At 42.8% G+C, this 144179-nt stretch overlaps 9 protein-coding genes across 10 annotated transcripts in view; 5 read left to right on the plus strand and 4 right to left on the minus strand.

Annotated features, from left to right (window-relative positions):
- Positions 1-13983: 13983 nt before the first annotated feature.
- LOC138982183 (putative pre-mRNA-splicing factor ATP-dependent RNA helicase PRP1) lies at positions 13984-25016 on the minus strand. The gene is made up of 13 exons (XM_070355410.1): positions 24884-25016; positions 23302-23423; positions 22100-22248; positions 21549-21739; positions 21104-21305; positions 20547-20723; positions 18936-19190; positions 17872-18130; positions 17186-17377; positions 16500-16622; positions 15832-16022; positions 15296-15465; positions 13984-14913 (listed from the first exon to the last, which is right to left on the minus strand). The coding sequence occupies exons 1-13, from the start codon at positions 24949-24951 to the stop codon at positions 14796-14798; spliced, it is 2217 nt and encodes a 738-aa protein (XP_070211511.1). The 5' UTR covers positions 24952-25016; the 3' UTR covers positions 13984-14795.
- Positions 25017-29335: 4319 nt separating this feature from the next.
- Positions 29336-36752, minus strand: LOC138982186 (protein BCCIP homolog). Its single transcript, XM_070355413.1, has 7 exons — positions 36568-36752; positions 31902-31976; positions 31438-31518; positions 30885-30992; positions 30337-30521; positions 29794-29932; positions 29336-29498 (listed from the first exon to the last, which is right to left on the minus strand). The coding sequence occupies exons 1-7, from the start codon at positions 36718-36720 to the stop codon at positions 29367-29369; spliced, it is 873 nt and encodes a 290-aa protein (XP_070211514.1). The 5' UTR covers positions 36721-36752; the 3' UTR covers positions 29336-29366.
- Positions 36753-36906: 154 nt separating this feature from the next.
- Positions 36907-56727, plus strand: LOC138982185 (mini-chromosome maintenance complex-binding protein-like). Its single transcript, XM_070355412.1, has 14 exons — positions 36907-37023; positions 40444-40529; positions 40764-40946; positions 41313-41414; positions 44230-44517; positions 45527-45630; positions 46014-46156; positions 46741-46864; positions 47561-47675; positions 48028-48193; positions 50618-50751; positions 54552-54716; positions 55348-55436; positions 55772-56727. The coding sequence occupies exons 1-14, from the start codon at positions 36966-36968 to the stop codon at positions 55890-55892; spliced, it is 1878 nt and encodes a 625-aa protein (XP_070211513.1). The 5' UTR covers positions 36907-36965; the 3' UTR covers positions 55893-56727.
- Positions 56728-56849: 122 nt separating this feature from the next.
- On the minus strand, positions 56850-67853 carry LOC138982184 (RING finger protein 145-like). The gene is made up of 5 exons (XM_070355411.1): positions 67787-67853; positions 66265-66449; positions 60701-61809; positions 59749-60033; positions 56850-58733 (listed from the first exon to the last, which is right to left on the minus strand). Exons 2-5 carry the CDS (start codon positions 66437-66439, stop codon positions 58305-58307), a joined length of 1998 nt encoding a protein of 665 aa, XP_070211512.1. The 5' UTR covers positions 66440-66449; positions 67787-67853; the 3' UTR covers positions 56850-58304.
- A 45-nt stretch (positions 67854-67898) lies between these two features.
- On the plus strand, positions 67899-77348 carry LOC138982187 (protein TRC8 homolog). Of its 2 annotated transcripts, XR_011460803.1 has the most exons (3): positions 67899-68179; positions 69443-73896; positions 74765-77348. XR_011460803.1 is itself a non-coding variant. In XM_070355414.1 (2 exons), the coding sequence occupies exons 1-2, from the start codon at positions 68026-68028 to the stop codon at positions 71299-71301; spliced, it is 2013 nt and encodes a 670-aa protein (XP_070211515.1). In that variant the 5' UTR covers positions 67899-68025; the 3' UTR covers positions 71302-74578. The 2 variants fall into 2 exon arrangements, 1 of the variants encoding a protein (XP_070211515.1); XM_070355414.1 differs by lacking the exon at positions 74765-77348 and having other exon boundaries at positions 69443-74578.
- A 3970-nt stretch (positions 77349-81318) lies between these two features.
- Positions 81319-85526, plus strand: LOC138982189 (uncharacterized). The gene is made up of 4 exons (XM_070355415.1): positions 81319-81493; positions 82316-82439; positions 83223-83312; positions 85086-85526. Exons 1-4 carry the CDS (start codon positions 81458-81460, stop codon positions 85283-85285), a joined length of 450 nt encoding a protein of 149 aa, XP_070211516.1. The 5' UTR covers positions 81319-81457; the 3' UTR covers positions 85286-85526.
- A 1588-nt stretch (positions 85527-87114) lies between these two features.
- LOC138982191 (uncharacterized) lies at positions 87115-89044 on the plus strand. The gene is made up of 4 exons (XM_070355417.1): positions 87115-87408; positions 88042-88132; positions 88508-88639; positions 88926-89044. Exons 1-4 carry the CDS (start codon positions 87356-87358, stop codon positions 89001-89003), a joined length of 354 nt encoding a protein of 117 aa, XP_070211518.1. The 5' UTR covers positions 87115-87355; the 3' UTR covers positions 89004-89044.
- Positions 88368-91535, minus strand: LOC138982190 (uncharacterized). Its single transcript, XM_070355416.1, has 3 exons — positions 91407-91535; positions 90828-91123; positions 88368-88684 (listed from the first exon to the last, which is right to left on the minus strand). Exons 1-3 carry the CDS (start codon positions 91471-91473, stop codon positions 88676-88678), a joined length of 372 nt encoding a protein of 123 aa, XP_070211517.1. The 5' UTR covers positions 91474-91535; the 3' UTR covers positions 88368-88675.
- A 14045-nt stretch (positions 91536-105580) lies between these two features.
- The window catches only part of LOC138982192 (unconventional myosin-Id-like), a 51564-nt gene continuing 12965 nt past the window's right edge, over positions 105581-144179 (plus strand). The window contains exons 1-16 of the mRNA XM_070355419.1: positions 105581-105705; positions 113115-113323; positions 119517-119610; positions 122185-122350; positions 123221-123274; positions 125547-125642; positions 126777-126896; positions 127717-127926; positions 128963-129108; positions 129722-129836; positions 137096-137206; positions 137419-137475; positions 137878-138023; positions 139272-139326; positions 141597-141674; positions 143497-143663. Of these exons, the coding sequence (XP_070211520.1) occupies positions 105608-105705; positions 113115-113323; positions 119517-119610; positions 122185-122350; positions 123221-123274; positions 125547-125642; positions 126777-126896; positions 127717-127926; positions 128963-129108; positions 129722-129836; positions 137096-137206; positions 137419-137475; positions 137878-138023; positions 139272-139326; positions 141597-141674; positions 143497-143663 (1922 nt within the window). The 5' untranslated portion in view covers positions 105581-105607. The remainder of the gene's footprint in view (positions 105706-113114; positions 113324-119516; positions 119611-122184; positions 122351-123220; positions 123275-125546; positions 125643-126776; positions 126897-127716; positions 127927-128962; positions 129109-129721; positions 129837-137095; positions 137207-137418; positions 137476-137877; positions 138024-139271; positions 139327-141596; positions 141675-143496; positions 143664-144179) is intronic.

The following is a 144179-nucleotide window of genomic DNA, read 5'->3' on the forward strand; positions in this document are numbered from 1 at the left end:
GAATCGCGAGACAGAGACAGACAGCGTGGCGGTTCATCACAATCACCTCTGCAGGCGAAGTCCTGTCAAACAGGATTGAGAATTTTAGAGCTTATTTCTTAGCCCTATATTATCTGTTGTGGCTTCTCAAATGCCAGAATATACAGACAGACAAAAGCCGCTAGACCCCATCACAAACAGAACTCTACAATCAACAGGTTTTTTCCCCCACACACACACACAAACACACACACAGAGAAGCCGTATATATATATGCATATCTGTATCTATAAATATATAGAGATAGGTGAGAGTGTATTTTTCGCGTGGCTATAAATTGATTCGACCTTTTCACTTTGACAGTAAGAACAACTTACGGGTGCAAGGGAAGCGTTCTGGACAGCGCAGTGACATTCTAAAAATAGTCACTCTCAGAAACGGGAATTTGGGGTGAGACAGACAGCGTGGCGGTTCACCTCAATCACCTTTGAAAGGCGAAGTCCTGTCAAACGGGATTGAGAATTTTAGAGCTTATTTCTTAGCCCTATATTATCTACTGTGGCTTCTCACATGCCAGAACATACAGACAGACAAAAGCCGCTAGACCCCATCACAAACAGAACTCTATAATACATAGGTTTTTGCCTACACACACACACAAACACACACACACACAGAGAAGCCGTATATATATATGCATATCTGTATCTATAAATATATAGAGATAGGTGAGAGTGTATTTTTCGCGTGGCTATAAATTGATTCGACCTTTTCACTTTGACAGTAAGAACAACTTACGGGTGCAAGGGAAGCGTTCTGGACAGCGCAGTGACATTCTAAAAATAAATAGTAACTTACAACTGAACGGGAAAGCCACACGAAGGAAGGGAGATAAACGCCAAACACTGGAGAAGATAAGGAAGAGTTACTTATAATGGTGAAATGAACACAAAAACGAACATGAGTTTAGCGCTGCGCGCTGAGAGCACGTGTTGAAATATCTCATCGATGATATTGTGTCCGGGGTGTAGCTGAATACGGTGTCCAAATTTGAAAAAGAACCACCGAGAACTTTGGCGTTGTGATGTGGTGTAGCGGCTATGGTGTGTCGGTATGGGGGCCCGGGTAAGCTGAGGTGGAAGCAAAATAGCTGAGGTGGAACCAAAATCGGTTCCGCGCTGCGCGCTGAGAGCACGTGTTGAAATATCTCATCGACCAGGTTGTGTCCAGGGTGTACCTGAATATGATCACCAAATTTGAAACAGATCCATCGAGAACCTTGGCCGCGCATCGCGCACAGACAGACAGACAGACACACAGACAGACAGACACTAGTCGTATATTTATACATAAATACAGGTTTCAAATGCACTGTTCATAATATCATCTCGGCAACATCTATTCTATATAAGCAACTATTTCCTTACATATTACGTATTCTCTTAGCGAACAAACTTTCAGACTTGGGAAATAGTAATTTTAGTCCTTTTTCAATTACTAGCCTTTCCAAGGTCTGTCGTTTATTTTTGTACTATTTTTTATATGGTGAAGTTCCTCTAAACATCCTAAAAAACCCTGCCCTTGTCCCTGACCTGATGATTGATGGTGTGACTGTTGAGCGTGTGACTGAATATAAGTATCTTGGCACAGTTATCGATGATAAGCTGTCCTTCAATGCAAACACCACCCTCATACACAAAAAATGTCAGTCACGCATCTACTGCCTTCAGAAACTTAGGAAGTTGAATGTGAACCCTTCTATCCTCCAAACTTTCTACCGCTCTTTCATTGAGTCTGTCATCACTTTCGGTTTTGTGGCCTGGTATGGAGGTCTGAGTGTGAAGAACAGGAATGTCTTAGTGCGAATGGTGAATGTCAGTAGCAAGGTGATTGGCAGGCAGCAAGCAAGTGTGGAGTCCCTGTTTGAAAAGCGTGTGGTGAGAACACGGGGGATAACCGGTCAAATGCCGAACAGAAGCCGAATGCCGCTCATGACACGTGTGAAGGCAAGTTTTGTCTGTTTTCTAGGTATTGTTTGATTTATGTCGGGATTTAAGGTAAGCTACTGATTCAGCGATGACTAAATTTGTTTCTCGATGCATAAAAAGTCAGGGAGCGATTGATATTTGCCCGTAAATATCCTTCAAAGCTGAAAATGTCCGCGATCGAGCACCGGAAATGGCTGTTCGATGGGTTTTGCAAGTAGAAATGTGCTTTATTTCACCAAATCAGCTCGTATTTGGTGTGGGTACGGGATTCTAGAGGACGAAGGAGTCATAAGAGGTGCAAAGAAGTGCTATTTGGGAGTAGAATAAATCTTCCGAGACAGTAGACAAGAGAAGGTCATATTTGAGAGAGGAGCGCGTAGGCCGATTGTCTTTCCGACAAGCGAATGATACAGCAGATTAATCATTCGTTTTGACCAGAAACCTAGTCTCTAGTTTTTATGAATGAGTTTTTTAATTAAAACAATCACGAGAACTCTCTCGCTTAGCCTAATGGCTGTTCGATGGGTTTCGCAAGTAGAAATGTGCTTTATTTCACCAAATCAGCTCGTATTTGACATCGGTTTGGTATATATATATATATTTTCTAATCCTACCGCGAACTGGATAGCAGACGCGGCACGACTGTTGCACCACACTTTGAAGGGGATATAGCTCAGTTGGTAGCGCGCTGGATTTGTATTCAGTTGGCCGCTGTCAGCGTGAGTTCGATCCCAGGTTCGGCGGAAATTTATTTCAGAGTCAAATTTGTGTGCAGACTCTCTTCGGTGTCCGAACTCCCCCCCCCCCCCCCCCCCGTGTACACTACATTGGGTGTGCACGTTAAAGATCCCACGATTGACAAAAGGGTCTTTCCTGGCAAAAATTGCTTAGGCACAGTTAATAATTGTCTACCTATACCCGTGTGACTTGGAATAATAGGCCGTGAAAGGTAAATATGCGCCGAAATGGCTGCAATTACTGGCCGTATAAAATTTCATCTCACACGGCATCACTGCAGAGCGCCTAGAACTGTACCCACGGAATATGCGCGATATAAGCCTCATTGATTGATTGATTGAAGTAATCCCACACTTTGAAGTAAATTACTTCAAAGTGTGGGGATGTGCCCCACACTTTGAAGTAAACCCATTTTTTACTTCAAAGTGTGGGGGGATCTTCCCACACTTTGAAGTAAACTCAGTTTTTACTTCAAAGTGTGGGGGGATCTTCCCACACTTTGAAGTAACTTACTTCAAAGCGTGGGACTTTTGCATCGCCTGTTTGAGCCTGATGATTTTGTCAAAAAAAATGGCAAAGTCTTTTGGATGAGTGAACAGAAAAAGTGAGCGAGCCAAGAAACATAGGGATGTTTGTTATCAGGCTTTAAAGGCATATGTACTCGATGACTATACACGCTAATTGCTTTACCAACAGCTGGAGACATACTAAATTAAGTTCCCTGCAAAATATTGTGGTCTAGGACCCCTTCAATGTTGAGATATGTTAATTTTCATTTTGATCTGGATCGTCCTATTTATAGATTTGGCAACACATGTAACGTTGATGCAAGGGAGCTAACACCGCGGCTTTGTTGACATCCTCACTTTTTCAGAGGCTAGAACAAGCTGTAATGCATGTATTATGGTCCGCGCATGGTGACATATCGTCATTATATGGTCTTATGGTGCGTTTGACATCGATTATGGGCAAACTACACTTTGTAAACACGGGAGCGCGTACATATGCCTTTAAGCAATGTCCCATTGTTGAGTATGACGAAAACTCGTGGTGACGATTTTAAAACATGTTGGGTCACGCATGGTCCAACCTTACATGGTCCAACCTTACATGGTCCAACCTTACATGGTCCAACCTTACATGGTCCAACCTTAAATGGTCCAATCTTACATGGTCCAACCTTACATGGTCCAATCGTGCATGGTCCAATCTTACATGGTCCAATCTTACATGGTCCAACCTTACATGGTCCAATCTTACATGGTCCAACCTTGCATGGTCCAACCTTGCATGGTCCAATCTTACATGGTCCAATCTTACATGGTCCAACCTTACATGGTCCAATCTTACATGGTCCAACCTTGCATGGTCCAACCTTGCATGGTCCAACCTTACATGGACAACCTTACATGGTCCAACCTTACATGGTCTAACCTTACCATGTCCAACCTTACATGGTCCAATCTTACATGGTCCAACCTTACATGGTCCAATCTTACATGGTCCAATATTACATGATCCAACCTTACATGGTCCAACCTTACATGGTGCAACCTTACATGGTCCAACCTTACATGGTCCAATCTTACATGGTCCAATCTTACATGGTCCAATCTTACATGGTCCAATAATATATATGGACCATGTAAGATTGGACCATGTAAGGTTGGACCATGTAATGTTGGACCATGTAAGGTTGGACCATGTAAGATTGGACCATGCGTGACCCAACATGTTTTAAAATCGTCACCACGAGTTTTCGTCACACTCAACAATGGGACATTGCTTAAAGCCATATGTACTCGATGACTATACACGCTAATTGCTTTACCCACAGCTGGAGACATGCTAAATTAAGTTCCCTGCAAGATATTGTGGTCTAGGACCCCTTAAATGTTGAGATATTTGAATTTTTATTTTGATCTAGATCGTCCTATTTATAGATTTGCCAACAGAGGTAGCGTTGACGCAAGGGAAATAACTCCGCGTCTTTGTTGACATCCTCACTTTTTCAGAGGCTAGAACAAGCTGTAATGCATGTATATGGTCCGCGCATGGCGACATATCGTCATTACATGGTCTTATGGTGCGTTTGACATCGATTATGGGCAAACTACACTTTGTAAACACGGGAGCGCGTACATATGCCTTTAAAGCCTGATAACAAACATCACTATGTTTCTTGGCTCGCTCACTTTTTCTGTTCACTCATCCAAAAGACTGCCATTTTTTTGACAAAATCATCAGGCTCAAACAGGCAATGCAAAAGTCCCACGCTTTGAAGTAAGTTACTTCAAAGTGTGGGAAGATCCCCCCACACTTTGAAGTAAAAACTGAGTTTACTTCAACGTGTGGGAAGATCCCCCCACACTTTGAAGTAAAAAATGGGTTTACTTCAAAGTGTGGGGCACATCCCCACACTTTGAAGTAATTTACTTCAAAGTGTGGGATTACTTCAAAGTGTGGTGCAACAGTCGTGCCGCGTCTGCTATCCAGTTCGCGGTAGGATTAGAAAATATATATATATATACCAAACCGATGTCAAATTTATACGAGCTGATTTGGTGAAATAAAGCACATTTCTACTTGCGAAACCCATCGAACAGCCATTAGGCTAAGCGAGAGAGTTCTCGTGATTGTTTTAATTAAAAAACTCATTCATAAAAACTAGAGACTAGGTTTCTGGTCAAAACGAATGATTAATCTGCTGTATCATTCGCTTGTCGGAAAGACAATCGGCCTACGCGCTCCTCTCTCAAATATGACCTTCTCTTGTCTACTGTCTCGGAAGATTTATTCTACTCCCAAATAGCACTTCTTTGCACCTCTTATGACTCCTTCGTCCTCTAGAATCCCGTACCCATACCAAATACGAGCTGATTTGGTGAAATAAAGCACATTTCTACTTGCAAAACCCATCGAACAGCCATTTCCGGTGCTCGATCGCGGACATTTTCAGCTTTGAAGGATATTTACGGGCAAATATCAATCGCTCCCTGACTTTTTATGCATCGAGAAACAAATTTAGTCATCGCTGAATCAGTAGCTTACCTTAAATCCCGACATAAATCAAACAATACCTAGAAAACAGACAAAACTTGCCTTCACACGTGTCATGAGCGGCATTCGGCTTCTGTTCGGCATTTGACCGGTTATCCCCCGTGGATAAAGAGTAGGCGGATAGCTTCAGATAGGTCCCATGTCCTTGCCCACCTCTATGAACTCCTTCCCTCTGGCCGTAGACTTCGCACGCACAAAGCTAGGACACTCCGGCTGCAAAACAGCTTCATCCCCAAATCCATCACCCTTAGCAACATGTAAACACATCCACATACCCGACCCAGCCCCTCTTCTGCCAGTGCAATCAGTAGTAATGTACATGTATGTATTGGTTTTATGTACAACCGTATATTTTCTGATATATTGTATGCTATGATATTTTGCAATGATGTTTAGCCAGAGTTCGTTATACGCGCAGGTGTGCGAGCATGTAAGCGCAGTGCTTTAAAGATGTCCATGTGTGAACGTGTAAGTGGGCGTAGTCGAATGTCCATGTGGGAGTGGAGCATATAAGAATGCCCATGTGTGAATGTGTAAGTGGAGCGTATAAGAATGTGTAAGTGGAGCGTGGTGGAATGTCCATGTGTGAATGGGTAAGTTGAGCGTATAAGAATGTCCATGTGTGCGATGTGTAAATGAGACATGGATGTGTTCATGTCTGAATGCGTAAGAACAATGCAAGGAATGTCCAGAGAGGTATGTGGAAGGTGTTTCAATAACCTGCCCTGTTATATAGTGCTATATGTTTTATGTAAAATCAATGTCTTGTTTGTACTATTGTTATGTACCACGCCTGAATTTCTCTATGAGATAATAAAGTATTCTTATTCTTACTATTAAATTCTTTTCTTAGTGAGCATCCCGAAACTGGCTTGTTATGTACAGCTTAATTACCAATACACAAACACTAAGACAAACTATAGAGAAGGGCAACGCCCTCATGATTCCCGTTTTTTGTGTTAAAAAAAACAAAACAAAAAACATCACAAAGTTTAGATAGTCCTTGCATCTCCACAACAGTGGAAAAGTCGAGTCGAAATAACTGGAACATTTAGGGGCATCTAAGGTTAATTATTACTTTTTACCGTCCGACTGCTGACGCAAAACAATAATCAAATCATTCACAGTGTGCTCATCAATTTTGTTTTGTAACACTGATTAGATTTACGGTTGTTTTTGTTTGCTTGCATGTCTGCGCGCACGTACGTGTGTGCGTGCGTGCGAGAGAGAGAGAGAGAAAACCACCAGAGTTAATTACTTCTGTTGAACTTTCTTTCTTTATTTGGTGTTTAACGTCGTTTTCAACCACGAAGGTTATATCGCGACGGGGAAAGAGGGGGAGATGGGATAGAGCCACTTGTTAATTGTTTCTCACTTTTGTTGAAATCAGAACCTGTTGTCAGAGATTTCGATAACCGTGTGAATCGAAAATTTTATAAGTAAATTTTCATTTGATTAATATACTAACCCGAATCACATAAAGCATTGACACAGTCAGAGATGCTAAGGTCTGAAAAGGCTACCCGTCTTAACAAGCAAAGGGAAGCAACCCAACCACAAAAAAGTGTAAACGTAGCCATGGTAATGACCACATGCCCGGGGAGTTACCTCCCCTTGGTGTGTGCTACGTCACTACTGCTACTCAACACGTGGTCAACATCATAGGGCTTTAAAGAACTCTAAAAAACCATAAGCGGGGTTGGCGGGAGGGAATTCACTATATGATTCGGTTAAGTATATTAATCAAATGAAAATTTACTTATAAAATGTTCGATTAAATTACATATTCTTACTCCGAATCACATAAAGCAGATAGCTTCAACAAGGCGGTGGGAAAGAAACATCCAACTCACTCTTAAAACCTTGCCAGAAACTGGCCCGCTGCCAAAAGACAGGAAGGGCCCAGTGAGAAAGAAAAATCTAACCCACTCAAAAACCCTTGACAGGAACTGGCCCACTGCCAAAAGACAGGAAAGGACCGAGAACCATCCTGATTGACAGCCGAGAAGTCTCTCAGGAAAAAGTTGCGAAAGACAACATCAGAGAGCCAGTAAGCTGTGCCCAGCACTTCTTCCAATCTCCTGGACCGTAAAACGGCCCGGAAAGAGACCCAAGACTTGGATAAACCCGAGCCGAGTAGAGGGAAAGACAAGCTGCCCCCCCCCCCCCCTTTCTAATGGAAGGAAATGCCAATGCCCTGGAACGATCCGTGCGTAAGATTGTCCACTCAGTACTGAGAAGGACAAACCGTCGCGGTGACCGTAAGACAATCATGCCAAAGTATGCAAACCTTGGGATGGAGTGAGGCCCGAAAGGCCTGTGAGATAAAAGTCAGCTCCAGAGAAGCGTGACCAATCTCCAACAAAGAGAGAGAGATACACCTGAGTACAAGGTACCAGAGTACAACTCGATGAGAAAATCTCAAAAAAGACGGTCGCCAGTCATGCATCCTCTACCAGTCCATGCGAAAGCACAGAGAGAGGTAATATGAGAAAGCAGCGACTTACGATAGTGCGTAAGCCACCGGAAGTGCGGAAAACACAGTGGACGAAGACTGATGCGACCGGTGACCATAAACAAAATGACTAAAAGCCAGAGTGTTCGCAGATCAGTCTGCTTGTAGGTAATTGAATGTGAATCAAAAACAGAAAACAAGACGGGTAAGCATAAACGGAAAACCGTGAAGCCGACAAGCCATAAAACTCCCGAGACAAGAGTTCTCAGGGAAAAACCCGAAGTTAACTTCGCGGCCGGTCAAAACAAGAAAATTCCTGAGTTTGGCCGAAAAACCAGAACGCGTCTACCTCTGAAAAACTGAGTCAGACGCGGAGATCAACGGGCAAACGCCATAGTCATAGTTGCCTGTGGTAGATGGGTGACTGAACAGGAAACCCGAACCAACGGAAGTCGTCCCGACTCACCTCATGCTAGGAGGAGGGAGAAGAGGAAGAGACAAAATCCGAAGTCACAGGAACAGAAAGAGCCATAGTCGCACCGCGACAGGCAGGAGACTATTACACAGGCTAAGGCTGAGAGCCGATATGCCCGTAGGACAGCCATTGTACCGAAGTACCCACAGTACACAGGTAAACGTAAGAAACGTAAGTTTCAGCTGCCAAAAAAGATGCTGGGTTAAAAACCCACAGCAGAAAAACCGGAACATTAGCTAAACCTCTGCCAGAAGGAGAGGAGTAGCCAGAAACCTGAGAGAGGTGATAAGCCACAAAGAATGACTCCCCAAACATCCATTGCCAAATACAATGCCCCCTCAGGAAAATCTGAATGTAACTTCCGAGGAAAACCCAAGATAACCTTAAGTTTGGACGAAACACCAGAACGCGTCTGATCGCTAGAGAAAGACAGAGTCAGACTCGGCGAAAGACAAACAAGGACCATGGTCCAGATGCTTGTGGCAAAAAGTGAGAAATGGGGCAACCTGAAGATAGAAACCCCACTCAAACGGAAAACGTCCTATCTCATGAACAGGGAAAGCAACAACCACCACCGCCGACAGGTGGAGTGGCTGTTGCACCAGCCGAGGCTAAAAAACCTGGATGCCCTAAGGTCAGCCGTTGTTCCAAAAACCCAGACGTACCCATGAAACGTCTGTGAGAGAAACAACCTCTCCGGATACCGGAAGTGCGACAGAAGCAGCAGCCCGTGGCTGAAACTGCTGTTACACTGACTGAGGACTGAAGACAGTATACCCGAAGGCCAGCGCTAGATTCGACCAGAAGAGACCTCAGCGGGTGCTCGAGCTGATGGACCTAGATTGCTGTGTAAATCGGACTGATGCATAAGCAACAAGAAGGGCAAAGCCCATACGACTCACATGCTTTACACATTTTTCCTACCAAAATACATGTGACCTTGACCCAAGGTCATCCAAGGTCATGCAACACAAAGCTGTTAATTCAAGACATAGGAAGTACAATGGTGCTTATTGGCTCTTTCTACCATGAGATATGGTCACTTTTAGTGGTTCACTACCTTATTTTGGTCACATTTCATAAGGGTCAAAGTGACCTTGACCTTGATCATATGTGACCAAATGTGTCTCATGATGAAAGCATAACATGTGCCCCACATCATTTTTAAGTTTGAAACAGTTATCTTCCATAGTTCAGGGTCAAGGTCACTTCAAAATATGTATACAATCCAACTTTGAAGAGCTCCTGTGACCTTGACCTTGAAGCAAGGTAAACCAAACTGGTATCAAAAGATGGGGCTTACTTTGCCCTATATATCATATATAGGTGAGGTATTGAATCTCAAAAACTTCAGAGAAAATGTGAAAAATAGCTGTTTTTTAGACATTTATGGCCCCTGCGACCTTGACCTTGAAGCAAGGTCAAGATGCTATGTATGTTTTTTGGGGCCTTGTCATCATACACCATCTTGCCAAATTTGGTACTGATAGACTGAATAGTGTCCAAGAAATATCCAACGTTAAAGTTTTCCGGACGTCCGGACGACTCGGGTGAGTACATAGACTCACTTTTGCTTCGCATGCGAGTCAAAAATGCACTCATAAGATCGATGGGAGTCGCCCGACCTCACCACTCCCACAATTCATTGGCTGTGTACAGAGACCATCCAATGAAAAATTGCAAGGAGGAGACCCCCCCGCCATCACCAAAGTGGAGAGCGGAGGGGTGATATCGGGGGCACTTCCCTGGGGGGAAAGGCTTGCTGCTAGAGCTGCCCTTCCCCCTGCCCGACAGTGATCTATTTCTCAAAACTCGAGAATCAGGCAGACTGCCCAGAGAACTGAGAATGCGAGAGAAACAAGTCCTCCAACACATGACTGTAAGATCGTAGTGAAGGGAGGACAGCCTCATTTGCTCTCAAAAAATCTAGCAAGGGCTGATCAAAAGAGAGGAGATGTCATCAGCGTCCTGATCACACTAAGTGTGAAAGGATTCAATGCTCCGTGAAAGAGCGAGAGAGCGCTCTGACAATCATCTCCGAAAACGAGGCAAGTTCCAAAAACTGACGTCCAAAATCCCTCAAAGTTCCTGCGTTACCAGAAAGGTGTACGCAGAAGGGAAAAGGACGCCAGCAAGTTCGACCCGGCTTCGGCAAAGTGAACGTCTAATGACAAGAAGGAACAAAAGTCGAAGCCTGTGTAGCCAAAGCCAGTCAAGGCTGAGAGTGCTCCGGAACTGAACCGTGAGGAACGAGCAGCAGAACCGGAACACTGGGGATACCACTTCCGGGAGGTAATTGACTAGCCAAAACTTGCAAAAGGTGGTACACACATCGAAGGTGACTCTCGAACAGGAAGTAGGAAACATCCTCCTTCGCGGAACGGAAGTCCGACATCGCCAACTGAGCAGAAGCCGATGTACCCTCCGGAAAGTACTTGGGAGAAACCTCCGTCGCAGCGTCGAGAGAAGCCAAAAGCTTCGACGGAAATCCAGAACATGTCTGATCGCTGGCTAAAGACTGTACGACAGAATAGCCATGCGAACGGACACGGACCTAAGTCACCGTTGCCAGTAGAAGACTAATGAACGGGGTGACCGAAAAAACGGAAACCCGTCCACCCGGAAACCGTCCTGTCTCAACCCCTCCCATAAGAGGGTAAGAGTAAGAGGAGGTAACATCCGAAACCACCAGAACTGAATAGGCAGTACCAGCAACGCCCAACAGGTGAAGTGAAGACTGTCCCGGCCGAGGCTGAAAGCCTGAATGCCCATAGGCCAGCCGCTGTTCCTCACTCACTGACATCCAAAAAGAAGTGTCAGGAAGAAGAACATTGTATTTGGACAGAGCCGGAAACGCAACAGACAAAACCGCACAATGCAGAAGCAAAGGTTGCGTGGACTGAGGCCGGAAGCCTGAACGCCCGTAGGCCAATCCGCGGTCAACTCCAGACAAGACCTCTGTGTGAACATGAGATGGAGGACCTTCGCTTCCGGGAAAACCCGGAAGCGCGACTACCGTAAACGGAAGCCGCCCTTGCTCTAAAACGGCCGTGCACACGATGTGAATTGGGCGAGTCAGAACAGAAGTGGACTGAGGCCGGAAGCCCGAGCGCCCGTAGGCCAGTCCGCGGTCAACTCCAGTCAAGACCTCTGCGGGTTAAGATAAGGAGGACCTTCTCCAGAAAATACCGGGAAGTTACCTCAGCCTCAGCTTCAAGGGCGACCCGAAGCTGTGCCGGAAATCCCGAACGTGATTGCTCACTGACTATTGACTGAGTGTCAGAATAGCCGAGAAAATCACCTTGACCGAAGTCACCGGAACTGGTGACAGGCTGGTGGACGGGATAACCGGAAACCGGAGACCTGTCCGACCGGAACCCGTCCTGCCTCGTATCCTGACTGGTAGGCAGGAAAGAGAGCGCGGAGGGCATGCCTGGTGCCACCGGAACTGAAAGGGGTGTCGACCCAACACCATGGTGAAAGGAATACTGCCCTAACTGCCCATAGGGCGGAACGCTGATCATCACTCACCGACATCCGAGAAGGAGTGTCAGGAAGAGGAAAAGCAAATCCGGACTGAGCCGGAAACGCAACCGATGAAACTGCACCATGATGCGGAAACGAAGATTGCGATGACTGGGGCTGGAAGCCCTGATGCCCGAAGGCCAGTCCATGGTCAACTCCAGCCACGACCTCTGTGTGTACGTGTGAAGGAGGACCTTCGCTTCCGGGAAAACCCGAAAGCGCGACTTCCGAAACCGCCCTTGCTCAGAAACGGACGCACACTCTATGTGTACTGGGCGAGACTGAACAGTAAACAGGTTGTGATCCTGGCCCAATGAGCTCCGTCCCAAAAGGGACCGTCCGGTGGCTTCACGAGAGCCAGTGGACAAGCTCAACATACCTTGCATGCCCCCAGAGGAGGCAGAAGAAGAAGCGGAAGGCCCGACGTCACAGGAAGCCGTCACGGAAACGACAAAGACGCCAACAAACGGGCGTCACCCACTGCCGGCGGAAGTACAACGCTAGCAGGCGGCGTAGAGCGCTATAAACTTCACGCACCAAGTTGCAAAGCTCTGGAACAAGAGAGCTTAACAACGTAGACACAAGAGATACTTGCCCAGACGCCGAAACGGCGGGAGAGCAAGCAGGAGTAGAAATGCAAGTATTAGACTGCCCCCCAACCACGGCGTGGTCATCAGGGGCAGAAATGAGAACTGACATGACAGTGTATCTAGTTTCGTCTGAAACAACAACTAAAACAGGCGGTAAAGATACCTAAGAAGATGACTTGGGTATAATTATTCCCTTGGCATCGCCCTTGCCCCGTTTTCTATCACTATCAGCCATGCTGACCGCAAATGCAAATGGCGGCCAACAACAACAAACGTTACTGAAGCAAAAATTTTACAAGTCCAAAAGGACGAAAATTGATCAATAACAAGCCAAAATTCTGACGAAAAGTATGTCAAAATAGAACGAGCTCACCCACTACGCAGCAGTAGGTAAGTAGACGGGTAGGTGGTCGGTAGGTGTCACAAAAACACCAACAAACAACCACCAAAGCCAAAAAGACGACCTCTCCTCAGTGTCTGAAAAAGTCGTATGATGTTGACCACGTGTTGAGTAGCAGTAGTGACGTAGCACACACCAAGGGGAGGTAACTCCCCGGGCATGTGGTCATTACCATGGCTACATTTACTTTTTTGTGGTTGGGTTGCTTCCCTTTGCTTGTTAAGACGGGTAGCCTTTTCAGACCTTAGTATCTCAGACTGTGTCAATGCTTTATGTGATTCGGAGTAAGAATATGTAATTTAATCGCTCGTTTAGGGTACTTGTCAATCAAACAGTAAGAGATCAAAATGCCGATTCATGTCTTTTCTATCACGTTTTTACAAAAAACGTACATCAATAAAACAGTTCATCCAGTAGCATACACACAAACACACACCAGTAAATGTTGATGTTATTAACTTATGATGATGAAGTTTGGTAAAGGACAGTCTACACATTGCCTGAATCCATACGTCACGAATCGCACCATAGAGTAAACACAATGATGCAGTGTGTTTTGCAAGACTCTGTTAAAGAAGAGTAAGAGTCATTAATCAACTTGAGTTTGAAAGAACAAGGGCACACTATACAGACCCAGTCAATCTTTTTGTGTGCACTTCGACAATCCTCTATTTGACTGTTGTTTGCATGCATGCAAAGTACTGCTTGGAGCTGGCCCATCTTTGAAAACACACACACACTTCTGCAAAGCACATACACATGCAGAGTCAAAGTTAAAATTGAAGCATATTTAATGTAACCAAAACAAACAATAGAAAGTACATCTATGGTGACAACATTTGATGACATTATACATATCAGTTTCCCATGACATGAAAAACTAAATTGGCAACTTTAATTAGACCTCCCCTTACCGAACACATACTGTGACACTCTAACATCCCCCCCCCCCCCCCCCCCTCTCTTTCTCTGTCGGACACACACTCGCCTTTCACAATCTTACACTAGACGCAAAGTCTGTTTTGAAATGATTGCTGTTCACACTAACATCCATGATAAACTAAAACACAGCAAGTGCATGAGAACGAAGTAGCACTGTCCTGTATTTTGCAAGTGTCACTGGTTGCAGTATCCACATGAAGGCCAGCACTGTACAAACACTTTGACTGAAAGCAACAAAGCACAGTGCTATTCTCCACTGATGTCTAACCAGGGATGATGTCCACAATGTTCAAAGCAGGCATCCCTTGATAGACACACAATGATTCATGCAGGTGATAGCGAAATTTTAAACGGTCGAACAAACCCGTCTTCATTTTGTGAATTATAACTCATTCACTCTAATCTTTCACTGAGTTTTTGCCCTCTTTTTCTCACAAGCTTGAAACTGTTCTCTACAAATCAGCTTTGGTCCATGTTGCTGTGAAGAGAATGCCACTTAATTTTGCAAGAAAACTTCCAGTGAAACTTTTTGAGAAGCCTTCATTTGGCAAGAAAACTCTTCCAGTGAAACTCTTTGCAGAGACGATGCTAACTGTTCACGGCACTGTTGAGAGCACTGGATGTCATGTCTGTGATTGCACTTCTACTGGTAGTCGTCCATGCGGTTCTGCACCTTTGCGATGATCCTCTCCAGCATGCGGCGTGCCTCACACATGGGGAAGTTGCTCATGTCATAGTACTGTGGGGCCATCTTGATCAGCCTGCACACAAATAAGATTAAATAAGCATGCAGGTAAACCAATGATAGATTTTCTCTCTCCGTCTCCCTGGAAGCGTCTTGTACATTCTTTTAATCACAAAGGTTTGTGACAAGATAAGTATTCTCTGAAATTACACTTCATCATACAGATTTTATATCACTAAAGTTTTCTGTGAAATTACACTTTGCAGAAAATGTCAGTAGTTTAGAAAATCTAAGCTGTGGGAGTCTACAGCTGCAGTGACCACACATGATGTTCTTGCTTTGAGCACTTTTCAATTTACATTTCAAGGTGTGGTGAAAGTTTAATGTTGAATCAATGGGCAAAACTCAGAACTTCAAAGAACCTGGATGATCAATCAATTGTTGTCACTGCTACTCACCACTCTGGCTTGATGTCTGTGACGGTACGGATGTAGTTCTTGGTGGTCAGCACGAACTCGTTGTACAGCACCCACTCAGGCTTGTGGTCCAGTACTGTGGACGGGTGAAGCTGCACCACCTGGTTGTCCTTCACTGTCAGGTAGTGGCCAGTCCTCTCTAGGTGAGCAATCTGTTAGGAAACAGGTATGAATGAAGTACATTGTCACAGATAGGTAGATACACAAGGCACACGTGCAATTCTACCAAGACTAGACACTACTCTTTCTGCTTGCTCGGGGATAAGGCCAAAAGATGTTGCCCGACGAAGCAATATCCAAAAAGAAGAGTGTGCTTAACATAACCAGGACAAAACTGTGAACACAATATTGTTCTTTGTTCAGAACAAAGGTGCACACTTATACTTTTCTCTCCTAAACTCCTGCAGAGTCCTGTGTTTTTAACGCTAAAAACTGACAGATGACTTTAACATCTAACCCTCTAAAGTTAGGTAGGTTTCAACATAACCAGGAAAACACAGACACACACAATTTCTCACCTGCATGAAGAAGCCATTGACAAGTGCCCTTCGAATGTTGAGATAGTAGTCCCGTGATGTGAACTCTGTGGAGGAGCGTTTGAGGTTGAAGCGATCCATGATGCGAGCCAGCTGTTGACGTACGTTATCAGCCGACTTGAGAGAACGGTAGTTGATGAAGTTGTCGTAGCACCACTGGGGGTCCTCATGGTCTGAAGCAGACAATGTCACTGACCATAAGTAATGAGCAGAAAAGGCTACTTGGCTCTTTAATCCCATGCTATATGTAGCACTAACCAACTTCAAAATGGCACTTAAAGCTTCAAGTTTTAAATTTTTAAATTTCAATCAGCAAATAGCGGGTGTACATACGGTTGTCTGATATCCTTCAATGTGTGGATGCTACCTCTACAAATAATACCTTCTCCTGCTTGTTTCTTCGAAGACATAGCCCATTAGCCCTCTTTCCGAAATCTTTTTGTCAAAGGTACAACTTTGAGAACAAATATTCCACTCTCTCTGTGTTTGGTCCAGAAACCTATTCCCAGAAGCAACAAGAAATATATATATAAAAAAAGGAAATTTTAGAATTTGAAAAAAAGAGAGGAGAAAAAGAGAAAACAGAGAGAAAAGAATTCAGAAAGAACAAAAAAGAAACACAAAAAGAAAAAGAAAGGATTCGCACTCACTCTGCTTGAAGGCATGGTAAACGTTGAGGAGCGTTAGGTGGTCACCGTCGATGTGGGCAAACCTCATCTTGGCCTCGTCGGCTGCCTTCTTAGCCTCCGTGGGACGCACGAAGCACTGTGGCACTAAACACGTGTGGGTAGGGGGCCCCGCGTCCCCGGCCCGTTAGCATCACCTCATCTGATACACATCGCCTGACAATGACACTAACTGGGGGCAATGCACTCAGCACTTGCACCCCGCACAAGGGAGTCGACCAGCTTCCATCAGCACTGCACTATCAGCTGCAATCCTGCGGTGTTGCTATTCATCTCTATAACGTTTCTATACTTTTTATTCAAAGACAGTTCAACAGGCTCTCCATAACAATCCTATGCTTTTATCAAAAGAAGGTTAAACAAGCTCTAACTGTTGGCAACATGAGTGAAAACTGTTAAGTTTAGACCTTTTAGAAACCAAGTAAAAATAATGCCTGCCACAGAAAAAATATCAATACATTTCTCAATAGTCCTTTCCTGAAACAACTAACGTTAACACCAAAGTACTAAAATCACCACTAATTTCTAAATGTTCAGCCTTGTCTTCTGCTCACTCCAAGTGCCCCTTCAGCAATACTGAAAATCCTTATTCCTAACGACATTCACGCCTCCCCTTCCCACCAGCAGCATCAAGGATGTTGCGGTTATACCTGACAACATGGCGGTGATGGAGAGGATCTCGTTGCTGCAGTTGGAGTCGCAGGAGGCGATGACCATCTTGGCTAACTGAGGGTCCAGTGGGAACTCGGCCATCATGGATCCCAGCTCGGTCAGTTCACCATCGTCGTCCAGTGCCGCAAGGTAGTTCAACAACTCCAGCGCTCGCATCAGTGTCTCTGGGGCTGCCAACACCCATATATGTTTATTCCATTTGGAGACGAATACGCACAAAGGATGCAGCAAAATAGTCATGCATTTGCATATAAACACAAAAGAGTCTGGCTGACAGAAGCTTATAAATGTATCAGAGTATTTCACATAACGGTTTGAGTGAAGTCCATAACAGGGTAGCTACATCATGTCTTGAAATAGAAAAGCACTTAACCTGGATGCCACTGGGCAAGTAGACTGCAAATTCTTGCTTCAGAAATGTCAATCCTAACTGCAGCTATGTATCATTGCAGTACAGCATGATCCGCTTACTGTTAACTCTGATGCAGTGGCACTGTGGTTATAATGAACAGATTTGTAATTTAAAAGCATTTCCACACTTGTTCTGGATTCAGCTGGCTGAAAACTCCTTACCTAGAAGTTTACGATTCTACCATGCCTGTTATCAGAGAGAAATTAAAGCGTGTCGGTTTATGTCTATGACTGTAGACTCCCTGCAGTTTACCTGGTGGGTCCATGAAGTCAAAGTGCACCAAGTCATCAATACCCAGCTTCTTCAGCTGCAGCACCACTGAGCCCAGGTTGGAACGCAGGATCTCTGGATACGTGTTCTCCTGCATCTCCGATGTGTACGCCTTTTCTGTGTACAGGCGGAAACATTTGCCTGGCCTGGTACGCCCGGCTCGACCTGCACGCTGCTGAGCGCTGGCTTTGGAGATGGCCGTCACCAGCAAAGACTCCACGCGGATCCGAGGGTTGTACACCTGGGGAACACCATCTCTATGCAATACTTTTTGTTATGTTTGATCCGAGGGTCGTACACCTGGGAAACACCATCTCTATGCAATACTTTTTGTTATGTTTGATCCGAGGGTTGTACACCTGGGGAACACCATCTCTATGCAATACTTTTTGTTATGTTTGATCCGAGGGTTGTACACCTGGGGAACACCATCTCTATGCAATACTTTTTGTTATGTTTGATCAGTGATCGACAAGAAGAAGAAGTTATGTTTGATCCGAGGGTTGTACACCTGGGGAACACCATCGCTATGCAATACTTTTTGTTATGTTTGATCCGAGGGTTGTACACCTGGGGAACACCATCGCTATGCAATACTTCTTGTTATGTTTGATCCGAGGGTTGTACACCTGGGGAACACCATCTCTATGCAATACTTTTTGTTGTTTGATCCGAGGGTTGTACACATGGGGAATACCATCTCTGTGCAATACTTCTTGTAACATGTCTTCCTTGGAAAATTGCCTCTCTGCAATACATTTTTGCATGTCACGATGTGTCTATGTGATAAGAAATATGCTAAAACAAGCAGTAACTTGAAATAAAGACACTTGAAAATTTTGCATCTGCTAGCAGAGCAAATGTGTCTACCTTCTGTTGTTGGGAGCTTGTGGTCAGGACACCGCCCGCCCGCCCACCCACCCACCACCACCACCACCACCCCCGTTTTCTTTTGGTCAGTGTTGTGGTATCTGACAGCACAGCCATCTAATACCTCACCATTATGTGCATCTTGCCAATGCATGGCAACACCACCCAAAACTTACCTTCTGTTTTGCAAAGCCAGGATCTATCACAAAGACGACACCATCAATAGTCAGTGAAGTCTCTGCGATATTGGTAGATACAACTATCTTGCGTCCGACTGCCCCGTTAGGTTTGCGTGGAGGAGCAGCTTCAAAGATTCGTTGCTGCATATTTGGAGGCAGTGTGGAGTACAGTGGTATGCACTTCAGGTCCCCTATTTCTGGTCCCAGGTTTTCAACCTCACGTGCTATCCTCTTGCACGCTTCGTCAATTTCCTGGATGACACAATGACATTAAGATGAAAATTTACTAACAAATGAAAAAGCAGGAAGAAAAAAAACAAGTCGCGTAAGGCGAAAATACAATATTTAGTCAAGTAGCTGTCGAACTCACAGAATGAAACTGAACGCAATGCCATTTTACTCGTAGCATCGTCAGGCCACCGCTCATGGCAAAGGCAGTGAAATTGACAAGAAGAGCGGGGTAGTAGTTGCGCTAAGAAGGATAGCACGCTTTTCTGTACCTCTCTTTGTTTTAACTTTCTGAGCGTGTTTTTAATCCAAACATATCATATCTATATGTTTTTGGAATCAGGAACCGACAAGGAATAAGATGAAAGTGTTTTTAAATTGATTTGGACAATTTAATTTTGATAATAATTTTTATATATTTAATTTTCAGAGCTTGTTTTTAATCCGAATATAACATATTTATATGTTTTTGGAATCAGCAAATGATGGAGAATAAGATAAACGTAAATTTGGATCGTTTTATAAATTTTTATTTTTTTTTACAATTTTCAGATTTTTAATGACCAAAGTCATTAATTAATTTTTAAGCCACCACGCTGAAATGCAATACCGAAGTCCGGGCTTCGTCGAAGATTACTTGACCAAAATTTGAACCAATTTGGTTGAAAAATGAGGGCGTGACAGTGCCGCCTCAACTTTCACGAAAAGCCGGATATGACGTCATCAAAGACATTTATCAAAAAAATGAAAAAAACGTTCGGGGATTTCATACCCAGGAACTCTCATGTCAAATTTCATAAAGATCGGTCCAGTAGTTTAGTCTGAATCGCTCTACACACACACACGCACACACGCACATACACCACGACCCTCGTTTCGATTCCCCCTCGATGTTAAAATATTTAGTCAAAACTTGACTAAATATAAAAAGACAGGGACCAGAGAGGTTTAGCAAATATGGCTTAGGATTAAAGTAAATTACTTTTAAGTGTACAAGGTGGATAGAACACTGTTCGTGTAAATGCAGCTTTGCCCGAAGAGGTGCAACGTATACTTGAAATCAAAGGAAGGGAAATAACTCAATCCTGCTCTGGCGCAGGTACCAAACTAAAACAGCTTTTGTTGCACCATAGAACTAGGAAACTAACTTCTCTTCGTTACATTAAGGCGACCTATTCCAAAGACATACATCCCCCCCCCAGCACTTTTCTCACCTCAAATTCCAAACTTTCTTTAACGTGGAAAGAATGCATACAAGATACAGATCCAACAATAACTATCTCCAGGCAGAGTACCAAAATAGTATGAAGCACACACCCTATGTATGATACATGTAACATCCATGGCAAGTCTTAATCCCAAAGAAGCTCATTTCCTCACCTCTTGACCAGTGAGAAAGAGTAGAATGTCACCCTCCTCCGTTTCACACATGTGAATCTGTAAAACTGTGCGGATGGCAGCCTCCAAGTAGTCACGTTCAGGCTCTGGGGTGTAGAAAATCTCCACAGGGTGGGTACGTCCAGGAACACTCATCAGTGGTGCGTTATCGAAGTATGTCTGTTGAAAACAATAGCAATGTTTTCAGTTCATCCCGGGCCCAAACAATGGCTTTCCCACAGTACTGTTTACAGACTTGGATACAATCGGACACAAAATTGAAAGAACTTTAGAACTGGCAAAGTTTCTGTCCCCCCAAAATATCAGGAAAACATAATGCAATTTCACTAATTTTCATTTTAAGAATTTGTGCGCCTTTATTAAAACAATCAATAATAAAGCAAGGACATTAATAACCTCTAAAGTCATCACAACACCATTGACAGATCTGACTGGTTGTTGTAACTGTGCGATTTGTTTCTACGATACCTTTGCTTCTTGCACTTTTTACATAATCAAAATCTGCAAAATAGCACGGAAAATCACTACATTGTACTCACCTGAAACTTTCCTGCATCAAGTGTGGCACTCATGATGACAATCTTGAGCTCAGAATGCTGCTTGGCGATCTCCTTCAGCAGACCCATGAGAATGTCTGTAGCCAGCGTACGCTCGTGAGCTTCGTCAAGCAGTACCATTCCGTAGTTCTCCAGCAAGGGGTCAGACATGCCTTCACGCAGCAACATACCGTCTGTCATGTACCTGGATTGAACACAGACAGCGCACAGTGCAGTCATTTTGCAGAGAAATTACACAGTATGTTAAGAGAAATTTAAGTCTTAACACAGATAGTCTTAATTGAGATGGAGGTAAATTTACTGACACCACGAAAAGAGCATCAGAGAAAAAGAGGTCTTATAGTGGAACGAGTCTGATAGTAAAGGGTCTTAAAACAGCTTTAACTATCCTAAAATGAAGAAGCAACTTTCATCCTGGAAGACCTACTTCAGGAGAGTCTTTGCGGAGGTGCAGTCTTCAAAACGAATGCTGTAGCCAACCTCCTGGCCAAGACACACGTCCATCTCCTCTGCCACACGCTGGGCTACCGACATGGCCGCCACTCGACGGGGCTGGGTGCACGCCACTGCCTTCTTTGGGTAGCGAGCACGCACCCACTCCAGACACCACTGAGGGATCTGCACAGAACAGAAAGACAATGCAGTCAGTGTACCAGTTATCATATTGCTATATTTAACAGTCATCCCCAAGTAGAATTCATTATCAGTGCTTGTTTCACTGGCGACACATGAGCCACAGGCTTTTAAGGTTTTTATTTTTATTGTTTTAGCTTTAGGAGAGTGGAAAATACATTTTGACACATACACTGCACAGCTTTCACAAAGATAACCTGATAACTTACCCTTTATCTGCACTGTTCTTGAGTAGCAAATTTACTTTCCCTCTCCGCTATACATGTTCTTATTCTCCACTTTTTGTTACCAGTTAACTGTGCTTTCAAAAGTGATAAGATTAAGAGCTGTGAATTGTGTACTCACCTGTGTTGTTTTGCCAGAGCCTGTCTCTCCCACCAACACAATAATCTGATGCTTGGACACCATGTCCATGAACTGGGGCTTGTACTCCCACACCGGAAGCTGGGAACGCTTGTTGAACAGCTCATAGTACCGCGGTGTGAAGGGGAGTCCTTTGAACACACATTGGAATGACATGTTTGTACTTGTAGGCGTGAAAATATCAAATTGGGTACATAATATATAACAAACACATAAATATACTTATCTTTAAAGTACAGTCTTCAATGATACATCTTATTATATGACCATGTCCATTGTAAAAGTGTAATTTTGTAACCATTTCCCTTTGCCCAAGTAGTAAACTGCTAGGCAATGTTGAAAATGACATGGCGCATAAAGTGTCTCATCACTGTTCATCAACGTTTCTCATGGGTCTGCATTTTCACTAATTTAAATTTCATTTTTGAAATGTTAGTTTCGTCCAGCCGGACAAGAACTGTTTAACAGCTATAAACAAAGTACATTAATTTTTATTGTACATTTATTGATTGTGTTAAAATGCCTAGACAATATTGTTACAAAGTTCATGTTGTGTTGTAAGTGCAGTGTTCTATAGGTTCTTATGTTATTGCCTGTTCACGGCGTGAAAAAGTATCCATTTTGTTCCAACTTTGAAATTATGTCACCAGCGACAAATACGGCACTACAAGATAGGTATACCTTTGACGTAATAACTTTTGAATTCGCACGTGTACATTTGTTTTGATTACAATCAAAACAAAAGTAGATCTAAGCTTGAATATAAATTTTATCTTTGAAATATTTGCTTTGTGACTCGTAACTGAATTAACCATGGTATTGTGTTGCTTAGTAATTGATGCATGAATTGGCGTCTCGCAGAATTACACGCCCCTGAGGAACGCCTGGCAACAGGTCGAAAATTTGGACTGCCACTTGAAATTCTTTGTTTGGCTTTTCTTTTATATATATGCATTCAATGTTAAACTAGCATTTCATTCATTGTTAATTTGTAACGCGCGGAGAGCACAATTCTTCGTGGTTCGCGCTATATAAGCTCTCATTATTATTATTATAATTACTAAAAGATACATTCCTTTTCATGTATTGTCGCGAACCTTTGGAAGGAAGCAAAGTCAGTATTCTGAATCCTAACTTTCTGGGTGTGGTATGGTTTCACACATGTGATTGTCACTGAAACCTACCTGTGAAAGGATTCAGTTGAAGAGTTGGACGTGGGATGTTGAACTCTTCAAACACAGACTTCGGCTTTCGATCTTTCTCATCCTTAAACCGATCACGCCTGTCATCATCTCTTTCTTGATCTCTGTAAATATATAAGTATTTAATATAACAAGAAGAGCAAACGCTCGATCGAGTCACTTTCGCAGTTCTGAATATTATATGAGGCATCAGATGGACAGGAAGAAATTGCTATTCACAACACAATGCATACCTGAAGCATACCTGTGACCTTGAAAAAGGTCAAAGGTCACCAAAGCAGACGTCAAAGTGTAGAGGTCACTGGGAGTCACGTTCACATAAAATTTGAGCCCGGTCACTTTTATAGTTTCCGAGAAAAGCCCAACGTTAAGTTGTGTGTTGCCGAACAGAAAAGGCTAGTTATCTCCCTTGTTTTTCTGATAACGTTCGTAAAAGGCTACAGATGTAAATACTTTGATGTAAAGAATAATCCTACAAAGTTTCAATCACATCCGATGAACTTTGTCAAAGATATAAAATGTCTAATTTTTCCTTTGACGCTGACCTGTGACCTTGAAAAAGGTCAAAGGTCAACGAAACCATCGTTAAAGTGTAGAGGTCATTGGAGGTCACGACTAAACAAAATATGAGCCCGATCGCTTTGATAGTTTCCGAGAAAAGTCCAACGTTAAGGTGGTGTCTACGGACGGCCGGCCGGCCGGACAGACTAACACTGACCGATTACATAGAGTCACTTTTTCTCAAGTGACTCAAAAACACTTGCAATAAACGGATTGAAAATTGCACCAAAGTAAATCAAATGCAAGATCCCACTCTCACTCATGCGCTAGAGCCCCCTGCAAATATAATCAATGAAACTAATCAATTACAACTGCTTTAAAATGATCAGCTGCAGCATGCCAAACATGATGTTCCCTGCAAAACAATGTAGCATCAGAAGGAACGATGGCATGGCTGATAATGTTCTTCTTCTAAAATCAACTAAGCTCCCTTAATTACTCTTTACTGACAGTGACAATAATGAATTAACATAGAGCTAACTGCATCATGCATGAGGACACTTATTTTATATGAAGTCTTATATCGCGCGCGTATCTCCAATTGTCACGACATATGTGATAATACAGGCTGATGGAGACACAGTACTGGACTTCATGGTGTATCCTAAAGTGCTCGGCTGACCTCGCATGCATGCATGGCCCCGACAGTCCCATACTCGTGCTTGGGCAGCATGTCAAATTTCATTCATTAATTTCGTCTACTTAAACTGACTACCAATACGATTACTGCACCAGATATAGAGGGAAACCAAACTTGACATTTTAATACCGGACCAAGGGCAAAACATGATGTTCTTATCCATTCCTGAGGGATCTCTTACTCTTAGATGAAGTTAAATATCTGTTTTCCGCGGAAAAGTCATGGAATGGTGGACTGAGCAAATGTACATGTGCGCTTGTTGACACAGGCAGACCGCTTGCATCGACTTATTACGAGCGTAATGAAAATTTCGTGACTTTGACGTCATTACTAGGTTCTAAACAACGAATTCATATCTTTCACCTATAGTTTCTTTTGCTGGAACCTGAGTCCCCGACATCCAGTCGCCTCTTCGACATGTCTGCCTGCATTGAAATGACGAGTTTACCTCATTCAGTACTATCCGTAGCCAATGAGGTATTTTGATGTGTTGAGAATGCTGGGATAGTTTTCTATTGTGACCTTAGGTAAGCCAAGGGAGGTTACTAACTACGCAGTTGTACATGCGCTCTCGCGGATCCAGAAATCATTGGGGTTTTGTGATGGATCGTCCTGCGACTGATGTCATGTTGATGATGTTCGTGTGGATGTACCTCACACATGTTTATTTGTGTCTTCATAAACATGAGAAATTTGTTTTTCCAGGAAAAGTTGAAATAAATATTTTCATAGAATTAAAGTGTTTCAAAGAAATCCAATGCATGTAATTGTAAGTGTATGTTTTGTTAAAAATGCTTGGAGCTCAGTCCACAGGCGGAAGGTATCGTTCACTGGACCACTACTTACATAGAAAGTAGTCTTTCTATGTAAGTAGTGCTCAGTCATGCCCTCACATGACATGTCATTAGGCAAAAGAAGAAACCCAAAAAGTTTCCGATGACAAGTCGAAAAAAAATAGTTACTTTTATTTTATTTTATTACATTTACGATTTAGTCATTTTTGGCTCACGTAAGTGTAGCCTATGCGATCGTAACTTTGTCTGTCTGTGCGTGCGTGCGTGCGTGCGTCTGTGCGTGTGTATGTCTGTGGTAGAAACTCTAACATTTGAAGACGTCACATTACATTGACGTCACATTATGACGTAAGAGGGTCACGCGAAGGAAGTACTGAAAGTCTCGGTCATTATTATTTTGAGCGCGCCGAGACTAGTTGGCAGTCGTGTCCTTGTAAGTAGGCTACATGCAGACAGACAGATCTAGATCTAGTGTCTCGCTTTCTTGCAGTTTCACCTATGCTCTTTCTGTGTATGTGTGTGTGTGTGTGTGTGTGTGTGTTTGTGTGTGTGTGTGTGTGTGTGTGTTTGTGTGTGTGTGTGTGTGTGTGTGTGTGTGTGTGTGTGTGTGTGTGTGTGTGTGACGGAGTGATTGAGTTTGTGTTACTGTTTGTCGATTTCTTACGTGAGCCTTGATGGCTTCGCCTCTTGTTGTCTAAATGTTTCAACATAGACCCGGAATCGAGACAAGGGAACCGGTAGTATGGTGTGTGTGTGTGTTTGTGTACACTGTGTTTGAGGAAAATGACTGACCGATCTTTATGAAACTTTACATCAAAGTTCTCCCAGATGATATCCCGCTCTTGTTTTTCATTTTTTTCGATAAATGTTTTTGATGACATCAATGATCATATCCGGCTTTTTACAAAAGTTGAGGCTACACTGTGGTGACATCACTTTTTACTCAAATTTATTGAAATTTTGTCAAACTATCTTCAACGAAGCCCGGCCTACAGGATTGCTAGGAAACTTAAGATTCAATTAAAAGGCATTAAAAATCTCAAAATTCTAATTGAAATAAAAATTTTAGTAATAGACCTTTTCGGTATCTGAGCAGCTCTCGCGAGACACGCTCTTTGTTATGCTTTGAACATCGCGAGAACTTCGAACCTTGGCTTGTGCAGCTCGCACGAGATCGCTGTACCGCATGCTTTGCTATGCTCTGAAGTTTGCGAGAGATTACGAGAGCTTGGAATACCGATACCTGGTCTATTGATCCAAAAATTATGACTTCTTAATCTTTATTATTTCCTGAATACAAAAATATATAGATATGTTATGTTAGGATTAACAAGTCGCGTGAAGCGATATAAAAACATTTAGTCAAGCTGTCGGCATCAAAGTAACAGATAAACACCAAAAAACAGTAATCGCCGAGACTATGTTAAGAAATTCAATCCCATAGTCCGGACTTCGTCGAAGATTGCTTTACCAAAATGTCAATCAATTTGATTGAAAAATGAGGACGTGACAGTGCGGCCTCAACTTTCACAAAAAGCCGGATATGACGTCATCAAAGACATTTATCGAAAAAATGAAACACATCTGGGGATATCATACCCAGGAACTCTCATGTGAAATTTCATGAAGATCGGTCCAGTAGTTTTCTCTGAATCGCTCTACACACACACACATGTATACATACACACGCACATACACCACCACCCTCGTCTCGATTCCCCGTCTATGTTAAAACATTTAGTCAACACTTGACTAAATGTAAGAACAAGCTCAGAAAGTTCAAAAGAATAAAGAAAAGTGCACTTTCCTGTTAAACAGTAGCGCTTCTGTGCCATTCACTTCAAGCTATCGCGGAATCTGCAAAGCTATTGTCTTTGTGAAAAAAAAAGCAGTGCGTTCAGTTTTATTCTGTGAGTCCAACAGATTGACTTAATGTACAATGTATTAATTTGCTTTACACGACTTTTTTTATTTTTTATATTGAAATATTCTTATTTTTTATTTACATAGGTGCAAGTGGATTTAAATTGGTCGGCTATTGTGCCAGTTGTGTCCCCTAGATATCGGAGAAGAGTAACTTTCCTGGTTAAGTCCACAAAAATTGAGTTTTGTCATTTTTACTTGGGTCGGGAGATAAGGGAATCTGAAATATTACATTGCTTTTCTTGGCCTTTTCAAGAAAGCCATATGTCATAATTTATTCTGTAATCATGATTACTTACAAACAGAAAAATAAAACAGTTACAAGTATAACAACAATAACAACATTTTATTATCATGTCTCATGCATTCTTTATTTGGCTTTTCATATAATTATATTTTGTCTTCCATTAAAGAGCGGGTTATCATAAATATTACTAGCCATCTCCTTGGTTATCTAATTCAAAAGTAGCTAGAATGCGGCATACATTGTCTTTTTATTAAAGGCAGAATTTTTCTGAGTACATGTATTTGAACAGGCAGCTCATGTCAGTTACATGAAAACTGTCAGAGTTAGCAATGGACGTTTTCCGGAAATAACTTGCCAGAATTTTCAAGCTTCGTGGAAAAGTTGTGCCTGAATTTTGTCAGTTAAACAATTCAGGTGGTCGAATAGTTAAAGGCACAGTAAGCCTCCCGTAAACCATCACAGATACTGTCAGGCTTTTACACACAGTACAACACACTTTCATTAAAACACTCACTGCTTTTGAACATCCTAGGTGCCCTCCGTAAAGAGTGAGCAATTTTCAAAGAATTTATTTTTGCGTGGTTTATCTTACCCCTGAGCCATCGCGAACCCGTGTGATCCAGTTTCCTTTTTTCACAATGTAGTCGTCAGTTTGTGATTTCAATGCGACTCGCTGTAAGCTTATCTGCAATAGCACATTATTGTGTACCTCTGAATCTAAACGCAACAAACGGCTGCGATTCACACGAACTAGAGCGGTGGCAGTTGACTGTTCAGAGGAACGGGCGCTAGGCACAACCGTCATCTGCTACGAGAAAGACGGTTTGCGTGACACGTTTCCACGCTTTTCTTTTTTCAAACTTTCGAATTGTACTGATCTTGTCTTGATGAAAAAAGAATTCTTTTATGATTTAAGAATGTTTGTGTAACAAGCTGTCAATTTATTATCTAGATTTTATAAGTTAATTCTTGCGCTAAAACGAGGCGCCTGATTTGCCGATCAGACGGTCCACGAAAATAAATTCTTTGAAAATTGCTCGCTCTTTATGTAGGGCACCTAGGATGTTCTCAAGCGGTGAGTGTTTAAACGAAAGGGTGTTTGTACTGTGTGTAAAAGCCTGACCGTATCTGTGATGGTTTACGGGAGGCTTACTAACCAGCAATCCCAGGGAATAATCGACTCAGATGTGTAATAAACATAACCAAGTTTATGATTTGTTGCGGCAAGGATCACTTGCACCGAGTGATCGCCAACAACATGATTTGCATTAGGTTGTTCGAGTTTTATACTTGGTGTCACACGAGTTTGGGAAGCACGCGTGCTCAGCGATCACTGGAGGCCAACGCCAGTGAATCGTGGCTCCGATCATCGAACGGTCACTGCATAGCATATACATCAGTCAGTTATTTACTGTGGTTGCTGGTTTTAACTGGTCGACCACGTGTTATTGCTTGACTCACTAAAGTGGGGCGCAACTCTTCCACAATTTAACAAATCCTGTCCTGACAGAGTTATTTCCGTACATCGCCTATTCAACCAGAAGTCTGCCTACAACTGGAGATGATGACTTAACTGCAATGCAACAGCCATGCTTTAGCTAATGGGACAGTTAGTTAGTTAGTTAGCTGTTGCTTTTCGGGTCCAGCGGACCATAATAGGCCAAATCAGGACCCCTAATGGGACAGTTAAGTCACCCCTAGGTTGTTTGTGTAAAACCAAAATACAAGTGAATTCTATCGTAACTTTCTATGAGATCTGAAAGCAACTGAGCATCTAAATATGCTGGCTGGGTCTGTAACTAAACAAACTCACACAGACACTGACATTCTTGCAAATAAAAACATTTACAGTTTGTACAGCCATACATTTTATTAAAAGCCTTCAGGTTGCCACCGCTTCTTCAATTTTGCCAATAATTGAGTCCAGTTTGTCAGCAGAGAACAGCACCATGGTCCGTGTGGCAAGATCATCATCGTCATCAGTCAACTTCCATGTAGCTTGGTGGTCACTCATCTGCAAGAAAAAAGCAAAAACATCAATATCAGCCAATCTTCAAGGAGTCTTCATGCATGTGTCAGCATGATTATCCATAAAACAACACATCTGTGCAGAATCAATGAGATTTTACATAAACCTCTGCATCCCTGCTCCCCTACCTCCACCCCTTTTCCTCAATCCAATGTCAAGTTACAAGCACCGACCAGAACTTCTCTTAATTGCATCTCATATTTGGTAATTGTCTGATTAGAAATTGCCTGTCACAGACTTTCTTGACCAAACCTAACGACCCCAATAAAATGTAGAATACCTCAGCTACGAGTTCTTCCTCTGGGTTGGTGTAAAAAGTGACTCCTGGTTCCTCCTTGCACTGGTAGGTCTGGCACAGCATGAGGAAGTGCGTGAAGTCATACTTCATCTTTTTCCGACAGGCTTTCTCCATGTCTTTCCTGAAAAATAGCATCTTTTAGTTACAAAACATCTTTTTGTTATGGAAGGCCTTCAGAAAATAAATATTTCAAACAGAACTTAATCTGCAAAATATAAACATTTTAGTACATGTATACATGTTACATGTTGTAGCCATGATTTTTATATTTAGTCACGTTTTGATTTTGTGATGTCCTGATTGTTAAGGTTTCATTATGTGAATGGCAAATCAAGTGATCTCTTCTTGTTGCTTGTTTGTTGAGTTGTTATGAGCTGACTGAGCAAGACCTGCACTGGAAACAAAACATCACACTTGAAATATCACACTCAGAACAGTACATAGTACCCAGGCAATCCATTCAAGGAAGAATGAGTTTCACTTAACTACCCATTCCCACAATATACACATATACCACACACTCACTTGAGTGACTTTAGCGAAGGTACTGCGACCTGTGCAGGTAGCCCATACAGCCTCTCGCTGATGAGGAAGCCGACCTGGTTGTCTGCACTGTGCAAAATCTCCAACACCTTCCCAGCCTCTGCTGGTGCTGCAGCCTTGCACCGAGATGTCACCAGTGATTTGAGCTGATTCACGCACTCTTTTCCCTGCAAAAAGCGAACAAGCATTTCTTGTTACTCCCAAAATGTCTTTTAAGAGCATTGGAGTAAGAAACACAGACAAAGACGGACAGCCTCAGATGCATGCTAACATACACACACAAAGATACAGAGGTATGCATGCAAACACAAACACACACATGCTGCTGCTAATCATGTTTACCCTTGGGTGTAGAGAGGATTGTGTTTGTATCATGTTCCCGTGGTATGTGTGTGTGTGTATGTTGTGTTTTGTGTTGTGTGTGTGTGCATATTTGTGTGTGAGACACACCTGTTTGTAGGTATGTAAGCACATGCATTTAATCAAATCCTCTCAATTTCCCACAGACAAAGCACATCAGTGTGAATAACCTGTTTGTCAGTAATGTTGATCACAGTCATGATTCCAAACACAGTGTTCTCACTGTCTACATCCATGGCATCATCTTCGTCATCATCATCATCGTCCTCTGTGATTTGCTGTACAAAATAAGAGAAAACATTAGGAAAAAGGATAATCTTTTTCATGAATTTTCAGTGTAGTCCACTGTAAGCATGTATACAAAAGTGTGAAACTCAAAGGGAGTCTTTCAAGGCCAATTCCTGTCATCTCACATTGTCTGTGTCAGAAGCAGTCCTTGTAATCCTTGAGATTCACTTGCAGTAGGTAATAGCATAAAAGCATAATAAAATAAAATAAGATGCTTTGCAGACCAAATGTAAATGTCAACACATTGCTTTGATTGTAACCATTTCAAGCTGTTCATCAACAACTTCCTCCTACAGAGTTAAACTACTACAGCAAGGACTATTGACCATTCCTTGGAAATACATGTAAAACCACAACGAAGATAACAGCATGGAGACCAAAGCAACAAAAAACCAAAGAGACCCTCCCCCAAACACATCACAATACAAAAAATACCTTGAGCACACAGCCAACGTAATTTTGAGAAAGGATGATGTCTGTCATGTCACCAACGTTGACAGTGGTTTTGTTGAATAACTGAAAGCAAAATTGTAGCACACCGGGATGAACCATATTCCAATAGTTACAAATCAGCAATCACTCATTTCTTACAATGTACAAACTTAAAAAGATAACATTATTTCACTCCAATTAAATTCCCTCTTTCAATGAATGACTCAAGATATTAGAAATTTCCATTCTAAAATTCTCCTCTCTGTACCTTTCTCATCAACCTCATTAGCAGATTTCAGCATGCTGAAGTATCTTTGACACAAAAGTGTTTGTTGTTCACCAAATTTGTGCGAGTATACACTAAAAGTCAAATGTCAATAAAGGGTATTACTGTCAAGTAAATGTTTGGCCTGCATTTCAGATAAAGACCCTCTCTGCGATTCAATTAGAAAGTAAAGACAGTTTACCATCTGCAGCAGAGTGCGGATTCCATGGTAGTCACTGTCCTCAGGCGTTCTTGCCTCAAGTTCTACATTCAGCACCTGAAAAACCATTACAGAAACAACAATAAATGATGATGTTCATTGCATTGCAAAGAACAATACAAGTGCTAGCTGTTTACCACAATGACTATCTTCTGAGTTGATAGCCATTAGTATAATTACTTCATGTGTGTGTGTGTGTGTGTATGTGCGCACCTGCATGCCTGTCTGTGTGTGAGTACCATGGAAGGGCACAAGAAAGTATGTACAGACCTCCCCTTTCTCATCCTTTCTCGTTTGTTTGTTCTATTTGTGATAATTAATAATGATCACAAGTAGGCAACTTCTGTGACTCATGAGCTTTGCGCCAGTTCAAAAGACATTAGCTAGAAAGTCATGTGTGTGTACCCTCTCTCGCTCTGTCAATGTCTGTCAATGAATGCATGCATGCATGTGTCTGCCTATGTAGTACATGTAGTGGTTATGGGACTGACGTTATCGCCTAGGTTCTCGTGGCCCATAACTTGTCCCATTCTGTAGTTGCATAAAATTGGAGGTTTTTTCCCCCCCCTTCATGCATCAAAATCAACAAATCTTTCTAGTATTAGTAGTAATTCTGTGTTATTGTCCAGGAGATTGTTAAAATTGTTAGTATTTGGAGCAAATTTGAAAGATCTTGAAGTAGATTCCATAACTGTACTACTCTGAGTCTGACACTGAACATGGTTTTTTTGGTGTTCTGTACTATAGTATGTCACTGTGTGTGTGTCTGTGACACTGTGCAGGGGCGGATCCAGGGGGGGTTTCTGGGGTTTCCGGAAACCCCCCCCAGCCTAAAAAAAGAAAAAAAAGAGAGAGAAACAAATTAAAAGAAGAAATAAATAAATTTGAAATTAAAGAAAAAACAAGAAGGGCAAAGCCCATACGACTCACATGCTTGACCTTGACATAGCAATGACATCATACACTAAGAACTGCTTTACACATTTTTCCTACCAAAATACATGTGACCTTGACCCAAGGTCAAGGTCATCCAAGGTCATGCAACACAAAGCTGTTAATTCAAGACATAGGAAGTACAATGGTGCTTATTGGCTCTTTCTACCATGAGATATGGTCACTTTTAGTGGTTCACTACCTTATTTTGGTCACATTTCATAAGGGTCAAAGTGACCTTGACCTTGATCATATGTGACCAAATGTGTCTCATGATGAAAGCATAACATGTGCCCCACATAATTTTTAAGTTTGAAACAGTTATCTTCCATAGTTTAGGGTCAAGGTCACTTCAAAATATGTATACAATCCAACTTTGAAGAGCTCCTGTGACCTTGACCTTGAAGCAAGGTAAACCAAACTGGTATCAAAAGATGGGGCTTACTTTGCCCTATATATCATATATAGGTGAGGTATTGAATCTCAAAAACTTCAGAGAAAATGGGAAAAATAGCTGTTTTTTAGGCAACATTTATGGCCCCTGCGACCTTGACCTTGAAGCAAGGTCAAGATGCTATGTATGTTTTTTGGGGCCTTGTCATCATACACCATCTTGCCAAATTTGGTACTGATAGACTGAATAGTGTCCAAGAAATATCCAACGTTAAAGTTTTCCGGACGTCCGGACGGACGGACGACTCGGGTGAGTACATAGACTCACTTTTGCTTCGCATGTGAGTCAATGATGGCTCAGATTGCACCAGATTGCTCCATTTTCCTTGATTTTTTATCAAATTTGCCCCCCGGACCCCCCTAGGAGCCGGCCTCCGTCTTCTAAGTGACGGTTTTTGAAAGTAGTTGGCTAATTTGTTAGCTCAGGTTGCACCGAATCGGTCAATTGTCCTAGTTTTGATCCAAATTTGTCTTCTTAACTTTATTTTTTGGAAGGTGTATAAGAGGAAGTTTCTTTGCTCAGTTTGAACCAGATTGCTCCTTTTCCCATCATTTTCCGAGGGGGTGCATGCCCCCCTAGGAGGTTCGACCGCTTCGCGCCCTCAACTAAACGCTTTGCGTTGTCGAATTGTCCCTAAAAGAAATTTGGAAACCCCCCCTTAAAAATGATGTGATCCGCCCCTGCTGTGTATATATATATGTGCGTGTGTCCAGATCTGGATCCAGAAATAAGTTGCATCACATCAGTCATGTCGTGACAGGCAACATATTAGTATGTATACCAAGTTTGTTTATTATTGTTTGTGTCTTTTTACATTTAGTCAAGTTTTGACACAGAGGGGGAATCAAGATGAGGGTTGTGGTGCTGAGAGAGCAAATTGGAAGTTTTTACAGCAACATTCAGGCGTTGAATGAAGCTTTCAAGGTCATAAACGCAGTATAGGTGGGGTTTCAGGTGGCGTTTGCTGTACAGAATTATGTACATGAGCCCTAACTTTTCAAACTCGTGGCCCTAGATAGTCATAAATAGGGTTAAATAAACAACAGCAGAAGATCTCACTCTCAGCCTATTAATCAAATCTTCTTCTTTTTCTTCCAGGTACTGAGGAAATCCCTATACAGGGCAACTATCCTCATTGGTTGTTTCGCCTACGGTCCCTAGAGTGAAAGATAAAGTGGATAGTGTACCTATGAACATAAAAACAGGGGTGGGTTGGTAGCGGGGATGGCCAGGGGCGAGTTAAATACCTGCTGGGCTAGTAGAAACTGCCTGCTGGCCAGTTAAAATTCTGGTCAAATGCAAAACTTTCGGTTACACTATTGAGATTTAAAACCACATAAACACTGCAGATACAGGAACTTCTCGTCATGCTCATAAGAAAAATACCTATCTCAGTGTTAGGCATTTCTGTAGTAAAACTACAGAGGAAGCTACTGGAAGCTAGGGTATCTATCATGTGTTAGAGTACAAACTCTCAGACCATCGAAAACCATTGCCACCGTAATGTAAGCAAAACTGCCGATCTCGTTTCTTGAGTTAGGCACTTTTTCTTTGGGATACAGGAAGACTTGTTTTGAGAATGTGAAACTATGCAAAAGCTCTTTGTGGGTTGTTATGCAGTTTTGCTGATTGAAAATGTTGCTGTCAGCTCTTTATCTCACGTTTATCCAGCTGTCACCGCTCGAGATAGGCAGTTTGCAATATTTAAAAAATGAGATAGGCAGATTGTTCAGAAACCAAAGACAAGTCGCGTAAGGCGAAAATACAACATTTAGTCAAGTAGCTGTCGAACTCACAGAATGAAACTGAACGCAATGCAACGCAGCAAGACCGTATACTCGTAGCATCGTCAGTCCACCGCTCATGGCAAAGGCAGTGAAATTGACAAGAAGAGCGGGGTAGTAGTTGCGCTGAGAAGGATAGCACGCTTTTCTGTACCTCTCTTCGTTTTAACTTTCTGAGCGTGTTTTCAATCCAAACATATCATATCTATATGTTTTTGGAATTAGGAACCGACAAGGAATAAGATGAAAGTGTTTTTAAATTGATTTCGAACATTTAATTTTGATAATAATTTTTATATATTTAATTTTCAGAGCTTGTTTTTAATCCAAATATAACATATTTATATGTTTTTGGAATCAGCAAATGATGGAGAATAAGATGAACGTAAATTTGGATAGTTTTATAAAAATATATTTTTTTTTTACAATTTTCAGATTTTTAATGACCAAAGTCATTAATTAATTTTTAAGCCACCAAGCTGAAATGCAATACCGAAGTCCGGGCTTCGTCGAACATTACTTGACCAAAATTTCAACCAATTTGGTTAAAAAATGAGGGCGTGACAGTGCCGCCTCAACTTTCACGAAAAGCCGGATATGACGTCATCAAAGACATTTATCAAAAAAATGAAAAAAACGTATGGGGATATCATACCCAGGAACTCTCATGTCAAATTTCATAAAGATCAGTCCAGTAGTTTGGTCTGAATCGCTCTACACGCACGCACGCACGCACACACACACACACACACACACACATACACCACGACCCTCGTCTCGATTCCCCCCTCTATGTTAAAACATTTAGTCATAACTTGACTAAATGTAAAAAATGACATCTAGGCAATAGACCTTTTCGGTATCTGAGCAGCTCTCGCGAGACACGCTCTTTGTTATGCTTTGAACATCGCGAGAACTTCGAACCTTGGCTTGTGCAGCTCGCACGAGATCACTGTACCGCATGCTTTGCTATGCTCTGAAGTTTGCGAGAGATTACGAGAGCTTGGAATACCGATAGGGTCTATTATCTTATGAGCGTGACGTTCTGTCCTCTGCAACATCATCGCTGTGTTCTAGTGAAACAAAAACCAGGCTCCTGTGCGTGGCACCGCTGTTAATTGTGTTAAGAAATCTAACAGTCATAAATAGTTGTGTGGTATGTACTTGGCCAGCGAAATTTATGGCGGCCTAGTGACTTCCTGAAATTACTCCACTGGCTGGCGAGTTAAAATTTTGAGATTTGGCCATCGATCCCTGGGTAGGCAAGCAGGACAGGAAGGGAGTGCATTTTTTTTTTATCAGCTTTCAAGACAATAAGTGTTGGTTTTGTGTTGTTTTGCAGAAGAAGAGCTGGTTCAATTGGGTCATAATTAACAATACTTCTATGGCACTAGTACTCAGTATTGCTCAACAAAGTGAAACATAGGCCTAATAATTAGAAAATAAAAATAATCAACATGACCGTTTTCCTTCTTACATGATTGGCAAATTCATTTTCACTTTCGTCTGACATATTATCGTCACTGTCTGCATCCTCATCATCAGAAAGATCATTGACTGCTTCTTCTGATTCTTTGGAATTTTCTGTTTGTTCAGATTCGAGCACACGTTTTTTCTTGGACGACGCCATGCTGCTTTCGATGCAACAAGAGTTGTTTCCCCTACTAACATGTAAATTGTAAGTCTTCGTTGTGCGTATCTGCCGAAAGATTATCAAAGTAATCTCAATGTTTACCTTAAAAAAATAAAATTATATTTTTTTGTATTGTAATAAGTGTAAGAGATCTGGTAAAACATTGCTAATTTTAAAATTGTTTTTGTCGGCTTGGAGAGTAAATACTTTCCCGCCATTATCGTCTCACGACCACCACAACAATGCCGGGTGTGGAAAACTGGGCTGAAAAACCACTGAACATTATTCAAAACATAATCGGTAAGTTACTGGGAAAGACGACAAACTGTTACGTTTATCGTGAAATGTAGTCTTTAGCGCCAATTGCGTATTTTCCTCTCTTTTGATTGGAGAAGCTGTGTCAAGAGTGTGTGCACGTGATCTTAGCAGACGACGCGATCCGCAGGAGAGAATCAAAGTGTTGCTGTCGTAAGTAGTAGTATAACCATTGGCTTCAGGAAGGACATAGCGTAAGGGCATACGTTCAAGCTTAGTGTCCCAAGTTCAATGAATGGCCTACGTTCAAGGTTAGCATCCCAATTTTATATAGGCCTGGCTGTCATAGATTACCTAACTTTTCAGACGGGGAGATGGCTCTCCCGACAGACTAGCTCGGTATAGCTGTAAAAATCAAAGCACTTAAAGGCACAGTAAGCCTCCCGTAAACCATCACAGATACTGTCAGGCTTTTACACACAGTACAAACACCCTTCCATTTGAACGCTCACCAAACGGGAACATCCTAGGTGCCCTACGTAAAGAGCGAGCAATTTTCAAAGAATTTATTTTTGCGTGGTTTATCTTACCCCTGAGCCATCGTGAACCCGTGTGATCCAGTTTCCCTTTTTCACAATGTAGTCGTCAGTTAGTTATTTGAATGCGACTATTTACAATAGCACGTTTTTATGCACGAAACAAACGGCTGTGGTTCACAAGAACTCTAGCGATGGCTTTTGACTGTTGAGAGGAACGGCGATATGCACTGATAAACTGGCGTCGTCTGCTACGACCCTTGCGTGACCCTGCTTCCGGGCTTTTCTTTTTTCAAACTTTCACAACTTCGAATTGTACTGATCTTGTCTTGATGAAAAAAGAATTCTTTTATGATTAAAGAATGTTTGTGTAACAAGCTGTCAATTTATTATTTAGATTTTAAAAGTTAGGTCTAGCGCAAAAACGCACCACGGTCCAAAAACATTTTGATAATCATCGATTCACGGCTATCGCCAGTTTACATCGATAGAATGAGACCCGAAGGGAAGTAATTCATGTTTGACCTGAGTTCAGGATGGGTCCAAAAAGTGTTCGAGACAATCTGCAAAATTAATTCTTTAAAAATTGCTCGCTCTTTACGTAGGGCACCTAGGATGTTCCCGTTTGGTGAGCGTTCAAATGGAAGGGTGTTTGTACTGTGTGTAAAAGCCTGACAGTATCTGTGATGGTTTAGGGGAGGCTTACTGTCCGGGCGTGAATTCCGGTATTCATAACAACCGTCCAGCACCAAAACAAGGCGCCATTGCTGTTGAGGCCAAGTCCACGAAAATAAATCCTTTGAAAATTTCTCACGCTCGACGGAAAGCAGCCAGACTGTTCCCGTTCGGTGAGCGTTCAAATGGAAGTATGCTTGTACTATATGTAGACGCTTGGGGAGCTCTGTGATGGTTTACGGGAGGCTTACTGTGCCTTTAAAATCGTCATGAAAATGAATACTTGATTTTGACTTAGACACTCTGTTTATTGTGTAACACATACTACATATATATATATGTAAGAAAATTCTAGACAACAAAGTGACTGGTGAGAAAAGTAAATACGCCGACAACTTATCACAGAGAAAGCAAAATGCAGTAAATAAATCCTTAACATGGGAAAAATAAAACCCACATGTTTTATGTGTTGCAAAAGATAAATCTACTTTGCATCGAGATACTTCGACAGAATCTCGCTGACACCTGCGAACGAACCGCATCTCTCGCTACGTTCAGTTGCTCATCAGTGACCGCGCTGTTGCCAAAATACACGTCTTTCTGAATCCAACACTGATCATTATCAATCTTTCTCCACAGTTCTTTGAATTGAACAGCAATTAGAAACTCCAAACACAAAATAATGATTTACAGGGTGAGTGCCAGTTCCTGAGCCTAGGGGCTCGAGCACCGACTCGCTGTTGCTTGAGCCCGAAGAAGAGCTGTGTTATTGTAGTATTCAAAGGGGACACACCCACTTGTTGTGTGCAGGAATGTGCGTTTGTATGTGAAGGTATGAGTGTGGTCTCCACAGTCAGCAAACACGCATACGCACACACACTGACACATGCAGACACGCATTCAAACAATCACCCTCACATACTTGAACACACAAGGCACCAACAGCACAGCCATCACACACATTCATAAGGAAACTAGACAATTGTGGCAGATTGGGCTGCGGTAGGTTGGAATGCAGCAGATTGGGATTGGCTTTGCTGCCGCAGACCGAGACAAGGCAGACTGGGATGACACCCTTCACTGTATAGCTGGCCCAGATAGCCATCTAGCAACAGCCCACATGGTCGGTTTGGGACAATCTCCAGATTTTGCTGTGTGAGATTAAATTACATATTCTTACTCCAATTCTTATGAATGCATTGACTTCAGTCCCACATGCTAGATGTCGAAAAAACCACTCAAATTACCTGCCCTTAGTAGGGTGGTAACCAAGCTAAAAGCGACGCCATAGCCGTTGCTATGGCCTGACCTTGCTCAGTTACCCACAACACCCTGCGCACCACGTGAGCGCCAGCATCCGTAATAATCATTCTCGACTTTCGACAACACACGGTGGACGTGTCGATTTTTGTCACTCACTTTTGGCCTTCGCTTGCCGGCTCGTCCGTGAGACTAGCTGGTGTTTGTGGGTCTACCTGTCCATCTACCTTTTGGTGAGATCCTTCCTTTTTTGCCGTGTTGCGTTCTGTTCGCCTAGGCGAAGTTTTGCAAACAGCTTACTGGAGATCAGACGATGTGTTCATCAGTTTCTATCTTCGGGATATCTCCTGCACGCGGCTAGTTGGCTCCAGTGCATTGCCAGCTTTAGTTGCTGCAGGGCAGGTCCTTACAAGGACATAAGTAGGTTCCCTCCACCTTTAGGAGGAATCTGCATTCATAAGAATTGGAGTAAGAATATGTAATTTAATGGAAAATTTTTAAGTAAATTTTCATTTGATTAATATACTTACCCAATTCTTATAGTTAATACCCTCCCATCCATCCCCGCTGTCTTATATCCTTGGGGTGTTTTAATAGTCTCGAATGATTATTACGGATGCTGGCGCTCACGTGGTGCGCAGGGTGTTGTGGGTAACTGAGCAAGGTCAGGCCATAGCAACGGCTATGGCGTCGCTTTTAGCTTGGTTACCACCCTACTAAGGGCAGGTAATTTGAGTGGTTTTTTCGACATCTAGCATGTGGGACTGAAGTCAATGCATTCATAAGAATTGGGTAAGTATATTAATCAAATGAAAATTTACTTAAACATTTTCCATTCATAGTCATGCTGAATCAATCACTCTTCTTTTTGTTTGTGACATCATTTATTAGGGGGGCTTTACTGAGAGATAGCTGGCTTTTGCCTTGTTTTGTTTGATCTTCTGTATGTTGATTTTACTGATTTACCCTCTTAGTTCTTACATCTTATTTTCAGATCATTTGCCATCTGGTTCCAATGAAATCAGTGGTGTGAAAGACTACTTTTCAAAGAAGCTGCAAGGAGAAGAGGCCCTTGAATGGGTATGTTGTTTTCTTTTTGTTGTCTTCTGAATGTGAACATTTTACTGCATGTTGTTTTGCTTATTTTTGTAGATGGCAGTTTTTAAAGTATCTTGAAGTCTTGTGTTCTGGGTGACAGTTTTGAAATATTGGTGTCATTTGACAAATGATTAAATCAAGACATTTCTTATTATGTTAAGATGCTGCATTTGTTTAGGGTACAGCTAGTAAAAATGCTACCTATTCTGTGGGCAGATTCCAAGCATCAACAGCCGTGCATTGCATCAAGTTGCTGCCGATTCTGTGGTGCGGTATCGATGCATGGTTCAGGATATGTTTGACCCTGAACTGTATCTTGCACGCTTCAAGGTTACCAGCCGCAAAAATGGGGAGAGTGCGTTTCGTTCAGGACGCTACAGAGATGTTGCATCTTGTGCCGTGAGTGCAATACTGCAGCTGTGATGTAGTTGTTTTGTTTCAGGCATTTGGTATCAACTGTACTGTTCTTATTGACAGAGAATGGCTCAGTTAACATGCTCCAGTTACCGGTTTATCCCTCTGCTACTTTGTAGGTGTTAAGCAGATATGTATGTGACTTTTCTTCAACTTCTCTGGTTGTTTTTTTAAGGATGACAGCAATTTTTCTGGCACAGAAAAAAATACTCTTTTTGAGTATGCTTGATGTATGCACCTTTTTAAGATTTGCAGAACTGAATTACATTTTCGGGTGAGCTTTATGAAGTGATTTCATGATATTTTGTTAAACATTTCTTGACTATATTTATCAAGTGATTTCTGTTCAAGCCTGATGAAGAGATCCATATGGATGACCCAGGCAACGTGACCTGCGAGCGACAAACACTGTACTGTGTTCCTGTGCCAGGGGAGGCGACCTGGGTGAAGGATGTATCCTTAACTGGCATTATGCGGGCTCAAGGATTCTCCTCAGATCCGATATTTTCCAAGGAAATGGACATATGAGGGAATTTTTTTCCCTCTACTGTTCTCCAGCCTGATTATAGGATTTCTCTTATTCTGTCTGCTTGTCTGAGCATATTTTGTGTATCAGTTGAAAGCATGGTTCTACTGTGACCGTCCCTTCTGTCTGGCCCCACTGACCTCCCCACCAGGCAACTCGACAACTGCCTCAGCATCCTGTCTCAACACAACAAGGTGGTGCTCCAGTGGATACCGGCTCATGTCGGCATTGCCGGCAATGAAGAAGCGGACAGGCTGGCAAAAGGAGGTGCGAGACTTCCCCAACCACACAACTCCACCTCGTACAAAGAAGCCAAGACTCTTCTACAACGGAAGAAGAAAGAAAACTGGAAAAAGAGAAACGGAGACTACAACCCACAGGAAGACCCCATCAACAAACTAGACCGGAGAAGCCAAACCACCATTTTCCGTCTAAGGACAGGGCACTGTGGACTGAAGAAACACCTCAAGAGACTGGGCCTTGCGGATGACGCACACTGTGAATGTGGCTCGGAAGAGCAAACTCCGGAGCACATTCTCCAGAACTGCCCCCATCTAGAGACAATACGCCAGAAGTTCTGGCAAGAAGAGACCAGTGTTGGAGCCAAACTCTGGGGTCCTGCCGACGAACTGCGCAAGACTGCGGACTTCCTGGCAGCCACTGGTCTGAGGATCTAGCACGGCCACCAACATCGAACGCAGAAGAAGAAGAAGAAGAACTGTGACCGTCAGTTTGAAGACTAATTTTGAAACTTAACACACACAATATCTGGTTGTAAAAGAGCATAAAACTTCTCTTTTTATGAGGCAAAATGATGTACATAAAGGAAAAGAATAACACCGGAGATATTTTAAAGGCTGACATAGTCCTATTTAATAATTTTAATTACTTCCAGGGCTTTTCCCATCATTGCGGGGATGTATAAATTAAGCTTCCTGCAAAGTTTTAGGTTTGAAGTCCTTACCAATTACGAGAAATACCGTATTTGACGGACTACAAGCCGCGACTTTTTTTCAAAAAAAATCGCATTGCGGCTTATAAAAAGATGCGGCTAAAACGTTACCTAAACTTGAATAGCATTCACCTAATGGAAGTGGCCTCGGATTTTCATTTCGCTCGATTAGCGATTACCGGTACTTTATTAGCTCTCTACTCAAGACTCGGCGCTTTTCTCTTTCTTTCGCGACAAGATAGCGTACAGAGAAACACCGGATGTATCAGGATCTCGCGCGCGCGAGATTTCGGTTTTTTTTGTGTCTCGCGATAGTTGGAGGAGCGAGAGCCGCCATGTTGTGTTTTCGTCTGCTCGAAATGTGCCCAAAAGTCGTAAATCATCCCAAAAAAGCTTATTCCAGGCGGGACTACATGTGTGTGTTGGTTACAAATTGTGTGTGTGATATTTTTCTTCAAACTTTTTCACTTTTCTTCTTTGTTTCAGTTGTTTATTCTCTGAGCCGATTTCGCCAAATACCGTACTTTCGTTTGCCTGGTTGTTTTGATTGATTGACACGATCTGATTATATTTTTTTTGACGGCGGCTAATATAGTGACGCGGCCTATACGTGGCTCGTCCCAATTTTTTTGTTAAAAGTCGGGGGTGCGGCTTATAAAACGGTGCGTCTTGTAATCCGTCAAATACGGTAATTAATTCTTTATAAAGTTTATTGCTATGTTTAGCAACAGTTCTCCAGGACTTGGGCTATTTTTAGACCGTCAACATAGACAGTACAGCTTCGTCAATCCCCGCGTGAAGGAAATCGCTCACCTTCCACGTGCAAAACGTAGTGATATTGACCCGCCAGATTAGCGCGGTAGCGTATTGTGCTAAGCAGGAAAGCGCGCTTTTCTGTATTCTTGTTAACTTTGCAATTTCCGGAAAACATCCACTTTCACTTTGAGACTGTTCTGTTTACATTCAACACTATCAACACCACTTTGCAATACTGAAATAATTTTTTCTGTGTTCGAAAGCTACAGCCAATCGTTATTATATCCCCTTAGGTACAGTTTTATAACATTATTGGCTCATGTAAACAATAGGAATTAATTAATGAACGCTACGTAAAGGTCAGCCTTTAATGCATAAACAACAATGATTGCAGTGAAAGCAGATGACACGAGAAGCTCATCTTCAGGGACCTACAGGGACTGCAGTGGACTGACTATTTGGGTTTAATGCCCTCTTAGACCAGTTGGCCTATATTGGGATAGGTATTGGCAATATGCTGAGGCCTGCAGTGGACTAGGATTATATATTTTTATTGGTCTGTGCATGACTTGTGCAACAGTTCAAAATCATGTTTTGGAAGATCCCTCTGTATTGATTAAATCTTCAACTGTGAGCAGGGAGCTTAACTCAACAACGGTCATCATTTTAGAATATAATTATGTTTAGCCTGTGTTAGAAATAAAATTGTTTAAAACAAAACAAAAAAACTATGCAAAGCAGCAACAGCTACATTCAGGAAATATATTAGATATATGTAAAGGTGGCATGCCTGAAGCATATACAGAATACTGAAACGGTGTACGAAAGTAGATTTTTGGGATAAGATAAGAAAACTTTAATGTCCATTTTCATTGTACATAAACATGGAAACGTTTCTTTTGGCACCACATTGCATTACTTTTAACACAAAGACAATGATCAAAAAGCAATATCTTTAAGCCTGTCTTCTTCAGCATTCAAAGTTGGGTTTAAGTCTTGTCAGATTATTTGAAAATTGTCCTTAACCACCATAGCTGTACACAAAGCAGTCCAGGATCCCCTCCACTCCATCCACGTCCAGCTCTCCAGCCTGTCGCAAGCGGGCACGGGATGACGAGACTGGTGATGGAGACGTCCACAGGGGCAGCAACGGCAGTGAATGCGCTGCCAGCAACGGTCATGCTGGTCCAAGAGGCGGTGCTGCAGGAACTGGTGGAAATCCTGCACCGTCTGGGATTGCAGGCGGTGGTGGCGGTGCCAGTCAGCTACCAGACCTCAACTTCCCTCTGCCTGGTGAGCAAGGCACAGCTTGTCTTGTGAAGGTACAGTGCAACCCCCCTTTTGAGGCCCCGTTTTCTCACATTTTCTGTCCATTACCTATGTAAATTTGCACCCATTTTAAGACTCCCTCCTTTTTAAGACTTGATTTTCTAAGATTTTTGAAGGTATTAAAAAAGGGGTTCCACTGTATACGTTTTCTTCTTCTTGTCGTAATAGGTTATAGTATAACTCTAACTCCCGCATACATTTTATGTGGGAACATTTTCTTGTACGACACTTTTTCTCTCCCTGCTATTTTGGCAGGTTTATTCCCATTTTCATGGTTTGAAGGTTTATGTTATGCTCAAGAAAATTGGAGTTTTGACATCCTCTGTGTGTCATAGCAAGAAGTGTTCTGGGTAGAGCTTTGGTGTATTGTGTCTCTTGACTCCAACCCCTTGCTTGCCATGCATGTCATCAGTGGCTAATTTACGCCTTTCAGTCAACCTCATACATGTTCTAACCCTTACACTGGTGCAATTCCATAACACATGTTACATGTTACATAGCCACTGGTGAATTGACAAAGAGAAAAATAAAGAAAAACGGTCATTTAGGTTTTCGCATCCATGGGAGGTAATTGGTAATCGGAACCGACCAAACAAACTGAGCCAGTAGCACGACATATGTCGTGACAACCAGGTGACAGTATACGTAAAGTAGCGCGACATATGTCACGACAACCAGCCTAAGGGTTAATGCTTGAGTTGGTAAAATGCTTTGATGATTCTTCTTCTGCGTTTATGGGCTAAAACTCCCACATACACTCATGGTGTTTGGCATTGGAAGGTTTTTACACGTAATGGTCGTTTTTACCTTGCATTCAAGCAGGCAGCCATACGCTGATTTTGGGGGATCTTTGATGATTGAGATGTAGATTAGTTATTTAGCTGCTGGGTCACTGTTACCTGTCATTCTAAGAAAAGGTAGTATAATATTTCAAGTAGATCAGGTATGCTATGGCCAAGTTTTTTTTTCCTGTTTAAAATGCTGTTGTGGTTTCATTTTCAGGTGTATGAAGAAGATAATGGGCTGAAAGTCAACGATGTCATTGAGGTGGTTGGGATTTTGTCTGTAGACCCTTCCATGGCTGATTTCACAAATGATCAGAATGAGTAAGTTTATTTTATCATCATTTATAAGTGATCATCATTAGTTATTTTTCTTTCCTGAAAACAGTAGAAGAAAATAGTCCTTGGAGTTTTGAAAAAACAAACAACAAAACAAAAAACACATTATTGTCAGAACAGATGTAGTTGAAGTGTCAAGTAGAAAGACGTGACTTGAAAGCTTGTCAAAAGAGAAGTAGATTGTGTGGTTTGAATGTCATGTAGAAAGATTGGAACTGGACTTGAGAGCTTGTCAGAAGAGTAGTAGATGGAGTGTCAAGAATAAAGACTGTCATTTGACTTGAGAACGATAGAGTGGGTCAATGTTACCGCTGAGATGCTACTGTGAAAGTACGGTAGTGTCACAATGGAATATATTTTGTGTGCAGGCAGGATGTGACGATGACAGCAGCAGAGCGTGCAGCACATACCCCACCCCCCTCACTGGTCCCTCGTCTGCACGCAGTTCTCATCAGAAAATTGGCGCACAACAATCCTTTGCTTCCTCACAATCTGTCGGCGAAACACCAAGGTTTGTGTCTGAGTGAGGAAATAATTTTCGTGTGAAGTAATAATAATGATAATACAAAATCGCTTTTCTGTAGCGCAAGTAAGCGATAACAGCTTCTCCAATACAGGAAACATAAGATCAAAACACACACAGATATACAGCATGTGTGCGCCCCTCCTCCCTTCCCCAAATAAAATCCACTTTAGTGGCGAGGTTAAGGCGGTTGAATAACATTCAGCTGTTCTTTGACCTTTCGTGTTGGAAGGTCCGAAAGAGAATGTTAAAACTGTTCTTCTTCTTCTTTGTTCATGGGCTGAAACTCCCACATTTACTCATGTATTTGCATGAGTGGATTTTTACGTGTATGACCGTTTTTACCCCGCCATTCAGGCAGCCATACGCCGCTTTTGGGGGACTTAAAACTGTTCAACATACAAGGAAGTGTTCTGAGGCATTTTTATACCACAAAGTTTCTGAACTTGTTAGATGTTCCAGGAGCATTTTGCTTTTTACATGCATTTCCTTTTCTTTTTTTAAGAGTTGGTTCTTGTGATTGCAAGCATTAAATGTGTGTATGATCATGTTGATGTTAACATGTGTTGCAGCCATTGAAACAATACGCAGTGAAGCAGCAACACTGAGAACACAGCTGCTGTCGGTGTTGGAGCATGCCTTGTGTGGGGACGGCCTGGCAGCTGAGTTTCTGCTCTGTCATCTTGTATCCAATGTGTAAGTGCAAGCGATTATCCTGTTTATGTGGTCATTTTGATCTTTGTTGGGTGTCTTAAATGAAAATCTACATGTGCTTGTAATGTCTAACCTCTTTTAATTGATTGGTAAAGGGAGACTTAATATTTCAAAGTTTCTTGCATGGTGCAGTGTTGTTCCCAGACTTAAATGATAATAGATTAGTTGGACCTGCATTCAAAATGCATATTGGTCAAAATGTCCTGTCCGCCAAAAATTGTGTCAAAACGTGTCCCACTTGTCAAAGCTATCGGACATTTGACAGGCCTGGGGTCAGAAAAATGCGTCAGATAAAAAGATTATGCGTAAATGACAGAAGACCGAGGCCTGTGAATAAGACTAATGGTGTGGAAGATCAAGGCCTGGGAACAAGACTAATGGTGTGGAAGATCAAGGCTGTGCATAGTTGACCTTTCTCTCTGAAGCTTGACTTTTTATTTCTAACAATCGGATGAAATTGTGTACAGTACTACCTCCAAAGGAAGGACACCTTGCAATATAGGACAGCTGTTATTCCTTTCTCTGTGCACAAGACCAAAATGTTCCTGTCATGACAGGCCACTTGCAATGTAGGGATACTTTCGGCTGGTCCCTATGGTGGCCTTTCATCGTATCTCATTATATCTTGTGTTAGAGCACGCACGATTTACCCTGTCGTTTACTTTTTATCAATTGCAGGTACTCCTGGGCAGATGTAATGCCACTGGGAAAGCTAGCGGTCAACTTGAGTGGACCTGTGACGCAAGGGATGGCACCGCTGTTACAACAACTGATTGCTGGCCTGTCCACTCAGGTCAGAGGAAAAACAGTTTGTTATACCAAATGCAGTATGCAGACAGCAAAAACAACAGTGAATCCTTTAAACTATTAGGTGGGAAATACTTTGCAGTCATGCCTTGGTGAAAGGGAGTGCTAGCTATGGTGTAATTTGTGTGTGCAGTAAATCAAGTCATCTTGCAGTTATTTTAGAATTGTTAAGTTTTTTGTTCCACACCAATATTTCTTCCACCAGGTGTTTAAAAAACAGCAGTCAGGACAGATTTTTGAATTCTTTTTGATGTTTACGCAAAAAGTTCTTGTTTTAGGTTAAAAACAAAAAACTACACTGGACGTTTTGTAAACAGGTTTATTCATTCTGACTGCAGAGTCACCTGTTGCCCATATCTCTGAACAAGATGAACAGCCTATGCTTGTCACCGCACAAAGACTACGAAGCCAACAGACTGCGAAGCGGACAACTGCAGCTTTCACCGGGCACTCACCTGGTTTTGGATGAAACAGCTTTGGAGAACGGTCAGCTCCAACCCCAAGGTAAGGGCTTCAAGATTTGCTGTGTGCAACTGAAAGCAGTAGATTGATATAATAGTTCACATTTACACCCCTGGAAATCCCAACGCTGCGTCCTAAAACCTATATATCACATAAAATGAGTGAAGAATAGCGCTGCTGTTATTCGGTGAAGAGCTGGCTAATTTTGTGTGAATGGTTTGCATCAGTGTGAGGAGATCAAACCGAGCACGTTCAGTGTGGTTTCCTCATGATGATTAAGAAATGACACAAAAGAATTAACAGGCAGGATGCACGTGTATAACTTACTAGAATGAATACCCGCTTCGCCGGGTAGCCGGCTTCGCCGGGAAGAAGTACTTAGAGCCGTACGCCGGCTTCGCCGGGTCCGAACAATGGACCCGCCAAGCTTAGGTCCCTCCCAGATTCGTGGAATGGTAACAGCACGAAAATGATTCAGTGGCCATAATGCCATTCCTGACCATATCGAGTCCCATCCTTGTCGACGAATGTAACCGTGTTAATCACCTTTGGAGGCGAACTCCACTCAAACAGGACTGAGCAAGTTAGAGCTTATCTCTAAGCCCTTTTGAACTGTTATGGCTTCTCAAAGGAAGGCCAGTACATAAAATTACACAAAAGCTGCCAGACCACATCACAAACAGAACTGAACAATGCACAGGTGTTCCTCACACACACACACACACACACACACACACACACACACACACACACACACACACACACACACACACACACACACACACACACACACACACACACACACACACACACACACACACACACACACACACACACACACACACACACACACACACACACACACACACACACACACACACACACACACACACACACACACACACACACACACACACACACACACACACACACACACACACACACACACACACACACACACACACACACACACACACACACACACACACACACACACACACACACACACACACACACACACACACACACACACACACACACACACACACACACACACACACACACACACACACACACACACACACACACACACACACACACACACACACACACACACACACACACACACACACACACACACACACACACACACACACACACACACACACACACACACACACACACACACACACACACACACACACACACACACACACACACACACACACACACACACACACACACACACACACACACACACACACACACACACACACACACACACACACACACACACACACACACACACACACACACACACACACACACACACACACACACACACACACACACACACACACACACACACACACACACACACACACACACACACACACACACACACACACACACACACACACACACACACACACACACACACACACACACACACACACACACACACACACACACACACACACACACACACACACACACACACACACACACACACACACACACACACACACACACACACACACACACACACACACACACACACACACACACACACACACACACACACACACACACACACACACACACACACACACACACACACACACACACACACACACACACACACACACACACACACACAAAGAAGCCGTATCTATAGAGAGATAGATGACAGTGTATTTTTCGCGTGGCTATAAATTGATTCGACCTTTGCACTTTTACAGTGAGGATAATTTACGGGTCCAATTTACGTTCTGGACACTGCGGTGACCTTCTAAAAATAGTAACAGAACGGGGAATATCCGAAGATGCCCCCTTCATACAAAAGTGCACCATACGAAGGAAGGGAGGTAAACGCTGAAAACATGGAGAAGATGAGAAGATAAGGAAGAGTTACTTATAATGGTGAAATGAACACAAAAACCAAATTCGGTTCAGCGCTGCGCGCTGAGAGCACGTGTTGAAATATCTCATCGATGATATTGTGTCCGGGGTGTAGCTGAATACGGTGTCCAAATTTGAAAAAGATCCACCGAGAACTTTGGCTTTGGTGTGTCGGTATGGGGGCCCGGGTAGCTGAGGTGGAACCAAAATCGGTTCAGCGCTGCGCGCTGAGAGCACGTATTGAAATATCTCATCGACCAGATTTTGTGCAGGGTGTATCTGAATATGGACACCAAATTTGAAGCAGATCCATCGAGAACTTTGGCCGTGCATGGCGATCAATCACACACACACACACACACACACACAGACACAAGTCGTATATATATATAGAAGCTTTGCTTGTTGTGCTCCATTGTTAATTTGATTGTATGCAGCATTGTTATCTGTCATTTTTGGAATAAATTGCTTAAACAAACAGTTCATGGATATATTGCAGTAGAAGTTCAGTGAAAACGCCTACTTTTCTCGTGAAATGTCACACCTCTGCTACTGTGATTTCAGGTGTGAAGAATGTGACTGCCCTTGGCAACGTGATACAGTGGCAGAAAGTGACCTATGACTTCAACTTTCACACACAGGACTTCATCACTGACTTGCCTGTGCTGGTTCTGTCCGAGGGGGAGTCCTTTCTTCCTGTAAGTTTGTGTACTTGGATAGAATGTTTAAGAACCTCTGCCACTGAAAAAAACTCTCCCCATCATCCTATTCAAATGGGAAGAGTTGACTTTGCTAAATTAATCTTTTAGAGTTTGTGTTATGTTGAGCCACTAAATATTATCTGATTTTTTTAATACTCGTTAGGCCATAATCAGCACGATAAAATTAATGGGTCATTCCATTCAATGTTTGTGTCACGTTTTATGGGTCAAATGAATGACCTAAAACGGTCAATTACTGCTAACTGACTAACCACACCACGATCCACTCGCGCAGTCACACAAAAAAGTTAGAAACAACAAAAGTATAAGTTCTAGACGTCTGTTTATATACACTAACTCTCCACCTCCCTCTTCTCGTGAAGCCAAAAGTGTTTTTACGACCAAGTCGTAAAACAAAAATAACTGACAAAAGCCAGTTAAAGTTTATGAAATAATAAGAACACGCTGAACCGTGTAAAGTTAGAAAACACTTAGCTGCCCTGTAAAAAGTCTTAGCCGGTACAGGCGTTAACACTCCACGTTGTCACAACTCAAAGTTCTTCATAAAGGGTTAGAAAGATGACAAGGTGGGGGGCGTCTACGCATGGGTGCACTCAACTCTCAGTGTAGCCAGGGTCCATTCGATGAAACAGTGGTGCATACAGGTGAAAGTTGCAGCAACACAAGTAACAGCCGTAGAACAGCAACCTTACAGCAACGAACAGCAACAGCGTAGCCCGTCTCCAGCAAACGTGTAGCAAAGTGTAGCACGTCTCCAGCAACCAGGTAGAAACTGGGTAGCAAACCTCCAGCAACAACCAGCAACAAGCTGAAACAAGAGCAATTGGTGCAGTGACCATGCCAGCAATCCCCCTTTTACCACCTTTAAACATATCTAACTTCCCCCTTCAGCGAGCACGTGGTACCTGCAAGGATAGACTTTTAATAACAACTCAAGACATTTTCTCCGCCTCTCCATATCTGCAAAAACCATATACAGATTACAATTTAGCGTTAAAATGAGCAAGTTATACGCTATCATGGAGAAACACAACAGAGTTTACATTTCACAGACATTGACCGGTCACCAGCGTAAAGTAACGGCTAATTACCTCAACAGCTCGTAAAACGTAGCTCTCCCAAGCAAACCGCTTAAATATTTGGCTCCCGCTCGTCAGCGAAAGTATGTAGCCAAATCCCTCACGTCCTAAGCCTTCTGTGTTCTGCACTGACGCCAGAAGCCCATTGGTCGACCTAAACCAGTCTTGCAACGCGTTGGAATCCTTCAAATCTTAGTTAACAGAGCAAAACCCCAGACCTGTCGTCTGCCCAGCTTGTAGAAAAGAAAGAAAGACCATGTGATCTCCCTGACCAATCGGCAGTCGCTTCTCCAAACCAAGCGATCTTCCTGACCAATCACTGGTCGCCTACCATACAACCGTATAGCATGCTTGAAACACGTGCTTTTAACCGTGAGCGAAAAATCACCTCATATGAGCCCGCACGGATTTCACGCCGGCAAAATTCCACGTGAATTTCGTGAAGGTCTGCCACAACTTTTTTCCCAATGCTGTGGCCAGCACAGGCGCATTACGTTGCACGTTTGAGAAAGGCGCCCAACAAAGAGTTTCTTTCTCAAACGTGTCACTAAAATCGTGACAGTTTGACTAGTTAAGTAGTATGACAGAAAATGTGTACATCCCTTGACCAATTCACCTCTAGATTGGTCAGTCATTTTGAATATTCTTGTATCCGTTACCGGTGACTTGAATGTCGATGTTTGTATATGAAAAACAGTGAATGAAATTTAATTATTAAGAGTAAATTTTATCATAGAAGAAGTGAAGTTGCATCAGTGATCTTCCCAATCTTTCTTTCTTTATTTGGTGTTTAACGTCGTTTTCAACCACGAAGGGTTATATCGTGACGGGGGGGGGGATGGGATAGAGCCACTTGTTAATTGTTTCTTGTTCACAAAAGCACTAATCAAAAAATTTGCTCCAGGGGCTTGCAACGTAGTACAATATATGACCTTTCTGGGAGAATGCAAGTTTCCAGTACAAAGGACTTAACATTTCTTACATACTGCGTGACCTTTACAAACATTGACTATATTCTATACAAGAAACACTTAACAAGGGTAAAAGGAGAAACAGAATCCGTTAGTCGCCTCTTACGACATGCTGGGGAGCATCGGGTAAATTCTTCCCCCTAACCCGCGGGGGGTATCTTCCCAATCCCACCCCATGAAAGCCTCTGAACTAACCCTATTATTTAAGAATCAAAGATAATTCTGGTAATGGGGCAGTGTCCTTAATATAGTTACATTATTAGTATGTCTGGGAAGAAGGAAACGCCTGTTTGCCACAGATGTCGTTGGGCTGTTTTACAGCAGTCCCTGCAATGTACGGCCCCCGGCGTGAGCGGACACCTGACATGTACGGACACATTTGCTCGGCACGGAGTGTTTTCCTTCTATATTTGCCCCCCCTTAAACGGACACCTGCAAAACGTGGACACGGACACTCATTTTCGGTCCCAACAGCAGGTCATACCTCCAATGTACGGACAGACCATCGTCAAATTTTCACCACAACAAAATCGATAACAGAGCAGTCCGGCTCTTGGTGCAAAGATCACAGCCGCAATGGCGTGACGACAGTCACTGGTAACTTGAGTGCACCTGTACCCATCAGGAGGGGGGGGGGGGGGGGGGGGGGGTAGTTTTGGTCAGGAGTGGAGTACATGCGAAGATGCCAACATGAAACTGCACTGTGCTCTTTATTCTTGTCTGTTGGACGTAAACAACAGAAACCACAGTCGATGAAGGTCCTGAGCGAAAGAGAGTGAAAAACCGGCCACAGTTCTCAGCATCGTGTGTCTGTGTGTAACCTCTTTCATTGACAAGACACTCTTGTTTCCCCTCAGCCTTGACCAGTGAGTCGGTTGCCTAATCTGTGAACCCTTCAGTTGTCTTGCTGTGTCAAAAGTTACGACACAGTCAACTGGTTTTGCTCTGAGTGAACAGTTGGATCTGACCTCTCTGGCCACAGCCCAACAGTACATGGCTGGAGGGAGTGAGAGAGAGAGGGAGGCGGGGGGGGGGGGGGTGGGTGGAGGGGTAGCTGGCTAAACTCTGTGGGGTGTCCGGTGTCACTGCATGTCAGCAGGAAGAGCATTGGAGAGAAATAGAGAGGTGTACTCTTCCACACAATTTCCAAGCATCAGTTGTCACGGCTTGGGGTAGGCATTAGTGAGGGAGAGTGGGAGCTGTGTTATGTACAGTGTATTTCCGACTGAAGAGTGAAAAGTCACTGCCATGCCACATGATCGGCATGCAGTCAATAAAGCCAGACAAGATGAAAATAAATTACATGATTATGACATGCAGCCCTATCTGCTGTTATTTATTCAAACTGGGTTTCAAGCTTATTCTTGCAAAGCATCTGCACACGCCCCTCTGTGCTGTGTTTGTGTGGCTGCTGTCGTATGTCAGTGCATGGTGAGTGTGTTCACTGCCTTGGGGATTTATTTTATTTCTTCTTTTCAACACTTTTCATACAAATCATTTTTACAGAACGTTTAAAGAAGTATTAGTTTATTGTTTAGTAGCCACAAGAAGTGATTAGCATAGACTCAATCCTGTTGTTTGTGTGTCTCTGTGTGAGTGTATGGGGGAGGGGGTGGTGTGGTCACCCCTCCCGTGACCGGACACCTGCAATGTACGGACAGTTTTGCTATGGCCCAAGGGTGTCCGTTCATGAGAGGGACTGCTGTACTTGGTTTTTTTCTTCCAGAAAGACTTGCATCTCCCTCTACGACCCACCTCCGTGCCTGAAGATCTGCAGACTCACTATGCCGGCATGTCTGCTCAAATGACAGAAGAAGTGCTGAACAAACTGCGTGCCTTCATCACGGTGTGTCGGAGTACGCAGTATGCTGTCAATGAAGATATTCAAAAGGTACGACTCGATGTGTTCTTATTGATTTTGAGGAGTTGTAAGCCTGTTGGTTTAGGGTGGGTCTGAAAGCTACTATCTCAAAGCTTTTATAGAAAAAAATGTGTATACCGAGCACATTTTTGCTTTTGTTCATTGTTTTTGTGTGTGTATATGTTTTTAAAAAAAAATAGATTTGTCATAGTTATGTGGTTTATCCAGTCACATTTTTTTTAGCCTTTTGACTACAGTGGAAACCCCCCCCCCCCCCTCCCGTCCCCTTTCCAAACACCCTGATTTAAGGCACCCTCCCTTTAAGACCCTGTTTTCTCAGATTTTTTTTCATAGCCTCTGTAAATTTACCCCCATTTTCAGACTCCCTCCATATTAAGGCCCAATTTTCGCAGATTCTTGGAGGTCTTAAAAGGGGGGTTCCACTGTACCAGGCATGCTTTTTGTGCTGTATGTGAACAAAAATTACCTCTCGGGTACACTGCATGACTGGCACAAGCAAAGCAGTATAATAAGTGTTGGTGAAGGCACCATGAACAGGCAAGACTCTGCTAAGGACGCATGCAGAGTGTCATTTACAATTCTTTTGCGATTGCCATTTGTTTTAGATGCATCTGCTGATTCCTGTGTTCATTTTTCTCAGGCTCTTCAGGAAGAGTTTGTTACTGCCAGGAAAGACGACCCATCAGCAATGAGTGTAAATGACTTCCACAGGCTGCTGTCCCTTGTTAGGTAATGTTCTTTTTACCTTCTCATTGGACTCTTAAATTCCTGCATATTTTGTCGCCGAGTTGGCAGACGGTAGCAGCTGCTGTGTTGAGTGTCCTTGCATTTTGTTTCTGATTTTGAATAAGACAGAAATTGATGAATGTAACTCCTGGTAATCATCAAGATGTTTTGTTTGTTTACACAAATATAAAATATTTTCAGACACATTTGTGCAGATCAGTTGCATGCTACATGTATACTCATTCAGCTTACTACCATAACCCTTCAGCTTTACAGTAATGAACATTTGTCTTTACTTCAGCGACTGATAACATGATTTGCATGTCTTTCCGTTACAGACTGTTGACACTGAGTCACTGCCAAGCTGAATGCACACCCCAGATACTCAACAGAGTGCTGGAGATGGAGAGAGAGCGAAGGTCAAGAACCCACGCACCACCAGCCGCTCCTGCAAATTAATACCGCTGATTTCAACGGAAAATTATCCCCTCTGTTCGCCTGGACATAAAGAAAGTGTAGTACAAAAACTTCTGACACTGCAAGCGTTTCTGGTAAACTGGTTGTGCAGTTTTGGTGTGACATTGTTTCACTTTTCACTGCACTGTAGCCCACAAACTGTTGTAACTACCAGTCATTCTTGCAAACATGCTGCAGACTTAGATTGGAAATTTCCAGAGACAAGTGGCATATGCATACCAACGACTTTCATCAATGATTCAGCAATATCCCAAGTTTTCAGCTGGATGTACAGTTCATTTAGTCTCAAAAATTCCACTACCACCACAAACTCCAGCATAGTGTTGACGCACAGATTTTGATGTAAAACATTAACTTTCCACCTGGGCAGGTAAAGCATGTTCAAAAATGTTTCCACTGCCAGCTATTGTAGCATACTGATCCTGCAGACTTAGCTGGTTAATCATTCCCTCTTCTCAGTGTGACATGCCGTTTGTGTAGTAAAAAACCCGACCATGATGGCGTGATTGTGTTCAGTATGGAAACAAACTTGTGTACATGTGCACGTTGTCATGCACTGTTATATTAAGTCAAATGTAGTTGTACTGGAGTGTGACAGTGTTGATGTTAGTGGTGGGCGTTACTTTGGCAATTGATTTGACATACTGGTGTCAGGGATTTTTTTCTGGGTGTGAAACGGAGGGAGGGAGGAGTAATAGATTTTGTGGTTGTACAAATTGCTTTTGAACATATACATACTATATATTAGTCCATTAAAAATGTACATGTATGATTTGAGAGAACAGGCTCACAATACAAGGATCGATAATTTTCTCAATAGTTGTGTTGGGTGAATGTGCTGTTGTTTACCTGTAACAGGCCATATGAAAGAATCATTCATTGTTTGTTAGTGTAATTAGCATTCACCTGACACCCTGAACAGTCAACACAGTATGTGACTTCTTTGTTTGAAAGTGTCTTTAATGTTTAAATATGCAACATGCACTGAACAATCAAACATACCTTAATTAATAACATGAATGATGAAGTTGGTATCACAGCTCTTACAAGCGTACCTAAAATCTGCATTAGGCATCTACTTTTCATGGAAAAGTAAAAACTAAACTGGTTTAAAAATAAAAAAAATTCTGATTAAGACTAGCTTCTCTGAAATGCTGTTGTTAAACAGACACTTTACTATTCCCAAGACTGACATATTGCACATTTTGTAGAATAAACAGTACAACTAACAGTTTGAATGAAACAACTTTTTGTTAGCAAACAAAATGAATGTATCCTTTACAAACCACGTGATAGAATGTACATGCATGCGGATACGTAGGAAATCAGTTAATCAGTGTGTGTGTGTGTGAAAAGTAGCACCAATTGCAATAATGTAACAAAGAATGAATAGAATAATGAAATTGTGAAAAAGGCTCGCTGACCTAGAAATGTTGAAACAGACAGGCATGGTTTTAATGCGAGTCCCACTGTCTTTCAAGTGATCATTCCCATCATATGAGAGCACATGTATGTATTCAACTATCAACAGACAGCTCACAAATCAAATGAACGCTAGCTGAGTACTTCATTTGATTATGCAATCCCTATCTGGAAATGTAAACAATACTTGTGCTTCTGCCAACCATACCTGAACGTGTGGAAAATCTTAGATGCAGATAATGAGCTTGCTCCAAGTAACAAACATTTGAAGCACAATGATAAAACAGAATGGCACTGTCAAAACCTTTTGTTCTCAACTTGCAGAGTAAAATGGGGTTGAAATCCTGTGAAAGACGTTTTCTACAAAATCATTTGTTGCTTCAAATCATGTGTTAACCCTTAGGCTGGTTGTCACGACATATACTGTCACCTGGTTGTCACGACATATGTCGCGCTACTGGCTCAGTCTGTTTGGTCGGTTCCGATTACCTCCCATGGATGCGAAAACGTATATGACCGGTTTTTTTTTTCTCTCTCTGTTAATTCACCAATGACAGTAACGTGTTACAGAATTGCACCAGTGTAAGGGTTAAATGGACAGTTTTCTGGGGGGAGCATAAAGGTGCTACAGATGAATCGTGGGAGAGAATTATTGCTATAACCAGCAGCACAGAGAATAGTTTCTTTAGGGGGATAAGAGCATTGTAAGTCTCTGCCTTTAAGAAGCTAAGCTGGTAAAACATAACGGACCAGAAACATTTAAAAAAGAAAAAAACAACTAACTTCTTCCCTTCTGCCAAATGTAATGATTGCAAATAATCATCTTTTTTCCACAGAGAGTAAATCAACCTCGGATTTCCACTCTCTGAACTGCTGTGTGGACACCAAATCACTCAAACCAGAAAACTATTGCAGTCAAAAAAGCATGACATCCAAAACATAACAAAAGTCAGCAAGTCATTGTGCTGGTGTCTACATGCGGTCAGCCTCTACAGTGTCGGCTTCCTCGTGGTCCACTACATCAGACTCTGTGGTCGCGCCACTGTCCATACTGGAGACACTGGAGCTACACTCCGAGCCCTCCACTTTTTCAACATTTGCGTGATGAGCGTCACCATCCCCAGGAACAACAATCCCCTGGGCCGCAGCAGGAACGAGAACCGCAGCGTTAATATTGCGGTCAGCGTTATCATCACGCTGCAGATTTACATCTTGCTGTGAGATATCGCGATGACACATGGGGCAGGACTCTTTGACGTAGAGCCATTTGCGCAAACACAAGCTGTGGAAGATGTGGTTGCAGGGCGTGATGCGAGCGGTGCGCATCTCGTTGTAACAGATGGCGCACACGTCGTCATGCTGGGCTAGCTGCTCTGCCGACACCTCTGGCATCTTCTCCACCTGTGGATCAATGGCAGGGTAAAAACGGTCATACACGTAAAAAACAAATGTGGGAGAAATGGGATCAATTTTAAGCAATTTCATGAGTTGTGAAACTTCAATTTTAAATCCATGTATTTTAAGACGTCCTTTAATTGTGTTTTTCGACAGTCTCTGCATAAAATATTCTCAACTTTAAGACCCCCTCGCTTTTGAGACCTAGTTTTCTTGGATTGGGATAAAGGGGGGGGGGGGGGGGGGGGAGACTAACAGCTGTACTCATATGCTGTAGAAAAATACAGTGTTATCAAACTGCACTGAGTTAACAAAGTACAAAAGTATTCCATATTGAACAGCTGTTTTGTATTTCCTACATGTTAAAAGTCCAAACATCAGACGCATAAATCCACATTTGCATCAATTCTTGAATTTTACTTGAGTTATACACGTTACCACACATCATGAGTAGACAAGTACAGTTACAGGCATGGGAATTGTCCGCGAAATCGCAGATTTCTGCGAAAAGGAAATTAGGTTTCAGCAAAAATAAAAATTTGTCCGCGGCAAAAAAAGGTAAATTAAATTATATGTATACTATTGTCTCTCTATCCATTATTTGCTTACACGAGAACTACCAAAATATTGGTCTAAAATGCTAAAATTCGTTTTCCTTCCGGGGGGAAGCCCTGTTGGACCTTGTATGTATGTTGGCGGCCTCTGGACCTCGGCCTATTTTTCTATTTTGGAATTCCCATGCCTGAGTTACTGTAGACACTAAGCCTGTGTAATTCTTTAAAGTCGAAAGCAAAAAAATGAAGGGGACAATTCAACTTATTGGCTTAATTGAGATTTCCCAAATGCTTGCCTACAGCCTACACATGGGACGCCACTGAATACTTTACTGATCAAACTAACAGTTAGAAAGCGTCACTTCGAATACTTTATAGCAGCCTCCAGATTAACAAATAGTTCAATCTTTTGTGGTAGCTCAAATAACAACCGGGTGGATCAAACCCTTCTGTTAAGTTTCAAATACCTTTTTCACAGCCTCCCAGCGAAGCAAGAAGCTCTTCCATCCACTCTGCAGCCGCTGCCAGACATTGAAGTAACAGTGAACAATCAAGATGGCAGAGTTGATCCAGCTCCACTCCCCAAACAGTGACTCCTTCAGTCCGTACAAGACCACAAACACCGCCACAATGAACTCGAGGACACGGGTGACTGCACGAGCCAGGTAGATGATATCATCTAGGTTCTCCCATGGCTCGCTGCGTATGGAGTCGTACACGAAGAGGCTGTAGACTACTAGAGAGCCAACCACCTGGAAGATGAAATGAAAATTTTGAAATGTAGGCAACGTAAACTCTAGTCTCGTGCAAGCCCTTGAATAAGCAGACTACTAAGTTCAAGACCAGGTATTATTTTAAGGGGCAGTTTAAAGTTCAATGCATGATACAGACACTGTGCTCTTTATTTATTTTTCCCCCACTATCAGCCCTTGCAGTATCCTAAGACTCTGGGTTAAAAAAGCAATGGGATTATTTTGTTGTTGCAATGCCCTGAAGACTGACCTCTAACGTTTTTTACACCTGACAAACTTTCATGCTCAAGCACATACACATTCAATTATGACTGACTGGCATGGGTGGTGATAAAATATGAGATCCTATTTATTAATTTAGATTTACCAAGCACAATGTTATTTTGCATATAGCCCCTTAACTACCGAAAGAAAACGAAAGTGAAACTAGAGTTATACCCCAGAGTGACCGCCCTTTGCAGGTGGCGCCAGCAACTCTAGTTTCACTTTCGTTTTCTTTCGGTAGTTAAGGGGCTATATGCAAAATAACATTGTGTTGGTAAGTATAAATAAATAAGAAAATTAATATAAATTTTCATGATTAATGGGTAGACGTTTTACTCACTGAACCATGTTTTATACCTGTATGCACCCTTACTATCCCTCTCCTTATACACATGTCACTCACCTGCACTGAGGTCAGAAGACAGCTGGACACAATGACCATCAGCCAGAAGTCCAGGTCGAAGTACTGACAGATGGAGTACGTCATGTACAAGGGGAACATCCACAGGAACGTGCACAGTGCCACAGCACGCAAATGCTTGAACACACTCTTGTTGTGGGAAGCGCTGAGTGCCAGAAGAACTGGGTCGGCAATCTCGTACATGGACTGGATTAACGAGGAAACGACAATGAACAACAGGATGGACATAAGGAACGCGCGCTGCAGAGGACGAAGGTCCAGCACGTCGGTCTGCACAGCAATCAACAGCATCGTGAAGCCTTCAGTCCATCCACGCATGTTGTCGTTGTCATTAGTGAAAGCCTCGAAACCCTGCAGATACAGCTTGGTGATCGACAGAATCGCGTAGGAGGAGTAGGTGATTGTGACGCAGAGAGCGAACAGGCTGATGGGCGTCGAGCAACACTCTCCGATGCTGGCCAGAAGAATGACGATCCAGCCTTCCTGCAGGATGGGGTGGCCTTCAGTGTAGAGGTAGACGTACAGCTGAGAGATGAAAAGGATCAACCAGAACAGCAAAAGTTGCACAGGCAGCAGCGCAGCGTGCCAGAACGTCATCAGCACGGGGAGGATACCGAGCAGGCGAATAGAGGCAGCAACGCGGGAGATGCCCTCTTTGAACATGTCAATCATGTTGCCCAGGTTGTTGAAGACATAAAACAGGCCGATCATCAGCGTGAAGATGGTGGCAAAGTTGTGCAGTACGTGCATCACTACCACCGGAAGACCAGTGATGCGTGAAAACACCGGCAGCGCAAACACCAGCAGCAAGAACTTGGTCCAGTCTTTCATGTCGATGAGGTAGGCGATAAGAGCAGCGACAACAGCCTGAGCCACCAAATGGAGAACGAGCCGCTGTGCGTGTTCGCGGTCCTCGAGCAGAGCTGTCCAGAATGCGCTGCCGTCCACATCTTGTCTCGCTCGTTCCCCCTCCACCACCTCTTGTGACAGGAGGAAAGAAGCCAGGAGAAGGCCCCCACTCACTATGTACATGTACAGCCATACCAGCTGCCGTAAGGGAAGTGTTGCCAATACAAGTGCTAGCACCACAGCTGAAACAAAAAGCAGTGACGGTTGTAGTTTACACATTTTCTTCTTCTTCATTAAACATACACTTCAATAACTTTGCACACATTACAAGCCTTGCGACATTTTTTTTAATTAACACATTCTTGGTGCCATCAAAAGCAAAATACACAGAAGTTAAGGATTGAAGTGCATATATGTATATAATTATGTATGAAGTCATCTTTCTGTAAACAAACTATTCATCTGATACAATGCCCCTTTCCTTTCTGGGAATTGTTCACAAATGCAAGCCCTGAATCACAAAAATGAATTGCATTATCTTAAATTGTTTGTTTGTTTGTTTATTTGTTGCTTAACGTCCAGCCGACTGCGCAGAGCCATATCAGGACGAGGAAGGGGGGGATGAAGGGGGCCACTTGTCAAGCGATTCCTGTTTACAAATGCACTAACCCATTACTTGTGTCCCAGCAGGCTTTAGTAAAACTAAATTAATACCTACTGGAAGATTACCAGTTTCCAGTATGTTAAAATAGGCTTAACCTATCTACTGCTGGACTTACATCAGAACACTAACAGATTAAACTATACATGAATCGCGAGACAAGCGGCAAGAGAAGAGATTTTTGGAAAAAATACAGGTGAATGAGCAAGAAGGCAGAAAAAAAGAAAAGAATTCATGAAGAAAAAGAGAGCATGACAGGAAAGAGGAACCAAAAATCTACCTAACAGCAAACTAGAAAGCTCCTGCGGTTCCAAAAACAGGAGGGGCCTTTAATTTCATAACCGCAGTGCCCCACTGCGGGCTTATCTTAAATTGACAGAGAAGTACATTAAGTAGAATTCGTTAACGCCCATTACATTCAGTGGACGCATGGTGATACTCTCGCCCATTGGGCTTTTTCCAAAAGCTGATGTTACTAAAAACAGAATTGGTAATTCTGGGAAACTGTTCACTGGAAGTTCTCGATTATGCAACCCTTTGATAAATTTGATCTTCAATACATCACTCAAAACCTTTGAAATGAATTAAAGTTAATACAAAATTAAAACAAAAGAATTATGGGTTTAAAACATAGAGAAAAAGTTGAAAAATTAAAATAAAGTTTGAAAAATGTTCCTGACTACTAAGAGTAAAAGATTCAACGTAACCGCCAATGTAACAAACTGGCTGTCAAGCGCTCTACCGATTGAGCTAACCCGGCTCACATGCAGGGGTAAAAAGAAAATTTTTGACTTCGAATATTAAACGTCCAATATTGCAAGTCAAAATACAGTAGAACCCCAATTTTAAGACCTCTGAGCAATTGAGGTCTTAAAAAGGAGGAAGTCTTAAAATGGGGGTACATTTACAGAGGTTATGAACAGAGTATCTGAGACAACAATAAGGTCTTAAAATGGAGGGAGTCTTAAATTGGGGGGGGGGGGGGTCTTAAAAGGGGGGTTCCACTGTACCCCTTTCCTTTCTGAGAATTGTTCACTATTACAAGCCCTGAATCACATATGAATCATATATATATTTATTCCCCCCTCAGCTTCTTTACCTCTGTAAACTTGTAGAGCTAGTTATTTTTCGATAATGACCCAGCAACCAAACAAATAACGAGCCAGCAACAGCCTGAATCCTCGATAGTGCAATGGGTTGAGAAGCTGTTCTGTTTAGGTACTACTTTTGCGACTGAAAAGTTCCCAACGCTCTATACGTACGAAGTATACATCTCTGGAGCAAACAAAACAAACATACCGCATTTAAATTAACAACTACAGGCCTGAACACATGAATCTCCATATAAAATCCATGAGTTCGGTTGTTTTCTGAATCAAGATCTGCCGTGCACAAACGTTCATCACAAGCAAATTCCCAAGGCAAGTAACTCATACTTTGTCTAGCGACAAGAGTAGTTCCCCTTCTTTTCACTCAGTTTCTTCGACAACAGTAGACTGCAATCCCACGGTCAGTTTTCAACAATATTTCATTTTATAAACAGATCACACGCAACCAAATGCACACATCTCATCAATTTAAACAACATAAAGCGGTTTCATACACTATTTTCCCCAGAAAACTGAACTTCATACAGTAATTAACGTTGGAACACGGGTGCAAAAGTTCGTCTGCTAGTCCCATTTGACGAAAGAACATTATCCTAAGCGATACTAAAACATAAACAGAACACACAATATATGCCTTTACCGCCACAGCAAAATAACAGCATATCTGTGTACTTGATTTTAGTCCAAAACAGGGAAACTGACAAGAAGTGTTAACAGAATGGAATGATTTGCACGGAACTATACAACCGCACATTAATCGATCGCCTGCGCAGGTTGACTGGTTGAGTGATTCGAATTCGATCAAACTTTCGCACAAAAACTCCTGTTTTCTTTGAATAACTGAAGAAAGGAGTAATAAACTTATAAAGAGGTTACACACCTCGTCTCAGTGATTATTAAAAATAATGGTCTCAGTTCGCGGTCATGAAAAAGCTCGCTGAAGCTCGCATTTTTCATGATCCGCCAACTTCGACCATTATTTTTAATAATCACTGAGACTCGGCATGTAACCTCTACATATATATCTATATCTATATCTATATACGGCTGGTGTGTGTGTGTGTGTCTGTCTGTGTGTGTGTTCGCGATGCACGGCCAAAGTTCTCGATGGATCTGCTTCAAATTTGGTGGGTATATTCAGGTAGACCCCGGACACAATCTGGTTGATGAAAATTTTTAACACGTGCTCTCAGCGCGCAGCGCTGAACCCATTTTAGTTTTAATGGTTTTTCTGTACATCCATTCCCAGCAACTCTTCCTTATCTTCTCCAGTGTTTTGCGCGTTTATCTCCCTTCCTTCGTGTGGCATCAATCGCGTACGGTGCGCCACTCACCCGGCAAAGCCGGGTACTTCTTCCCGGCTCTACTTCTTCCCGGCAAAGGCAAGCCGGGTATCCCGGCGAAGCCGGTACCCGGCGAAGCAGGTAATCATCTAGTATATATATCTATATATATATACGACTTGTGTGTGTCTGTGTGTGTGTCTGTGTATCTGTGTATTTGTGTATTCGCCATGCACGGCCAAAGTTCTCGATGGATCTGCTTCAAATTTGGTGGGCATATTCAGGTAGACCCGGGACACGCCACAACCTGGTCGATATTTCAACACGTGCTCTCAGCGCGCAGCGCTGAACCGATTTTGGTTCCACCTCAGCTATTTTGGTTCCACCTCAGCTACCCGGGCCCCCATACCGACACACCAAAGCCAAAGTTCTCGGTGGATCTTTTTCAAATTTGGACACCGTATTCAGCTACACCCCGGACACAATATCATCGATGAGATATTTCAACACGTGCTCTCAGCGCGCAGCGCTGAATCGATTTTGGTTTTTGTGTTCATTTCACCATTATAAGTAACTCTTCCTTATCTTCTCATATTCTCCAGGTTTTCAGCGTTTACCTCCCTTCCTTCGTAATGGTGCACTATAGTGTGAGTGGAGCGTCTTCGGATATTCCCGGCGTTCTGTTACTGTTACTATTTTTAGAAGGTCAACGCAGTGTCCAGAACGTAAATTGGACCCGTAAATTATCCTCACTGTAAAAGTGCAAAGGTCGAATCAATTTATAGCCACGCGAAAAATACACTGTCATCTATCTCTCTATAGATACGGCTTCTCTGTGTTTTTGTGTGTGTGTGTGTGTGTGTGTGTGTGTGTGTCTCTATGTGAGCAACACCTGTGCATTGTTCAGTTCTGTTTGTGATGTGGTCTGGCGGCTTTTGTGTAAAATTTATGTACTGGCCTTCCTTTTAGAAGCCATAACTTGCTCAGTCCTGTTTGAGTGGAGTTCGCCTCCAAAGGTGATTAACACGGTTACATTCGTCGACAAGGATGGGACTCGATATGGTCAGGAATGGCATTATGGCCACTGAATCATTTTCGTGCTGTTCCCATTCCACGAATCTGGGAGGGACCTAAGCTTGGCGGGTCCATTGTTCGGACCCGGCGAAGCCGGCGTACGGCTCTAAGTACTTCTTCCCGGCGAAGCCGGCTACCCGGCGAAGCGGGTATTCATTCTAGTATATATATATATATATACACTAATACAGGTTTGACTGTATATGATCTTGTCATTAGCACTCTGCCCCACTTGGTTATGATTTTCAATACACTTCAAAGAACAGGTTATGGGCAACTTGACAAATACACCCTTTCGGAGTCTCAGGCGAGAGTCCGCGCATTGCATGCTGGGATTGCAAATTGTACCAAACACGAGGTCTTCAGAAGAGGTACATTGCCGATTGCGTTCAAGTTTTCCCTCGTAAGCTCTTATCTCTTTGATATTTCTGTGGTTTTTGTCCCACGATAGTTTCATGATCTCGAGTGTGTTTGGTACAACGGAGCGCCCCCTGCCGCCAAAAATGTGACTAGCCGCGCATGCGCACTTGAAACTCCGAAGGGGTGTATTAAGCTCCACTCAAAACTTACTCAAATAATAGACAACGGTAACAATGATTTCCACATCAAAGGTGTTGACTTGTATAGCTTTGAGGGGGTTGGTACGACACCAGGCTTCAAGCAGAAACAGGGCCGGTACCCGAAGAATCACCCCCACCCCCGCCTCCACCCACACTCGTGAAATACGCCACTGAGGTTCAACCATGCTCCTCGACCTGGACAGACAAGAGAAGCACTCATGAAGGTAACATGCAGTGATGAAAAGGCAAAAGATATACACTCCGAGTGTAAACAGAATAGATAGGACTGTATACACTCCGACAATGAAAAGCTATGTTACAACTCTAAGCCAGTGAAATGCCCCCTTACAAGTCGTTAGGAAGTAGCCAATGAAAAATCAGTCTGAGATATTGACTTCCGCCATCTCTTTTTCGGAGTGTATACAGGGCTGGCAATAATGTACACTCACATGGTATAAGCGTCATTGATTGATTGATTGATATACAACCATTTCTAAACTCCAACAATAAACTGCCGTGTAGCATCACTTTTGTGTATGTGTTTGTTTTTGTCTGTGTTTGTCCCTAGCGTACTTTGATACCATGAATCGAAAGTGAAGCGTTCCTTCACAAAATGGCGTCGAATGACACTCCAAGTCCAAGTGTGGATGCGGTTCAGTGTCTGGTCTCTTATGTACACCCCAAAAATGTAATCTACGTTACAGCAAAGCCTGTGAAGCATCAGATTGTTTTCGGTTTTTTTGTACTCTGCTCTACGTTCCTATTGCAAAGTTGTGTCATATGGCAAATTCGGTTCGTGACCGGAAGATAACGCCGGAGTGTATGTTGGGTCAGAATCATGTATACACTCTGAGTGGGTATAGCCAGTGCGTGATGAAAAACACACACACACAAATGGCTGAGCAATATTATCTGGAGAGTTCTTTGTCAGAGGTAAGTGCATGTATACAGTTTCCTTGTAAATGCATATATATATATACAAAAGTGGGGTACGTGTACGTTTGATTGCATGAAGAAATCATTATGGTTGTATTTATGTTAATAATATAAAAGAATGACCTAAACCTAGCAAACAATTTTTAAAAGATTGTCTTGCAAAAATAAAATCCTGTTAGGGTTCTCAAGATAAAGTACCAGTGCATGTTTATTTCATGGACCTTGTCAATTGCTGAAATTGATATATTTAGGCTTGAAGTTGAATTCACAAAAACTAGTGAAAGCCTATAAAATAAAATAAAATAATCCATTTGCCACCAGTTGAAAAGAAGCCAACATAATGACATCTCAGTGAACTATGGCTGTCGTGTTTGCGTTCGAAAGGAGTTGTTACATTATGCAAACTAAAAAACATGTCGTTTTTGGATGCCAGCTGGAGAGCTAAGGACGAAGGTCTGTGATTCGAACAGATTCTGGTGTCAGAGGACTAACCACACACAGAATAACCACACACATGTGGAAGAATTGCAGTTTTAATGATATGCATGTAGATTATGTATTTTCGTCCAGTGTGTTCTTTGCTCCGCCTTCCTTACCACAACTTCTGCTGCGTGTTTGCCAACAGCGGAAAACCCCCACTACCTTCAGTTTTCTATATTAAGAACGTGTACCGGAAACGGAAGTGAGACTATACACATTCGTCGGCAATGGCGTAACATCTAGGCACACAGCGAACGAACTCGCAAACTCTGTGTTTCCATGACGAGAAAATGTGATTTGCCGGTCTGAAAATCATTCCATCTCACACAGTTTTTGCCAAGTTTCCTTGTCAAAGATGTCTCGAGGGAGCGGAACGGAGCTTTTGGTGGACATCTTGTGCCGAGTGCCACCTCTGCTTGTGCTCGACAAAATTCTCTGTTTTCAGTTTGAAGATGGGCCATTCGAAAATCCACGTGATACAATCCTCATTCTTTTACTCCTCACAGCATGTGAGTCATTCACGATCAATCTAAGAAACATGACGTTTATGTCTGCTTACTTTCACTTCATCAAAAGTGAGACATTTTCGGTCCAAAGTCCAGGTTGTTTCCCCTGCATAAAATTATCCATTAGGGCCTACTCACGTTATCTGCACGTTTTCAGAAATATTCCTTTTTTTTTCTCTCGGTCGGGTTGAAACGTTAAAGTCACTTTAGTTATCGAGGTTATAAAGTATTTTGTTGGAAGTGAACACCTCAACGTACCACGAGCTGCTCCTTTGTCTCTGTTATTCTAGTGTTAGTAAGTTAGTACAATTCTATAAATGTGCCATGCACATTTAAAAGTAGGAAATTTACACCTGTAGCCGAGATTAGAGAGAATAAGCCTTTCCATTGCGCGATACAATGCGGGTAAAGGAGAGAGTTGGAAAGGCATATATATTCTCTCTATTGTGCGGTACTAATTTTCTAAAATAAACCACCCACAGGGGCAGGTAAAACCTCAGTTGGAAGCGGAGCTGGCTTCAAAACCAGTTGTCACTTTCGGAATGGGTTCGATCCTCATGTTCTGCGAGGTATTTTTTCCCAGAGTCTACTTTGTGCAGGCTCTCCTCAGTGTCCGAACACCCCTGTATGCACGCATGCGCACGGTAAAGAACCCAAGTTCACAGCGAAAAAGAAAAAAATGGGTAGTGCCGTACTGCATGGCAGCTCGCTTTCCCCAGTGAGAAAGCAGCCCAAATTTCCATGAGAGTAACCTCACAAAACTGTATAAATTTTGTAAAATCTTATCTTTATATAACAACAAATTAACAAACAAAATAAACAAAACCTCTAAATCCCCCCCCCCCCCTCCCCTCCCCCACTCACCAAAACCTTAGCAGAAGATAAGAGAATCTTTCAATAAATCATGTCATTTCGGGTGTTTTCAGATAAAAGTTGGACCCGAGATTGTGATATCTTTTTGTCAAGTGAGGCCTTTCCTATTCTTGCATACTTTCTCAACATGGATGTATGTGAGCCATTTGCATGATGTAACTTACGTAGGCAGATGGTATTTGTCTGTTTTAGCAGAATTTTGGATGTTATTGTTTAATTAATTTTTCATGAGTTCTGCTGCAGACTGTTCAAGCATGACATTAGTAGTGTTGTTGGTTCTCTGCCTGTAAAAAAACCTTTTTTGTATTCAAGATCTTAAACTGATGTTTTGCTTTGTCATTTTTAATGTTAACAGAGAGGTTCAAAAATTAATTTTGTGTGCTGTTTTTTCAGTGGCAGCAGCAATGGTGGTGTTATTCTGCCTGCCAATTCAGCAGCTGCAGGAAGCTTACAGCTACCTACTGTCGCTCGGTCTGCTAGTCCTGTGTCACGTGTGGAGTACCAAGATTATTGCTCCTGGCAGCACCACGTTCACCCTCAACCTCAACTATAACTCCAGCGGTCGGAGGCACCCCTTGGCAGATGCCACCAGTGTGTTACTGGCCAGCGCGGTGGTGCAGATCTCGCTGGCACAGCTGTTCATCGCCCTGCGCACCAGCCGACCGTCATACCAGCAGGTGGAGAACAACAACCGTATGGCGCTGGTGGTGCAGCTGCTGCTCTACTTGTCTTTCACACTGCCCGTCACTCACGCTGTTCTTCGCCGTGTCTTGCCCGACTCCATCCCCCTCACCCTCCTGCTGTCCAGCCTCCTGCCATTTCTGCTGCTGGTGAGCGACTGGGTGCAAGGCTTTTTCTACTGGGTCATGGACCTGCCACGCGTCCTCAAGTCCGAGATCGCCTTGTTCCAGGTGGTGGGCATCACTGACTACGTCTCCAACCACTGGACCCGGCTGCACGTGCCTAACGTGCTGAGGACAATGTTTGTTGTTCGGCTGCTGTGGTTGGTGGCGGGCTTTGTGCGTGTGTCGGTGCACCATCACTTTCTGAAGACATCCTCCATCGATTTCTACGAGTCATGGGAGGTCAACTGGGAGCTGCTGTACCACCTGCTTGCGGGGAGCTGTGAGACGTGGGTGGCCTTGCTGGGGTTTTCCTCCATGCTGGCCCTCCTCACCTCCTACCTTGGTGTGGTTGTGGCCTGGCTGCTGGACGCTGATCAAGAAGAGGAGCGCAACATCGGCACCGTCAGCTCTGTTCTCTTCTTCATCCTGGCCCTGCAGACTGGTCTGACGGGGTTGGACACCACGAAACGTTTGGTGCGCCTGTATCGTAACTTCTGTCTTCTGTCCACCGCCATCCTGCACTTTGTGCACAGCACTGTCAACCCCTTGCTGATGAACGTCAGCGCCTCTCACTCCGGGGTGCTGTCCAAACACCTGCGCCTGTTGGCCATGTGTGTGGTGCTCATCACCTTCCCGGCCTGGATGATGTTCTACCTGTGGCAACAGCACGAGCCTAGCACCTGGCTGTTTGCTGTCTCTGCTTTCTGCATAGAAATCATCATCAAGGTGCTCATCTCGCTCACCGTCTACACCCTCTTCATGATCGATGCCTACAAGGAGACCTTCTGGGAGAAGCTGGACGACTACGTCTACTACGTGCAGTCCTTCGGCAACACCATCGAGTTCTTCTTCGGCATCTTCCTCTTCTGCAACGGGGCCTGGATCATGATGTTTGAGTCTGGCGGGTTCATCCGAGCCTTGATGATGTGCATCCACGCCTACTTCAACATCTGGTGCCAGGCCAAGGACGGCTGGAAGGTTTTCATAAACCGGCGCCATGCGGTGGCTCGTATTGCTGCACTGGAGGTTGCCAGCAAGGAACAGCTTCAAGCTCACAGCGACGTGTGTGCCATCTGCTACCAGGACCTCAAGACGGCCTGCATCACCAAGTGCAGGCACTACTTTCACGCCGTCTGCCTGCGCAAATGGCTGTACGTCCAGGACAAGTGCCCTTTATGCCACAAGATTATATGTGAGGCCCCTGGGTCCGATGGCAGTGAGGGGACGGGGGAGGGGGACAATGATAACGGTGATGTGGGAGGGCCAGCGAACAACGGTGAGATATGGCAACAGCAGCAGTGGCAAGAAGCCATGCATCACCCACGACAGGAGCACCAAGCAGGCGGTGACAATCGTTTTGATGTGGACAACTTTCCTCGTCAGCGTCAAAGAAATCCGATGCGGTGACGTTTAGACAATTAATGTATAATATAACATTTGGTTGAAGATGAGTTGTGAAAGGAGATTATAATATAAATAAAAGATGTGGATAAGAGTAATGAGACAAATGGGTTTGATGACGATGACAAAAGTGGACATGGATTGCCGTGTTTTTTCCTCTTCAAGGCTGGTGGATAAGAAAAGGAGAATGAACAACACTAAACTGTGTAAGAAGAGCTGTTAAGAATGAAAAACCGTGAAAATTTAGTATTGAAAAAGTTATCATGGCTATAGCATTCTTTTCCTTGGTATAGCTTACTGTTACAAGCGCTTCATGCATGGAGCACAGTTCTCCATACATTGCATGCTAACAAACATTTTCTCTCTGTGTGTATTTTACAAGCTTGACAAGAAATGTTCGTGTGCATTTTTGAAGTGGTAAGTACAGGGAATAACTTATTACATGTAATGGTTAGTTTCCTTATGTAAATCAAAGGTTGGAATTCAAACTCAAAGGCTTGGACTAGATGTGCAGATAATAATACTATGTAGATTTGATGTATGTGAAAGTTAAATTGAATGTGTGTGTTTGTGTGTACATTTTCCTGCCATTGCTTGTGTAATTTACACAGTATGTATTATACATGTGTACATGTACATGTATGTGTTCAAAAGTGCGTGAGTGCCTATAAGTTATAACTGTATGTATGTTTGGATGTGGGCATGTGTGTGTGCTTCTGTGTCACTGTTTGTAAACTATTGTAAATATTGTGCATGTTTTATTGTTAATGCACACAGTTGTATGTATGCGTGAGTGTTTGAATGTGTGAATGTGTCGGCGATACATGTGAGACTAACTTGGAGAGTGTCAGTGGGTGTATAAATGATGTGCAGGTATTACTGTTGAGGCAAATGTGTGCATACTTGTTTGTGTGTGCACAGAAAAACGTATGTGTGCGTACGTCTACAGATGTGTACCTGTGTGTGTTCTGCCTTTCATTCTCTTTTCTTTTGTAAGTCTCATTATTTTAACAAAAGAAAGACAAATCTCTATATCTTCGAAGGAACATATCCTGTGTGAGATGTATCACCCTCCATTCATGAGATACTGACACTGAAAACTTTTTAAAAAAATTCACAAAAAATTCAATGTAGATTTAACTTTAAGGAGGGTGCCTTTCTGCTGTGAATCAAATGACATTTAAAATATGCTGATCTTATTTTCTTGTACTGTATGACCCTTTTTTGAACCTTCTATTTGTTATGTATGTATACATACAAATGTACATAGCAGGACACAGTGTACATCAGAACTTAGCTTCAGGATTTAAAACAAATCCATCATATCATGGCTTTATCTCATCAGGAATTGCAATGATGTAATTAAAAAGTCCCTGCAGAGAGTAATATCAGTGTTTTTGTAGGTATATATAAATGGCAGGTGAAATGTAAGGGGTGTTTTATTTTTATTTCTTTAAAAAAAAGTGTTGTTTCAGCCCTTTTGTTTAATTTTGAGTGTTTTCTTTAAATATATATAGCGCAACATGAACAAACAGGACAGATATAAAATCTTTAACAACAGTTAACAAGCTGTTCATGCCATATTTTTAAGATGTCTAAAAAGATGACGAGAAGATATCAATTATATGTGGTGCTACATGTTAATTATCAGTGGTTAAAAACATTTTCTTTTTTTGACAGATATCATTTACTGGAGAATATCACAGTTTATATCAAGACAATCAATAATATAAAAGATTGAGGCAGGTGCATGAACCATTAGAGATAGTCAGGTGGATGTGTAAAGTAGAGAACTAATCGTATATCATGCCCTTGATTACACCCCTGTAACTGGACAATTTGATGCTTTTCATATTCCTGCAAACTTGTGCAAAATTCAAAACAGCTATACTCCATATTAACAAGTTGTGCAATACAGCTGAACCAATGACAGACAAAAGCATGCCCTTCCTTTTTCGGGACTGACTTCTGTGTAACTGTTACCTGCTCATGTCATGGTAGATTATTCTGAAGTCTTGTGTCGGACATACCAGTATGTGTACATGTAGCTGTAAGACACACGCACTTGCTTCAGTGCATAATAGATGCATTTCAACTCTTCGTGGTGTTTTCTTTATAGTTAACCACACACATCCTCATAGTTCACTGATTATGATAGCATTGATAATTACATACTTGTATTAAATCACACTCAAGCCTTCAGTGAGAAGCAGACAAAATTAGATGGACGAAGAACAGTTGTTTCCCCTTATTTAGCAAACTCTCTCACTAATTAATAAAAAAAATAAAAAAGAGATTTGAGTTTGTTTTAAAATATTTGTGATGTCTTGAACTTGCTCTGGCGACCATCCCTTGATAACAACCACCTTCCCATTATGACTACCCCTGAGGAACCCTGATGAGGTTCTTTCCTTTGTAATTCACTTTCCATAACTGCCACCTGTCTATAAGAACCACATTTGTTTGGTCCGTCGGATGCTTGTTATAAAACGGTTTAACTGTATCATATTCTTGGACTAAACAGTCTGAAGGATTGGGATGGGGAGGAAGTTAAGAAATATGTACATTGTGAATGCTTGCTCCTTCTCTAGAAAAAAACAAGTCGCGTAAGGCGAAAATACAACATTTAGTCAAGTAGCTGTCGAACTCACAGAATAAAACTGAACGCAATGCAATTTTTCAGCAAGACCGTATGTACTCGTACGTAGCATCGTCAGTCCACCGCTCATGCTCATGGCAAAGGCAGTGAAATTGACAAGAAGAGCGGTTTAGTAGTTGCGCTGAGAAGGATAGCACGCTTTTCTGTACCTCTCTTCGTTTTAACTTTCTGAGCGTGTTTTTAATCCAAACATATCAAATCTATATGTTTTTGGAATCAGGAACCGAAAAGGAATATGATGAAAGTGTTTTTAAATTGATTTCGACAATTTAATTTTGAAAATAATTTTTATATTTTTAATTTTCAGAGCTTGTTTTTAATCCAAATATAACATATTTATATGTTTTTGGAATCAGAAAATGATGGAGAATAAGATGAACGTAAATTTGGATCGTTTTATAAACATTATTTTTTTTTTACAATTTTCAGATTTTTAATGACCAAAGTCATTAATTAATTTTTAAGCCACCAAGCTGAAATGCAATACCGAAGTCCGGGCTTCGTCGAAGATTACTTGACCAAAATTTCAACCAATTTGGTTGAAAAATGAGAGCGTGACAGTGCCGCCTCAACTTTCACGAAAAGCCGGATATGACGTCATCAAATACATTTATGAAAAAAATGTCTGGGGATTGCATACCCAGGAACTCTCATGTCAAATTTCATAAAGATCGGTCCAGTAGTTTAGTCTGAATCGCTCTACACACACACACACAGACAGACAGACACACACACGTACACCATGACCCTCGTCTCGATTCCCCCCTCTACGTTAAAACATTTAGTCAAAACTTGACTAAATGTAAAAAGAGAAGTGAGTTTATGTTTAAATAAAATGTAATTGTTTATTTATTCATTTAACCCTAAAAACAATCAATCTTAATCCCAAGGGATTGGTCTTCTGTCAGCTATCTTACTGAAACGATAACTGTGTGCTGGTAGAACTGTTTCCATCTGCCACAACAAGACTATAGGTCTTCTTGGCTGCTTCAAATGGTAATCATGTGATGTGAAGATTTCTCCAGTTTTTGTTTGTTAAAAGTGTACGATTTTTGAGGGGTAAGTCAAAACCACCAATGAACTCTGTTGCAAAAGCTGACATTGTTAATTTCAATCATTTATTTTTCACAGTTTCAACACATTTTTCGTCTGTTTTTGCACAATGTCTAGTTTGCTACTTTAACTGTAGGTAACTGAATTCACATGCACGTCAGTTTTGAAGCTAAAATGGTGATTTTCCTTTTATTCAATTTTTTTCCAAATTTGTGTTAACTTGCTGTCCATTTTTCCAGCTAAATTATGTAATGGACTTACTTTGTACACTTTATTTTTCTTCAGGGGACATCTGTTGAACTGGAGAAAACTACCCTGGTTTTAATGTTGAAGCTTTATGTAGAAAACAGGCATGGGAATTGTCCGCCGAACGGCGGATTTCCGCCGAATTTTTTTTTTGTTCCGCCGAAAATGCAAAAGTGTCCGCCGAAAAAATAAAGGGGGGAGGCACACAAAAAAAGCACCGGTTACTTTGGCCTTTGCGCAAAAGCCCGCGAAAACTTTCCGTACTTTGTTCACGCACTGCTACCGCCCGCCTCAGTTATTGAACTTTTATGTTTGAAAGTAAACCAGATTGCACAGATTGTGTTACAAGTTACATTTTCCTGTTTGTCTCAACAAATTTTTTTACAAATTTAAACCATATAATACAGTAGTACCTGCCATATCCGGTCACCCATTAGTCATTGCAAAGGTGACCGCAAATATCAGGTGGCCGTTCATTACAGGCCCCCTCCTCCTCCAAAAAACCCCCCAAAACACGATCAAGTTTTCATGAAGAAAAGAAAGCGATCATCCACGAGCCGCCGATTCATTGTCTCTGTTAGTTTTGCTTTCGTTTATACATCTTAATTATTTGCGTGTTTAACTCGATCGTCCTGGCTAAGCTATTGTTTCGTATGTTTCTATGTGTGTTGTTTGGATTATTATATATGTATTTGAGTGTCAGATAAACAAGTGTTTCAAACTCACATCAGCTGTGATCGATCCGGAAGTGACTGCCGTAAATGTACATGTATGCGCATGTCTGTATTTACAGTTTGCGCATGCGTAAGTATTCATGTCGTCTGCTCGTGCTGTGCCGTCTGTGCACACAACACACACACACACACACACACACACACACACCACAGGCGCTCGCCCGCGAAAGTGACAAGTGGCCGTTAAGTGGCCGCTCCTGTCGAGTAAGAGGGGCACCTTAGGGCAAAAATCAGTGACCGTTGACCGCGTCAGACAGGTTAACGGCCATTAAGAGTCAATTATAGAAGGAAAACTCATTAGTCATGGGAAAGCTGGCCGCTCCGGGTAGGTTCACGCCCACGAAAGGGCCGGAAATGGAAGGGACTACTGTACATATATATATTTTTTTTCTTCAAAAAAGCAAAAATTGGTACATTTTTGTACTAAAAACTCTGATTCTAAAAACAGAATTTAATGGCAAACTTGGAGCTCAGATGACACCAGATTGCACCATCTGGGTTCTTTGGAGAAAAAAAATTTCCGGGGGAGCATGCCCCGGACCCCCCTAGTAAGGCTAGGTGCTTCGCGCCGTCGACTTGATGCTTCGCGTCTTCATTTAGAAATTTTCCGCCTTTTTTACAATTTTCAATTCCCATGCCTGAGAAAAACTGTGTTTTCACTTTTCAGTTAGGATCACCATTGCCTCAGTTGAAGTTAAGTCTCTCGTCAAGTAGCAAAAGACTTCATGTTGATTTGCAAATCCATCTGCTCAGCAGTGTGTGGCTGCTGATGCTGTATTAATACTAACATAGCATAAATGTCATGCTTATTTAATGTTTTCTTACCCCGATTTGGTGTATTTTGCAACCTTGGAGTACAGATAACAAGCACAGACATGAAACAAACAGAACTGTAAGAAATAGGAGCTGGCTTGTGTTTACAAGTAAGCTTTGTGCTTTACGTAGATTATTTATTTATGGCTTGAGCTTGTACAGTCCCAGAGCAGCATTATGCCTTAACTGGCCATGATTGTTCAGTTTAACAGAAAGAACATATTCTCAGATATATTTATTATATAGCTCATTGCGAAAAGAGAGTACATCTGAATACTGTTTTAGAATACACACCACTACAATTTCTCTCCTTTCCAAGATGGAACACATCTGTGATACATTATTATATGTTATGTATGTATGTACTTCATTTGCTTCAAAACTAGCTGTAATCATACATTATATGATGTGCGTTACATGTACATCATGACATTGACATTTTCATTTTTGTTACAAATTAGGAGCTCGTGTTTTGTTTGAAGTTACAGTGCTGTGCCAAATACTGCACAAGTGGTCGGTTTGAATTTCAATAAAACAGTTGACTTGCAGGATTACTTTGTGAGTGTCTTTTTGACATTCACTTAATATTTGGCTGAATGTTGTACCAATGACTGATGAGGGAATGGAGGTAGAATGTTTGTGTTTGAGTGTGTGCAGCAGTTATGTGACTGACGACTATGTAACTTTACATGTGATTTTCCCCCCAAATGTCACCTACAAGACCTTTTCTTATTTTGGGGAATGCACACAAGCCATACTTAGCAGTATGGTTCACAGACAAAAAAGGACTGAAATAATAACTGTACTCTTTCTTTTCTTATTTGAACACAAATGCATGTTGCAAGAAACGTCACAACTCGCACACTTTGATAAGTCTGGTTGTCTGGTTAAGGTCACAGTGGCATCAAGTTCAGTAAAAACAATGGAGATTATCAATTTATTAACCATTCATAAGCTAGAGCTTTGAAACTTTATATGTATTTTAAAGAGTCAGATAACCAGATATGATCAAAGGATGGTTGATTGTATATCATCAAATTTCAAGGATCCATTAATTGTTTTTCTTCTTCTGCTTCTTCTTCCTTTTTCATTGATGTAAGAATTTGTCAATACCACTTGTTGGAGAAATCAGGTTTTCAGTGAAATAATAATAAAGTTCAATCATAAACTGTTACTAAAATAAAATTATTATTATTAAAAAGATCGTTTTTGTTGTTTTCAGTAAAAACAACAAAAACGATTTTTCTAATTATCATTTGATTTTAGTGACAGTTTATGATTGAACTTTATTATTACATGTATTTCACTTTCAAAAGCATGCCAGATCACAGATTTCACATGTTTCATAAATCACAGACTGTACACATACCAGAGACAGCAGATCATAGACTTTCATTTAATTTTGTTTCAACTTATGCAACATCAGTTCTTCAAGCGAATGACACTACATCACTCTTTCCACTACTGAAAACATCAGCACGTAAACATGTCTACAAACGAAACAATCGAGAACCGATGTCGTGGATGTGGTATAGCCGTTGGAGTGGGTGAGGTCCAAAGACATCATGAGATGAGATGAGATAAGATTTTCGCAAATAACGACCACTCCCTCATAAACGAATACCAAGGACTTCTCCCTTCGATAATGAAAGTACGCACTGGCTCAGTAAAAGATATACGCACTCCGACAATGAAAAGCTCTGTTACAAATCTGTAGCCAATGAAAAATCAGTCTGACGTATAGACTTCTGCAACAATGGTCGCCGGTTAATATGACCACTTTGGGACCGGGATAAAATGGTCATAATAAGCGGCTGGTCATATTAACCGATGTTAGAGAAAACGACTTAAAAAAAATCACAAAACGAAACATTTTTTTTTGTAATTAATAATTGTAAGAAAATGTAACTTGGCAACAAACACAAAATTAAATATGTGTACTGTACATTGTAGCCATTATAGATGACGTCCGTTGAAAAGAAATTGAAATGGAATGAAAAGTAAATGGAAGAAACGGCATATACACGTCCAAATGTTCACTTAGGGGCCTTGAAAAAATCACGGATATTGGTCTGTGTGTTGGTGCTAGACCAGAGGAGATCCTTCACTTCATTGTCAAAGGCTCCAAACTTCTCCATGTTGTAGCCGCGACTTTGAAGTCCAGACCTCAGTTTCTCCATGAGCGCTCTCATTTCAGGAGCTGTTGGGGGTGGGGGTGGGGGTTCCTCTTCGTCTGCGCACTCCTTCCTCACGCTGTCTTCATTCTTGAGAATGTTTGTCAAAAATCCTCTGTTGACGCCCAACTGTGCAGCACTCTCACGCATACTACAGGATGGTAGAGCTTTAAATTTGTCAATAAGTTCTAGCTTTTCCTCGGCTGTCCGATCTTGGCGTTTTCGTTTCGACATTGTTTCCTCTTGAATCAGACTGAAAGATTGGTTGGCTCGTGCTCTGTTTGCCAAAAAGAGAGAGAATAATGTTCGTGATCACTTTAGATTTATTCACGGGAAATAATGAAAAGATCGCACGCTTTTTTGCTTTTTTTATGACGCTCAGTCTCGGGGAAAAAAAGAGAGAGAATAATGATCGCGACATAGAGATCACTGAGCACTGATCACTTTAGTTTCATTCACGACTGAAAAAGAAAGAAAATATCGCACGCCTTTTTGCCTTTTTCAAAAAATCGTATGTATATTTTCCCCCCGAGTGATTTCAAACAGAACAAGTCGCGTAAGGCGAAATTACTACATTTAGTCAAGCTGTGGAACTCACAGAATGAAACTGAACGCACTGTAGACAATATCCGTAGTCCGCCGCTAGTGCAAAAGGCAGTGAAAGTGACGAGCCTGTTCAGCGCTGTAGCGGTTGCGCTGCGCTGCATAGCACGCTTAACTGTACCTCTCTTCGTTTTAACTTTCTGATCGTGTTTTTAATCCAAACATATCATATCTATATGTTTTTGGAATCAGGAACCGACAAGGAATAAGATGAAATTGTTTTTAAAACGATTTCGAAAATTTAATTTTAATCATAATTTTTATATTTATAATTTTCAGAGCTTGTTTTTAATCCAAATATAACATATCTATATGTTTTTGGAATCAGAACATGATAAAGAATAAAATAAAAGTAATTTTGGATCGTTTTATAAAAAAATAATTTTAATTACAATTTTCAGATTTTTAATGACCAAAGTAATTTTTACGCCTTCATGCTGAAACTGATGCAATACCGAAGTCCGACCTTCATCGAAGATTGCTTGGCCAAAATGTCCATCAATTTGATTGAAAAATGAAGGTGTGACAGTGCCGCCTCAACTTTTACAAAAAGCCGGATATGACGTCATAAAAGACATTTATCGAAAAAAAGAAAAAAACGTCTGGGGATATCATACCCAGGAACTCTCATGTAAAATTTCATAAAGATCGGTCCAGTAGTTTACTCTGAATCGCTCCACACACACACACACACGCACAGACAGACAGACAGACACACACACACACACACACACACGCACACACACACACACACCACACACCACGACCCTCGTCTCGATTCCCCCTCTATGTTAAAACATTTAGTCAAAACTTGACTAAATGTAAAAAGATGTGAACTTGTTGCCATTTTCTCGAAACAATGTGGCCATATTAAGCGGCGTTGTGGTCATATTAAGCGGCTTTTTCAATACATAACAAAGAAGGACAATTCCGGACCGGGTAAAATTGGTCATAATACGCGGCTGGTCATATTAACCGGCGACCACTGTATTTCGTTTTTGGAGTGTCGAGGGTTGGCAAACAATGTCATAGTTACATCACACATCTATATTTGTGAAGGGTGAATGCGATGAACCTTGGACGGACCTTATATACCAAGCGTGTGAACGTACAAAAAACCGTGACAGACAATACAGAGCAGATACTCTGACAATCTTATTCCGTATTCCGGGACGCCCCCCCCCCCCCCCCCCGTAACTTTTCAAAGGATATGAAGATTCTTTAACAAGATTTAAAGTTATAAGTGTGAACCGGCTTCTCTTTTTACACGGCGGCGTCGAGGTCTGGTTAAACTAGAAAAAAAATGTCAGTTTAAAAAAGAAAAGAATAAAAAATGTCAGTTTAAAAAAGAAAAGAATACAAAAAAGAGTTTACAAAAATTCATTCCATCTACTAATAATACCAAAATAGTCTGTGTGACTTACAATTTACACAACGAAAGGGAACATCTTAAAACAATAAGTTGTAAACAGGGAACCAGCAGTGTAGAAAATTCAGTCTACATACTGATTATCAAACACACTGAGCATCCCGTCGGAAAACTTGATAAACAAGGTCATCTTGATATCCGGAATCCGGTTTCTGGCTATAAACATATACGCGGTTGGACGGGACAACTGAAAAATCGAGCCAATCGAAGCGCGATAGCCCACTGTTTGACACGATTTCGCTGCGGTTGTCACCGCAGAAAGTGCGTCACAGGTAGAAAAACATCAACAAAAAAGGTATTAATTCTGGCGCGAACAGGTGTTACTTTCTTCAAAAATACTGGCAATTCACATCATTCCGCAGCTGGACCTTCATATGAACTTTTCGGGTGTCGGATGAAGTTTGCAATTGTTAACTCGTCTTTGAGGACTTGAAAGCGTACGGAAACAAATATGGAGAAGATGTTCAGCGTGTCTGGACTCATGTTGGTGAGTAATTCTGATCAGTTTCGATTAAACATGCCTTTTTCTTTCCAGTGGTACTTTTCTGGTGTTTCACAAAGTTTTGTCATTTGATTTTCTGTTTGAGGAAATATTTGTTTTTTTCTTCAAGCCTGCACACACAATGTCTTCACGTTTTTAATGTTCTCGCAGTTTGATTTTGTGTGTGTATAAAGCGTAATCAGTATAGAAGCCTAGAACTTTCTTTTAATGTCTCCTTATTTCAGTACAGATGGCACGGGGGAAAAAAACCACCTTCTCCCCTCGTGTTTTTACGAACCTTCTTTTCAATCTCCCCCTTTCCCTGTATTTCTGTATCCTCAGATAATGGAAAATCACGCCTATTTAAAGGCAAAGTGTTTTCCGTAAAAACTGTTCTGATAGCTATCTTTGATAGAGAATGCCCAGGCTTCTACACGTAAACCCTGTCTATAACGACCACGCAACATATGTGGTCGTTATGAACAGGTGGTCGCCATGGAAAGGTACATTTCGTGACATGGGAAACATCGTTGGGTATCTTTTTGAGCGGTCCGTAATGGGCAGGTGGTCGTCACGAAGAGGTGGTAGCGAAGACAGGTTAGACTGTACAGTCTAACCTGCCCTGGCTACTACCTCTTGATAACGACTACCTGTCGATAACGACTGATCACACAAAAAAGATCCCGACGAAAAGTTCTTTACTATATAATTGATCTTTCCACAACAACCACCTGTCTTTGACGACCACTTTTGGTTGGTCCCTTGGGTGGTCAGTCGTTATAGACTAGTTCCAATGTATAACTCTCTGCGACTGTTATCTTTCTTCAGCTTCTAGCATACCCTTGGACCTGGACGAGTGCACAGACATGTTCCTCGTCCTTACAATGTAGCGTCAACCAGTGTTGCAGAAATCCTGCAACTGGAGAAAATCTTGTCAACGCCAACTGGCCCGGTAAGCGAAATAATTTTTAAGTTCACACTTCCATGTTTGTTTATGGCAATTGTCAAATAAACTGATATCAAAACAACACCTCCGTGTGAATCAGCAAAACTGATGAGTGAAAAATTCCCACTGTTCACTGAAAGGAGTCAGTTTAATTTTTGGGTATATTTTGGTTTTGGGTATGTGTCCAAGTTGGAGGGATGGTCTTATTCCACATAAAAAAGACTGGCCAGATTTGAGATTATGGGCCGAATCGTTTACACGGTAAGGGCTGTGCTTTTAATGTTCAACATTCCTTGAACGGTTGTGAGAAAAGTGAAATGTTTTGAGTTCAGACTTCTTTGTATGGTTGCGAAGGGACCGAAATGTTTCAGGTTCAGACTTCCATGTACGGTAACAAAGTGATTACAATGTTTCAAGTAAAACTTCCCATGTTTGTTTACACGTTTCGTGTAAGAGTGCACAAGGTTTTGACGTTTGCGAGGTGAATGAAATGATTGAAGCTCGGACTTTCATTTAATGATTACAAAATGATTAAAATGTTTCAAGTTCAGGCATCCTCGCAAAGTTTGCCAGGTGGGTAAAATATTTAAAGCTTAGATTGTTTGGACTCAGAAATGTATATTTTCTGGCTTAGTCAGTGTCCATGTCGTGTTGAAATATGCATTAAAATGCAGGGCATATCCATGCATTCATATTTTGGATTTAATTTTTCTAGAAAAGTTCTGGAAGACAAATTATCAAAAGCATCTTACATATGACATTAACTCAAGTTGTTATAAAACTCAACAGGTGTACTTCTCTTAGCAACCAATGGAGCGTGTGTAAGCGGATCTGCTGGATACAGAGGGAAATGTGACAATATCTGTCAATGTCAGGAAGGTGATTAATCAATTTAAACTTTTCACACATGTACTCGTTGCTCGCACACGCCAAGACAAACAAACTGACAGTCAGCCAACCATATAGACAAACGCGCACGCGAAACTGAACACACACGCAGGCACGCACATTTAGACAACCGTCCAAAAGATTCTTTCTTGCCCTGCGTGCATGCTTCTGTCTCTCTGTCTGTCTCACTCTCTCTCCTGTGTGTGTGTGTGTGTGTGTGTGTGTGTGTGTGTGTGTGTGTGCATGTGTGTGTGTGTGTGTGTGTGCGTGCGTGCGTGTGTGTGTGTGTGTGTGTGTGTGTGTGTGTGTGTGTGTGTGTGTGTGTGACTATGCAAGTGCAAACACTTTGAAACACTTGTGGTCTTTACATAGACGAGCTGTTAAATTAATTCTTTTAAAAAATGCATCTCTCTCTACGTCTGATTATAAAAAATCAAAAAAATCTTTCTATCAAATTAAGATTTACCTATAACAAAGGTGCAATGATGCATAGAATTACGTCAGGGAATGCACCTACACTCATTGCCTCAAATTTCAAACTGAATAATTCAAGAAAACTAAACAAATTTATTACCCCAACCCCTAGAATTGACCTGTACAAGTCAAGTCTTTCTTATTCTGGCGCCCTATTGTGGAACTCCGTTCCTGATATAATTAAACTGCAAGTGAAGGAACTCTACATGCTGTTTCTCTTGGAAACAAGTACATAATTCTGTGATAATATTTCATCATTGCTTGATATTCATAATGCATTTTGAAATGTCTTTTTAATTGTTTGACATGTTAATTATGTAAATTGTATTGTAATTAACTTAACTTCTATTTCTTCTTGGTATTAATCGAGTTACCCTCAATGGGCGAGGGCCGGATGAAAAAAAGCATGTATACATTGCTTATTCTGTTACCCTCGATAAATAAAGTTCAATTCAATTCAATTCAATTCTATATCTCTATTATGTCTGTCTGTCTGTCTTGCCTGTCTGTCTGTCTGTCTGTCTGTCTCTGTCTGTCTGTGTCTGTCTGTCTGTCTGTCTGTCTCTCTCTCTCTCTCTTTTAAAAAGTTTTAAAAAATGTGTTAAAAACCACTTAATGTCTGAGTAGTTTAACGCCTTTTGATTTACCACACTTAGTATTACGTCAAAGATATGCTGTGCATTGTATATTCTGAACATATTTTTGTTGTACTATTGCTATATGTTCGATTGCTACCAGCTTGTATTTATAACTACCTGCATAGTATGCATTTGATTTTATGAATAACCACATACTGTATGTATGCTCTTTATGCCTCATCTTCATCATCATCATCATTATCATCATCATCATCGTCATCATCATCATCGTCATCTTTATTATCACGTGCTGAAATTGTCCGACCTCCTTTAGTTGGTTAACTTTTTAACTTTTTAATTTTGATTTTTTAATTATATAATTGTGTGTCTATGCGTCCCAAGGACAGATTGTAAGAAAAGGCGTAGCCTTAAATCTTAATCCTTGTTAAATAAAGTTCAATTCAATAAAGTTCAATTCTCTCTCTCTCTCTCTCTCTCTCTCTCTCTCTCTCTCTCTCTCTCTCTCTCTCTCTCTCTCTCTCTCTCTCTCTCTAACTGTATAATTTTCAAACGCAATTACACACAATTGATTCTCAATGCCGATGTTTTTTTCGGGCTGAAATAAAGATACCCAACCATCCAAGCTCGAGTCATGGACTAGAATCAGTGCTGTCCTTATCATTTATGACGTTGTTCCCACATTTGCATACAGGTCACGTGTGCTACCGACCAATCACCGGCGTTTGCTGCGCACCCAGCCGATGCTACACCGAGGCAGAGGTCGAGGAAGAACGTCAGCGATACAGATGCGGACCTCTTCCGAACCGTCGCAGGAGATCGCAGAGTCCCAGTCTGTTGGATTTTCTCAAGTGTCCACAAGAACAGCCTCATCAAGCCCAGAGCTTGGGGTAGGCGCAGGTCACGGAGTCGACTCAGTAAGACTGACGCTCCTTTACGCGGAGGTGACAGCGGGACTTTGTCAGTCAGTGACGCGTTCATGTAGGCCTGTTGACGTCGAAAAATAAACGGCCGCATAGGGCCAATTCTATTTGAACCTCAAAGTCGTCAGTAAATGAAAATAAACTGAATCGAAGCAAAAATAAAAATAAATTGAATCGAAGCAAAAATGAAAATAAACTTAATTGAAGCAAAACCTGATTCCTGATTTGATTGTACAGCCATGGCCGCGGTTAAACCCCGCCGGCTGTAGGCTACGTCTCTGTGTCTGTGCTGCGTGCGCTGTGCTTATGTGTTTCTGTTCGGCCGTGTGCGCATGTGTGTGATTGTGTGTACTTGTGTGTGTGTGAAGATCGTTAATGTTGCTATCTGTCTCTCGTTGTCACTCTGCACTTTAGTCGTTACATATGTATAATGGCTGTTTTGTCCGAGGTCTGAATGCGGCACAGACTGATTTGTCGACTGGCCCCGGCACTGACCTTGATACAAGCTCCTGTGGTTCCAACCAGCGGTTTAATTCACTATGATTTCTTTCAATCCTATCCAAAGCCCTATAAAATGCCATGCATTAAAAAGAAGTCTTTTCCCCCGGTGTAACACGAAAAGTTTACTCCACGAAAAAATTACTCCGGAGTAAATATTTCGTACGAAATTCTTACTCCGAGTACACTTTTCGTACGAGAAAAGAACTCCCCAAGGCACGAAAAAATTACTCCCTCCACGAAATTTTTACTGCCCATTTTTTACATTTAGTCAAGTTTTGTTTTACTTCCAGTAAAAATCTCGTACGCAAACTGAATGGGTGGGGGATGGGGGGGGGGGGGGGGGGGGTGCGAGGTTGGGAGGTTGGGAGGAGGGGGTTATGTGAACGAGCAAGAATACAAAACTAAAATCAGCAACTGGTCACGTATACTACAGGCACATGATAATGCCAATAAGTGATATCGCGCACACGAATGTCGCGCTACCCTCCGGCTTCCACCCCTTCCACCACCAAGACTAACAGGGAACAAGGGAGTAAACATTTCGTACACCTGGCATGGGAAGTTAAATTGCTTGTGTTGGGGTGAAGTAATTTATTCGTTATTTATTCGTCAGGGGAGTAACATTTTTGTACGAAATGTTCACTCGGAACTCACCTGTCTTGGGGAGTAACTTCTCGTGTAATGGGGGAGTGCTTTTTTCGTAAAGCGGGGAGTAACTTTTTCGTACGAAATGTTTACTCCGGAGTAAAAATCTCGTGGGAGTAATTTTCTCGTGTTACACCGGGTTGGACTAGCTCGACTTATCCTCTGCATCACAGAAACACGAAGCCGGACTATGGTTTGATAAGCAGTGAAGACTCAGGGGCGGATCAGTTGCTTTGTAAGGGGGGGGGGCACTTTGAATCGAAAGTGAATTGATGGGCGCGAAGCGCCCGAATTTGCTAGGGGGGTCCGGGGGCATGCCCACCCGGGAAAAAATGTTGCCCAAAGAAGCAAAATGGTGCCATCTGGTGCCATTTGAACTTAGAAATGGTCATAGAATCAGCATAGAAAAATCTTTTTTTCTTCTTCTTCTTTTTTTTCTCTTTTTTTTTCGGGGGGGGGGGGGGGCACGTGCCCCCTGTGCCCCCCCCCCCTCGTCCGCCCCTGAGACTGACCTTCATCTCACAATCCAGACATACGAGCAAAGTTATTTAACCAGTAACAAAGTAGAAGCGATACGAAAGACGATACGCTCAGGCATAACAGTGAAAACATCCTTTTACAAGAAGACCCCCCCCCCCCCTTCCCCCATTAACCTTTGCCGGATGCCGCTTTTGACTACACACTCCCGACGATGCGGGTTTGTCTGTACCCATACATTTGAAAGAGGGTTTTTACCGTTTATTCCTCTAACGACGATGCGGGTTTGTCTGAACCCATACATTTCAAAGAGTGTTTTTACTGTTTATTCCTCTAACGACGGGGTGGGTTCAGGGAAACCCACAGCGCTACTTCAGTGGGTGGATCGAGTTTCTCCCTTCACCGACTTCTTGCAGCGATGGCAGAATCCGGGTGTGAGCGCGAGTTGGAACTGGCACTTCAAGACATGAAGTAAGTCATTTATATGTGAATAAAACATATTTTATCAGATTGCTGAGGTCAATGTGTCAAAAGTTATATGTAGCTTAAAGAAAAAGGCTTGTATCTGTGTTGACGTGTCTGTGACGTCTACATTTTTGTGACATCAAACAAGAAAAGTGTTCCGAGTCCCGCCACGCTTTCTTCCCGGTGCAAGGTTAGATTCCGACCCCGACTTGCAAAATAGCCCCTACTTGGTAAAAACGGGATTTTAGAGGGAGGGGGTGGGTGGGTGGAGAGGGGTTATAATTGTGGGATGGTGGTAGAGACATTTATAAGAGCTTGTTTGTATGCATTTAACTTTGTTTTGTGCGCACATACACATGAACAGGTCCATGCTTTTGAATATTGTTGTGTTATATATGTGCGTGTACATGTGAAAGCATGCACATAATAGTGTACTAAAGACGTGTTCATGAGAAGTTCACAGGAGGATCGTTCTTGTGTGTGTGTGTGTGTGTGTGTGCCGTGTGTGTGTGTGCGCGCATGCATGTGTGGGTGGGTTCGTGCCAGCGTAAACGCGTGTGCGCAGATATACATGCATGACTATTTGATGCATGTTATCCCAGGGCATCATAATGACATTGGCTGCTGGTTACTTTTCAGCCTGGAAATGCCAAACGGTCTCCGGCATGTCCTGTTCCACACAGGGACATGCCGAAAAGATGTCTATAGATCGATGTGGGGGAGTTTGATGGTAAGTGTATATTTTATACCTTTTGTCGTGTTCTTATAATATTCAGAAGCGCACTGCATGCACGCACACAAACACATACAGACACGCACACACACACCATGCAAGTTACACACACACAAGGAATGCACCCACACATACGCCCACAACATACGCACAATACGTGTGTTTGCACATATTTCCTGCCTACGTGTTTTTTTCAAATAACGCGAAGGAAAAAAAACGCTTAACACAAAAGGAGATTTCACAATAATTGTTTTATGTGTTCCCACAAAAATCATGTGTTGTAAATAACCAACAAATAGAAGTAATGTACAACAGCAAACAATAATGGTCTCTTCAGATAATTTCATTACTTTCACTTTTTTCCTCTTTCAGTTCATTGGGAAATTGAAGACAGGCGGGGTCCGGACCCTGGTGTATCCGGAGGAAATCCGGGAGGCGGTGAGACGCCGTTTTGGTGACCGGCCTCCTCAAGCTGGGGCCTATGACCGCCAGTATGTTGACCAGGTAAAATATGTTGGAGTGTGAATGCTGTCACCTTCGTCACATTACCTGCAACAATTCTGTCATTCTATTTTTACTTTCAGTACCAATGTGTTAGCTCACCAACATACACACACCCAGGTTGCCAGGCTATCAGTTTACACACAGTGAAGTAACCTACAATCATTTAGAAAACGAAAAAGTGAAGTCTGTACTAACACAGTAAAGATGATACACTTCTTATAATGGTTCAGAGATGAAGGTTGTTCACCTTCAATGAAGTAAAATGAAATGTCATATTTTATTGCAGGGCTATCACGTCAGCCTGGAAGAACTGGTTGGGGCCAAATGGAGAGGGCCACCAAAGACATGCAAATTGTGCAATTAGTCACATTGGACATGAAAATTACAAATTGACAACAAAATGTATCTGTTTACTTTCTCATCTTGTGTGTGTGTGTGTGTGTGTGTGTGTGTGTGTGTGTGTGTGTGTGTGTGTGTGTGTGTGTGTGTGTGTGTTTTCTACTAATGCCTTTCCAATCGACTGACCCTTTCTTTTGAAATGTAACAAGCCATTGGCCCATATGAAGCTCTCATACCATTGCAGAAATGTGCAAAATGAAGTGATACAGGTGTTAGTCAAGTGGAATGTCAAACTGTCCTTTGGGCTTCTGCTTTTTTCTGGGCTTTCAGTTTAGGAAGTGGCCATTGCCTTGATGCAGACTGGGCAGACTTTGTGGGTGTGATCTTGGCAGATGAACTCATCACACTGACAGCACGTATGTTTTGTCTTTCGATCCAGTCTCCAGCTGCAGAACAGGCACCGCTTTATTTTAGAACCGGATGTGCTGGCATCTTGACTGGACGCTGGACGTTTTGATCCTGCCCTTTTAGACTTGGCCGCATCCTCTGCTGGTGGCAGCAGCGCTTTCATGGATGATGTTTTGCGCTGACGCTTCACCAAATCGTCACACTCAAGATGCTTGATGGCCTTCTCAGCTGCCTCATGAAGACTTCTAGGCATCGCCACTGATGTCATTCGCTGTTTCAATAGGGGATACATGAGCTGGTCACTGATGTTTTCAATGAAATCTGACCGCCCATCTTTTTTGGACAGAGGATGGGCAGGAAACCTGACACTCCAAACGCAACGAGCAGCAATAGTTGCCAAGTCAATGATGTTGAAAAACATGACCATTGGCCATCGCTTTGTTCTGCGTTTCACCGTGTAGGCGTGCGCCATCTTGTCAACAGTGTCCACTGCCCCCTTTGTTGCGTTGTAGAACAACACAATCTCCGGTTTCTTCTTTTGGTTTTCCGGTGTCCTATCCACAACGCCAGTGTCATGCATAGTACTGAGAAGAATGACACTCTTTCTGCGTTTGCTCTGGTAGTTGACGACAGTGGTTGCTCCATTGTAGGCAAACTCACTGTCGTACAACCCAAGATGCCTTCCTGTTTTGAAGGAATTTGGCAAGAACCGTTTGTTTCCTCTCACAGTACCTACCACAGTCAGGCCATTCTTGGACAGGGTCTCAGCTAGCTCCAAATCTGTAAAGTAGTTGTCACATGTGACATTTCTACCACTCTTGAAAAAAGGGGTGGCCAGCTCTGTGGCAATGTTGCGACCCAGGTTGACCTGCCTGTCTTGACCAAGTGGTCGACCCAGGTATGGGATGCCATACAAAGGAAAAGCGTTTTCAGCGTCAGCCACCCAAAACACTTTCATTCCATACCTGTCAGGTTTGGATGGCAGGTACTGGAGAAAACCACACCTGCCCCGGAATGGCACAAGCTGCTCATCAACTGTGAGCAGAGGGCCTGCGATGTAGTGACTGCTCAGAGCCTTCATGAAATCAGTCCACATATCGCGGAATGGGGCAAATTGATCTTTCTCTCTCCTCGCACTTCTGGTCGATTTGTCGTCAAATCGCATGTAGGTCATGAAGTTTTGGAATCTTCTGCGACTCATACATGCACGAACCATTCCAGAACCTTTGACAGAGTCCCAGATCTTTTCTGTCGACACCATGTTCTGTTTTCTAGCGCCCAGAAAAAGCAGAATCCCAATGACAGCTTGGCATTCCTCTCTATCAACGGGATCCCATGCCTCTTTCAGAACACGCCGACCTTCAATGTTGGTGAACTCTACAACATCTGATACAATTTTATCGGTTATAAAAAGACTGAAAGCATCATTGGGGGTATTTACATTTTGACAACCCAGAAGCTTACTGGGGGGCATCTTGAAAATATTTCTGGGTGCCGTTTTGGCCGTCTTGGAAATAGTTGGTGCAGAACACCACTCGGTTCCATCTTTGGCAGTCTCAGAACTTGCTTCTGGCACTTGCTCATCTCCTTCCATCAGTTCAGCCTCAGATTGATCTGGGGAACTGTCACCTTCTGGTGGCAGAGGGCCCTCCTCGTCGCTGGTCTCATCATCTCCACTTTGAGGTTCCTGGTGTCCAGCATCATGTGAGACTACTGGTGTTGTCTCAGTCAACATCGCTGAAACAAATATTGTTTACCAAAATGCAACACCTCACACTTGTCAGATATATGCATCACACACACACGCATGCACGCACACACACACACATGGTCATCTGCTTGCTTGTATACACACAAGTATAAGACAAAAGCAAGCACACGAGCACGCATGCACACACACGCACACGTCCAAGCATAATATAATGCACACATAACACTACTAATATCTGTCCAGATTTGCCGTAACGGCCCTCACTAGGCATACCCCAAATGCATAAATATAGACACATTCTCATCTTACCCGAGTCCACATGAAAATCGTCTCCGTTGGCTGTCCGAAGAGCGTCAAAGATATTTGGTCGCTCCATTTCACCTGTAACAGTGCCAACCGCAATACCACTTGTTAGTAACCTGGAGAGAAAAACTAAACCCAAACATATGTGACCCTCCACCACGAAATGAGTCGCATGTCACCTCGCGCGGTTCTGCGCTAGGCTTGATATAAGTCCGGAGAGTGTATGGTAACAGTGTGAGGGTCACCTTAGTCACAGGCGTATAACTCAAACAGTTTCCGCTCTTTTCTAAAACGGTTTTCACCACTGGATAGAGCATAACAAACTCTTTAGGAAAATGTAAAAATATGAAAATCATGCAAAGGTGACATGCGACTCATTCCGTGGTGGAGGGTCACATATAGGCATAGTTGTTTTGTGACTACATGGGCGGCGTAAACTGACAATGGAAAAAAACAAAAACAAAAAAAGGGGGGAGGGGGGTGTATCGTGGTCATTTGCAAATAATCAAATGACGTAGTTACTATTATAATCAGTATGAGATTGGATCGGCTTGCACGCACTTTCGCTTTTTTTCTCTTCAAAAACTGTGTGTGTGTTTGTGGGCGCGCTCGCGCGCGCGCGCGTGTGTGTGTGTGTGTGTGTGTGTGTGTGTGTGTGTGTGTGAAAGACATAGCGAAACTGAAAGAACGTGAGAGAGATGACCCCGGGAGATGGGCCTGGGGTAAAACTGAGGAGGGATTATCTTCAAGGTGGGCACCGCTTGTTTCGCGAGAAGCATCACACACTGCGACCTATCCCATGAATGACTCCACTCTTCTTCCCGGTGGGAATATTATAGCCTAGTTTATACTGTCCCGCACGCTTGATAAAGACCATTATTAGCGCACAGATTGCACACACACACACACACACACACACACACACACACACAAGGATTACTTTGAATAATGAATACGTGAATAGTTCTCTAGTGGATTGTCATAAAAAGTACAACTTACCAAGTAGATCTAGTTCTCCGCTTGTTTCAACTTCAAGTCAGTGCACAGATTGCACACACACAAGGATTACTTTGAATAATGAATACGTGAATAGTTCTCTAGTGGATTGTCATAAAAAGTACAACTTACCAAGTACATCTCAGTAGTTCTCCGCTTGTTTCAACTTCAAGTCAGTCGTCAGTGAAACTTCTTGTCTGCGTTCAAAAATCAGGAAGCGTCAGGCAAAAGAGCCCGTACTGACACCGGTGTCGATGTACCAGAGCGCCTCCAAGAAAACTGGCATTGTCTAGTCCTACTGGGTATGGTTGAACCCGCGTAGTCGGCAGAAGAATAAACACTGTTCCGCCGCTTTGGTAAGTATGGGTATAGCAGAACCCGCGCCGTCGGCAGAGGGATATTTACAATTACTACTCTTTAAAAAGTATGGGTATGCATGAACCCGCGCAATCGGTAGTGTGTATGTTAATTAGCATAATCAATAAGTTTTAATCTTTTGTCATGTACACACTAAAAATTTGCAGACAGAGAGCAAATTAGGTGTGTGAGAGATATTTAAAATTTCAAAACGATACCTTTAATGGTTCCAGAGTTACAATGATTTTAGTGTGTCTCTGGGTATAGGTGAACCCAGGAAGCACGGCAAAGGTTAAGACCTCTTTTAGGATCGTGTGCTTTTTTTTATTTTTTAATGTTTTGCCGTTCGGCCGGAACCTCTGTAAACTGATTAGCCTACCTCTATTTTAAAAAGGCCTGCCGCGTTTTCTCAGATTTCTTGAGGTCTTCAATTGGGGTTTCAACTGTAGGTTGAGGATAATGTATTTAATATTGAAAGAGTATTCGTAGTGTAATAAAAAATCAGGTTATTGCAGCATGCGCCCACTGACTAACTGTTTGAAACTTCCCCATCCCAATCAGTCTCGTCATCGCGAAGCGACTCAAGCGAGACAATCCTGTATTCTTCTCTGATTTTGGACAAGATAATTGTATTCTCCCTTCTTTCAGTTGGCGGTGTTCCATCTCTCTCTCTCTCTCTCTCTCTCTATCTCTATCTCTCTCCCACCCCTCTCCCATCAAGTTTTTACACACAAAGAGGGTCACCATGGGGGGGGGGGGGGGGGGGGGGGGTCTGTGCACGTGCACGTTGAGGCCAAAAGTGCCATGCACGGTGATCCACAGTGCACGTTACGAAAAAGCTCCATGCACGGTGCACGCCGGAGAATTTCCCCATTCCCAAGCACGTTACGTCCAAAAAGCCCATTCCCGGTGAACGTGGTAAAGCATCGCCTCCCTCTACAAACACAAACGCGCGCACACACGCACGCACACACTGACACGCATACACACATACCGTCACTGACACACTCCGTCCGCCGCGCGGCGACAATGTCACAGTCACATTGGGTGTGCTGACGATGAAAAGACTTCGAATTTAATCATCACCCAAAATGAGTCTCTCTCTCTCTCTCTCTCTCTCTCTCTCTGACTGACGCCGTTTTGCCAACGCACTGATAATCTACTGTGGCTCAAAATAACTTGTTTGTGGGAGTTCAGAAATGCTTCAACACACACATCTGAACCCCTGTGACCCTGACAATCGTAAGAGGTTCAGTAAATAATGCAAGTCGTTTAAAGCGGCGTTTGTTCCCGGGCAGAGGTACAAGACGCTGGATTTGGGGGATAACAGATCTTCTCATGCCTTTGTATCGCATAGATAGCCGTATCAACTCATTTTATTCATAGCCTATGGTTTGTTGTTGAGTTTCATAAAATTACACAGCCGTACGTGCAAAACAGTGAAACTTATTTTAAAATCGCCGACGACGGACTCTGTGGTCTTTATTTTATGTACATTTATCTTTATAACTATTTGGTAGAATTGGCGAACTTTTTCACGTTTGGGTGAAGCCAAGAACTTTCCGGCTTTGTTTAGGCCTCCAAAAATTGCCGACAGTTGTAATGCAGTCAATTCTACAAATTTGAGAAAGTAAGGTATTCACCATGGCAACATCTCTGCCGCATAACCTTACTTTCCTGTGTGAGCCAGCGCTATTTGCAGCACTTAACGAGACTTGAAACACACCTCAGCCGCCTTTTGCACTCACAATTCCGCACATCGTTCTGTAGTCTACCAGTGTGCAGGTGGGAGAAGGAATGATATGAGACAACACTTCATCACACTGGAATGAATTGGGCTACACCTATAGGTGGGCGAGAAAACGTGTGCGTGTGTGTATGTGTGTGTGTGTGTGTCAGTGTGTGTGTGTGTCACAAGTGTGTGAGTGGGGGGGGGGGGGGGGAGACTGACAGTGTACACGACTGTCACGTGTCTAACTCTTAGTTTACATCAGTTACCCTGTAGAACTTCTCACTCAATATACAATCATGATCGTAAATAAAATAAGTCCTACGTTTTAAAGCGTTTGTTACACAGGCACGTGTATCAGTGACACGACCAGAGGTGGTGGGAGGGGGGGGGGGGGGGTAAGCAAGAATACAAAACTATAAATGAACAACAGGTGACAATGGTATCGGCGGGTGGGGGATGGGGGGGGGGGGGGTGCGAGGTTGGGAGGTTGGGAGGAGGGGGTTATGTGAACGAGCAAGAATACAAACTAAAATGAGCAACAGGTCACGTATACTGCAGGCACATGACACTGGGTGGGGATGGATAGTGCATGTTTTGCGAGTACGGTACGAAGAATGCACGAGCAGGGAGAGTTCCACCCCCACCCTCCTTCGGCCCCCAGTATCATGGGCCTGTGGTTTAAGTGTCCGGCTGTCACAGTCGCTCGCTTTTGCTTTTGTGTCGACCCTAGTGCCCGATGAGGAAACACTGACTAACTTAAGTTTGCACACACGGTCATTCACACTTACACGGGCGTACAGACGGTCACAGAGAAGAGCCATTCGCATGTCCGGCTTTAGACTCAGACTCGGCGTCCACCCAAACAATGACACACACACTACTAGCACACACTGACACGCATATATACTGACACGCACTCACACACACACACACACACACACACACACACGACAGTGTTTCCTTTATTTTGTTTGCATGCAAACCAGACGGACATAGGTCTCGGAGTAATTGTGCATCTTACACAGTGTGGGTGTAGCGGCCTTGTTTGTGCGTCTCAACTGAGTTATTTCAGTGGGTTGGGTGACTTTGGTAAATGATCAGCTGTCAGCATGCTATCATAAGTACCAAATGCGGATGTGTGTGTGTGTGTGTGTGTGTGTGTGTGTGTGTGTGTGTGTGTGTGTGTGTGTGTGTCGGTGTAAGTGTTTGTGTGTGTGTCTTATAATAAAAACTGACTGCCTTAGTTTGAACACAAAATGAAGAAGGCTTATTATGGAACAATTCTTTAGAAGTAAAAAAAAGAAGAAAAAATAGTACGAATACTGCAATTGAAGTCAGTACATTTTCATCACGCCTGTACTTTTGAAAAGCCACCTGAGATCCATTATTGATTTTCCTTTTTTTCTTTCGCTTTGAGCAGGGGCGGACGAGGGGGGGGGGGCACAGGGGGCACGTGCCCCCCCCCCCCCCCGAAAAAAAAAGAAAAAAAAAGAAGAAAATAAAAACGATTTTTCTATGCTGATTCTATGACCATTTCTAAGTTCAAATGGCACCAGATGGCACCATTTTGCTTCTTTGGGCAATTTTTTTTCCGGGGGAGCATGCCCCCGGACCCCCCTAGCAAATTCGGACGCTTCGCGCCCATCACATTCACTTTCGATTCAAAGTGCCCCCCCCCCCCCCCCTTACAAAGCAACTGATCCGCCCCTGTTGAGGGTGACATTTCGCGATACTTGAGAAATGCATTAATTAACCTGATTATGCTATTAAATCCTCACAGGCGTCTTTTCATTTCAACCACCTTCGCGCAGACAGCTACTCCCACAATCAATAAATTGCGCCATTTCCCAACACCACGCGGGTAAACTTAAAGATACAAGACTTCCGATTTCCGAATTTTTACCGTCAATTTCCTTCATTATTTATCAATTTTGTTAGTGGAGAACGGTGATGACATGAACAGAAACTACGGAAAGTAACTGAGTAGGAAAAAAACGAAGGGGAGAGAGAGAGAGAGAGAGAGAGAGAGAGGGAGGGGGGCGGGGAGAGGGACAGAACGGAGAAAGAAGGAAAGAAGAGATTAGGCTTAGTATCTAAATCTGTATTAATCGTATAGTATGGCACCAAAGCCAAACGAGTATTTTGAATTTCTGGTATACTTGTGCCTTTCTTAAATCATGTATATGAATAATTGCTTTTATGTTTTGCTGTTGATAATTTATGCGGTAATTTCGTGCTCAAGCGAAGCAACGTTGTTGATTCTTTATAGTCTAAAGTAATTCAGGTGGACAATATATTATGCTGGGTCATTAGCTGTTTCACTGGACATTTGCAATTTTATTTCAAGAAATAAAAATAAAAATACTACATTTGTTCTTTCTCTTTCTTCCATGGTTGCTGTTGATCTCTCTTTCTTTCTTTATTACTTAGACAATCATATCCATCGGCTTTTTAATTTAATTCTTTTTAATAAATATTTTGGTGACCTTGTCTAATCTGCGGGCATTATACTCGGAACGGCACATTTATTGCTGTTGCTTTTTTTGATATCCCTTCCTTCTGCCTTCTTCCGTTCTTTTTCTTTTCTTTTTCATTGTTTCTTTGTTTCTTTCTGTTGTTGTTGTTGTTGTTGTTGTTGTTGTTGTTGTTGCTGTTAATGCAGTTTCTTCTACCTTTTTGTGTGATGTCTTTAGACTGACGTTGTGTGAACGTCACTTTGTCATTGTTCTCAGAAATGTCATGCTTTCTTTAAAGGCACTGATAGTGTCACAATTGAGTCACAGCTAGATACAGCTAGATTTCCTTTGTAAAGGGCCTAGAGCCATAGGTTAGGTACTTAAACATGTCCAGTTATTATTATTATTATTATTACAGCAGTTTACGATACGGACGAAGTTGTGCACATTTTCTTAAGAATAACACAGAAGTGAGACGTCGGTTGACAACAGGACACAAAAAGGCCCGGATTTCGATATGGCTAAACTCATGTGGGGGTGTGTGCGTGCCTGTGTGTGTGTGTGTATGTGTGTTGTGGGGGGGGGGGGGTTGTCAGTGGGGGTGGATCGTCAGTGTCACTAGCTTAAAGGTGATATCCTTCCCGTGTACACCATCTTGTTCACCACCACAGATCTGTCCAGGCTTTTTCATGGCGCAAGAGCATCCTTCCACTTGGACACATACCAAAAATCAACTGCCTGGTTGGAGTGGATTGTTGGGGATGAATTAATCGTAAGTTACAGTTACAGCTACGAAATAAAATGTGGGCCAAGACCCCTGAAACGCGGTTGGGCCTACGTGTTCATGTTTCACTTTGACTGCTCTCATATTTTTTTCCTCTGCAGTTCAAAAGCGTGTGATTACCGTTTCAATTCCTGACCATTGATTCAAAAGAACTCAATTTTAGCATAATAATGATGAAAGTAAGATTTAGCGTCCTCGTGTGGTGGCTGTGGCCAATTTCGAAGTTTTGAAAGTTTAAAAATAGATAGCCCGGAAGCAGGGTCACGAAAGGTCGTGTCTCAAAGCAGACGATTGTTCTGCATAGCGCTTGCTTTCTTTGAAGCCAGCCGCCGCCGACAAGTTCGTGTGACTCGCAGCCGTTTGTTGCGTTTTAGAATCAGAGGTACACAATAACGTGCTATTGCAGATACAGCCAGTCGCATTGAAATCACAAACTGACGACTAAATTGTGAAAAAAAGGAAAGTGGATCACACGGGTTCACGATGGCTCAGGGGTTAGATAAACCACGAAATCTGGTGTGTGGTTTACGCGAGCTAAATAGCAATTCAAACGAACTGTTTCATTTAATGCTATTAAATGCTATTGCAAGTGTGTTCCATAAGGTTAGAACTGCTTTTTTCATTAGAAGATTTAAATCGTTTTGTAAACCATTTGAGACATACTGGGGCTTTAAAGATTCCCTCTTTTTCATGGACACGACCCTTTAAAGCAACACGAATCTGTTTTACACGAAATAAGAGTACTATCCTTCAGCTTGGGCGGCACATCGGCAACGGCACGGTTCTGAAAATCAACACTGAGCTGCTTCCAGTGCAGATTGGGAATTCTTTGCTGAATCATATGATCAGTGTTTGGAGATTCACTTTATAAACAGAGACATAGGCACTGTATGTTTCTGATGTACATTATACGGATGTCAGTTGCGGAACGGTAAGTTCAGCAAAAAATTGTCACTCTGCACAATGAGAAAGCAGCCTGGGATTTTTGGTATGTCGGTCTGGGAGGAAGGATGCTCTTATTCCGCATAGAAGCCCGGGAGCATCCGTCTTTTGCAGTTTAGAACGAGTTAGTCAGTTTTCACGGAAAGCCTGAAGGTATCTTTTGGTACAGGCCGGTGAGCACCCGACTCCGTTTCAGTCAGTTACCGTGAGTGACTCAAAATTGCAGCCTCAGGCCAAGCTCAGTCATCGCGGTCAGATCTCTTAAATTGCTCTATCTCTCTGCTGCTGGACTGGTCGCCGGAGTGTTTAACTATGGCAACGACATGTCTGCGTCAAGTATGCCACAGTGTGTGTGTGTGTGTATCTATATATATATATATATATATATATATATATATATACGACTTGTGTCTGTCTGTCTGTGTGTGTGTGTGTGTGTGTGTCCGCGATGCACGGCCAAAGTTCTCGGTGGATCTTTTTTCAAATTTGGAGACCGTATTCAGCTACACCCCGGACACAACCTCATCGATGAGATATTTCAACACGTCCTCTCAGCGCGCAGCGCTGAACCGATTTTGGTTTTTCTCTGGATCCATTCCCAGTAACTCTTCCTTATATTCTCCAGTGTTTTCAGCCGCGATTATCTCCCTTCCTCCGTGCGGTGCGCCGGCAAAGCCGGCCGGAGTATTCGGCTCGACTTCTTCCCGGCGCAGCCATACCCGGCGAAGCGGGTATTCATCTAGTGTATATATATATATATACTAGCGGAAAAAAGTTAGGGACGGGCCACTGATTTCCCCGCTGACTTTCATTTGTTTAAAACACCCTGTTCTTTCGTCAGCAAAATCAAATGGCTGTCGCATGCTACACACCAATGGGTAGGTTATGCTGTGTTAGCAGGAAAACTGCACGGGACTCCCGGGCGCAGAGCTGCAGCACGTGACTAAAATAGCAAAATCGCCAAAAAGTAGGCTGTTGTTTGGCGTGCGCACGGGTAGAATAAGGCAGGTAACATGGCAAAATTGTTGTGCACATGCAAGGACAATCCTTCGAGTGTGAATTGTGATCACGAACTCGGCTTTATAAGCCGCCGATTTTCTGCGAGCTGCCATCTCCTCACCATGCCTGCCAGACGGAAGCTGACAACATTCAACCGAGGAAGAGCAATTGCCTGGCTCCACGTGGCGACGGCGTATCCAAGTGCGAAGTGGCCAGGCAACTTGGGGTATCGCATTCAGTCATGTAAGGCTGAATCAACGGTTCCAGACGACAAAAAATGTCGAGGAGAGGCCCAGGTCGGGTCGCCCCAAAAACTGACTACTCCTAGGGAAGATCGTTTCATCCAACGGCAGGCGCTGCAGCACCGGGCCACCACCTGCAAGGTCATCAGAGGGCAGTTACGGGAGGCCACTAACATCAACGTTAGTGAGAGGACCATCGGCAACCGCCTGCATGACGCCCGGCTGCGGAGTCGTCGTCCTGCTGTGCGTCCCCTGCTGACACAGGGTCATCGCCGGGCTCGTCTGGCCTGGAGTCGCCGCCACTTGAGATGGACGCGCCGGGACTGGGCTCAGGTCATATTCAGTGACGAGTCCAGGTTCAACCTGTACCATTCTGACGGCCGGCGCAAGGTCTGGAGGCGTGAGGGCGAGCGTTATGAAGACGACACAGTGCACGAGAGGGTGGCCTTCGGCGGGGACTCTGTCATGGTTTGGGGGGGCTTCAGCCTTCATCAACCCACCCCCCTGTACCATGTGGTCGGGAATCTCACTGGTCAACGCTACAGGGACGAAATTCTCGCCCCTATTGTCTTGCCGACCCTGCAGCAGATTGGCCCAAACGCCGTGTTTCAGGATGACAATGCTACTCCTCACAGGGCCAGGCTTGTCAACGACTACATCCAGCAAACCGGGGTCGTCAGGATGGATTTCCCTGCCTGTTCGCCAGACATGAACCCCATAGAGCATGTATGGGACGAACTGGACAGGCAGGTGAGGGCCAACCACCAGCCTCCCAGAAACCTGCAGCAGCTGCTGCAGATGCTCCAACAGGAGTGGCAGGCCATTCCACAGGCCTTTTTCACGAAGCTTATGAACTCTGCAGTCAAGGTGTGGTGAACTTGAGCGCAAACGTGGCGGACACACCCATTATTGACCTCATGAAAGACTTGTTATGTTTATTTGTGACCCCTCTGCTGTTTGTGGACATGAATAACCGAATCGGCTCGATGAAATAAACCCAAATTTTGCAGTTGCGTTGCACATTGACTGAAGTAAACGTGTTCCAAATTTCCGTACGACTGATATGTTCATTCGTTCTTTTGCTGTGATTGCGTGTGTGAACCGTCCTTAACTTTTTTCCGCTAGTATATATGTCAGTGTGTGCGTGCGGTGTCACGGTGTGACGGTGTGTATGTGCCGGTGTGTGTGTCAATGTGTCAGCCGGTGTGTGCGTGTGTGCCACTGTGTCAGTTACAGTGTCAGTGTGTGTGTGTGTTTGTGTGTGATTGACGGTGTGTGTATGCCGGACGGGTGTGTGTGTGTGTGTGTGGGTGTGTGTCAGTGTGCCGTGTGTCACAATGCACTGCACTGTGCCAGCATGCCGAGTGTGAGTGTGTGTGTGTGTGTGCGGTCACGGTGTGTGTGCCGGTGTGTGTGTGTGTGTGTCAGTGTGTCAGGTGTGTGTGGCCCGCAGGCTGTGCCGGGTGGGCGTGTGTGCCGCCACTGAGTGTGTGTGCACCGGTGTCAGGCTGTGCCGGTATATGCCAGTGGGTCACTGTGTGCGCGTGTGTGTGTTAGTGTGTGTGTGTGTCAGTGTGTATGTGTCAGTGTGTCACTGAGTCAGTGACGACGGTGTGTACTGATGTGTGGCCAGTGACGGTCAGTGCACGGTGTGCGTCTCGCCGCAGTGCGGGTGCGTGTGCCGTCACTGACTGACCGTCGTGTCACGGGTGTGGCAGTGTGTGCCGTGTGTGTTTGTTCTCCCCAATTTAAACAAAATTAAACACTTACAGTACTTTTAATCAGAGACTCATTGATATGTCTCTGCACGGTATCACTGGCGTTAAAAGTCAAAATACAGGCATATTTTCCTTAACCTTTAGTCTTCACAGTTCAAGTCTCTTTAGGGTGTGTCGGAGTTAGGGTTTCACGTCCTCTCAGTGCAGTTCAATTAGTTGACTTTAGTCAGTTTTTCAACTGAGAGGAAAAATAAACAAATGAATGAAAGCAATAGGACAGAAACTGAAACTGTGTTTCACACGGACTAGCCGTTCGGCCGCCGCTCAGACTTGGGTCACTCGAATCTTTCTCCGCCCCTTGAAACATTGAAACACATGCCGTAGACTTGAAACAGCGTTTCACCTGAGGAACCGGTGTGGCGTTTTCATCTTTCGCCGTGGTGATATTTCGATTCTCGGCCTCTTTGATCTAGTATAAACTCTACACTGAACAAAGAAAACACCCTTCGATAGTACTGATGAGCGACCTTGTGTACCTTACATTCATGGGGCCAAATTTGTCCAACCAATTTTGTTTATTTAACTTAGAAATTTGATTCATCCTAACATGTTTCCCTTCTTATTCAAGGGACGTAACCACTCGGTACACGTTTTCGAAGAATTCGATTTTGGGAGTGAAATCTATTAAATTTCACCACCAATTTTCTTCACATGCAAGAAACTGACATGCTTTTCGTCCATAAATAATTTCACTTCTTAATTTTACCAGGAAACAACATTTCAGTCTTGAGTATATATCGAGGGGGAAATAATATGTACACAGGCGAAAGATGAAATCGTGACACCGGCACAACAGGTAACACGGGCGTCACACGCTATGAAAAAGTGGTGGGGCTATCAATTTTAATTAGGAAATACGATAGCACAATCTCGTGAAAAAGCAGCAGACACACCAAATCGGAACTTTCTGTCTCTATTGCAAAAGAAGAGCGTTATCGAGTTCTTTCCCTTTGAGGCTATCTCTCTCTCTCTCTCTCTCTCTCTCTCTCTCTCTCTCTTTGTGTCTTTTTATATTTAGTCAAGTTTTGACTAAATATTTTAACATCGAGGGGGAATCGAAACGAGGGTCGTGGTGTATGTGCGTGTGTGCGTGCGTGTGTGCGTGCGTGTGTGTGTGTGTGTGTGTAGAGCGATTCAGACTAAACTACTGGACCGATCTTTATGAAATTTGACATGAGAGTTCCTGGGTATGAAATCCCCGAACGTTTTTTTCATTTTTTTGATAAATGTCTTTGATGACGTCATATCCGGCTTTTCGTGAAAGTTGAGGCGGCACTGTCACGCCCTCATTTTTCAACCAAATTGGTTCAAATTTTGGTCAAGTAATCTTCGACGAAGCCCGGGGTTCGGTATTGCATTTCAGCTTGGTGGCTTAAAAATTAATTAATGACTTTGGTCATTAAAAATCTGAAAATTGTAAAAAAAAATAAAAATTTATAAAACGATCCAAATTTACGTTTATCTTATTCTCCATCATTTGCTGATTCCAAAAACATATAAATATGTTATATTTGGATTAAAAACAAGCTCTGAAAATTAAATATATAAAAATTATTATCAAGATTAAATTGTCGAAATCAATTTAAAAACACTTTCATCTTATTCCTTGTCGGTTCCTGATTCCAAAAACATATAGATATGATATGTTTGGATTAAAAACACGCTCAGAAAGTTAAAACAAAGAGAGGTACAGAAAAGCGTGCTATCCTTCTTAGCGCAACTACTACCCCGCTCTTCTTGTCAATTTCACTGCCTTTGCCATGAGCGGTGGACTGACGATGCTACGAGTATACGGTCTTGCTGAAAAATGGCAGCTACTTGACTAAATATTGTATTTTCGCCTTACGCGACTTGTTATATTTAGTCAAGTTTTGACTAAATATATTAACATCGAGGGGGAATCGAAACGAGGGTCGTGGTGTATGTGCGTCTGTGTGTGTGTGTGTGTAGAGCGATTCAGACTAAACTACTGGACCGATCTTTATGAAATTTGACATGAGAGTTCCTGGGTATGAAATCCCCGAACGTTTTTTTCATTTTTTTGATAAATGTCTTTGATGACGTCATATCCGGCTTTTCGTGAAAGTTGAGGCGGCACTGTCACGCCCTCATTTTTCAACCAAATTGGTTGAAATTTTGGTCAAGTAATCTTCGACGAAGCCCGGGGTTCGGTATTGCATTTCAGCTTGGTGGCTTAAAAATTAATTAATGACTTTGGTCATTAAAAATCGGAAAATTGTAAAAAAAAATAAAAATTTATAAAACGATCCAAATTTACGTTTATCTTATTCTCCATCATGTGCTGATTCCAAAAACATATAAATATGTTATATTCGGATTAAAAACAAGCTCTGAAAATTAAATATATAAAAATTATTATCAAAATTTTTTTTTCGAAATCAATTTAAAAACACTTTCATCTTATTCCTTGTCGGTTCCTGATTCCAAAAATATATAGATATGATATGTTTGGATTAAAAACACGCTCAGAAAGTTAAAACGAAGATAGGTACAGAAAAGCGTGCTATCCTTCTCAGCGCAACGAATACCCCGCTCTTCTTGTCAATTCCACGTGCACTGCCTTTGCCACGGGCGGTGGAGTGACGATGCTACGAGTATACGGTCTTGCTGCGTTGCGTTGCGTTCAGTTTCATTCTGTGAGTTCGACAGCTACTTGACTAAATATTGTATTTTCGCCTTACGCGACTTGTTATATTTAGTCAAGTTTTGACTAAATATTTTAACATCGAGGGGGAATCGAAACGAGGGTCGTGGTGTATGTGCGTCTGTCTGTCTGTGTGTGTGTGTAGAGCGATTCAGACTAAACTACTGGACCGATCTTTATGAAATTTGACATGAGAGTTCCTGGGTATGAAATCCCCGAACGTTTTTTTCATTTTTTTGATAAATGTCTTTGATGACGTCATATCCGGCTTTTCGTGAAAGTTGAGGCGGCACTGAGTCACGCCCTCATTTTTCAACCAAATTGGTTGAAATTTTGGTCAAGTACTCTTCGACGAAGCCCGGGGTTCGGTATTGCATTTCAGCTTGGTGGCTTAAAAATTAATTAATGACTTTGGTCATTAAAAATCTGAAAATTATAAAAAAAAATAAAAATTTATAAAACGATCCAAATTTACGTTTATCTTATTCTCCATCATTTGCTGATTCCAAAAACATATAAATATGTTATATTCGGATTAAAAACAAGCTCTGAAAATTAAATATATAAAAATTATTATCAAAATTTTTTTTTCGAAATCAATTTAAAAACACTTTCATCTTATTCCTTGTCGGTTCCTGATTCCAAAAATATATAGATATGATATGTTTGGATTAAAAACACGCTCAGAAAGTTAAAACGAAGATAGGTACAGAAAAGCGTGCTATCCTTCTCAGCGCAACGAATACCCCGCTCTTCTTGTCAATTCCACGTGCACTGCCTTTGCCACGGGCGGTGGAGTGACGATGCTACGAGTATACGGTCTTGCTGCGTTGCGTTGCGTTCAGTTTCATTCTGTGAGTTCGACAGCTACTTGACTAAATATTGTATTTTCGCCTTACGCGACTTGTTTTTTTTTAGGGGGGAAAAGTGGTGGGGCTCTAGCCCCATGGCCCCACCTGGATAAGACGCCCCTGCGGTAAAGCCGTCTACCTGCTCAACGCAGGAATGACCAGACGAGGACGATCACCCTTCCGCACAAATAATCATTATCGCAATCTCCTGGGAAATGACCACTGCCTGATGAGGCCCAAAGAAGGAAAACAGTGATATGTAAATTACCCCGATCCGCACGGCAGCGAGAAATTATTTTTACAACTTAACCTTGACAAGGCCTCACGCTCGTGGTGTTTAGTAGTCGTGAATGTCGTAAACGCGCCCCCAAGCGGAATCTGAATGCCGGAGAAACACTTGCCGCGATGGCGGGGATACACGAAGGTCCCGAATTCGGGATAGGTGATTTTGTGCTTTTACATCAGGTTACGCTTGATGCGTTTATGCAGAATCTGAAACTCAGGTAAGGTGGTGTTTAATGTAATTTTGCCGGTTTGTCGGACAGTCTCAGTCACTTTTCGAAGCGAACCATCCGTGTACCGTATGATAACATGCGAGCGTGGTGTGTGAGTCACTTGTTGGTACTCTGTCTGCATTTTTAGAACAGAGACAACAGATTTGTTTGTTTCGCTTGATCAGGCGTTTGTCTCTTGGGGTGTGGCGACTGTTCCTAGCATTTACACGCGAATTCTTTCGTAGTGAATCGATGTGTGAACCACTTCCGAAGTTACTTCGACAGTTTCCGTTAGACTGTCTTTCTCAGGAACGAAAGATAGCGAAAGAGAAAGCACATTAAATTTGAGATTATGGTGTTTTATCAGCCGCCTCGACGAGAGATACAAAACGGAGATTAAGAGGCCTGGCTTTATGTCAAAATAGTACTTCACTGGCTTATTTCATTTCATTGTTAGATAACAGACGATTGTCTGGCGTGCCGTCCACGCCTTGACAGGCTTGACAAGTACGTCCTGTCACTTCCGTAAACCCCTGCGGCTAGCGCAATCATGACATAGGCTTGGCGTTGTTTACTTAATGATTGCCCGGCTTAGCACTCCAACAGACACGGACACATAGAGCTGTGGATGTATAACGATGATGTAGGAAATGCCCGGAATCCAGACGGTTGTTTACGTCCCTTCAACCGAGATATATATATTATTACCCAATATTGACGGACTGTGTGATGATATCTTCTGCTATGGTCTGTTGAGACAGTATGCCTCTCACTACAAAGTCCCACCAACCAAGAAAGAGTTGATAGAATAGGCCACGGTCAAAAGATCGTGTAAGTTACCTAGCTCGAAGTTATGCTAGGATAGCAACTGATCAAAAGATCAGACAAAGGCTCAACAGCCTAAGAACCAGTCTGTCAATATATCATATCGTATCATGATCATCATATCAAAATCGAAATTTAGGTGTTTTTGTTTTTGAAGTGGGGAAGCAATAAAGAGGTCGTCGATATCAAAACTGATATCGACGGAAATGTCGTCGATATCACTTTTGTAATGAACTCAGTTTTGCCCAATTGACCAATGGAAATCCACGTAACATATGAAATAGCAATATATATGATATATGTATGGCTATGGGGCACCCAGGAATCCAGACTGAAGACTCAGAATCAAATAATTAATTTGAACTAGATTAGAATAATACTATTTTGTGTTATTGAAGAGATTTCTGGCGTTCACTCTGATTCTGTCCTTTAATTTTAATTTTTTATTTTAGAATATTAAAATCAGGGATTATTTGAGGCTGCAGGTTAAAAAGTGAAGGCAGTTCGTATGGAATCTTAAAAAAGCTATGTTTTGATAGCCAACAAAAATTAAAAAGCAAACACAAAAGATCAAGACACAGGTGCATTTTCCGTGGTGCACTAAACTTCTACTTCATGTTTGAACAAAGTTAAGGGTTTGTCTGAGGTGATGAAAGAACAAAAGGTTTGACAGCTTCACATCTGATTTATTAAAAAACCCAATGATGATCGAAGTAAAAGTTAACATCTCTCTCTGTCTCTTTCTGTCCATTTATGTGTCTTGGTTTCCATGCGGATTTGTATAGCTGTGCCATTTTTAGAAACAGCAATAATCTCCTAGACCTTTTGAATGCTAAGAACTCAAAGGCTGAATTTGAAACCAAAGAAGAAACAGGGCGTGGCATTTTTATTAGCAAAGTGGTCTGATTCTGAATCATGTAAGTTGTGCAATATAATGTTTGCAGAGAAAGAAATTCACATTCACAAGATCTATAGGCTGTAACTTGTTGAGCAAGCAAAGCACACACTCTTCAGGCCCTTAATACAAATTCAATGGCACAGTGCACCTTTTCCTGGCAAAGCTCTGAGTCTCCAAGGTCTCTGTCTTAAATGTTCCCAGGATATTAGAGAGTTGTAGGATAAAATCAATCTCTCCATAGCTATTTGCTGTTGGGATTGATTGACATCAAATTTCAGTTAGTTTGCTATGGGGCAAAAACTTCACTCTTGAACAAACACAAAGTCAATGAGAAGGATTGGTGTGGATTTTATGGATTGATAACTTATACACATCTGAGTTCATCCACAGTACTAGTACCAAAAGGGGGAAAATGAGCTAAAATTTAAAATAAAAATAAAAACAATAACTTAAGGTTTTAGATACCTTGAACAATGTAGAAACAGATTTTGAAATGACAAAATGAATACCATGAATCCTTTTACCAGGAGCAGCATGTTTAGTACGGGGGGTATTCTGGCGTTACGGATGCAACGTTGGGACACCATCACTATGTATATTACAAAAAAGTAGATGTCCATTAATTTTTGATTATGATATGCTTGATGACATTGCAATAAGACTTTTAGAACAGACCTTGCACCCCAACTGCATGTGTGAACTTAAAGAGTTGTAAATACAATTGGACACCGTAGCATCCGCAACACTAGAAACAAAACTTTCTCTAAATTAGCAAAGGAAAGTACAATGAAGCTAAATTTATTATAAATGTTAACAACACCACTTAGTTGTTGTAGCCCAGCTAGTATAAAATTTGGTCACACTTGGTTTTCAGAAGAAAAAAACAAAACATTACAGCGTTACAGAATTACACGGGACACCATAAACTCCTACTCCTTGTTTTTGTTTGTTGAAATGCTGTCTTTTTGATTTAGAATGAGTTATGGAGTCATGCATGCACACAAAAATGTGATATATAAATTATTATATATCATGTGTGGACATGTTTGATCAGAAAATCTATAGTTTCAATGTCACATGTAGTGTGTACAGTCTGATCACCACTCGAAGAAATTTTAACACTGCAAGTATGAATGCAAACTATAAATTTATTTACACAGGAAATGCACAGATAAATCATAAAACAAAAACAGTAGCATATAATTATGGACATCGTCTTGAACACGCGGCCAGTACCGTGTAACTGGCCTTGAGACCGATCGATTCAAGGGGGGCAATCTCAGTCATCTGAAAGAGGGAAATCCAAACGCAATCCGCCTTGTTCGATTTTATGGGCTTGGACGATAGAGAAAAATAAGAAAAGCAAAAGCTGGAGTCCAGTCTGGACGAAACTGCTATCAAGAACGCAGAATTGATTTTTTCTGAGTTTTTTTTAGCCGTAAGCGCCATGTTTATCGGAGCAGGAAACTCTTCCAGAGTGAGACCCCTTTGTTGGTTTCACTGCAGCCGCAAGCAGTTATGAGAAATTCGAAATGAGAAATGGCGCTTACGGCTAAAAAAAAACCTCAGAAAAAATCAATTCTGCGTTCTTGATAGCAGTTTCGTATAGTTTGTTGATGTGCATAGTGGACAATCTGATTTTATCTTGTCATCAACTTTGGGAAAGTGAAAAAATACATCACAATGGGACACTTAGTGATGCGTCTGAAACGCAATTTTTTGTCCATACTTGCGTCAATATCCACTTCTAAAGTAAAAAAAAAGTTTAGCACAATGTTTTGTTAATGCATGAAGCCTAAATCAAAAGCATAATTTCTTGTGGTGATGCACTGATGTAGTCAATATCACTGTTTGAGTTGACCCACTGAAGCCATTCCTCTTTTACAATTTCGACATTTTATTATCAGTTTGCAATTAAATGCATCATGCAGACAGCAAAAAATATATGAATTTATACATTATCATTATCTTAATGCATTGTCACAAATGTAACTACAAGCCTTATTTTGAACAAAATCTTAATTGCACCACACTGACCACCAAAGTGTTCAGTATTGTGGATGAACTCATCTGCGATCTGTTACTTGTGACTGAACTTTCACTTTGCTTACACTAGCTTACAGAGGCCAAGTTAACCTTCCCTGAAATCAAATACTCAAGTTTCCTTCTCGTATAATTTACGGACCCTGTACCGGTTCTGGCAGTTTAAAAGTCGTAGAAGAGCTAGTGAACAAAACAACATTAACCTTATTAACATTAAGGTTATGAATAGTGAGTGGGTCACAAGTTGAACCCATTACATTATTTACACTTACACTTTAAAGTTATTTACAAGTCAAGTGTGTACCTATTACTGCACATCCAGTAATCAGCAAAATGGTTGGAAGGGGTTCACTGGTAACTGCAGGTTGATCACCTGAGACTGAAAACTGAATGCACATTTTAACTAAATAGTAAATAGTCTTTATTGTATTTGTAAGCAAATACAGACTGGATCTTTCAATTTGCAGAATGGCAATGAACCAAAGATAAAGGTTATTATAAAACAAAGCATTGTTTATGCAGCTGTGCATGGGTAAGGGATTGGTTTTGGTGAATGTTCAAGTTAATAACAGATGTTAGAATCAAGTGAGCATGATTTACGGAAGGGAATGACACTGTGCAGATTACATATACTTCTGAAATGTTATTGCACAAGCAAAGTAATGGGTTGTTGCCCATGCTGTGTCCCAATGCAACACCCTCACCACCCACCATATTTTTCCCCACCACCAGTTCTGGGTGGTGGGTTGTGATTATCCAGAATTTGTAGGGGCTGTAGCCCAGGACATGCATTATATGCAGTTTAATGGGGTTGTTGTTTGTGTGAAAGAGTGCGATGCATGACTGGAGTTCTTAAGGTTTTAAAACTTATATTCGTCCCTTTTTTCGTTCATTCAAAGTTCATGGCCTGAAGAATATATGCTTCCTGGTTCTTTTGAAAAAAGATTGCATTTCAGACGTGTGAATTTGTTGGCGTGCTGTGTTTTCTATATTTAAAAAGACTTGAGTAAGCACTACCTAGTTGTCGTATTCAGGTTTTTCAAGAAAAGAGAATATTACCCTGATAATAGTGTATACATCATTACATGGTACAGGATACATGCATACAAAAAGTCTTGTGTACTTCCTGCTTTCTGTGAGTGTGACTCCTTACCAAAATCAGAATGTTGTTTACATTCATTCCTGTGAATTCAGAAAGTGAGACTGAGAGTGTGTGTGTGTATGTTACAGTTCTCTTCCTTTTGGTTCATTTGCACATAGTTGTACCTTGATGACAATTTACATGGTAGCTCAACAACATTGACAAAACCATGCAAAGGGTAGACCTTAAATCTTAAAAACGCAAAAGGTGTTGTACATGTAATTCATGGAAAAAGGGGAAGCAAGCTGTCTTGACAAGCTAAAAGACACGACTGGTACATGTAATGGTATAATTGAAGCAATGATTACAGGAAGGAGTTTTACCATGAAATTTGAATGGTTGAATTCAAGATCCTGCTGGAGTCTTCCTAGTGTAGTGATGCTAAAAGGTTAATTGAAAAGAGGACTGAGGATTAGTTATAGAGACCTTTTTGAACACATTTCAGGACTCTGCGAATAGATTTTAAAGAGAATTTATTCAGCTCTTGTTTACAAAGAGTGAACTAACTATTCTGGGAGAGTGAATCTTTCCCAGTTTGTTGAAGTGCTTTTATGTTAGGGCTTCATCACTGTACCTTGCTTTACACACCCGCAAGAGAGTGTTATGTCACTTTTCTGCCTTCAGGAAAATGATAAATTTTATGATCTTTAGCTCAAAATGTTTAACTAGGTACATGTACTGAAAGTTGATTTAGAGCGTCCATTTAAAATCGTAGCAGCAATAAATAAATTTATATTTTAGATTAAGGATTTAAATTTGGTAGGAAGGTTGTGATTTTCTTATCTATTTGATGCTCACCCCAGTCCCCCCCCCCCCTCCCCTCCAAGTAAAAAAACAAAGGAGCATAATGGCACTAAAATGTTTAGGCCGAAGGAATCTATGATGGGTAACCCACATCATTTCACAATGTAGGTAATTCGGATTGCAACAGCCCTCATGGTTGTAGAATGGAGCTTTTAGCTGACAGTGACAGGTACAGATAAACAGATACATGAATGAGGTCTAACGAATGACGTCTCACAAGGTGCGTGGTCGTCCTTGGCGGTCAAGAAAGCCGCCGCAATCATTGCGCAGATGACGTACACTTCAAGACCGCCAATATTTTTTGTGCGCATCATGTGCTCCACATAAATCGGCCGGAAACGAAGCAATTGGGAAACCTGGATACACTGTACCTTAACTTTGGATAGTAATTTTTTCTAACCCCTCTGTCTGAGACAGGCGTTTCAGCAGTACATACTGTCTGCGTAACACAAGTACTGAAGTAGTGAAACTAACCATTGTGACAGAGACACAGAAAACCCTTTGATGGAAATCTGTTTAGTCAGATGACCATGGTGTCGTGATTCACATTGTCATGATCGGATGAGGGTCATGCAGGAAACTTTAATAACCAGTGTCAAAAGCATCTGAAACAATATTGTGGGAAAAGGAAGATACATTTTTGGCTCACGTAAGTGTAGCCTATGCGATGATAAACTTTGTCTGTCTGTGCTTGCGTGCGTGTGTGTGTGTGTGTGTGTGTGTGTGTGTGATAGAAACTTTAACATTTCCGAGTCTATGGATTACGTCAGTCTCGGTCAAAAGTGTTCGACGTGTGTGATAGAAACTATTTGAAGACGTCACATTATGACGTAAGAGGGTTAGACGTCACGCAAAGGAATTACTGAAAGTCTCGGTCATTGTTATTGTGAGCGGGCCGAGACTACTTGGCAGATCCAGGGTCTCGCTTTCTTGCACAGTTTCACCTATGCTTACTGTGTGTGTGTGTGTGTGTGTGTGTGTGTGTGTGTGTGTGTGTGTGTGTGTGTGTATGTGTGACGGAGTGATTGAATTTGTGTTACTGTTTGTCGATTTCTTACGTGAGCCTTGAAGGCTTCGCCTCTTGTTTCTTCTTATCTAACATATGTGTGCACATGCAGTGATGCACACACACACACACACACACACACACACACACACACACACACACACACACACACACACACACACACACAAATATTTAACAATGAAAGAAGCAATTTCACGTAGGTTCCTTGAAAATATGAATTCTTTGTGCTGACACTATCTGTTAAGACAAAGGCACATTTTGAAATTTGTCTTTCTTGGTTTTAGATCTGTGGTTTCACATTTTTTCCACAAAAACAATCACATTGAAAAGAAAACAATCTGAGTATATCCTTGATACAGAAGGTTCTGTAATGCGTTGTTCATGTAACCCTGAACAAATAAGCATGTGATATGCTCTCGGAAGACGAATGTAAAATTATATCAGCTGGTCAAGCTTTTGGGGGGGAGAGTGGGTACCGAAGGGGAGGGGGGGGGGGGGGGTGATCTTGAAGGTGTTTATTTAATACTGCTCTTATGTCATGCTGCAAACCTATTGTTTTAGCTTATAAATATAATTTAAAACACTGCTGATTAGTTAATTGTTTTCTGGATATTTTCTTCAGTAAATTGCCTTTACAATTACATACATAGTCATAGATCTTCATTTCATATTTGCTTCAGGTTTGAAAAAGGCAAGATCTACACATACATCGGGGAAGTAGTTGTGTCCGTTAACCCCTACCGGTCAGTGGATCTCTATGGCAAGAACTATGTGGAAGATTACCGCGGGCGTGAAATCTACGAGCGGCCGCCTCACATCTTTGCACTGGCCGACTCCGCCTACAAGACCATGAAACGACAGGCCAAAGACACATGTATTGTCATATCAGGTCAGTTGAGATGTGTGTGGTGTACTATAAAATACATACATGTGGTGATGGTGCCGGTGTGAGTGAGTGAGTAAATGTTATGGCACTCAAGAGACTGGATGAATCTGTGGTTGTGTTCATGATCATTATCAAGCGTAGGATTAGGTATCTTTAAGCAGCGCTGATGTTGGCCGAAGGACAAATGCAGTCTTATATTGTAGGTGGGGGAAGAAGATCAGGTGACTTGAGTTGTCAGTGTGTTTGCCAACTAGTCAGTAGCACTGATTACATTGGCTAGTGTTGTTTGAATGCCAGGTCAATGGTCATAATGGTGAACCAAGAAAGTTCCAGAATTGGCCTGTATATGTATACATACATATAATTGGCCCCCTTTTTTTTTTACCTTTCGCCCCCTTCCCCCCGAAAAAAATCACTAAAATAATAGTTCATCTTCATTGAAAGCTCTTGTGTATGTGTTAAAATAACTTCTGTAAGTAGCACAAAGCCACACAATATATACATTAGATAGGGGATTAAGGGGAGGATGCTGGTGTTAATGTTAGCACTTCGGTGTATAAAAGTCAACAGAAGGTCATGGCTGTGTGCACGTCTGTCAAAGAAAGAGTCTGAGCTTTACCTGCTGCACCAGAGGGGGATGCAGACCTTTTGTTCTTTATCATGGTTAGCCACTGGCGTACCTGGTTACCTGACACTGTTTTTATGCCATTGTGAAGCAACACACCCTTTGGGAGGTTGATACTAATAGTCCTACTCTTAGTTGTGCATGAATCTGACATTCTGCTCTTGTTATAACTAATTGATTTACATACATTGTATTTTAATGGATAAATGTGTGCTTTGAGTTATACTGTAAGTGCTGCAAGTTAATTCAGTTCGTACATCCATGCAGGTTAAAAGGTAAAAGGTTGATATGCTGGTTTTAAATTTGATTTGGACATATTGAAACTTATGTAAGCTATGTAAAACCAGGAAATTGGTAACACAAATAATCAGACAGACAGGTAAAAGCAGCTGCATGGTGTATTGATGATGAGAGCTGAACCAGCTCATACAGACATAGTACAGGGTGATGGATTTCCCACCTGTCAGAAGCAGTGTCAGTACACGTGCTATTGGTTTATACACAAATCATAGCCCCGATTATACTGCCATACTTCAAAAGCAAATGATGTGAGACTGATGAGCCCATCAATAAAATAAGAGAGACTCGCAGCGATACAGATCAGGTGCTTCAGTCAATATCATTATCAGCTCTCTGTTGGCTTCAAAGCCTTCCCTGGTCGTTTTGTCGCTGATGATGTGGTCTACACTTTCTATTTGTTACTTGTTTGCTGGGATGGCACGTTCGCTGATTGTGCTTTGGTTCATGAATAATCAAATCTATACTTCTCTCAATGTTGATGGAGATAATATTGATTCTTTATGCGCAGATGTTACAATCTGTGAAGTTTTATTTGTATCCTTGGTGCTTGTGCGTCAGATGACTGTATTTGATCTGTGAGCGTAAAGTTACAGTTTCAGTGTGCTAAAGAAATGGGCATACCTGTTTTGATAGTCTGTTATTTTTGTATTTGAAAGTGTACTTGCAGTATCACTTAAACTAAAAGTAAAAGCATTGTCCCCATTACATTAGTCGTTAAACCAGACTCTAGCAGCAAATATGGGAAATGAAGAAGAATGATAAGAAGAAAAAGTCCATTTCATAATGAGAAAATTTCTTTTCTTTTCTTTTCTTTGGGAAACATTTGTGGGCAGCAATCCCAGTTTCCCACCATGGCCTCAAAATGTCTATCCCATTATGTAGCTTTTGCTTTTATCGCCCAGTGTTTACTGTGACTCAGGGCCTACTTGCACTTTTTAAGTGTCACAGAAATTCAGATTAATTATCAGTTGGCAAAAACAGCGGAAGGTAACAGCCCTGGTTGCAGTTGGCATCTTTCCACACTCGTCCTAACCTTCTGCAACCCCCTTCAAACTTCATGTGTACATAAGCCTTTTATCAGCCCGCCTATTCTTATAATTAAACACAAAAACATGTGAACATCAGCATGTACTTTCCCTTTTTCAGCTCGCCTTTTTCTTTAATTTGCGCTCTAAAGCTTTGTACATCAGCATCAAGTGATTTGCTTTTCCTTTTCAACCGTGCACCTTTTCATTATAATTAGACACAAGTTGAAGATGAATTGTGTTTGCTGTAGCAACGGAGTGGTGGGCTTACTAGCTGTATCTCGCAGTTGTTAAAACAGAAAGAGCTGTGTCAGCCACCCACACAAACGAATTTTACAATGGTCTACAGCACATTATAAGTGAAACCGGGCCCTTTTTGTACCCCTGGCCGATGTAAGACGCCCCCCCTCCCCCCTTCAAGACCTTAATTGCTTTCACACATTTTCTGTGCGTAATATAATCTCTCCTCATTTTAAGTCTCTGTCTCTGTTAAGACCTGATTTTCTCTGACTTTTCAAGTCTTTTGGGTGATGAAAGACAATAACTCTGTGCTGTAGAATGGTTTAAGTGGGAGCAGACTTCACTCGGAAAGGCTCCTCAAGACCTGATTTTCTCTGACTTTTCAAGTCTTTTGGGTGATGAAATTGAAAGACAATAACTCTGTGCTGTAGAGTGGTTTAAGTGGGAGCAGACTTCACTCGGAAAGGATCCTCAAAATGTTTCCAAATATGGAATGCGGCTGCCGAGTGCTTACAACTATCAGCTTATGTGACGTCACTCACATTCTGATTCATTGGTGTAAAATATGAGAATGGGGGTGGTGGAAGATAAAGAAGTCAGACGCTGAGTCTATCAGTTCTGCGACAGTTACATTAACACTGTTTTTGCTTGTTACGGTTGGGTGAACTCCCCCTGGCTTGACAAAATAGACATTGCTATGAGTGGTTACTTGACCCTGACAGCTATTTGCGTGCTTCCAGTGACAATGGCACGGATGACACAGGCACCCCCTGTTGTGATAGTGTGTTGCGTTTCTTTTGCCATTGTCGGGGTTAAACCAAGTGAACCGTTTCACTGTATGAAATAAAACTGTGGGCGTTAAAGCCTTGACATACCATTCCTTGTTAAAGAAAGAAATTTGTTTTGCTTTGGGTCTTAGCTTGTGGTCTTGTAGCTTGTGAATTGCCATACCACACTCACACTGTAATTGAGCTTGTCCTGTAAATTTCTTCAGGATGAAAATTAATTCTTGTGAAAACATGTTACTGCACCAAAACATCTTGTTTTCTTTGTATGTGACTGGATTGTTTGTTCTTTGTGAATAAAAAATCTGTTTGTGTTGAAGCCATGTTAACAACAACAATTATCTTAGCCAAGGCAAACACTTAAAGGTTGAATATCTGTATACGTAGGTGTGTGTTTTAGCAAGACTTCTGCTTTGATTAAAACTAGAGAACTGTAGACACTGGCAAAGGGTTACTGAACATTTTCTGCGACAAATATACATGTATACAGTATTTAAGCAACCTGCACCAGTATTTTATTCAGGCATAATTGAGTGTCTTGAAACATCTGAGTGTTCGGTTTTAAGCTCATGTCCATGTTAGATATGGGTTTACAAGTTATACAACATACCATTACCAACCAGCATTGCTGCCTCCTTAACCCCCAACTTCCCCTGTATCCAACCACTAACTTTCCCCAGAGGAACATGTAGTGTGTACCATGTCTTTAACCACTGGTCAGATAAAAGGGAACTAAGGTAAATTCAGGTTTCAGAGAGAGAGAGTTACAATGTAATTCGTGTGTGTGTGTGTGTGTGTGTGTGTGTGTGTGTGTGTGTGTGTGTGTGTGTGTGTGTGTGTGTGTGTGTGAGAGACTAAGTGTGACTGCATGTGAGTGTGTGTGTCACTGCATGTGTGTGTGTGTGTGTGTGTGTGTGTGTGTGTGTGTGTGTGCTTTAAGTATCTTCACAAAGCATACTTAGGGATTAATTCTCCAGTGATAGGAATCAGCATTGAGCAGATCTCGACAGATAACAGTTTTTAAAGGGATCATTGGGAGATAGCAGCATATGCCTTAATGTATGAGGGCCAGTGGTGGACTTGGATGTCTCCAGAAGCTCTTCCCTGAGTACAGTCATCTACAGTGTATTAACCTTTCATTCCAGTCGGCCAATTATCACCACAGGGGCCCTAGGGTCTAGGTCAGGGTGACATGCTGGCCTGATGGCTTGTTGCCTTAAAATGTTAAAGACTATTTACACACACTAACAGTAAAATTGACATTGCTGCCCTTATGGTTTGCCTTGGCTGGCTGACAGACTGAGGCTGGCAAGGCTTCCTTGGCTTTTACCCCCCTCAATTCCAAACACAAACTTATGTCAAATCAGTCTGCCCTTCGAGGCATTACAACCGGTTCAATAAAGATTAGGTTACATTGACCTGGCTTGGCCTGTAAGGCTAAATGTAATCAACTCAGAGCAGTGGTATTGAACATTACTCCAGCGTTACATGCCCCCAATCCGCAAGACACATGCACACACTGAAAGTGAAGTCTGGGAATGAAAAGAGACATGTTTACTTTGTATTTGTTTCCTTTTGATGAAACAATGCATGTTTTCAGTTTCAGTCCTTGAAACCATTAAAATTGCAATTTCATTTTTTTTTGTAGGACACACACACACACATGCGCACACACACATACGCACACTGTTACACACACACACTGATGATGCATTATCCTTTTTTTACCACAGTGTCTCATTATTACTCATGTACCCACGTTCAAGTTGGCCTAGTGGTAAGGCATCCGCCCCGTGATCGGGAGGTCGTGGGTTCGAACCCCGGCCGGGTCATACCTAAGACTTTAAAATTGGCAATCTAGTGGCTGCTCCGCCTGGCGTCTGGCATTATGGGATTAGTGCTAGGACTGGTTGGTCCGGTGTCAGAATAATGTGACTGGGTGAGACATGAAGCCTGTGCTGCAACCTCTGTCTTGTGTGTGGCGCATATTAAATGTCAAAGCAGCACCGCCCTGATATGGCCCTTCGTGGTCGGCTGGGCGTTAAGCAAACAAACAAACAAACAAACAAACCCGCGTTCAATAGAGCTTTTATGTTGAATCCTTTTTCTACACCCTTGTTTCTTAATCTTATGTTCTGCTGAGACAGAAAATACAGTTCAGACTAAATTTGATCCTTATGGGAACCTAGCACCCATAGTTCTGATGACAGGTGCTTGGGAGCAATTTGGTGGGCATAAGATTTACACACTACAGGTTGTAAGGTTTACACCCTACAGGTCCACCCCAGGTCAAGATGTCTGCCTTGATTGTACTCACACACCATAGGCATTCACTGAAGACCACAGATGATATATCCAGGACACTTATTTGCAGTGTCAGCTGCCCTCTTTCCTCAAGCCTTGGTGTGTTTGTTCAGTGTACTGGTGTTTGGTACACAGTATGTCTGTGAAGTCTATCACTCAATCTCTGAGGTTACTATTACTGGACCCCACACAACTTTTGCAATAGTCGCACGTGTGACGGTGTCTGAAAAGAAGCAAACAATAGAAACATTCTTCCCGTTCACTTTCCTGCTTTTCTTTTGTGAGAAATATCTTTTCCCTGTTCTCATTAGTCATTTATTTTTTATTTTCCTTCTTACTGAAAACAAACAAGAAAGAGATGATGCAGATTACACTTTTCTTTCTGAGACTAATAATAATATGTTTAATTAGCTTGTTTGTGTGTGTGTGTGGGGGGAGGGGGGGGGGGGGGGTAGGGGCTATTATTGGCTTTTAAACTGGCAATGACCAGAACTGCAGAAAAATCAGCACAATGTCATTTTTAAATTTGATAAATATATTTGAAAAGGTGTTATTGATACAACCAGTTTAGTCCAAGGTTTATCTGGACTTGCATATTATTACTATCTGAAAGTTGAATATTAATGGAGGGTTGCGGCTGTTTCCCGAGCTTATTGAGTATGGTCTGGGGCCTAATTATTTTATGCTGACCTCATTGAGGTTACCAGCATGATAGGTTGTTTGTGTAAAACACACATGCTCCCTGCCCCCCCCCCCCCCCCCCCCCCCCCCCCCCCCCTGTATCACTCTCTAAATGCTCTCTCTATCATGATTTCTGTTCTGAAAATGAAATAGTTTTTTCTTGTTTCTCACTGATCTTATTTCTTTAGAAACATTTCTAATTTCATTAATGACATTCCCATAATTCTTTATTGCAGGAGAGAGCGGTTCTGGAAAGACCGAAGCCTCCAAAATCATCATGCGCTACATCGCGGCGGTGACGAACGTGAGCGGCCAGAGAGAAGTGGAGAGGTATGTGTCACAGGGGAGACTAGATAGAACAGGGGGAAGAAGAGCACGGAACATTTGAACAGTGGGAAACAAGAGATGTGGGGACAACAATCTGAATCAAGTGCAGCATTTTTGGTTTGTTTTCTGGCCCTAATCCCATAGGCTGGGTATTTTGATCGCCCACGACTCTCCCTGATCTCCCACACACACACCTCCGTGTTTAGGGGTTGGAGGGAGGGGGGGGGCGGGAGCGATCATGTCGTGTCGCAACAATGTGCCGTCGCAGGCTCTGATTCTACTCCCAGGCGAGCACGTGTGAGTAGTTGCCCCTATTGATGAGAGTAGCCTCCCTTTCTGAGGGGATGGTTTGCCAAGCAAATGATAGGAGTCAAGTCCTGTCAATGGATCAAATACGTTGTGGACACAATTGGGACACGACCATTGATTGCTGCCCTACTCCCTCTGTCTCTCTCTCTCACTCTCTCTGTTTGTCTCTCTCTCACTCTTTCTGCCTGTCTCTCGCTCTGTCTGGCTGTCTCTCTCTCACTCTGTTTCTCTCTTTCACTCTGTCTGGCTGTCTCTCTCTCACTCTGTTTCTCTCTTTCACTCTGTCTGGCTGTCTCTCTCTCACTCTCTCTGTCCCTCTCTCTCTCACTCTGCTTGTCTCTCTCCCCACTCTGTCTAGCTGTCTCTCTCTCTCAGTGTCTGTTTGTCTCTCTCTCACTCTGTCTCTCTCTCTCTCACTCTGTTTATCTCTCTCTCTTCCACTCTGTCTGGCTGTCTCTCTCTCTCTTAACCTGTGTTTGTCTCGCTCTGTCGCTCTGTCTCTCTCTCATTCAGGTTTTTTTTTCTGTGGCATTAATTGCATTCTCTTCCTCTGGCCTTCACTCTGTCAACCCAGTGCAGAATGTGAGAACAAGGTCAACGAGAGGAAATGAAGTGGGAAGGGAAGGATTAGGATACAAGTGGGAATCTTTAAAAAAAAAATAAAAAAATGTAATCTGTTTCTTTTTGTGTGTGATCTTTCCTTTTCTTTTCTCCTTTTTTTGAGTCACTTGAGAAAAAGTGACTCTATGTAATCGGTCAGTGTTAGTCTGTCCGGCCGGCCGTCCGGCCGGCCGGCCGTCCGTCCGGCCGGCCGTCCGGCCGGCCGTCCGGCCGGCCGTCCGTAGACACCACCTTAACGTTGGACTTTTCTCGGAAACTATCAAAGCGATCCGGCTCATATTTTGTTTAGTCGTGACCTCCAATGACCTCTACACTTTAACGATGGTTTCGTTGACCTTTGACCTTTTTCAAGGTCACAGGTCAGCGTCAAAGGAAAAATTAGACATTTTATATCTTTGACAAAGTTCATCGGATGTGATTGAAACTTTGTAGGATTATTCTTTACATCAAAGTATTTACATCTGTAGCCTTTTACGAACGTTATCAGAAAAACAAGGGAGATAACTAGCCTTTTCTGTTCGGCAACACACAACTTAACGTTGGGCTTTTCTCGGAAACTATAAAAGTGACCGGGCTCAAATTTTATGTGAACGTGACTCCCAGTGACCTCTACACTTTGACGTCTGCTTTGGTGACCTTTGACCTTTTTCAAGGTCACAGGTATGTCTTGAAGGAAAAAAATTGAAATATCATATCTCTGAAACTATTCATCGGATTTGATTCAAACTTTATAGGATTATTCTTTACATCAAATTATTTACATCTGTATTGTGTTGTGAATAGCAATTTCTTCCTGTCCATCTGATGCCTCATATAATATTCAGAACTGCGAAAGTGACTCGATCGAGCGTTTGCTCTTCTTGTTAATTTTTATTTTTATAGATTTGAAAACATGAATGATTTATGTCTTGAAAGCGTTTTTTATGTTAGGGTGTTGGCTTGTGTAAGTATGTGTGTTCTGGTCCTAAAAAGTAGAGAGAAGACGGGAGAAGAAAAAGGAAGAAGAAGCCCCCCCCCCCCTCCCCCCTCGATACATAATGCATACATTGGGATGGGGGGGGGGGGGGGGGGGGGGGGGGGGGAGCTGAGAGGCCTGTATGACTATGAGCTAGGTTGTTTTAGGACTACAGGGTTAACACAAATCTTAAGTTTGTCAAAGTTGATGGAAAACAACCATAAAAAGTTAAATCTGAATAAAGAAGAGCATAGACAGTTTGTGGGAGGAAGAAATTGCTTCTGAACCATTTTTTTGTTGTTTAGCAGATGTCCAGGCATCTATAAAGTACAATATATGTGAAAAGTAACCATTCTTCTGCAAACAGGTTACAGCATAGTATTAATTCAAAAGTTGACTGCAATGTTTGATACTTTCTCAATGCTAATCAGATTACTTGCCACCACCTTTGCCCCATGACCTCCAACACTTTTATTTTTACCTTACTTTATCTTATTGTTTCCCCTTGCTTTTTTGTATTTAATTTCAAACACATATTTTTTTTTTTACACTGCAAGCTAGTACAAAAGATAGCCCAATTATAAAGTATTTGGAATGATTATCCCAACCCCTGGTAGAATCTGAAACATTATTTACTAATTGCTTCAGCTTGGTGTTACATTTTAGCTAATTTCTAATTTGAACATTTTCAGAGTGAAAGACATACTCATCTCAACCAACACTATCTTGGAAGCCTTCGGCAATGCAAAGACAAACCGTAACGACAACTCCAGTCGCTTTGGAAAGTACATGGACATCAACTTTGACTTCAAGGGCGACCCCATCGGAGGACATATCAACAACTATCTTCTTGAGAAGGTGATTGTGGCTATTCAGGGAAGAGTTGAACTGATGATTTGGACACAACATCTACCTACCGTCTTCCCACCTCAAATCCCCCGTTAAATAAAAGCAGGAAACATAATACAGACAGAGAAAAAAGAAGAGAAAGCCAGCAGGCAAACAAACCAGAGTGCCTATAGTTGAGTAGAAATCAAATTAACTTTATTGTCTCTAACATCGGGGGTGAGAACAACAAAATGAGGAAACAACAGCACAGCACATACACTCATACAACAACACCAGAGTCACCCTATGTGAATACCGGCACGGTTGGCCTAGTGGTAAGGCGTCCGCCCCGTGATCGGGAGGTCGTGGGTTCGAACCCCGGCCGGGTCATACCTAAGACTTTAAAATTGGCAATCTAGTGGCTGCTCCACCTGGCGTCTGGCATTATGGGGTTAGTGCTAGGACTGGTTGGTCCGGTGTCAGAATAATGTGACTGGGTGAGACATGAAGCCTGTGCTGCGACTTCTGTCTTGTGTGTGGCGCACGTTATATGTCAAAGCAGCACCGCCCTGATATGGCCCTTCGTGGTCGGCTGGGCGTTAAGCAAACAAACAAACAAACAAACCCTATGTGAAGCGCCTGATCAGGCTCTTTTACCGGTGCATGTATGTATTTACTTACTTGAGTTTCTGCATTCTTTGAGTTCGTGTCTGACAATTGTTTGTATCAGCCACTGTTTTTTGATTCAGTTGAACTGTTTGTGTTAGAATCAGATTGAGTCATGCGAATATTCCTTTTGTTGTCGTTTGTTGTTGTTTTTACGCAGGAGATATCTGTAGTTTTGTATGTATGATGAATTCCTTGCTGTGTTTGATTTCTTAAGGTTTACTTGTGTTGCAGAGTCGGGTGGTGACGCAGCATTCAGGGGAGAGGAACTTTCATTCATTTTATCAGGTAAAGCATCTGATTAGTACTACAGTGGAACCTGTTTTTAGACCCTCCATTGTAAGACTTCCGGCCTCTACTTTAAGACCTCAATTTTTTCAGAATATTCTTCATAGTGTTGGCAAATGTACTTTTCTTAAAAGTCGTCCTTGCTTTGTAAAGACCTCAATTTCTCAGGTTTTGGGAGGTTTTAAAACAGAGGTACCACTGTATTAGGTATTTCTAGTATTGTTCAGGCATGGGAATTGTCCGCCGAAAGGCAAATTTCCGCCGAAATTTTTTTTTTGTTCCGCCGAAAAAGCAAAAGTGTCTGCCGAAAAAATAAATAGGGGAGGCAAAAATGGTTCTGAAAACTGAAGTTAATGGCAAACTTGGAGCTCAGATGACACCAAATTGCACTATTTGGGTTCTTTGGAGAAACAAATTTCCGGGGGAGCATGCCACCGGACCCCCCTAGTAAGGCTAGGCGCGAAGCGCCGTCGACTGTGATATTACAGGCAAATCCAGCTAACTCACAAACGGTTAAGTCAAAAATTCGCTTAGCACACAAAGAAATTCTGGTCCGGAATTATCCCTCTTTATCTATGTGTACAAAGTACCCTGAGCTCGAAATGGGATTTCTCTTACGTAAGTCGAAAGACGGATAGCACACAACAGAAAGTCAGTCCCAAAGACAAAGTTTACTCTATATTTACTACAGCAACTCGAAACACGAAACTTGGCGTCTCACACTAGCGCATTGTGTAACCTTATTCCCTTCTTCTCTACACGGACGCCACACCGACTGGTCAGTCGGCACGCAATAAAGTATGAACTGAAGTTAGGAGGGGGCGAGGAGTAAGGAGGGGGCGAGGAGTAAGGAAAACTCCAAGAAAACATTCTGAAAAAGGTGGGGAAGTGGTGACAAGGCAGTGAACGCACTCACCATGCACTGACATCATACGAAAGCAAACAGAGGCAGAGGCAGGTGTGCAGATGCTTTGTGAGAATAAGCGTTGAAAACCAGTTTGAATAAAAAAAAAAAAAAGCAGATAGAGCCGCATGTCATAATCATTCTTCTTGTCTGGCTTTATTGACTGCATGCCGATCTTGTGGCAGTGACTTTTCACTCTTCAGTCGGACTGTACACAAACCGCTCTCCCTCACTGACTACCCTAAGCCCTGACAACTGATCCTTGGAAATTGTTTGGAAGAGTACACCTCTCTATTTCTCTCCAATGCTCTTCCTGCTGACTTCAGTGACACCGGACACCCCAGAGTTTAGCCAGCTACCCCCCCCCCCCCCCCCCCTCTCTCTCTCTCTCTCCCCCCAGCCATGCTGTGGCCAGAGAGGTGTCACCGGCTAATTGAGGCCAGCTGCACTGTTCACTCAGAGCAAAACTAGTTGACTGTGTCTAACTTTTGACAAAGCAACACAACTGAAGGGTTCACAGATTAGGTAACCGACTCACTGGTCAAGGCTGCAGGGAAACAAGAGTATCTTGTCAATGAAAGAGGTTACACACAGATACGCGATGCTGAGAACGGTGGCCGATTTTTCACTCTCTTTCTCGGAGGGCCTTCATCATTGCAGGGACTGCTGTAAAGAAATGCTTGCTCAGAAACTAACTCTTTTTGCATTGAAACATGCACCAGAACTGGTGGACACCATCGACAATGTCAAACATGAAATCGAAGCAGTTTGCTTGAGGAAACGGTCGTCAGCAACTCAAACTTCTCTGTTTTCTTTTTTTAAGAAAATCTGAGGTGACTTTCTTTGTGGCCCCGCCCCCTCCCTCTGTAAGGACCCCCCCTCCATAAGGACCGATTTTTGTCAACATTTTCAAGGTCGCAAGAGAGGGGTTCCACTGTACTATGACCAAGTCGAAATTTCGGATAGGACACAATAACAATTCGGTCCCTTCAATTTCGTCTTATCCGGATTTGCCTGTACTTACAAATGTTCAGCCTTTTTAACTTTTTTCAATTCCCAGGCCTGATTGTCGTTCTAGAATTGTATGTGTTTCTGGATTCCTAAAGCTTGAACTGTATGTTTTAGGTCAAGTGAATTCCTAGTGAATGTCTTCCGAGATATCTTGTAATTATGTCATTGAGCAATAGGTTTTAACTTCAGTCAGCCCAAAATTGGTAACTTTCAAGGAGCTAGATATGTTTTATTTGACTAAATTCGCTAATAAAGATGCAATGTTGCTACTTGTGGTGCTTCAGGCCTTTTGCAGCTGCTGCAGAAATGAGGTAATGTTAAAAAAATAAAATAAAACTGTTAGTCTTATTGTTGCAGTTGTTGATAGGTGCTCCTGATGAGCGCTTATCCAAGATGAGACTGACTCGCGATGTCAGTCGCTACTTCTTCGTCAACCAGGGTGGTGACCCAAAGGTAAGACATTTTTGATGAGTTTATTGTGAAGTGCTTTAGAAAGATAAGTATAAGGATAACGTTTCATATAGTCCTGTGAGGTACCCCCATGGAAATTCGGGCTGCTTTCTCACTGGGGAAAGCGAGCTGCCATACACTGACACAGTACGGCGCTACCCGATATTTGTTCTTTTACTGCATGCACGTATTCATTCTTCCAACACCTGAGACTTTCGCTGTGAGATTGGGATCTTACCCCCCACGGGTTAGGGGGAAGAATTTACCCGATGCTCCCCAGCATGTCGTAAGAGGCGACGAACGGATTCTGTTTCTCCTTTTACCCTTGTTAAGTGTTTCTTGCATAGAATATAGTCAATTTTTGTAAAGATTTTAGTCAAGCAGCATGTAAGAAATGTTAAGTCCTGTGTACTGGAAACTTGCATTCTCCCAGTAAGGTAATATATTGTACTACGTTGCAAGCCCCTGGAGCAAATTTTTGATTAGTGCTTTTGTGAACAAGAAACAATTGACAAGTGGCTCTATCCCATCTCCCCCTTTCCCCGTCGCGATATAACCTTCGTGGTTGAAAACGACGTTAAACACCAAATAAAGAAAGAAAAAAAGATTGGGATCTTTATCGTGCGGATGTGTGCACACAGGGCTCAGTCTGCACAAAGTTGACTCTGGGAATTAAATCCCTTGCATAACGTGATAGCGACAACTGGTTTTGAAGCCAGCCTTGCTACGGACTGAGCTATATCCCCGCCCTCGAAGAGAGAAAGAAAGGGGGAGGGAAGGAGGCAGGCTGGCAGGGACGGGGGCGGGCAGCCGGACAGAAAGAGAGAAAAAAAAGACAGAGTGAGTGTGTGTGCCTGTAACTTAAATTATTTACTTAAATAGTTTCTGTGTGTTGTACACCTGGACAGATTTAGATTGTATTGAGAGATTCTAGCTCTGGGTGTGTGTGTACATGGGCCTATGTCTGTGCATTTTATTGTCACTGTATGTAGAGCTTGAAAGAGAATTTGTGTATTTGTAGACAAAAACTTTTCTGTACAGATGTGAAGCAGATAATCTGTAGAATATTGAATGTTTAGTACATTTCTTCATCAGACCGAATACTGCACTTCTCTTGACTCTTTTTTTCTCCTACAGACAGCAGCGATAGATGACCGAGGAGACTTCAAGGCAGTAATGGGGGCCCTGAAATCAGCGGGATTTGACCCCAAGAGCATTGACACCTTGTGGAACATTGTGGCCGCTGTTATTCACCTGGTGAGTTGACCAGTGCTGACCTGGTAACTGGGAGCTTGTTGGGTCACGAGTGATGAGCGACAGTGAGCTTTGACGCGTGAGATTAAAAAAAAATATTCATAGATCTGTGTCCTAATTTAAAGTTTTCCCTATTTAAGCTCCTTGCTTTTTCAGTTTTTCTGTTCATAACCTTTGTAAATTAACTCCATTTTAAGACTACTTCCTTTTTAAGATCTGATTTTCTTAGATGTGTTTAGGTCTTTAAAGTGGGCTCCACTGTTTTCTGTTCTCATGCCTGAAGTAAGAACAGTCAAATTTTGTTTCATCCTTCTATATATATATACGACTTGTGTCTGTGTGTGTGTGTGTGTGTGTGTGTGTGTGTCCGCGATGCACGGCCAAAGTTCTCGATGGATCTCTTTCAAATTTGGTGGCCATAATCAGGTACACCCCGGACACAACCTGGTCGATGAGATATTTCAACACGTGCTCTCAGCGTGCAGCGCTGAACCGATTTTGGTTTTTCTCTGGATCCATTCCCAGTAACTCTTCCTTATCTTCTCCAGTGTTTTCAGCGTTTATCTCCCTTCCTTCGTGTGGCGTCAATCCATATTCCCGTTTCTATTTTTAGAAGGTCACTGTCGACAACGCTCAATCCATATTCCCGTTATGCTATTTTTAGAAGGTCACTGTCCCGGCGTTTTGCGCGTTTATTTCCCTTCCTTTGCGCAAAGCCGGGTCCCCGGCGCAGCCGGGTATTCGGCTCGACTTCTTCCCGGCGAAGCCGTACCCGGCGAAGCGGGTATTCATCTAGTGACTGATACATGTTTTACGTCGTCAGGGCAACGTGGACTTTGAGACGGGACCAGACCAGGAGCACGCCCAGGTGGTGAACAGGCAGGACCTGGTCGACCTGGCCAAACTGCTGAACGTGGAAACCGAGGCACTGGAGCGTGCACTCTTGTCACGCGTCATCGCTGCTGGCGGCAATGTGGTGGAGAAGAGTCTTAATGTCAAGGACGCCCTCTTTGCTCGGGACGCCTTTGCTAAGGTCAGCACCTTTGTCGTATTAGAAAGCTGGGTAATTTTTCTTTTTTGTGAGAGCAAAAATTCTCTGTGATTATCATTAAGATTCATGCTTTGTTAGCACTAAGCAGTTGTTTTAATCAGTCTGGTTTTCTCTTGTTTTCATCTTATGAACATTCTAAATGTTAGACTAACTTATTGTCTTGTACAGAATAACAACTGTGTGAATGGTGCTATACTGAATGAAAGAGTGTGACATGAAGTTCTTGTACATCATTGTAAAGAGTGTGAATGACGTTTTAGTTTAGATGTCAAGCGCTTAGAGCAAGCCTTTTTAACGAAAGTTTTTGATTTAGCGCTATATAAATGTTCTTCTTATTATTATTATTATTATTTAATTTTTTGTTACTTTTTTGTGACAGAGAATTAAACAATTCTCTGTAATTTTACTTCTCTTGTTACAGATAAGACTATTAATGGGAAGGGGAAAATGGATGTGGTGGTTTTGGGGCTTCACTTTGTTGTGGTGAAGGCAAAGTTCTATTACTCCCTGAATCAATAATCTTATTGCGTAGGCTTCTCCTTTGCTCTGTCATTTTGACTCTGTGCAGTCTCCCCTTGTTCCTCTGGCTTTCCGTTTGTTGTCTGTTTTAACTGAGTCTTGACCTTAAACTGTCACATTCCACTGCTCTTGATTTGTAGGGAAAGAATTAAAGTTATAAGTGACATACAGTCCTCAACCACCATCATAAGAAATTCCAATTACTCATTTGTATTCAGAAGGAAAGTTAGCTGATTATCCTTGCAGGGGAGCTGTGATTTCAGATCTTTCATTTTAAGACTTCCTGTACATTGAGGCTTGATTTGCTCAGACTGTCTCTCAAAAATGTCAGGAATTTTACTCTGGTGTAAGACTCCCATCTCTTTTTAAGACCTTTTTTTCCACAGTTTTGGAGTTCTACAAGAAGGAACTACGTTTTTGTGTGTGTTTTATTTTGTTTGTGTTTTGATTTTTGCAAGAAAGGTTCGTTAATTATCTGACAGGCTGTGTTTTATTGCAGGCGATTTACGACCGTATGTTCTCGTGGATCGTGGGTCGTATCAATGAGGCTATTGACCCCAAACACGGTGGTGTCCGCTACGTCGGCAGAAACACGGTCATTGGTGTCCTTGACATCTATGGCTTTGAGATCTTCGACAACAACAGGTATGCCATTACAGCTTCTTGAGGTGAAGATAGCTTTACATACTGAAAGACCATTACTGTGTGTTGGGGAGCAAGGAATGGAAGGGAGGTTACAGGTACATGTATTTGGATAGCGGCGAGGCTTGTTTGAGAGAGAGCGATTTTATGTCTCTGTGTGTGTGTGTTTATGTGTGCGTGTGTGTTTACGTGTGGCTGACTATTAGGGTTTAACGTCCTCTTAGACCAACTGGTCTATATTGGGACAGGTATTGGTAATACGCTGAAGATATGGTGTGATACTTTGATTCGAACAAGCCCGCTGTGGCTATCTTCTTCGACACACCAGCATTGGGTTTGTCTCGTCAAAGTATCGAAATACGATCATGATAATCAGAGACGAGAGATGATGCATGCGTGTCTTCGTGTTTTCCAAGCCCTGAGTCTTTCGCTGTGAACGTGGGATCTTTTTCGTGCGCATGTGTGCACACGGGGGTGTTCGGACACCGAAGAGAGTCTGCACAAAGTTGACTCCGAGATGTTTACGTGTGCGCATGTGCGTGCCTGCATGCGTGCGTGCATACATGCGTGACAGAGCTGCTCTGATACATTTCATGTGTGTGTGTTTTGTTTTCAGTTTTGAGCAGTTCTGCATCAACTACTGCAATGAGAAGCTGCAGCAGCTGTTCATAGAGCTGGTGCTGAAACAGGAGCAGGAGGAGTACATGAGGGAAGGCATTGAGTGGGTTCATGTGAGTATTATATTATAGAGAATTATGTTTACTAAGGAGATAACACTTGAATGTTATACATTTATGACTTCCACAAATCTGAGAAAATCAGGTCTTTAAAAGGAGGGAGTCTTAAAATGGGGGTCAATTTGCAGAAGTTATGAACAGAACATCTGAGAAAACAGGGTCTTTAAAGGGAGGGAATCTTAAATCAGGGGGTCTTAAAAGGGGAGTTCCACTGTAGTTCTTGTTGATGTCCAACAGCCATCTCATTCTGATTTAATTTGGTTGCTTAGTTACTACATATCCACAGGCTGTGATTCTGAATTTCTTTTCCAGGAAATCTGCCTGTGCCTGTTTTCTTTTTTGAGAGATTTGTCTGTAATGGCACTACCTCTGAAAGGTCCATGAGTTCAAAATTAGCTTAATTTAGTTTATTTCAAAAGTCATGCAATTCTCTGAACATTTCAAGGATGCACCTTTCATTTAATATCATATTCTTACTCCGAATCACATTAGCATTGAGTCACCTGAGATGCTTATCACTGAAAAACGCTTACCCGGCTAAAGAATTTAAAGGGAAGCAACCCCATCACCAAAACGAAAGTGAAAGTAGCTTTGGTAATGGGCCAGTACACCGGGAGTTACCTCCCATACGGGTGTATGCCACGTCACTTCCTCTAGGAACACGTGCCTATTATCATACGTCTTTTTCACCTCGGAGAGGACGGTTCACTTTTTGACGCTCTGTGGCTGACCTTGTGTGTTTGAGTGACACCCGCCGGCCACGTTACCCAGCTTGTCTGCTCGCCTTGCCTACAGTTTGGTGAGCTCGTTCCCGTTTGTTGTTGGTTGTTTGCGCTGTTTCGTTACTGTACGTTGTCCGTTTTTTACGGACTTGTGTGTCAGTGACTTGCGTGTTTCGCCATTTTGTTGTGTGAGTTGGTTAGCTAACTCGTGTGACTTTGCTAGTAGCTCTGCGTGCCCTCTTTCTGTTTGGGCAAGTGTAGCTTTAGTATTTTGTTGACGCGTAAGCGTGTGTGTTTACTGTGTTTTCAGTCGTTTTGACTTACGTTTCAGTAAATCTTTTTGGCTTTGCCACGTGTTGTTGACGTTTGTGTCAGTGTCTTGCGTGTCACCATTTTGTTGTGTGAGTTAGTTTTCTAGCTCGTGTGACTTTGTTTGTAGCTCTCCGTGCCTCTGCTTGTGGGGCAAGTTTAGCTATAGTATTTTGTTAACGCATTAGTGCGTGTGTTTACTGAATTTTCCAGTCGTTTAGACTTATGTTTCAGTAAATTTTTTCGCGTTGCCACGTGTTGTTGTCAACATGTCTGATTCAGACAAGCGCCGTGGCAAGTCGGACCCCAAGGGGAACATTAAGGCTAAGTCTTCCTCTTCCAAAGCAACGTTACTTGTTACAGACCAAGAGCGTAACACTTTGTTGGCTGTACCAATTTCGGCGCCTAGCGCTGTTACTACTTCTGCTTCTTTTGCGGCGCCTAGCGCTACTGTTACTTCTGCACCTGTCTCTACATCGGAGACTTCGTCTTCTTTGTTAGCACCTGGACAAGGTGCGTTGGTTTCCTCTCTGTTAAAGTCACTGGTTCCAGAAATCCGCAGCTTGGTGCAGGCAGAATTTCAGCGTTCCGTCGCCAGCAGTTCGGCGTTTCCGGCATCTGGCAGTGACGTCCGGGCATTGGCTTCCGTGTCTTTGTCCTCCACTTCCGGCTTGGAGCTGCGTCCTCCCTCTTCAGCGTCGGTTGGTAAGCAGAGCTGGTCCGATAGCCCTCGTGAGGCGCCTGGACGTTCTCCTTCGGGGGACAGCTCTTTCGCATCGGGTCACGACCGATACCTTGCTGATCTTTCATTTCCGGCGATAACCTACGAGGCCCCGGACTTGTTCGAACAGCGGCGGCAGTCGGTTTCGACTGCCGCATTTCCGGCACTTGCCGGAAGTGATGATCCGTCCGCTCCGGCACGCTACGGCGGTCGCGGCAGGATGGAGTATTCACTGACTTCCGGTCCTTCCGGATCGCGAAGTCAACCAGTGCAGTCTTCACTTCCGCATTTTGCGGTTCCGTTGACTACACTTCCGGTTTCGGCCGGAAACGCTTCTTCCTCTTCTGGTGGTTCCTTCCGGATACCAGATAGTGGATTACAGCGTGCGCCTTCCGGCTTTCAAGCGCCTAGGCTTGAGCAGGCATCACTCCACTCAGTCGGGGGAGTGACGTCAGCTCATCCAGCTCCGGTTTTTGCGGATGGTCGTCCTGCTTACCCTTTACCTTCACAGGATTTTGGGCGGCAGGATGACGTTAGTGCTCAGGCTTTTCCGGTTTCCGGTTTGCCAGGGCATGCTTCTGCTTCCGGAACTGGTGACTTCGGTCAGGGTTCCACGTGTGACTATTCTGATGCTCCATCAGTGGTCAGCGAGGAGTCGCGGGGCGTGTTTCCGTCGAAGCTCAAGTCTGTTCTTGACGTCGCGGCGGAAGTAACGTCTCGTTATTTTCCTGAAGGGGTGGTGGCTGCGGACTCTTCCGCATCATTCGTTCCTTCTGCCATGGCGGACTTCCGGCCGGCACAGGAGGATGTTTCTTCCTTCCGGTTCGCCGAGTCTCCGTCAGTGGCTTACCAACTTTCGCATTCACTGGTTCGTCCAGCACATGCGGGGAGTGGTATTCGGCCAGTGCCTGTTCCGTTACTGCTTCCTTTTGGTCCAGTTCCGGAATCAGCTCAGCAGTGGGTGGCTTCAGCTGCCCAAGCCTCTTCCTTCGTGCCTACGGCCAATAGGAAGCTTGGCATGCCCAGTCAGAGCCAGAATTGGCTGGCGTCTTTTGCACTCCCTAGGGCTACCCTTCCGGTTTCCCGGGAATTGCTGCCTCTTCTGACTAAACCGATCAAGCGTGATTCGGTTTTGCCGGTTTCCGAGGCTTCCCTCCTCTCTGCTGAGGAGGTTGGACGTCGGCAGATCGAACTGTCCTCCATTGCGGAGACTCTCGTTCGGGCTCTGTCTCGGGCATTGACCGATTCGCTAGTTCCTTTCACTCTCAGTGAAGAACAGAATGCGGACGATGTCTCTGCGCTTTTGGCCGCATTGGCCAAGGTCAATGAGGAACAATTGCGTCTTTCCTCCCTGCAGTACACCCAAGCGGTACTCTGCAGGAGGGATCTCTTCCTCTCGCAGTCCCAATTCACGGAACTGGCTACTAGGGAGACCTTGAGAGTCTCCCCGGTCTCAGAGGAGTCTCTCTTCTGTCCGCTGGCACTGGATGCCAGACAGAAGGAGATTCAGTCAAACAAGGACAGTCAGTTCCTTGACTACACTCTGAAGGGGGTGAAACAGTCTCAGCCTTCTAAACAGAAGCAGGCTCAGACATCGTCTAACCCCAAGCCAGCTCAGAAGCGGCAGGCTCCGCCGGCCGCTCGTGGTGGGAAGAAGAGGACGGCATCGGGGAGGGGGCGTGGCGGCTCTGGAAGTAAGCCACACCCCCAATGAAGCGCTCCCGATCTCACCTCCCTCCCGCCCTCCACCTTGGTGATGGCGGGAGGCCCCTCCCGGGCACTTTCTCGTTGGATGTCGGTAGTAGACAGCCAATGGATTGTGGGAGTGGTGAGATCGGGCTTCCGTCTACTCTGGCGGGAGGAAAAGGCGCCTCTTACCCGAGTGCCTCCGCGGTTCAAGCCCCCCTTCTCGCAGGAAGCACGTTCCGTCTTGCAGTCGGAAATTGCCTCCCTGGAGCAGAAGGGCGCGGTGGAGAGAGTTCGGGTCCACAGCTCCCTGGGATTTTACGGGCGTCTGTTCGCTGTTCCCAAAGCATCAGGAGGATGGCGTCCCGTGTTGGATTTATCTCTCCTCAATACTTTCTTGAGGGAGATAAAATTCAAGATGGAGACGCCAGCCTCTGTCCGAGACTCTCTCCGCCCAGGAGACTGGGTGACCTCGATCGATCTCACGGACGCATACTTTCACATTCTTATGCATCCGGCCGACCGGAAATGGCTTCGTTTCCGGTGGGGAGATCAGATCTACCAGTTTCGCGCACTCCCTTTCGGGCTGTCTCTCGCACCATGGATTTTCACCATGGTGGTGAGACAGGTCTGTGCACTGGTGAGGTCCCAGGGTATCCGTCTGCGGGCTTATCTGGACGACTGGCTCATCATGAACCAGTCCCAGAGCGGCTGTTCGCAGGATACCCTGACGGTTCTTCGAGAATCCAACTCGTTGGGGTTCTCGATCAACCGGGTAAAGTCGGAGCTGACCCCGTCACAGACATTCACTTATCTGGGGATGTCTTTCGACACGGTCGCTTGGACTGTCCAGCCTTCTCAGAGAAGGGTGGACAAGCTCCAAGCCCAGATTCGCTCCACTTTACCTCTCCTGATGGCTTCCATCCGCTCGCTCGCCTCCATCTTGGGGCAAATGGAGTCTATGGCTCTTCTGGTTTCACTGGGCCGGGTCCACAAACGTCCGCTTCAGTTCGCGCTGAAGCCGTTTGTGGACTTTCCTCTGGTGGACTGGGACGCCCTCATCCCTTTGCAGGGATGGTTCCAGTCTGCGACCCTTCCGTGGTTGGACACGGAGTGGGTCTGCAGAGGTGTTCCGATCGTCGTGCCCCTCCCCGACCTGGACCTCTTTACAGATGCGTCCAGGGAGGGTTGGGGGGCACATACAGATCTTCAGACTACTTCCGGTCTGTGGACGACGGAGCAGTCCTTGTGGCACATCAACTTGCTGGAGCTAGAGGCAGTTGCTCTAGCTCTGGCCAAGTTTCTGCCCTCCCTGTACGCCAAACATGTTCGTCTGTTTACAGACAACATGACAGTGGCGGCGTACATCAACAAGCAGGGAGGCTCGCGGTCCCCGTCTCTCTCGGAGAGGGCTTGCGAGATCCTGGTGTGGTGCTTTCAGCATCATATCACGATCTCGGCCAGGTACCTTCCAGGGAGGCTGAACACTTTGGCGGATGCGCTCAGTCGTTCCGGTACAGTGCTTCAGTCGGAGTGGACGATCACTCACGGGGCACTGCTTCGCCTTTGGGCCCAGGTCCAAAAGCCTCTGGTGGACCTTTTTGCCACAAGGTACTCAAAGAGGCTTCCGGTGTTCGTCTCGCCATTCCCGGACCCTCAGGCATGGCGAGTGAACGCTCTGGACTTTCCCTGGACGGGTCTGGAGGCGTACGCCTTTCCTCCCTTTCCGTTACTCAGCCGAGTAATCCGGAAAGCGGAGATGGAGGAGCCGGCCCTTCTTCTTCTGGTCGCTCCTCTGTGGCCGTCGCAGGTCTGGTTTCCAGATCTTCTTCGGCTCGCCCAAGGGCCCCCCATTCCTCTCGCACTCGTGCGAGGGGAACTAGTGCAGCCCCGAACAGGCATTCCACACGAGGAGCCCAGTCTTCTGAAGCTTCACGTGTGGAAGTTGTTCGGGACTCGCTGAAGCGCTCTGGGGCGTCGTCTTTGACTCTGGACTTGGTGGCTCGCTCGCATAGAGCGTCCACCTCTTCAGTTTATGCTTCCCACTGGAAGGCATGGACTGCCTGGTGTTCAGCTAGAGGGGTGAGTTCGGTGGCTCCGCGCTCTATTCAGGTCGCTAACCACCTCTCTTTCATGTCTTCGCAGGGCGCCTCAGTCTCCTCGTTGAGGGTCCGGCGCTCCGCTATCTCGGCGACTCTTAAGCAGATTGGTCGTTCTGTTCGAGTCGGGGGCGTTATAGCTGCAGTCATTAAAGGGGCTGCTCTTAAGGAAGCTAAAGCTCGTTTGCCCGCTCCCAAGTGGGACTTGTTTTTAATCCTGGAATTCCTTCGTTCTGCGGATTTTGAGCCTTTAAGCGAGGCCAGTCTGTTCAATGTCACTCGCAAAGCGCTGTTTCTCCTTTTGTTGGCTACGGCCCGACGGGGTAGCGAGGTCCACGCCCTGTCGGGTCAGCCTGGAGATATCTCCTTTGAGCCGGACGGTTCCGCATCTTTGCGTTTCCGGCCTGATTTCCTGGCCAAGAATCAGTCTCCGGGGCAGGCCTCTCCGCTGGTTAGAGTTAAGGCTCTGACCAGCGCGTTGGCCCCGGATGACCCCGATTCGGTCAATTGCCCTGTGAGGGCACTTCGTCTGTACTTAGCCCGGACTCAGCCGATTCGGTCTAGTTCTCAGAAGTTGTTGTTTATCTCTCTCCTTACTAGGCGCGAGAAAGATTTGTCGAAGGTAACGTTGGCCCGGTGGGTGTCCTCGCTCATCAAGCAGGCTTATGAGTGGAGTCGCACAAAGAGGGGGGGGGTTATGCCCTCCTTGCCACTTGACTCGGCCCGAGCCCATGAAACGAGGGCGTGGGCATCCTCTCTGGCAGTTCTGCGCTCCAGACGTCTAGAGGAGGTGCTGACAACTGCGTATTGGCGTTCCGAAGATGTTTTCATAAACTTTTATCTTCGGGACGTCACAGCTCTTCGACAGGATGGCTCCAGAGGCCTTCCAGCGCTCATAGCAGCAGGCCAGTTCCTGTCCAGAACTTGATGGTGAGTTTTGATTCATTTCTAGCCCACCGCCTTGTTGATGTTATCTGCTAATGTGATTCGGAGTAAGAATATGATATTAAATGGAAAATTTCCTAAATAAATTATCATTTAATTAATATACTTACCCGAATCACATACTGTATTCCCTCCCACCTGCCCCGCTTATGGTTTTAAGATTTTTTAAAGCCGTATGATAATAGGCACGTGTTCCTAGAGGAAGTGACGTGGCATACACCCGTATGGGAGGTAACTCCCGGTGTACTGGCCCATTACCAAAGCTACTTTCACTTTCGTTTTGGTGATGGGGTTGCTTCCCTTTAAATTCTTTAGCCGGGTAAGCGTTTTTCAGTGATAAGCATCTCAGGTGACTCAATGCTAATGTGATTCGGGTAAGTATATTAATTAAATGATAATTTATTTAGGAAATTTTCCATTTTCTTGTAAGTATATCTTTTCGTTTATGCGCAGCTTCATGGTTTAGATGGATGGTGAGATGTTTGATTTAACCGTCATACTTTCATTCTGTTTTTATAAGTTATATAAGAAAGTTTCTCTAGTTGATCGTGATGAAGGGGAATAATTCAGAAATGATAGTTAATCCTTACAATGCACCTTTCTTGTTGTATAATATGGTTGGATTAATTCAGAAATTGTCAGTTCTTGCACAGCATGTTTGTTGTTGTATGGTATAGGTGGACTAATTGATAAATTACACTGCATGTTTGAGGTGGACTAATAGAGAAACTGTCCGTTCCTACACTGCACGTTTGTTGCTGTGTGTTACAGGTGGACTACTTCAACAACAAGGTGATCTGTGACCTGGTGGAGCTGCCCCACAAGGGTGTCCTGGCCATCCTGGACGAAGCCTGCCTCAGTGTCGGCAAGGTCACTGATGAGGTCAGTAGTTGTACTTTTTTTTTTGGGGGGGGGGGGGGGGGGGGGGGGGGGGGTGTGTGTTGTTGTTGTTGAAAATGTCATTGTGTTGATTGTATTGTTTTTATACTAATTTGATTGAATCTTAAATCCTACAAATGCAATGTTGCAAATTGTATTGTCTTTGAACTCTTGGAATTTTGTTTAACACTTGTTTTTGTTTATTTTTTATCCAGATGTACCTGGATGCCATGGCACAGAAACTGAAAAGTGATCGCTTCACATGCAGAAAGGTAAGATAAGGCACACTGAATTGATTGATACTTGTTCTGGGACTGGATGATGTACGGAAATACATCAGCTTCTACAGACACTGCTGTCTTGTTTAACATGTCTATGACTGAAGGGGGAAGGGGTGGGGGGCAGAGGGGGGTCTTAAAAGGGGGGGTTCCAGAGTATTGATCTTTGTGCGTGCTCACTACAGTGGAACCCCCTATTTACGACCTCCAGGAATCTGAGAAAATCTGGTCTTTAAAAGGAGGGAGTCTTAAAATAGGGGTACATTTACACAGGTTATGAACAGAGAATGTGAAAAAAGAATAGTCTTTAACGGGTGGGAGTCTTAAGTTGGGGGGTCTTGAAAGGGAGGTTTAACTGTAACAGCATTTGATCAGTCTCATGAACTGCCGTTCCAGCTGGCTCCTGCAGACAAGACGCTCGAGCACAACCGAGACTTCCGCATCAAGCATTACGCCGGCGACGTGACCTACAGTGTGATGGGCTTCATCGACAAGAACAGGGACATGCTCTTCATGGACTTCAAGAGGCTGCTCTACAACAGGTAAATCACAAGATCATTTGATGTGTTGATGCGGCGTGTCTGTGGTGAGGGGGGCCATTGACAATTGCTCATGCAGGGGGAGATGGGATTTCTCTCGTCTCACGGCAGTTAAAGAAGGAAACTGTCATTAAAACACAATGCACAAAGGTTGACAGAGCATCCTGCATTTTTCTTTTCAGTCTGGCAAAGGGTTTACCAAAGAAAATATGCACGCGCACACACACATACACACACACACACACACACTCACATTCACACTCACACTCACACTCACACTCAAATTGATCAAGCATTTTGAATTAAGATTGTATGGTTCTTTTGAATCCATGAGAGTGTGTACTGAAGAAAATACATTCCAATATAGCTCAGAGGTTTTGGTCCACCTATGACTGCTTTTACTTGTGTAGTGGTAAGCATACCATGAATAACTACACTTGATACTTGACATTTTATCTGTAATTTTTGACTCACATGCGAAGCAAAAGTGAGTCTATGTACTCACCCGAGTCGTCCGTCCGTCCGTCCGTCCGTCCGGACGTCCGTCCGTCCGGACGTCCGTCCGGAAAACTTTAACGTTGGATATTTCTTGGACACTATTCAGTCTATCAGTACCAAATTTGGCAAGATGGTGTATGATGACAAGGCCCCAAAAAACATACATAGCATCTTGACCTTGCTTCAAGGTCAAGGTCGCAGGGGCCATAAATGTTGCCTAAAAAACAGCTATTTTACACATTTTTCCCATTTTCTCTGAAGTTTTTGAGATTGAATACCTCACCTATATATGATATATAGGGCAAAGTAAGCCCCATCTTTTGATACCAGTTTGGTTTACCTTGCTTCAAGGTCAAGGTCACAGGAGCTCTTCAAAGTTGGATTGTATACATATTTTGAAGTGACCTTGACCCTGAACTATGGAAGATAACTGTTTCAAACTTAAAAATTATGTGGGGCACATGTTATGCTTTCATCATAAGACACATTTGGTCACATATGATCAAGGTCAAGGTCACTTTGACCCTTATGAAATGTGACCAAAATAAGGTAGTGAACCACTAAAAGTGACCATATCTCATGGTAGAAAGAGCCAATAAGCACCATTGTACTTCCTATGTCTTGAATTAACAGCTTTGTGTTGCATGACCTTGGATGACCTTGACCTTGGGTCAAGGTCACATGTATTTTGGTAGGAAAAATGTGTAAAGCATGTGAGTCGTATGGGCTTTGCCCTTCTTGTTTTGTTTACAGCTCAAATGGTGTGGTCAAGTCCATGTGGCCAGAAGGCAAACAGTCGGTGACAGAGGTAAGGTATTGACTAAAGTGCAATGTTATACTTCACACATGTCACCAGGCACAGATTTTGTTCAGGCAACTGGTGGATTTGCAGTATTTTGAAACTCCAGAGATCATTCTTAAGATCACCAGATCATTTCAAAGAAAACAAGACGCGTGAAGCGATATAAAAACATTTAATCAATTTGTCGGCATCAAAGTAAACAGGCCTGGGAATGATACACCTTTCGTCGTAAATACGACGAAGTCCTTTTCTAATTGTGTAAGAAAAGAGCGTCCGTGTGCCCTTAAAAATGCTTAAAACGCAAAATTGTCACGTCAGTACGCCCAAACCACTTTTACTCATTCCCAGGCCTGGTAAAAGATCAACACCACAAAAGAGTCATCTCCGAGACTATATATATTCAGATTGTCTCGACTAACCACACCCGAAGACTGAGACGGGTCACGCTCGTTTCAGCTATGCGTGCGAACGTAGTACTTACTTAACCTATTTTCTTTCATTCTGAGCACATTTTTATTATTTTCTTTCATTCTGAGCACATTTTTTGAGTAAACATGACATATCTATACATTTTTGAATTCTGGAGAAGATGAGGAATACGATACAATCATTTTTAAATCTGTTAGTAAAAATTCGATTTTAATGACAATTTTAATGAGCAAACTAATGAACTAATTGGTAAGCTTCAGAGTCGAAATGCAATCCCATAGAATTCTTGACAAAAATTTCTATTAATTTGATAAAAAAATGAGGGCGTGACATTGCTACCTCAACTTTCGCAAAAAGCCGGATATTACGTCATCAAAGACATTTGTCCGAAAAGAAAAAAAAGGTCTGGGGATATCATACCCAGGAACTCTCATGTGAAGTTTCATGAAGATCGGTCTAGTAGTTTTCTCTGAATCGCTCTACACATACACACATACATACCTACATACACACACACACACACACACACACACACGCACACACACACACACACACACACACACACACACACACACACACACACACACACACACACACACACACACACACACACACACACACACACACACACACACACACACACACACACACACACACACACACACACACACACACACACACACACACACACACACACACACACACACACACACACACACACACACACACACACACACACACACACACACACACACACACACACACACACACACACACACACACACACACACACACACACACACACACACACACACACACACACACACACACACACACACACACACACACACACACACACACACACACACACACACACACACACACACACACACACACACACACACACACACACACACACACACACACACACACACACACACACACACACACACACACACACACACACACACACACACACACACACACACACACACACACACACACACACACACACACACACACACACACACACACACACACACACACACACACACACACACACACACACACACACACACACACACACACACACACACACACACACACACACACACACACACACACACACACACACACACACACACACACACACACACACACACACACACACACACACACACACACACACACACACACACACACACACACACACACACACACACACACACACACACACACACACACACACACACACACACACACACACACACACACACACACACACACACACACACACACACACACACACACACACACACACACACACACACACACACACACACACACACACACACACACACACACACACACACACACACACACACACACACACACACACACACACACACACACACACACACACACACACACACACACACACACACACACACACACACACACACACACACACACACACACACACACACACACACACACACACACACACACACACACACACACACACACACACACACACACACACACACACACACACACATTCACCTCCACCCTCGTCTCGATTCCCCGTCTATGTTAAAACATTTAGTCAAAACTCAACTGAATGTAAAAATGGAGGAGGCATGTTTTGAGTTTATTTCACTGCGTTTTAAGTATTTGTTTGTACACATTTAATTATGCACAAACTCATTTTCTCAATTGGATAAGTACGCTTGTATGGATATTTTGGTTTGAAGGTTCATGCAGATATGTTTTCAAACAGAAAGATTATAAATTTATGATTTATTTTTGTGTGTGGATGTTACATCTTTTCTGTGTGTGCATTTCAGACAACAAAGAGACCAACAACTGCTGGTACAGCCTTCAAGAATTCCATCATTTCTCTCGTGGAAAAACTGGCTTCAAAGGTGAGTCTTTAACACCTGTGCCTTTAGGTGTCAGTCTGGTCCACGCGTGTTGTTTTGTTGAGCCCAATTATTCATTACATTTAGTCAAGTTTTGACAAAATATTTTAACATCGAGGGGGAATCGAAACGAGGGTCGTGGTGTATGTGCGTGTGTGTGTGTGTGTGTGTGTGTGTCTGTGTGTCTGTGTGTGTGTGTGTGTAGAGCGATTCAGACTAAACTACTGAACCGATCTTTATGAAATTTGACATGAGAGTTCCTGGGTATGAAATCCCCGAACGTTTTTTTCATTTTTTTGATAAATGTCTTTGATGACGTCATATCCCGCTTTTCGTGAAAGTTGAGGCGGCACTGTCACGCCCTCATTTTTCAACCAAATTGGTTGAAATTTTGGTCAAGTAATCTTCGACGAAGCCCGGACTTCGGTATTGCATTTCAGCTTGGTGGCTTAAAAATTAATTAATGACTTTGGTCATTAAAAATCTGAAAATTTAAAAAAAAAAAAAAAATTTATAAAACGATCCAAATTTACGTTTATCTTATTCTCCATCATTTGCTGATTCCAAAAACATATAAATATGTTATATTCGGATTAAAAACAAGCTCTGAAAATTAAATATATAAAAATTATTATCAAAATTAAATTGTCCAAATCAATTTAAAAACACTTTCATCTTATTCCTTGTCGGTTCCTGATTCCAAAAACATATAGATATGATATGTTTGGATTAAAAACACGCTCAGAAAGTTAAAACAAAGAGAGGTACAGAAAAGCGTGCTATCCTTCTTAGCGCAACTACTACCCCGCTCTTCTTGTCAATTTCACTGCCTTTGCCATGAGCGGTGGACTGACGATGCTACGAGTATACGGTCTTGCTGAAAAATGGCATTGCGTTCAGTTTCATTCTGTGAGTTCGACAGCTACTTGACTAAATATTGTATTTTCGCCTTACGCGACTTGTTTTGTTTCTGGTTTGGAAAATCTTGCATCAGAGGTTGATTTACCACACTTTACCACCATCAGTCTTTTCGCATTTTTGAGTCACTTGAGAAAAAGTGACTCTATGTAATCGGTCAGTGTTAGTCTGTCCGGCCGGCCGGCCGGCCGGCCGTCCGTAGACACCACCTTAACGTTGGACTTTTCTCGGAAACTATCAAAGCGATCGGGCTCATATTTTGTTTAGTCGTGACCTCCAATGACCTCTACACTTTAACGATGGTTTCGTTGACCTTTGACCTTTTTCAAGGTCACAGGTCAGCGTCAAAGGAAAAATTAGACATTTTATATCTTTGACAAAGTTCATCGGATGTGATTGAAACTTTGTGGGATTATTCTTTACATCAAAGTATTTACATCTGTAGCCTTTTACGAACGTTATCAGAAAAACAAGGGAGATAACTAGCCTTTTCTGTTCGGCAACACACAACTTAACGTTGGGCTTTTCTCGGAAACTATAAAAGTGACCGGGCTCAAATTTTATGTGAACGTGACTCATTGTGTTGTGAATAGCAATTTCTTCCTGTCCATCTGATGCCTCATATAATATTCAGAACTGCGAAAGTGACTCGATCGAGCGTTTGCTCTTCTTGTTTTGGTTTGTTCTGGCATATTGGGGTTTGTCCCATTCCCTTTGCATCGTTGAAGAATCTTTTCGGGCATGCCTTTTTATTCTTAGCGTGCATGGTTGTGTATAAAAAAAATGTACTTGAACTGTTTTTCTGTTTTCTTAACTGTGTTTTGTTGTTGTTTCTTTTACTTTCAGACAGTAATTTAAAATGTTTTGGTGAGTGTTTTTACAATGATGTGATGATGATTTTGTGCAGACACCTTTCTACGTGAGATGCGTCAAGCCCAACGAGATCAAGTCGCCGGTGCAGTTCAACGACATGCGGGTCAGACATCAAGTCATGTACCTGGGGCTCCTGGAGAACGTCAGAGTGCGCAGAGCAGGCTTTGCCTTCCGCATGTCCTATGACAGATTCCTGCAGAGGTCAGTGCTGGTCTACCTCTGGTTTCACCTTACCTGTACATTGGAACCCCCCTTTTAAGACTTCCAAAAATCTGATTAAATCAGGTCTTAAAAAGGGGGAGATTTAAAATTGGGGTTAATTTACGGAGGTTATGAACAGAAATTCTGAGAAAACAGGGCCTTAATAGGGAGGGAGTCTTAAAATGGGGATCTTAAAAGGGGGGTTCCACAGTACCATAAAGGTTTTATCTACCCCTAGTTTCACTGTGGGAACTCCTGAGTGCTGTGAATGATAACAACCAGCAAGTTAAATAAGAAAGTGACTGTTTTTCTTAACCATGCTTGGAAAATGTGACAAATTTCTGTATGTTCCACATTCAGACAATAAAGTTGTGTTGAATTGAATTGAATTTGGCCTAGGTGATAATTTTTGAAGGTGTGATGTTACATGCACACAGATGGTTAGATTTCTGGTTGATTAGAGCTGTTTTTGGCTCACGTAAGTGTAGCCTATGCGATCGTAACTTTGTCTGTCTG

This window comes from Littorina saxatilis, linkage group LG12, assembly GCF_037325665.1.
Source record: "Littorina saxatilis isolate snail1 linkage group LG12, US_GU_Lsax_2.0, whole genome shotgun sequence".
Lineage (NCBI taxonomy): Eukaryota > Metazoa > Mollusca > Gastropoda > Littorinimorpha > Littorinidae > Littorina > Littorina saxatilis.

Coding starts and splice junctions, on each gene's coding strand:
- LOC138982186 (XM_070355413.1), bottom strand. CDS start 36,720: ATGGCGTCGTCCAAGAAAAAACGTGTGCTCGAATCTGAACAAACAGAA. Junction 30,522..30,884: donor TCAACATTACTGACAAACAG/GTTATTCACACT, acceptor CGCTTTTTGCAG/GGAAAAGAGTGCGTGAATCA. Junction 29,933..30,336: donor CCTTCGCTAAAGTCACTCAA/GTGAGTGTGTGG, acceptor GCTATTTTTCAG/GAAAGACATGGAGAAAGCCT.
- LOC138982191 (XM_070355417.1), top strand. CDS start 87,356: ATGGCAGAATCCGGGTGTGAGCGCGAGTTGGAACTGGCACTTCAAGAC. Junction 88,133..88,507: donor CGATGTGGGGGAGTTTGATG/GTAAGTGTATAT, acceptor TTCCTCTTTCAG/TTCATTGGGAAATTGAAGAC. Junction 88,640..88,925: donor ACCGCCAGTATGTTGACCAG/GTAAAATATGTT, acceptor ATTTTATTGCAG/GGCTATCACGTCAGCCTGGA.
- LOC138982184 (XM_070355411.1), bottom strand. CDS start 66,439: ATGGTTGAACCTCAGTGGCGTATTTCACGAGTGTGGGTGGAGGCGGGG. Junction 60,034..60,700: donor GTCTTCTGACCTCAGTGCAG/GTGAGTGACATG, acceptor TTCATCTTCCAG/GTGGTTGGCTCTCTAGTAGT. Junction 58,734..59,748: donor GCTGGGAGGCTGTGAAAAAG/GTATTTGAAACT, acceptor ATTGATCCACAG/GTGGAGAAGATGCCAGAGGT.
- LOC138982185 (XM_070355412.1), top strand. CDS start 36,966: ATGCCGGGTGTGGAAAACTGGGCTGAAAAACCACTGAACATTATTCAA. Junction 40,530..40,763: donor GAGAAGAGGCCCTTGAATGG/GTATGTTGTTTT, acceptor TTCTGTGGGCAG/ATTCCAAGCATCAACAGCCG. Junction 41,415..44,229: donor AGGCGACCTGGGTGAAGGAT/GTATCCTTAACT, acceptor TAACCACCATAG/CTGTACACAAAGCAGTCCAG.
- LOC138982183 (XM_070355410.1), bottom strand. CDS start 24,951: ATGCAGGCAGACATGTCGAAGAGGCGACTGGATGTCGGGGACTCAGGT. Junction 22,249..23,301: donor TCAACTGAATCCTTTCACAG/GTAGGTTTCAGT, acceptor GTGTGTTCAAAG/GACTCCCCTTCACACCGCGG. Junction 21,306..21,548: donor TCCGCAAAGACTCTCCTGAA/GTAGGTCTTCCA, acceptor TGTTCAATCCAG/GTACATGACAGACGGTATGT.
- LOC138982190 (XM_070355416.1), bottom strand. CDS start 91,473: ATGGAGCGACCAAATATCTTTGACGCTCTTCGGACAGCCAACGGAGAC. Junction 91,124..91,406: donor CGATTTTCATGTGGACTCGG/GTAAGATGAGAA, acceptor TATTTGTTTCAG/CGATGTTGACTGAGACAACA.
- LOC138982189 (XM_070355415.1), top strand. CDS start 81,458: ATGGAGAAGATGTTCAGCGTGTCTGGACTCATGTTG. Junction 81,494..82,315: donor GCGTGTCTGGACTCATGTTG/GTGAGTAATTCT, acceptor ATCTTTCTTCAG/CTTCTAGCATACCCTTGGAC. Junction 83,313..85,085: donor TATCTGTCAATGTCAGGAAG/GTGATTAATCAA, acceptor ATTTGCATACAG/GTCACGTGTGCTACCGACCA.
- LOC138982187 (XM_070355414.1), top strand. CDS start 68,026: ATGTCTCGAGGGAGCGGAACGGAGCTTTTGGTGGACATCTTGTGCCGA. Junction 68,180..69,442: donor TCTTTTACTCCTCACAGCAT/GTGAGTCATTCA, acceptor CTGTTTTTTCAG/TGGCAGCAGCAATGGTGGTG.